A 144179-nucleotide genomic window follows, 5' to 3' on the forward strand; every position below is an offset into this window, starting at 1 on the left:
CCCATACATTTTACAAGTGGCGCACCTCGCGGATTTCAGTAAAAACAATCGTGACTTTTGACTGATTTTTACATCCAATAGAAAATGTGCAAAATGTCGTTTAAAATACTCTAATAATCACATAAAATTGGTGTTAAATAAGAATAGGACTTGTGCTGTGTATTTGTGAAGGTTTTCGAGAGCTATTTCTTCTGTTATTTTATTAAAATTCTATTGGAAACAAGTGGCCAAAAGTGCTTACACACAATGGCCAAAAGTACTGAAACATGCATAGTTGCATAAAATGATTTTTTCACTAAAATATCCAAAAAATTTTAGGAATTCCCTTGGATTATTAGGAAGAAACGGCTTTAAGGTATCTTTATATAAAATTTCATTTTATTTAAATAAAGATTATAAAAATTACAAACACATGAAACCTTAAAGTGGCCAAAAGTACTTGCTTCACCCTAGAATGGAAACTAAAAAATATCACAAAGTAGGCTGTACGTACAGTTTTTTTTTAAGTAAAAGAAAACAAATAATGGATTTTTTATTATAACGATACGATTGTTTGTTGAATAAAACAACTGTATGTTATTTGATCATTTAATTATGTGAACTATTGATTTATATTTGACCGAAAAAGAAGTCCATGCTTGGCCTTCAAAAAACGCATATAGGGGAAAGTGGGGGCACCTTCGAATTGAGGCACCTTTGAAATGAAGCTTTTTCTCCGGGAACTAAGTCTTATCATATATCTATAATTGATTTATGGAGAAAAATTTTATAATGGTAGGGCCCTGTTTTATAAAAAATAAATAAATAAAAGAAAAAAGAGTGGAATATCTTAGAATAGGGGGTTTCTCCTATTTTTAAATAAAACTGAGCCTTATTATAATGTATACTTTAGCTTCACAATGAATCTAAAGAGCAAAATTATTTAAAGGTTATGTATAAATTTCCATTTAAAAATGTGAGAAAAAATCTTCCTTCAAAGGTGCTCCAATTCAAAGGACCTTCAGCTAGGTCTAAATATAGTATAAATATAATTTATAATTAGTTATTGTCAATAGCTAATTTCACGCCCCTGGTAAGTTGCCTGAAATTTGAAGCCACTTTTTCATACTTCGATTTAAATTTATATGGGATTTTTTTTTGCACTCGCGACCGTTACACTAAATAACAAAAAAATGAGAAGTTTTTCCGTATTATAAGATACCTTTCCGTATGGAGGGATAAATATATTAAATTTTTGTTTAAATAAATTTTTTCTTTGGAGCACTGTGAGCTGAGTCCGAGATCAATTTAGGAATTGGCTTCAAACAGCTTCATATAAAAAAATTAACTTGCCACATGCTTGGCTAATTTAGTTAATTAACAGGATCCTATATTTAAGATTTTTAAGTCTATTTAACCCAATATTAATGGGCCAAGTCTACCTTATCGGAATCCCAAAATAACAAATTTGAACGCATATTACTAACGATTTTATAATGTGAATCGTCACAAAATTTCAAAGTACAGTGTAATGACGGTAATGCCTTAGGCACATTTACAACTTAAGCCGAGATACTAAAATACTAAAGATTTTAAAATTTTGAGTACAGTCATTAAATCTATAACACGTTAATAAAATTTAACTCAAAATTTTAGTGCAAGATATATAACTGAAATCTATAAGTTTTTTTTATCTTAGAATTGAGGGGAGTATTAGGCATCAACCACATGCAATCAAAAATTTGATCAAGTAGCATTTGTTTCAGTGGCTTCCTATGCTCTTATTGGCTGTAGAGATTAAAGCAATTTAAGCATTTAAAGCTTTGGCCAATCAGAGAATGCATTACAAAATTATTTAAAGTAATTAAATATTTAATTGCATATGGATAAATGTTTTATTGTAAATTTTCTATTTTCAAATCAAAGCACGTTTTTTTTTCTCATAATCTGTAGGTTGCTTAGTATACAAACATAGCGCATTATTTAAGAAACAATTTGATTGTTCTTCGCACCTCTTTCTATCATCTTGGCACGTTTTGTTCTAAAGTAAAACTCCGCAAAAGTAATTGATATACTTTGTCGATCCTTCATCAGCATTATTTTCTTTGCTATTTCTAATTTATATACACGATTTTGGAAGACTACCGGCTATAGACTTTTGCTTTATTTAAAAACCAAAGTATCCCTTCCATCGTGAAGGATCAACATGCTGAAGGATTGCGATATAATGTCGAAATGAGATAAGTAACTTTAAAGTGTGATTCGATTTTGCATTACGTCATTATTAGAAATTTCATAAATTGGGTTATTGTACTAAATTTTTTTATTATCGTATGTCAGTTCCATTTAAAGACTTTCTTTTCTTTAGTTAATGATTCACCATTTTGTGAATTGGGATAAGATAATCCGCTCTAAAAATATTTCGATTTTGTTCTTGATCTCACAAATTTAACCAATCTTTCGTTCCTTTTGAACACAGAATCCTCCTGCGTCCAGCGCCATCTGCGAATGCTTTACAGTCTCTTTCTGTCTTTATTTAGAAAAGAAGAAAGGACACTCGCGTTCGCCTTGCATCTCCTTTGGCTCTTCGAGCCATCCCGTACTGTCACATGCCCCCTTCGGTGCTTGTCGTAGCTCCCTTGGAATCACCAGCGCCTCCTGAACCGCCCTCATCGTCCCTTGAACTCCCAGCTGCTACTCGTCCTGACAGTCCGCTAAAGTCTAGCTTGTACTGAAAAGGTAAACAATCAGTATTAGTCTTAGGTCTTAACCATCTTGCCAAAGAAGATTAGCTTATTGAGACAGCTTACACAGTAAAAATTATTACATCGAGATATTGTTGATTAATTTTGAATCACGATAACTTATTGTAACTCTAAGCAAGAGTAAATTTACACGAAAAGAAATGTGTAATTTATTACTAGACATGGAGCACTTTTGTGTAAATTTGAAAGTGTAATTGTACCACGATAAAAATATCAAATTTTAATACTAAAATTTTAATTTAGTATAAATATAATACATTTTCATTGTATTTTTTGTTTTATAGTATAACAGTACATTATAATAAAGTATTTGTAAAGGAGAATGGTCAAAAGTATATGGGCGCTGGTCCCGGAATCGCCACAAATGAGAGCAGGCGCATTTGATAGGTACTGGTATAAGATTAAAGAATTGCCGTAGCCCAGGATGACAAACGCTGGGAGTCCTTGTAAAAAAGCATTTATCCTTCGAAAATATCGCTGTTTTGACAACGAATTACTCAAGAACGACTAAAACGATCTTGGTGAAATTCGGTATAGTGTCACAGTATGACTTAAACTTTTTACTCATGCATACACGCACAAATTGTTATTAATCCACTGAATTGCAAATTAGTACAACTCCAAAAACTTGATTACAATATCAAAAAAATCACCAATAATGCCAATCAGATTATACAATGAAGATATGTTTCTTTCTTTCACGTACCAACAGTTCTTAACGAGGCAAAAAATGAAATATAAAAAATCACAAAAATGATTGTTAACGTTATTACTTATTCAATTTTTTTCATTCAATCAAGCTCGATCAAAAAATTCTTCGTTAGGATTGTTGAAAATGCCTCTTCTCAGAAAGGAGTTATAAAGTAAATTGCTCTCATTTTGTATGGGGGCTATCAGAATGGAGGATGGGGGGAGGGAGTGGTATGCATGGATAATAAGTTTAAGTAATACACTGACCCTATACCGAATTTCATCAAGATCGCTTCAGTCATTCTTGTGTAATTTGTTGCCAAAATAGTGATTTATTTATTTACAAGGACTCCCAGCGTTTATCGTCCTGGGTTCCGGGATTTTTTTTTTAATCTTATATCAGTATCTGCAAAATGCGCTGAATAAAGATGAACCGGTGTTCATATATACTTTTGACCATTCTTCCTTCTAAAAAATAGTTTTTATGCTTTAGAACTTTTCCTCCATGGTTTAGAACATTGGTCCCACAACAAAAGTTGTTACTTATACAAATGTCTATCCATTGACATAGGTCCCGTTCGTGGCGATTCCGGGACCGGATTTGACCATTCTCCTTTTCAAATAAAAAGTCGTGTAAAATATTGTGTAATAATTATTTTTTACTGTGTAATTTATCTCGCAAATTATTTTATAAAAGTAAAATAGCTTTAAGTTTCAATTTCATTTCATCCAATTTGGATAAAAAATTTGAGAATTAGTTTATTTTTGCGAAAACAACAACTTATTAATATCTGTTATGAAACAACAATTAAAAAAGTCAGCAGTTGATGTTAGCTTAGGAAAGAAAATTCATCAATCATCCCTAAAATTGTTAGAGAAAACCCTATGATGGATGCGAAAATGAAAGCAGTCTTTAAACGGAAAAAAGCTTGCAGACTTTCCAATATATAATGGGAGCTTTTCCCAATCCGAATTTCTGTATGCTCTTTTTTTGTGTTTTACTGTAGATGTTGTGTTAATTTGCCGTAGAATTGTGTTAATATTTGCAAGCGTTCAACGATCCTTACTTCTTAATCTTACGATGTCGTTGTCCTTTCTCCATATTAACCATCTTTGTACTTATTCGGTGGCTTAAAGTGTTTGTCTGTTTGTGTATCTGTAGCATTCTCATCTTCCATTCAACCCTTTTACAGAGGATATCAAAATGTTTTTACATCCCACCCACATCTTATTGCTTTATTCCAATGGAAGATAAGAAATGAAAAATTCTCAATCGGTGGTAAGAGATTCGCATTTACTCTGTCTTCTCGCCCATGTTTCTGGCCTCACTTTGGCAAAAGTGAAAGAAAATAGTGTAAATAATTGAGACTGTAGACTTTTTTTTATTAGTTTTTCAACAGTTGAGGCACGAGGAATCGTCATCATTTGAAAGAGACACTTTAGGAATGGGCAAAAGGCACTTGTTGGGGCAAACAGAGCCCATGCTGAGAATTAAAAATTCATCAACTTAAACATCATGAAGTGTTCAAAAGTATCGAAATGCGAATTTTCATCCTTTCCGAGAGTATCCTTGAAACTTTCCAATAAGTATCCCTCTTCAGCTCACAATCCTTTTGAACTGTATTGAAGCTGAAGAGGAGAGTTTGGGCCAAAAGTATTATATATCACTCACCTTATTGGCACACTCGAAGCATGTCGTAACGACTTTATTGATGACGTTCATGAGGTTCTTGGTCTCTTGAATGACATGGTCCACTTTAACGAAGGTGGCGGCTTTTCCAACCGTCGGATCTTTTACCGTGAACTGAAGCGTCTGAACATAAGTGGGAACCTTGTCCAGATGCTCAAGGAGTTCCTTCTTTGGTTGCCCTGCTGGAACCTAAAAGTCAACATTATGTTTTTCTGTAGTTAATTACAAAGAAAAATATTTCAGTTTTTTTCCTTATCGTAAGGTGGGGTAACTGGATCACTTTCCGAAGAGTGTTTAAAAGCTTATTTTTGGACTGATAAAATTCTTTTTTTCTTCTTCTAAATCCATAGAATTATTCACTGTTTCATTCAGAAACATAATATTAAAAAAAATTATCAAAAATTTTAAAGAAAATATATAAAATAATGATAATACTGAAATAAGTCAACATGCACTAACTGGGTCGCCTTTTCGCTAATTCACTTTTAATTAAACTTTTGGATTTAAAATAGTTTTTTTCACAAGGAAAAAACAATAAATGTTTTCAATCAACCAACTGTCATTAGGGGAGACTGGGGCAAAAAGTTACAAAACGGATATTTTATTTTTTACAAACTACTCGAACGCCCCAGAAATTTCTAATTAGCGCAATTTTCTAGGAAATTTACCGTTCTACAACTTTGTGAAAGTAATTTTCCTCTATTTTGTAAAGAAATACGTAATTTTGTGACTATTCTCAAAAATGCTGGGGCAAATAGTACCAGACATTGGGTATTATCATATTTTGATCCGCTTCATTACGGAATTCCGTAAATTAAAAAAAATACCTCTATAACATATTTTCATAGGAAATTTATTCCTCTACACCTTTGTAAAACATCATTTTTTCTAACTGAACGATAAAAACGATTTTCAAGCTATTTTAGAAAAAAACACACACAAAAGACTGCAAATTGTTTGACCAATGCAAACAACAAGCGGCGACACATGGCATTGACTTTTTTTTTGCCGAGAGACATCATAAATTGTTTCGGTTTTTCTTACTTTTTCCTCCATACCTTTTGTTACTTTTTACCCCAAGTGGTCGTTTTTAATAAAAAGTTTCTTGAGAGAAGAACTTTTGTGAAATTCTAAAATAGACAGCGGCTTCGTATTCAAAGAATCCAAGTCATTAGGAAATAATCATCAGTGCATAAATTTTGAATAATAAGTAGGTAATAATTGATATATTCTTCAAGAAAAATATTTCAAAAATAGGGCAAAAAATTTTGATATTTTTTATTTTCTAAATTCCTTGTTCGAATTCTAAGAAACTTATAACATCGAAGAAGGTTTATGGAAGCTATTTGTGGTAAAAATTTTAAGCCGCTATCTTATTTAGCTTGGAAGATATTGAATTTTGAAATTTTCGATTTGTGACTTTTTGCCCCAGTCTCCCCTAGCGAAAATATCACTGACTAGAAAATTTTTAGTGAAGAACCCAGCTGGCACAAGATTGAAATGAGTCGATTACACTTACTTATTTAATGGATAAAAATATTATTTTTGCTTTTTCTCAAACTTGAATAGTTATATTATGTTACTGTAGTGACTATATTACAGAAATAAAAATAAAAATATTATTTTAAGTGTATTAGACATAAACGATCCAGATAGCGAAGCGCCCGGATTAGCACACGTGACTGTATATTGGTGACCCGGTTGTCCAATTCCTTTACGAAGGTCTTGAATTCCTAAGCAACAAGTATAATTGCAATTGCAGTATTTTTTCGAAATCTGAAGGATGATCCGTTCTTATAAAATTCTTATAAAATTCTCGTTCGTATAAAATTCTTCCATAAGCCGTAAACCGGCTGGACGTACGTATAAAACGTATAAAACGTATAAAACTATCCAGAAAATTTTAGATTAAAAAATAAAAGAAATCTGGAAACTAATATGGTATATGGCTTACTTAGTAAACTATGATAACGTAAAAGACGATACATTGGACATCTCAAGTAAGACCATTAACCCTTTAACGGTGAGACAGTTTTCGCTGACCGAAAATTAGCAATAAAAATGAAACCGATAAACAAATCTTGTAAGACGTCTTACATCTAACTTTCGAAAAGTCAACGGAATCTGAATTGGTGTATTTTTTGCCTCTATGAACGATAAGAACAAAAATAGCCCAAAAATTTAGGAATTTTTTTGACAATACCAATGACTGATAATTTTCACTCTAATGAAAAATATTATGTTTGAATATTATAATTTCCTGTTGCAAAACGGTTTTGCTTAAAAAAATTTGAAGTATAAAAAATAATTAAAATCAATTTTCAATATGAAAATTTGAAAATTGGTAATTTTTGAGGTTAAAAATTTACCATATAGCAAATAGCTGGAGACTTGCAAAAAATATCATAGATTGTTTTAACCTTCTACTTTGCAATTACGCACGAACATAAGAAAAAAATAACTTTAGGTAGACAGGAAAAATAATTTTCTTTATGGAACACCGGTGTTCCAATTGTCCTTAAAGGGTTAAAGGAGTGGCAAAGCGTCCAAGGCTTTGCGAAGTGCTCGAACTCGTGACTTAGATGCTATCCCTCAAAAGTACTTTCGTATCATTTACCGTTTACCGGTTCTCAACCGATTTAAACCAATTTATCCAAAAGATACCACAAAATAATTTTTAGAGTAATAAAATTGATTTTCGAATAAAAATTACTTATCGGTTCATTACCGGATCACAACTACTTTGAACGGATTTATAAAATCGCTCAAAACACATTGACAAAACTGTAGTAGGGGGAAGTGGGGCACCTTTGAAATTGGGATTTTTCACCTATTTTTAAATAAAATTGAGCCTTATCGTGATATAATTTAGGTGCACCATCAGATTAAGAACCTAGATTACATTATGAAATTGCTCAGTTCTACTTAAACATGGGTGAAAAATCCCAATTTCAAAGGTGCCCCACTTCCCCCTATATTGGTTTAAATCAATGAAAACGTACGGAAAATACGAAGGTCTAATAAAGCCTAGATGTCAAATCCCGTTTAATATATTCTCAAGCAAAGACTTTGCTAGTATGACACTTATATAGGCTTCAGTCCTAATTCCTGAGATTTAGTTACAAATAAATTAACTTCTGTTATGTAAGTACTTCTTCCTAACGGCTAAAGCTGGAATGGCAGCTCAATTGATAACACAAACGTCTCTCGTAGCGATGCTGATTTCTCCTAATAGCCTTCCTAGTATCGGTCTGTAAGTTAGACCTTCGGTTGTGGTATACAGAAGTTTAGTATTGAGAGATAATTCATGTTCGATATCGGTAGGGAGTAGATCATTATTGATAGAACGCTGAGGGTTCTGAAGAAATCTCAGCGATCTGTTCTGTACTCGTCTCCGGCTTTACAGACTCACCGAACAAATCTAACAAGAATTTTAATATCGTCGAGATTGTTTTTCGAAAAATTTTTGATCCCGCTTTTGACTAAGAATTAGATTAATCAGATTAATACTACAAGTCTGAAGAACTTTGAATGAAAAGATAAGTCTTACCTGATATGAAAATTGTCGTACAACTTTATACAGCCGATTAGCTTCTTCAGCAAAGTATTCTGCTTGTGTAAAGAGATCCTGTGTAGTTCTGAGTGTTCCCTCTCCCTTTGTAAACTGATACATAGAGAAGGCCATTGAAGACATATTCTTTGCCCTCTTGACGATATCATTGTTTTCATCACTGGCACCATTCCATTTGTCCGTTTCGGCATCCATCTCGTTTGTTAGCATCTTCATCTCCAGTCCTGCCTTAGCTATCTTCTCTTGCTCCTCCTGATCCAGTCTCGTTGGTTTCAATGGCTTCGATGTTGTCCCATGTTTCTGTAATTGTTCAGTCTATTAATCAATTAATCTTATCTATATTAATCGTCTGAGCTGCCTAAAATAACTATTATAGGGACTTACTCCAGGTCGAGGTAAACTGAGGTATTCAGTTTTGTCAGGCTTTGTCTGAGCCTGAGCCATTTCGATGATCTCCTTCGATACAGTCGATACATCGCTTGCCAACCACTGCCACATATCAACGAACACTTCAAGGTTTTCCTTCGCAATTTTACTCGAAGGATGCGCTGACAGAGCTCGTGCAGCCGTTATCACTTGTGGAGCGTATATCTTTAGATTGATCTCCATGAATTTGGCCTGTACTTGAAGCGTCTCAGATAAAGCAATATGGCGAAGTAGTTTGCAAACCTAAAGAAGAATTAAAATATTAATGAAGGTTGTATACAACTAACATTGATGTAGTTACTAACTTCAAGGATATGATCGATGTAATCATGGAAGCGATCAGCACACTCTTGTAATCGATCTAATTCTTGGTTTAAGGCAATATTCCTGAGGGAGTTGACAACGTCGATACCAGCCTTGATCACGTGACCCAGTTCTGTGACTTGATCACTAACTGCAAGTACCAGTTGCTGACTGAGATCCTGTCCGGCGCTCTGAACACTCTCTATCGCACCATCAATATCCGTTGTATTGGTGGCAAAAGGCTCCGTATTAACAGCAATCCTTAGTAGCTGGTTAAGCTCTAGTTTTGCACGATCGCACAGTAACAATATGTTCTCACGATGCTCATGTGTTGTATATGCTGAATCTGTGAAGTCTTGAGTCTTCTCTACAACTTTGTCCAGAGCGGCTAGCAATTGATCGCGTGTTTCTGGAACCAAAACCGATGATAGACCAAGCATAGCAGCTTCAGCACTACGACTCGCTGGTGGAAGAAGTTCTCGCTCAAGACTGGCGTAAGTTCGGTTCTTAGAACGTCCTCCAGCTTCGATTCTCCTATCCCTAACACTACTACTACGGGTTAGTTCTCGCGTTGTTGGAGTCTCTTCCACAATATCACTATTTCCGATCACCTTAGGCGTTGTCTCTGTCACCTGTGGTCTGGAGAGTTCAATCAAACGAGAGAAATGCTTCAAACTCGTAAAGGCAGATGCTCGTTCAGAGTCCCAATCAACCTGTCCAGCTCCCCTTGGAGATAATCGATCAACTACAGATTCTAGTACGCCATCCTTAACTACATAGTGAATTAGGTCCATTGCCCTTCGCATCTGGCAGAAGACAGTATCGCGATTTTCACGAGAGTCTGGGCACTCTGGGTGACGAAGGCATGTTTTGGATGACGTCAAGAGCATCATGGTCGATCGCTCGAGAACTTGACGCGCTGCAGCCATTTGAGCACGTCTTCGTTCTTCTTTTAAATCTGCTTGTCTGTCCCCTAAAATTAACCATAACAGTTAGTAAAATGCAGGTACATCTTATAGGTAAACTAGACCTTCTTGCAGGAAAGTTCTCTGGACGTACGTTATCATAATTTTTTTTAATTTAAAGGAACTTAATTCATTACTACAATATACTAGAAATACTGCAGATTAGAATGATCACATTTTGATCTATCTCTTCATAGATTAATTGATGGAGAAAGCAAAAGAACAAGCAGAGGGATGGAGTGTGCGTTTCTTGTACAATTAGCGTATAACAGAGGCAAATGGATGTTTGCATTCTCTAAGTGGAGATGAGACCTCCGGAAACTTAAAATAAATTTTAATGAAGAATAAAGATAAAAAGATAAGATAGATAATTCAATATAAAACTAAGCAATGTCTCTTTTAATGCAATTACTTGAACTATATCTGAATAGATCTTTGATAGACAGACCTCAAGCGGAGGATTTCACATCAAATAAAGAACAAGATTATTTTTCCATATATTTCGAATTAAAAATATTTTTTTCTAAGCAGCAAATCTTGATATCAATTGACCAGATCCAAAATCATATCATGATAATTAATGGATCCCGGTCAAACTCCAGAAAGCCAAAATCCCGAACACCAAAATCCTCAAATCCAAAATCCCGAATGGGTCGAAATAATCGAATAGCCAAAATCAAATTCCGAAAAGTCAAAATCCCAAAAGCCAAAATTCCGACAAGCCAAAATCCCAAATTGACCAAAATCCCACATACCAAAATTCCGAAAAGATTAAAATCCTTAACACCAAAATCTTCAAATCCAAAATCCCAAATGGGTCGAAATCCCCGAATAGGCAAAATCCCGAATAAATCAAAATTCCGAAAAGCCAAAATCCCGAAAGCCAAATTTCGAATTGACCAAAATCCCGCACGCCAAAATTCCGAAAAGGTCAAAATCCCTAACACCAAAATCCTCAAATCCAAAATCCTAAATGGGTCGAAATCCCCGAATAGGCAAAATCCCGAATAAATCAAAATTCCGAAAAGCCAAAATCCGGAAAGCCAAAATCCCGCACACCAAAATTTCGAAAAGGTCAAAATCCCGAACACCAAAATCCTCAAATCCAAAATTCCGAATGGGTCGAAATAACCGAATAGCCAAAATCAAATTCCGAAAAGTTAAAATCCCAAAAGCCAAAATCCGGTAAGCCAAAATTCCGACAAGCCAAAATCCCGCACACCAATATTCCGAAAAGGTCAAAATCCCGAACACCAAAATCCTTAGACCCAAAATCCCGAATAGGTCGAAATCTCCGAATAGCCAAAATCCCGAATAGATCAAAATTCCGAAAAGCCAAAATCCCGAAAGCCAAAATTCCGACAAGACAAAATCCCGAATTGACCAAAATCCCGAATTTCAGGATTTTGGCGTTCGGGATATTGGTCGGCATCCATAATTAATAGGTTAACGTAGAAATAAAGATAAGAAACTTTAAATGATATGAAAGTAAGGGACTAATAATTCAACATCTTCGTTATATTTTAAATTTCTTTATTCACATTTATTTCATATTCTTTGTTTTAAGATATAGAAAGATTTATGCCCAGCGCACGATAACTTTTGTTTGTAAACATGTTTTCAAAATTTTCTATGAGAATGAGCGAGATGACTAGATCTAGATTTCACTCACTCTCATTGAAATGTCAAAAACATGTTTACAAAACAAAAGTTATTGTGCGTTGGGCATTATCTGCAGAGCAGACAAATCCAAAAACTTACTACAAATTCAAAGTTTTTATCACTTAATCTGCAACATTATTATTATCCAATCGAATATGTAGTTTTGCATGAAATTTTTGCTGATAGTTTAACGAATAATGATGTTATCATGATTATTCTTTTAGACTTTTTGTTTCGCCATTTGTTTCAATTGCACCGAAACATTTCACAAAGGTCACAAAAAATGCCATTATGTAATTTTGCTCGTTGGAAGTCATCAAAAGAGAAATTCCCAGCAAATGGCAGTTTTCTAATTAGATTCAGTGAATTTTCCAATACTTCCATTCTGATTGAGTAATACTCTGCCCATCTCTGTTGAATACGTGAATCAACTCCTGCGATAATTCCAAGATCATATTGTCCATTTGGGAGATCTATGCATGACCATAAAACAATGTAACTAATTTCTTTCAAAAAAGAAATATCTGATTTTATATGGTATATCTTAAAGTGAATTCTTGATCTCCAATTGAGTTCATTGGTGCACACCATAGGTAGATTTTCAGGATATATTTTCGTAGATAGGGATGTAAATGTGATTTGCTTTCCTTTGATTATGGCTTTAATCATGTCATCTATGGTAAAAATGTTAAAACAATCACTTCTTTCTACAATTTCCTCATTAAATTTGTCCCTTTGGAACCATAGTTCAGTAATTTCACGTAAATCTGTTTGTGCTACCGCGAAAGTCCAGCAATCTGGAATGTGACCGAACATATTCCGATAAAAGTGGTTACTAGACGATGATCCAGGCATAAGAAGTGTTGGTTTGAATTCCAATTGTCTAGCGAAATCATTCTGTTCTTCAATTTCAGGACACGATCCTTCAAAAACCATCCCATTTGATAACACAAAAACACAAAACAAAACTATAATCATTAGTATTGTTGAGCTTTAAAATTATTCCGATTGTATAGCAGTGCGAATGATCTTGAAGTATTTTCAGAACTGCCACACTAGATTTAAAAATTACCAGAGGGTTTATAAAGAAGATTACCCAATATATATTCTTTTCATTTTTACACGTGCACCACTCAACCGTAAAATCTACGTAACTTTTTGCTCTCAGTCAGAATATTCTCGTCAACTCTTTAGAAAATTTCATGAATAATGAAATATTGTAATACATTTAAATACAGATATAAAAATTATATTTTAAAAACTATTCTAAAACCAAAACTATACTGTAATTTTACTAACAAAAAAATGGGTAGGAAAAAAGCACAATATTTTGCAATTACGCGACAAATGACCAAAAGTAAGAATGAAATGAGACAAGTTTTAATGACATACTCCATGTCTGTGTGAATTATAATGAGATTTTTGCACCTGAAAATGTACAAAGTTTCCCCATTGGGCATAATAAAATTATAATAAATAATATAACTATCATCAGAGTTGAAATTCATCTCACAAGTTATTTTCACTGAAATTTTACATGCATTATAATCATTTTTATCTCTACGTTCAAGTTTCTCTCTCAAGTTTTTTCAACCTATCTATATAAACCTTTTGGACGTGTCCAGGTATGCTTTCAAAGTGTACGAGAAGAAGGAAAAGGAAGTAATGATTGCTTTTACCTGTCACATGAGCGAGTTCCACCATTTCCGCGCCAAATACTGAAAATGCTTTAACGAATTCCGTAAAGTTGGCCACTTGTTCCATCCGGCAGAGAGAACGAGCTACTCGATCCTTGGCCAGAAGTAATTGTTTCACCACCACGATATCTGCCAGCAGCAAGACACGCGTGACGGAGCTGAGGAGGGCTCTGGCTGCCCGTATCATGGCACTTCGGTCACTGAGGGGCCCATCCGGAGGTGGATACCCAAGGGGATCTGTAGCTGTGATTTCGCACAGACGCTCAATGGAAGAACCTACAAATACAAACAAATTTTGTCAAAATCGATAGCGTGCAGAAATTCTCCTGGTGAAGTCAATAAAATAGCATAATCTTTGGTCGTAAAAATCGGCAAGGAATTCTGAAGAAAGGAGAATGGTAAAAGGTGTTATGGACACAAAATCTCATTCATTTCTTATTTGAGTGTGATAACATGTTACATTTATTGGACGTGAAACAATTTCCCTAAAAGCTACACAGAAGTCCATAGAAAAGAATAGGGGGGACTGGGGCAAAAGTTACAAAACGGATATTTTATTTTTTTACAAGCTACTCAAGCGCTTCAAAAATTTCTAATTAGCGCAGTTTTATAGGAAATTTATCGCTCTATAACTTTGTGAAAGTAATATTCCTCTATTTTGTAAGAAAATACGTTTATCGAGAGAATTTCTAAAAGGCAATTTTGTGACTATTCTCAAAAATGCTGGGGCAAATAGTAGGGGAAAGTACTCTCCCTTCGAATATTCTTGCCTTCGAATGATGTGAATTTCTTTTACTTTTCCAAAGAGACTTACACATGATTATCACGTAATTATCAATACTTGATGATAAGCTAACTAATATTTAATAGAAATTTGTAAGTCTTTAAGGAAAATTAAAAGAAAATTCACATTATTCGAAGGCATGAACGTTCGAAGGGAGAGTGCTTTCCCCTACCAGACATTGGGTATTATCATATTTTGATTCGCTTCACTACAGGCTTCTGTAAATTTGAAAACATACCTAGAGGACATATTTTCATAAAAAATTTATTCATATACACCTTTGTAAAACACTGTTTTCTCTGCGAGAAAAGTGAGAAAACGAGAAAAGTGCTTTTCAAGCTATTTTAGAAAAAACACACAAAAGACTGCAAATCGTATGATCAATGCAAACAACAAGCGGCGAGACATGATAATGACGTTTCTTTTCCGTGAGACATCATAAATTGCTTCCCTTTTTTGTTACTTTTTGCTCTATACGTTTTGTTACTTTTTACCCCAAGTGACCATTTTTAATAAAAGGATTTCTGGAGAAAAGAACTTTTGTGAAATTCTAAAATAGATAGCGGATTCGTATTTAAAAACTCCAAATTATTTGGAAAATATTCACCAGTGCATCAATTTTGGAAAACAAGTATGTAATAATTGTTATCTTCTGCAAGGAAAATATTTAAAAAAAAAGGCTAAAAATTTCGATATTTTTTACTTTATAAATTGTTCGAATTCTAAGAAACTTACGACATTGAAGATGGTATATGGAGGCTATCTATAGAAAAAAATTTGAGCCGCTATCTTTTTTACCTTGGAAGATATTGAATTTTGAATTTTTCGATTTGTGACTTTTTGCCTCAGTCTCCCCTACTTCGGAAAAGAAATGGTCAAATGAGCAGCATTTCGTAAAATGCTCGAACACATGGTTATGATGCTGCGCTATTAAAATCATTTTATCTTATTAAAGAGTTAGGTGATTGATAAGTTTTTTTTTCCAATGTGACATTACTTTATCCGATGATTTAACCAATTAACAAATTACCTACATATCCTATCGGAATGTTGCAGAAATAATATTTTTTGACAAAAAAAAAAATAAAATGTAGAATAAAGGGGAAAATGTCCTGCCTTTGAATGCGGCAACCTTTGAAAGCTTCAATTTTTCTCTTATTTCCCAAACCTAAAATTCCATTTTGTTAATCAAAGTTACTAGAAAATAGTTAATAATATTAACTATAGTTCACAAAAAATAGATTTTTTGCTTTGAGAAATAAGAGAAAGGGACAGATAATCCTAACCGGCTTATGTAGGTGAGATTCTTAACGTGAGCTAACTCGGAGTGCATGCAAATTCGATTTGGAGCTGAAGTTGGGAGACGCCATTCAGTTATCTTGAATCAAATTCGTGAAATTATACAAATTTTGTATTTAAACCAAAATATCAAGGATTTGGATGAACTGGCACAAAAGTAATATATGGGTGAAATGTAGACCAGAATGTTCTCTATAATTTTCCCATAGAACATGATCTCATCGATTACTCAGAAGCCAAGATAAGCGAGGTTTTTTGTTTCTTAACTCGTTTTTTCATCCAGAGTTCCCCAAGTAGTCATTTGTTGAACTTCAACTATATCAAAGAATTGTTGTATTCTGTGGGACTTTCCATTTAAAACCCTATTTTAAGTGTCTTGGTGGAGTAGAGGCAGTCAAATTGGCATCTGAGTGATTTCAAAGCGTTATTATGGGAAAAATCAATTTTTTCACACTTAAACGGCAAAATCGGAGTGATAGCGTAGTCTGACCGGAAAATGATGTATGGACGAAATGTAGAGACAAATGTCCTCTACAATTATGTCGAAGTAATCATCAAAATCGGTTCAGCGACAGTCGAGATAATTGAGGTTATGTGATATTGAAATTGGTTTTTCGACTGTGGCGCCCCTGGTGTTGGTCCCATGAAGTTCAAATGTTCTAGAGAGTTGTAGTATTTGGTGAGATCTTTCGTTTAAGCCCTCATTCATCAAAATCGGTCACATAGAACCGGAGATATGATTTTTTAAATTTTGTGAACTTTGACCCCTCATATCTCCGGTTCTATTGAAACCACAGCGCACATACGCACCATTTTGGAAACGTCCTAGACTGGACTACAACATACTAAAATTTCATTAACTTGCACAATGCCGTTTTTGAGAAAAGTGACTTTGAATTTCGATGAATTTTGACGCTATCACAGCGCCACCTGTAGTGACTTTTTGAACTTCCATCTGAAAGTGCTCATCGAGACGAAACCAAAAAGGTAAAATTTATGTCGATATGTTAATTAGAACCGGAGATAGAGGCCGGTCAATGTTCGAACTTTGACCCCTTATAGCTCGGGTCAGGGGTTATGGATCGACTTAAGGTTTTTTTTGTTTGATAGGTATAATCAACGGCTACAACATACTAAAATTTCAGCCCGATTGCATAAGGAATTTTTGAGTTATTTAACTTATAAGATTTAAAAATTTTCTTTTTAATAATAGCGCCCCTAGCGGTGGTTTTATGAACTTGCGATGTTAGAAGAGGAAGTGGCATTTCACGAGAGCTTTCCAAAAAGCCCTCATTTTTTAAATTCTGACAATTAGAACCGGAGTTATGGCCATTTTAAGAAAAATTTTTTGGACCCTTATAGCTCGGGTCAGGGGGGTCAGGGGACCTTAAGTTTGGTATTGATGGAAAGCTCTAAGGCCCAGCTATAACATACTAAAATTTGAGCCCTCTCGATGCCATAGGGCCGGAGCTATTGAGAAAACAAAAAAAGGGGGGTCTTCAAAATGGCGGAAGGAGGGGTGGGGGGTGGGGGGTCTATGCACCATGTTGCAATTTTCATACGATATTTAACCTTTGCCGAAAACCGCAAGTCGATATCTTTTTTAGTTTAGGAGCTATTAAGCTCCAAAGAGCGGCCGGACGGCCGGCCGGGAACGTAACTTAGCCCCCCATATATTCGTGATCAGGAAGTGGCGAAACACATTTTGGCCAAGTTTGAGCGCGATCGGAGGACATGAAATTTTGTTAGGATTATAGTAGGTGAGATTGTTAAGAATCTCACCTAATATTGAAACATTCAAAGGCTGCCACATTCAAAGGCAGACCACATTCCCCTACACTTCTGGCACTTTAAGCCTTTCAATTCTTGTCGGATTAATCTATCAGTTTTCAGAGAGATGCATTAAGAAAAGTATCTCTTTTGATATAAAACAGTATATTCTTCAAATACAGATGCACTTTTTGGTACTTGTTTTAAAATAAATTTTCCTTTTTTACCCTTAATTCCAAACGGCTGCCACAGCTTGGGCTTATCTCTTAATTGAGGGGATATTTTTTGACATTCATAATTTTAATGAAGGATCTCTAAACAACTATTGCTATTTTGACTTATAAAACCTGTTATAAAGCTTTTTCCATCATTTTTTTTTCTTGAGCTTGGTCACAAACATTAAGAGGGCGATGACCGCTGGGGAAATGGGAAGAGTCACAATCAAGATGAAAAATAAATTTATATACACATATAGGGTAAGTGTGCCAAATTTCGGCATAGTTGCATGCAAGCGTCAAAGTCTCAAGTTTGAAATGTAATATTTTAAATACAAATTGATTTTTTTATTCTTTCTTCTGAAAGAGTGTTGCTTGGAACCTTGTAAAGAGTTTACCGTTTTTATTTACTCTAAAATCATTCTTAATACATTTTAAAATGAATAAAAATATAGACATAGCTTTGGTGCCCTATTTCGGCCACCTTCATTCTCATAGTTCCTTGCCCTTCGGGAATTCTTACAATATCTTTTTCACGTCATCTCGTTTGCCGAAGCTACATTTTTTGTTATTCTTTTGCATTGTATAATCTCTAGAGTACGTAAAATCTAAAAGTTCATGGAAATTCGAGGAACAAAAAAAGGTGGCCGAGATGAAAGCTGGCCGGAATTTGGCACACTTATCCTCATATTGTTATTTAATACTATTTTAAGAACTTCTACTGCTCTCTTACTCCTCGAGAGACCAGTATCATAAATATAATAATCTATTTTTTTTAATTGTACCCAGCCTAGAGTTTAGCCGGTAAAAAGTACTCCCTCCGTCCCAAAAAAAGTCGTACGTTTGAGAAAAAATCTTGTCCCAAAAATAGTCGTACGTTTGGAAGAATATCGCTGGGAAGAGACGGTGTAAAGTAGAAATGCTGGGTATTGGAAATATCTTATGTACATACTATCCTCCATCTTCAGTGGTAATATGGAGGTCCACCTATGATTGTAAGATAAGAAAACAATGTCTTAAAAACATCTTTCTTTTGATTATTTTTTAGTAAGATTTAAGTACCAAAAGGTTGAAGATAGAAGCTTGGCACCTTCGGCGGCGCCCCCGTAAGTCGACCTTGGGATCGTTACCCTACCCCTCATTTACTCCCCGCCTCCCTTCCCCTCCAAAAAACCATATTGTTTTTTGGGATTGCTCAAAAACACATAGTGCGATTTTTTTCTGAGGAAGAGGAGGGGCGGGGGGAAACTAGGGACATATTGAAAATCCAAAAGTTGACCTACGGGGGGTGGGGGTCGTCCAAAGACATCAAATCTTTATCTCCAACCTAGTCCCCGGCGAGTGGCCTTCAAAGTTGAAGCCAATTTCTTACTTTCACATACAAATGCGTATGGGAATTTTTCTGCACTCGTGATCGTTATGCTAAATATTTAAAAAGTGAGAAGTTTTTCCGTATTATAAGATACCTTTCCATATGGAGGGATAAATATACTAAATTTTTGTTTAAATAATTTTTTTCCTTGGAGCACTGTGAGCTAAGTCCGAGATCAATTTAAGAATTGGCTTCAAATAGCTCCATATAAAAAGGCCAACTTGCCAGGCACTTGTCTCCAACCATTCAGCACCCATATCACAAAACGTAGAAAAAAGAGCAAGATTGGTTTTATTGCCCTTTTTAGTGAATTTAGACCCATTGTTATGGTATAATGAAAAGAACTATAAATCCCTTCTTTTGTACACTATTTTTTTTAATGAAATTTTAGTTAAAAATGTTGATTGCAGTAGAATTATTTCTACTGCCTAATTTTTCCCCAAACGTACGACTTTTTTGGGACGGAGGGAGTATTGATTTTCGGTCTTCGATGACCACCCCCTTCCAATAAAAAGAAACAGTATCACTAAACGTTTTTTTCCTCAATCCTAGTTTATTGGATTATTTTGGATAATAGTTCGAACGATTTCTTATATTTTTGAATGATATGGGAATATTCTAGGAAAGTATTTTATCCATAAATACCTGCCCATGACTTAAAAAGTCAATACATTGATTTTTTGAAGATCAAAAAGACACTGAAGATTTTATTTCTGAATCAATTTGGTCAGTTTTTGAGTTTTTTTTTAAGGACTTAAAATTTGCAACCTATCAGCATTAGTTTAATCGGTTATAAATCGGTAATGTACCCCTAAATGATTTATCTTTCTTGAATGTTTCTTTTTATTTGAGCGTAAGCATCTTACTTATATCAAAATGGTCAAATCATTCTTTGTGGATCAAATTAATTGGTAATAAATCGGTATACACCCAAAAATCATCCCTTAAGATAATTCACAGACAGCTTGTCTCAAGTATTTGCAAGTATTCGTAAAGCTCTGGGACATTTTGCCGTGAGTACGTAAACCCAAAATAGAGGGTTATTATTATTAGTATTTGCTTACTGTTGTATTATCAAAAAAAAAAAACGTACGAGATATAGGCTGAACAATATCCAAAGCCCGAACTTTAACCTTAAACACAGAATACCTATAGTTTTTAATAACTGTTTAATATTTGTAGAGCAGCAGTATTGTATCAGAAGCGTAAATGTTAAGAATAAATCGACTTGTCAGAATATAAGTCGAATAACTTGATTTTTTGAAAAAAACATTTTCACCGTCTTGAAAATCTGTTTAGAATATGAAAAAAAAAGGATAGAAGAATTTTTCGCAAAGATCGATATACCATATGTATTAATTTACTCATAGAGGAGGGAGATACCAAAAACCAAAAGATATTTTTTTACTCGTTTGTGCCAACAGATGAATATGAAAATAAACAAATATATCAGACGCAATTTTCCCAACATTTTTCAATAGAGTAAGAAGTTAAATTCCTGTAATAATTCACAATTGTATTGCAGTAATTTATTAAATTGCTCACTATAAGTGCATGTATATAGTCTCAATAATATAAGAGTGAGTTTCAACTATATGAATAAAGCAATAAAGCTTGGTAAATGCTTTTAAATTTAAAACTACTAAAACCAAGTGAAAAACACGTAATTAGATGAAAGTTTAAACTTTGACCTAAAAAAATTGAACCCCAAAATTAATGCTAAGATGGAATTATTTTTCAAGAGGATGGGAAGTTGACTTGTGCTAATAATTTAATTTAGATGGATTGCATAAGTTTCTACATTTGTATTTCAGCGATAATTTCAGTCAAATAACATTTATATGTTTTGTATAATAATCTAAATTGAAGAGCTTGTCTTTCGCACAAGAAATCTCAATTATGTTCTATATGATGCAGATTTTGAAGATGGAAAATTACACATTTCCTTAGGAATGAGCACAAGTACAGCGAAAATTGCGAATTTATTCAGACATCTGGAAAGGAAATGACGAAAGTCATAGGAAAATTTCCATTTTTCCACAAAATTCCCAGGGATGAAAATTTAGAATTTCATCAAGTGAATGAGATTTGCACCCAAAATGCTCATTATGGGTGGATTGTGTGAGTGGTTGGAATTTATTTGCTATCGTGAAGATATGAGAAATGCTCAAAAGTCTGCAATCTTGAGAAGTGTTGAAGAGTTGGGAGAACTTCTAGAGGATTTACCATCAAGGAAGTAATTCTCCACACTCCACACTCTCATTTTACTTCACAGCGAATTTTAATCATTTGACCTTTTAGCTGACTTTTCACACCGAGGGTAGAAAATAATCTTTTAATAACTCAAGTTAATATTTAGTTCACTTTTTAACTCTTAAAAGACCAGTGGATTCGCGTTGATCACAAAATATTTTCTTTTTAACTATTTAGAGGACAAAATAATTTTCTATAGTCAAAAATTATTTTTTTCTAACTCTCAAAAATTCAAATTCTCTTGTTCTTAATGGCCTCTACACACTAGAGAAATTTATGTCCATATTGAAGAGTTTTTCAAACACAATCGTATGGAATTTGCTTCAATATGGACATAAATTAATTCCTCTGTGTAGAGCCCATAAGGGATTCAACGGTTCAATAAAATATGTAATACTAGGGGAATGTAAGCATGGTTCGCACAGAGTGAACCTTCAAACGACGTAAATTTTTTCTTCGTTTGCAAAGAGCTGACTTACCATTTCTCATCTCGTCTCATGAACTTAACTGTGTTATCACACTTGCACATTAAAATTTTAATATGATTCACATTAATTGTCGTTGGTGAAGTTCCAAATGTGTAATTTGTGTGTTTGAATCATTTTATATTCAAAATTTGATCCATTTGTTGATAAAAAGGTAGACTTTGCCCGCAAAATTTGATATAAATTGATTTATAGCATTAATGCGAAAAATTAAAGCGATTTTCTCTTTAATTTTTTAATGTGAAAAATATTTATGCTTTATGTAAATTTAAACTTACTTTTGCAGGCCAAGTCCACTTCTTTATCAATAAATAGAAAAACCCCAAATATTAAGTGACTCAAAGACACAAATAACATATTTGGACGCTCACAAGCGACAATTAATGTTAATCACATTAAAATTTTAATGTGCAAGTGTGATAACGCCGTAATAGTTCGTTTATGTGTCTAATGCGTCTAATACGTCCACTTAACAGGCCGCTGCTATACTTAGAAGCCAAACGGTCAGAGATATGGATTTGAGATCTACAGAAGACCTCTACATATTCAAGTGGCTTTCAGAAAATTTTCATGAAATTCTCTAATAGGGGAAACTGGGGCACCACCAAACAGGGGTACCACCAAACACTGCGATTTTTTAAATAGGTATAACATTTCAGAGAATGAGACTTACATGAAATCATAGATACTATAGGGATGCTTGTCCAGAGAAGGAATGATCCACATAATTCAAGTAGTTTAGAAATAAGAATCTTTTTTCGCAAAATCGTGAGTTTTTGATAATTTTAGTCATTTATATATCTACCTGGAAAATAAAACTGAAATAAGTTACATCAAATTTCACTACACCAGTACTTTCCTACATGTTTTGGGATAATATTTATGTATCTACTAAAGAAATTAATGTTCACATTTTTTTAAAAGAATATAAAATCCATCACAAAACAGTGTTTGGGGCACCAACAAATAGGCAAATTTCTCACAATTGCAGATGTCGCGAGCGTAGCTTGAATGGCAAAATTTTTCCTCTTATCTTTCTTACTATTCATCTCCCTCTTTGTTCGATTTCTGAAATTTACATCCATTCATGGGATTTTCACTCAAGACTCAGGAGAAATATAGTTTCAAGAACCCAATTTTGCATTAAATGATTCTTAATGATTCTTACATGATTTTAATTAAGGATTGACGAATGATTTCTCGATTTTAATACAAATAATCAGAAGAGCGCGCAAAATTTGAACTTTAGGTATAGTGTTTGCCACGATTTTAGTAGCGCTGCTTTCCATTCAGAAGTCGAATGTTGTCAAAATGATGAAAAATCCATTGAAAAATATGTTCGGTGTGCAGTGCTTTAGTTTTTTGCTATTTTGGTCACTCATTCTAAATTTTCCAGTGGTTTTTTGAGAATTACTTACATTTTCAATACCTTCTTTATAATTAAGAGTTGTGGTGAATGCCCAAAATAACTTCAATGGGTGAGAAAATGAGGTGTTTTTTGGTGCCCCAGAAAGTGTTTATTGGTACCCCGGTTGGTTGGAAAAAAGCGAAAAATGCATGGTGATACAATTTTCCTTTTTACGGAGAATTGAAGTGCTTCACGTAATCTTTGTATACATTAATATGCAGCCTATACCTAAGACTATAACATGGGGTAAGCAACATTTTTCTAAAATTCACAGTTTTCTTAGGAAATTCAGTCAAAATCGCATCTTTCAAAAGTGTTTGGTGGTACCCCAGTTTCCCCTAATACATTCCAACTAGAGATTCTCTAACACGACGATTTCTTTCAGATAATTTCGAACTATTCCCTTCAGTAGTGGGCCTCATTTTTGCGTTCAAAAATAATTTTAATAGATTAATAAAGAATTTAGCTGAAAAACTCCTTCACCTTAATCTTATTAATTGACTTTATCCCCATTAATTTGCTAAATAAATTACCAGAAATACTATTATTCGAATTTAAAGATAGGACAGACATAATTTCTCTATGCTTTTTAAGTTAAGCACAATATTTATATGTTAAAAAATAAACTTCTGTCTCTGCAGCATGTCATCTTATTGAGAATTCCAGCTAAACTTTTTGACAAATTAAATTGCTGGTAAAAGTTGTGTTTTCCACCCACATAGTACAGCTGAGTAATGCAAATAGCTTCACTCAGTGATTTCTCTTTCAATAAAACCTTCATAAACATTTCATTATTTCCTCTTCAATTCTTTAACTTCGACACACATATGCTAAAAGTTCTCTGATATGTATTAGTTTTTTGGTATAACTCGTGATTTTATCTCGTCAGTTTTGTTCCATTTCCCTGTCGAGATAGCTGCCACTCACATCCGGTGAAACCCCTCATCTACCATCCTATAAAATTGTCCCCAAAAAAAGTCAAAAGTCACCTTCAAAATAGAAAATGTAACCGAGTGTTGGTGTTTTAGGGGAGTGTGGGATGGACTTTAATTGCAAACAGGGAGGGTAAAATTGAGAAAGACACCAAGGGAGATAATTTTCGTAGAGAATTTCTCTTCCATTATAAATCATATCGTCATTTTGCAAAGACTAAAATTTCTACTCACACAAAATTAATAAATTTCTCCACAAAACACCCTACTCGGTAGTGACATCGTTGGGTATGTTAAAAGATGCCCTTCCACTGTAAATTCCCATAGATCCTGCACGACAAGTGGCGAGAAATTGTGTGACGGTAGATATGCCCTCCGGAAAAGGGATAAATTGTGAAAATTTTCATTTCAACACACGCATTTTTTTCCACTAGCACTCCATTCATAGTCACATGACATTTTCCTAGAGGCAATTCTTTTCAATTTCGCTTCATATTACATCCGTGAAATCAAGTCTATTTACTCGTCAAGAAAATATTATCCAGGATATTCGATGGAAATCATCATAACACATCATTTGTAGTTATACTCAGAAAAATTGGATTATAGGGAAAGACTTTCAGGCTTCGCACAAACTCTGGTTTCGAATATTTTATATTTTTCCCAAATTCCATTAATGAATTTGACCTAGTAATACATTTTAATATCTAAGGGGAAACTGGGGCATCACCAAACACTGCGATTTTTTAATCGGATATTGGATATCAGAGGATAAGATCGATAGGAATCTATAGGAACTATAGGGATGCTTGTCCACTGAAGGAATGGTCGAAATAGTCCAAGTAGTTTAGAAATAAAAATTAGTGTTTGGTGGTGCCCCAGTTTCCCCTACTTTGAAAAAAGTAGTTTGGCAAATTAACAAGACAGATTTGTAAAAAGGATGTTCTTCCATACAGAATACGGAAAGGTTTTGTCAAATCGGCGGCCAAATGGATGTTGTTAAAAGTTTGTCAAAATTGTGTTTTTCCATATTAGGGTAAATTGGTACAAGTTGGACAATGGCAAAAGTTGGAAAATTTCGCCGGGACAAGTTGGACAGGCAATTTTTTCTTGATAAATACAGTACTAAATTTTAATTAGTATATTTTTCTATGTTATAGTTTAATTATTTGGTTCTTTGTGCTGCAAATAAAGTGAAAATCCATTCATATGAATAAGATTTAACGTATAAAATTCTCATCTCAATTGACAGTGTAACTTTTCACCGTCGAAAAAATACATCGATCGGCCATTTTTTCCTAATAAAAACACAAGAAGAGTGACTTTGATTTTTCGGTTCTGTTGACATTTCTCAATATTTCTGGCAAATTTTAGTGGAATAAAGTGTTTAATCTCGATAGTTAACGGTACTTAATGGTTTTATTTGATATAATTACTAACTGTATGAAGAAAAAGTGCTTATTTGAAGCGTGAGCAAAAGTGACAAGTTGGACATCCGGAGATACGATTCTATTGCAGGGGTTTTCTTTTTATTTCAGATGGGTAAAAAGGAAAATAAATTGAAAAAGTACAAATCCTATACTCAAGACCAAGTGAACAAAGCACTGGAAGCTTTTCGTCAAGGAAAGTCACTAAGTCAGATGTCAGTATTATTTGGGGTGCCAAGGACAACACTTTTTAATAAGCTGACCGAGAAATGTCCGGAAGAATGCTCTGGGGGAAGGCCTCCTACGCTGCCAAAAGATATAGAAGATGAGCTCGTTGAATGGATTTTAGGATGCAGTGACAAGTGGCATCCTATAACAAAAGATCAAGTTCTCAACACTGTGCAAATTATTTGTAAGAAGTTCAAGATTGTCAACGAGTTCACCGATGGAAGGCCAGGATACTCTTGGTTCAAGAGCTTTTTGAACAGATACCCAGAATTGAGACTTCGTACACCAGAAGCATACACAACCCAAAGAGCTGGTATTACCACTGAGTGGTTTGAGAAAACTCATGAATATTTAAAATCCAAAGATCTTCTGGAACTTCCTCCTGATCGCGTCTTTAACCTTGACGAAACGGGTGTAATGCTTTCGCCCAAAGGTGGACAGGTATCTAATATTATTCTATGGAGTTTTTAAATTCATGTTTGAAGAGGCTATGCAAGAAAAAAAAGAATTAGACTTCAGAAACAGGAAGAAAGGCTCAAAATAAAAGAAGAAAAGGAGCAAAGCAAGAAAATTAAAATATCCAAGAAAAAGATTTAATAAATAATATATATCTAAGCCTTAATGTTTTTTACTTTTTAATTATACACTTTACCCTAGTGGTATAATTGATTCAGTTTGTATGGCATTCAGTAAAAAATCTTGAAACTTGCACAACCTTCCCCTACGCATTGTCCAAATTCCCACGTCCAACTTGTCCCACCCTGTCCAAATTATATTGTTTTGCACTCACGTATTTTTCTTGTATTTAAGAACTTTTCAAACTGTTTTTCAAGAATTTCCATGAAACGGTAATATTCTAGAAGAATCAAGGAGCAAATTTATGTATGTCATCAGGGAAAAATGTATTTATAATGTCTTTAATCTTGTATCAAAGTTCGAGCCTCTGGAAATTGTTCCAATTTATGCAACTTACCCTAAATGCAAGAAAAAGTTTTGTGAAATTGGTAAAAAACATCCTTTTGACAAAATTTCAACAAAATCTATATGTTCGTTTAACAAGACATTTTTTCAGAGTAGTCTTAAGTCACAAACTTCCTGATAAAATAGGTATATGAAGTATTCAAAGCCAGAGTGTGTGCGAAACCTGAAAGCCTTCCTCTACACTTCGCGAAATTGAAATATGCTCACTTTATTTAACCCTTTAAGGACGATTGGAACACCGGTGTCCCATAAAAATAAAAATTTTTCCTGACTACCCAAAGTTATTTTTTTCTTATGTCTGTACATAATTGTAAAGTAGAAGGTTAAAGCAATCTAGAATATTTTTTGCAAGTCTCTAGCTATTTGCTATGTAGTAAATATTTAAGCTCAAAAATGACGAATTTTTAAACTCTCAAATTCATAATTGATTTTATTTATTTTATATACTTCCATTTTTTTTTAAACAAAACCCTTTTGGCAATAAAAACTACAATACTCATACGTTATATTTTTTATTAAAGCGAAAAATATTATTCATTGATATTGTCAGAAAAATTACTTAAAATCTTGGGCTATTTTTGTCCTTGTCGTTCATAGAAGCACAAAATACACCGAATCAGACTCTATTGGACTTTCCAAGGTTAGATGTAAGACTTATCATCGATTGTATTTCTCAGTTTAATTTTTAATTAAATTTCATTCCGTATTGATGTTGATTTTCAGTCCGTAAAAAGTGTCTCGTCGTTAAAGGGTTAAAGTTCACTTCATGAAGTACACATATTTCACGTTCGTGGAGTGTGTACGAGGCACTCAATATCCTATCGCGACTTTTTTTTTATTTGAGAAAATATTTTGTAAATATGAATCTATTTTAATTTTGTACAAACAAAAAAGCAATTATTTCCGAGTTTACTCTCAGGCGTCCTTTTTGTTCTTAAAAGATTAACCAACGATGAGGGTTCAGTTTGAGATGAAAATTAGGAATTGACAAAAAAATCTATGTAAAATGAAGTTGTTGATTGATTGCAAAGAATTGTTAATACAATATATTTTTATTTAATGCTTCTGTGGTATTAAAAACACATGAACAAATCCAAAACTTTAGTAAAAATTTTAAATCTTTAATTTAATTGCTTTGACTTTTGTTCAGTGACCAATGGTCAGTTTCTCATAAGATTATAACAATTATTTATCTACTTAAATGAGAGCATTTCGAAATAAATTGCATGCATAGCACATATGTTCGTAAAGTTGTTATAAGCATGTTAAAAACCGTAACATTTCCATTTTACAAAACTTTTTTTTTATGTGGAACATATCCCTTTAACCAACTTTTAACAAACATATATGACAAACTATATTTCTTCAGAGTACACAAAAAAATATTTCGTAAAATTATTCGTAAATATTTGTGAATTCCTACTGGGGACTTACGAAATGCTCAGAAATCGTAAAACCCACTAAAAAGTTTGTAAAAGTTTATACTTTTTTCAAACACATTCGAAACATGATCACTTAATGACCTTTTTTTGTTCTTTTATAAACATTTGTTCGTTAATACAAAACAAAACATTCAAAATCATCAATATCTGACAGCTGTCAAACAGTCCAGAAATTCAAAAATTTACTCATCAAACATTTTTGAATTTTGGTGTTTAGGATTTCGGTTTTTCGGATTTTGACCTATTTCGCATTTTAGATTTTGAGGTTTTGGCTTTTAGGATTTTTCCGTTCGAGATTTTGTCTTTCGGAATTTTGAACGGTATCCGCCTGGACTATGAAGTGCTTAGGTTAAATAGAGAGGTACATAAATAGAGGTAAATAGGTTAAATACAGTAATCTTAATTTATCTTTACAAATAAATAGGGAAGACCAGGGCAGAATTAGCCAGCAAATGAAATTTTTCATTCTGTATAATTTGTACAAAGAATGTGTGTAATAGGCTGAAAAATATTTCAATGAATATAGAAAGGGATGTGTTTACTTCGAATAAGTAGTGGTTTCCTCAATATTCCTTCTAAGGCAGGCTATAACATCCCAATGTCTAATACCATGCGTGGTTAATCTACCTCGGTCTCCCCTATCAGTAAACTAATGAAATAGCAGATCGATTTTCAAAACACATAGTTCTTACCACACTACACTCTAATTAAATCTCAAATTTGTGGTATCCTGAATATACTTGTACCTTCTAAGGAAATTATTTTCTTTTTTCTTTTTTTTCTTTTAATAATAAATTTTGGGGTGTAATGAGTCGGAAAATTCTGTGGAGTACACTCTTCGTTCAGATATTCGAGTGCAGCCTTTATTTATAGAAAACATAGTTTCTCTAAGCGATGTTGCAACATTAGGGGAAAGTACTCTCCCTTCGAACGTTCATGCCTTCGAATAATGTGAATTTTCTTATATTTTTCCTTCCTAAGGAACTTACACATTTTTATTAAGTGTTTGTTAAGTAATTATCAATAAATGATTATAATGTAACCATAGATATAATACTACGGATGGGACAAGTTGAGCATTTTCCTAAGGAGCCAGTGAAGCGACCTCAAAAACTGAAATGAAATCAAGTATTCTGAAGCAATGAATTTTTCATTGTTTTTCTTTTTCTTGTCGTGTTGGTGTGTGGTTTAATATCAGTGAATAATTCTCCTAGAACCATAGAACAAGAGTTAGAATTCTTGTTCTATAGTCTAGAATGAAGTGCTGTGAGAAAAATTGTGAAAATAGCTCGTGTGTTGGGATATATGAGAGTGTTCCCAGCTGAGTACCTCAAGAAGATTGTTTTTAATTGTCCGCCCACCAAAGGCCGCCATAAAAAAAAGTTCTTCCACAATAAGAAGAGGATATAATCCTCTATCAAATGGTAGGCTCTCAGGACCGGAATTCTATTTTTTTACGAGTTATCGGTGAAAAAAACCGTGAAGTGATCCAGTAACGTAGTCACGAAAATTTTCAATTTTTGGTGATACCTGAGCAACATAACTTTTGTGTGATTCAACAGTGTGCTTCACAAGATTCTTTCTAGTTATGTATTATTGGTATTAGAATCTTAATTCCAGTAATAATATTGGCTTTATTAATTTGAATAATATTGTTTATTTGATTTTAAATATTAATTTTTTTTTTAAATGATTGCGGAAAGTTTTTTGATTTTTCAGCTACCCCAAAATTTAAAGAAAAAAAAATTGTGAATTACCATTCTCAAATTGGCTTTTTCGAAAGGCATAGGTAAAAGCCAAATCTGCAACATGCACTTCGATATAAAAGATTGAATTTTTGCAAAATCCAGAAAAGGCAGAAAAAGATACTACCTACAGAAAATGCACAATCCCATTGGTAGATGCATTTTTTAATTGTTTCTTTTGTCTGCAAACAGAAAAATAACACTATAGTCTTTGAATGAGCATTCAGTAGATTATTTATAGATTTTAATTTATTTCTTTAGCAAAGTTTTCTGATTTCTGATAACTAATTCTGAAATTTCTTCAGAACATTTCAGTTCAGATGATTTTTTTTAGTTAACAATAAGAATGACAAGAAGAATAGTAAACAATAATAAAACCAAAAATAATACTCCGTTCCGAATGAAGTCGTTTGGGAAAAAATGGAATTAAAAGAAAGTTTATTGGCAAATGTTTTATGTACCACTTCTTGTAAAGACTTCTTGTTAATGTTCAGAACTAAAATTGAGGTCTAGTCTTTGATAAGTTGAGGAACGCATGTCTTAAAAAATTCTTATTTTTCGCGTTTTATTGTCAATCCAAATTAGATGGTAAATGGTGAAAGATAGAGACTTGGGACCTTCGAGGGACCCCTGTAAATTGACCCTGGGACCATTAATACGCTCTTCATTTCCCCCACTCCTCTCCCCCTTCTTTTGGGGATTGCTCGAAAACACAACGTGTGATTTTTTTAAATTTTGGATATGTTAGATATTACCCGGGCGGAAATTTGACCATGTACGAAAATACAGTTGAATCATTCCTAATAACGAATTTGCAGGATCAAGCTTTTGAGAGCGTATTTATGAACATAATGTTGTCATGTTTGAGCTTGTTGGAAAGGTCTTGGAATTTCTGACAAGACTGAACTGGTCCGGTTAGGAACCGGTTTATAAACCATAACTAATTTATATTAGAAAATCAATTGTATTACTCCTGAGTTATTTTGGGCGATATTGTGTGATTTAAATTGGTTGTGAGATTTCAAATATGGATCAAATAAAAAAACGTTGTGAAATCCTGAAATTTATAGGCATGAAAATGTTCTCCATAACTTGGATATTTGAATTACTTTATTAATTACAGATAAATGAAGCAAAACTATTTTAGGGTGAAGAACTTCATTTACACATTTTAAACAGATTTTTTTTTCAATTTTAAGAAAAAAATTATGTGTAGTGCAAACTTTTACGGGACAAAAAGTTTTTTTCAAGCAAAAACTTGAAATGTTTAAAAATCTTCAAAATACTTTAAAGCAAAGACTACAACGAGACAAAAAGTTCTTTTTTTAAGCAAACAACTCAATTATACATTTGAATTAAGCTTTTTTATCTTACATATAACAAAAGAAATCTGTTTGAAATGAAATTCTATTCCCTAAAAAAATCGCATAAATTAGTTTTTCAAAGATCAAATTTATGAAGGAAAGTGTCATGCTCATAAATTTAAGCATTTCAAAATTTATTTTCCATTGAGCCATACTTAGAATTTAAATCATCCATAAGATTGCGCAAAATATTTTAGGATTAATACAATTGATTTTCTCATAAAAATTAGTTATCGGTATATAACCCGGTTCATAACCGGTTGGAACCGATTAAGTCGGCTCAGAAAGTTCAAGACCTTTCCAAAGAGTCTAAACATGACCCCATTCGGTTGATAAATGCGCTCTTTAGACTCTTTTTAACTTTTGACCTTGAAAAATCGATATTAGGAATAATTCAACGGTATATGGTAGAATGTCCGCCTGGGTAATCTCTAAAAGTAATCCAAAATTGAAAAAAAAATCGCACGACATGTTTTCGAGCAATCCCAAAAAAAAAACATTGGTGGTGGGAGAAAATAAGGAACATATTACTGATTCCAGGGTCAACTTATGGGAGGGTCCGCCGAAGGTCCCAAGTTCTTACCTTTAATGATTTAGCACCCAGATATTCAAACATATAAAAAAGAATATTCTTTTTATTGCTCATTCTGCAAAATTTGAGCAATAAAAATATAATATCGGTAATAACAGTTGAGTTCTATTTGCGCTTTCCAAAAATTTAGAACAAATTTTAGCCTGTAATGCTAATCACAGTCCATTTTTAGTAATGAACTATCTACCGGAGATCATAAAAAAGCGGAAAAGGATATCTTCAACACATCGACTCCTCATCTTACCATCGTGGGAACATATTATCCCTAAACATGGAGGACAGTTCATACATAAGATATTTACCAGTAACAAAAACATTATCTGAAACTATTCGGAATGGAGGTATTAATAATAAATAATATTATTGTTTTTATCCTTTGCTACAATATTTCATATTAATAATTTTATTAAATAAATAAATAATAAATTATGAATTAACGCGTTATATCTAGGAGAACGCTTAAAAGAAGCGTGTGTTTTGTGATTTTAGTGATTTTTAAATAAATCTGCTTATACAGATCTGTAACTGCTTAGACAGATTCTCTAGTGAAGTACATAGAATAATTCAGAAATACTGTTTTTTGCAGTTTTGGCAGAACCTTTAAAAAAACTCATAGTTTTTCATCTAAAAAAATGACTTAATTATTTATAATATAGTAAGGCCATGTAACTCCGACGATTGCAAAACTCGGATGCCGCGACCGATTTAACTCCGATACATCCACTTAAAATATAATTTATATTTTTATTTCTGTAATTAATTACTGAAGTATCATATTATAACTATTCTACTTTAAGAAAAACCAAAAATTATATTTTTATCGGTTTAATAAGTGGGTAAAAGAAATATTTTTTAAGCTCGGGTCAGCTGGGTTGTGTACTAAAAATTTAATTTCTGAGAAAATTTTGCTGTTGACAGCTCGTCGCTGGAAAAAGTTTAGTGTTTTTTCTATATAATAAAACATTATTTGCAATCAAAATTATTAATAAAAGTTAGTGTAGTTATTGATCTACAAGGTGAGTAAGAGTTTATTGATAATATAAATAATTCATACAGAAATAAGTGATTTTTGTGAATGTTTACATTTCGATGCATGTCGGATGCGGTGAAAGTCAATGTTTTGGTTCAGAATTTGCATTGTTCAGGACTCTTTTTCTGTTTCAGATGCCAAAGGGAACAAAAGAAAAGACCTATAAGGACAAGCCCGACTCTAAGGGAGGTATTAGGAATGCCTTGCAGTGTGTACGAGATGGTTCTACCATAGCATATGCATCCAAAACATTTAATGTCCCAAGAACAACACTGCACAACAAATTGACCGGCAAATACCCGGAAGAGTGCCCCAATGGCAGGCCAACAATTCTTTCAAAAGAACAGGAAAAAGAACTTGTCAAATGGATCCTGGGATGTGCGGATGGCTGGCATCCCATCGGGAAGGAACAAGTTCTGGACAGCGTTAAACTCATCTGTGAGGTCTACAAAATTCCAAACCATTTTACAGCTGGAAGACCCGGAGACGTTTAGTTCAGGAATTTTCTTAAGCGTCATCCAGAGCTCAGCATGCGCAAGCCAAAATCCTTCTCATTGGAAAGAGCTACTGTTACTGCTGAAGACCTCACGGAATGGTTTCAGAATTGTCTTGGATATTTCACAGAACACAACCTTCTGAGCATTTCACCAGACCGTGTTTTTAATTGCGACGAAAGTGCCTTCTTTTTGACACCGGAAGATGGAAATGTCCTGTCCAGGAGAGGTTCACGTGTAGTTCCATCTCTTAAAAATTCAGGACCGAAGTAATGTATCACAGTACTCCTCAGGGTGTCAGCTACTGGCGAACTTGCTCCTCCAATGGCTGTTCATAAAACTGACATTACTCCAAAAATTGCCATTCACAACGCAGAAGGATGGAAAATGGGAACGTCACCACAGAGTGGCTGGATGGATGGGCCACTTTTCTATGCTGGTCTTTATTTCCCGAAAATTGTTTTCCAACATTCAGAGGAGTCCATTATCAATAACCAGCACGATCAGGCCACCGACAATAATCCTTCAAATGATCCAGTCATCCCTGGAAACCAACTCTCTGCAACTTCTGAGACTCAACCGATCTTCGACACACTAAAACAATGCTATTTCTGGCCAGGAGAAATTCCAAAATGTCGTCAGAAGAAGAGGGTCAAAGCCAGCAATGTCAAACACCAGTATATTGTATCTTCCGAGGAAATTATCGCGGAACAGGAGGAAAAATTGAGGCAGGATTTACAAAAAAAGAAAGAAATTGCTGAACGGAAGTTGACCAGAGAGAGGAACAAAAATATAAGGGCAGAAGAAAAGGAGATAAAACTAAAGGAGAAACACATGGTAAAGGAAAAGGCTCAAATGCCAATTGAAGCTGAAAAGAAAAAACGTGGAAGGAAGTCAGCCAAGAAAACCGAGGAAAAATCAAAGAATTGAGTACAATCTTAAAATAAATAAAAATATATATAATTAAATAATAAATTAATGAAATGAATTGATGGAATAAAACTCTAAAAAATGTTTTTGAAATAATATCTTCTCATTTTTATGCATTAAACTTTTCCTTAAAATGAGCATCCGAGTTTCATCGAATTCAACGGAGTTACAAAAAAGCATCGCAGTAACATTCTTGCGCATATATTAATATTATCGTAATTTTATTAATTTTCATCAATATATATAATTCTTTATTAGCGTCCTTTGTGGACCTTTTAGAAAATATATTAGTTCTTACATTGTCAACATCGGTATTTTTGTTTGAATTCTGTACCTCATTAACTTGAAGTTACCATTAACCTTCCCTTTCTTATTTCCTTCTAGCAATGCCTGACCAGTTGATTCTCATTCATGTATAGCAGTACTTTTAAAATACTAGATTCTTACATTCATGTCACCTTCAAAGATTTTTAAATTGGCCATACACCCTAAAAATAATTTTCCAAGTTTTTGACTTATTGTACAACCCTGCCAGTCGCCAAGTTTCTGTAAATATCAGTATCTCTTTGTACATCATATTCATTGTAACATTTTGCGCTTTCTATTAAATCCTTCCTTACTTCACTCAAAAATTTGTCTTATAAGCTCTTGCTAGTTTATTACTGACTTTAATTGCAGAAAAATATTGACTCTACCAGTTACACTTAATTTCAAAAAATTCCGTCTTTAACTCCTAGCCCTCAAACGATCTTTACTTGATACTTTAATTTTCCTTTTTTCCGAAATTTTTGGACTAACCATTATTGAGCGTCCATTTCCTCCTGCGAAGTAAATCTTCTTAAAAAAGAACTTTTCACTATTCCATTCTCTTTTTCGCTCCAATCCCATCTTTCGCCATTGATAAAAATTTTTAGGTACCCAATTTTTGCAACTTTTCCATCTTCCCGTTCTTTTCTTCCTCTGTCTCTTAACAGTTTTTGCACTTTCATTTCCGCGTCCGTGAGATCGTCATCTATATATATGCTATAGCCATTTAACCTCTTTCCTCGTAATTCACTTTTCTTCCTCATAACTTCTCTCTTATCTTCCAAACTCCTTAGTTTAACTATCCATCTTGTTTTCTCTCTACCTACACTGAACGCATCCTCTATTTCAGTTTTCACACCAAGATATTCCTCCAGAAATTTTCTAATCTTTACCCTTACTGACCCATCACCTACCAATTTTACGTTAGTCAATATGAAATTTTTCTTTCTTTCGCGTCTTTCAAGTTCTTCCACTCTAACTTTTAATAACCTTGATTCTTCTTTCCACCAATTTACATCCCTTTCCCTCTCGTCGTGAGCCTTTTTAATTTCTTCTTTCACATCTTTAAATTCTTCTATCATTGATAAGTAATCCATTCTAATTTGTTTCAGTTCATTTGTAAGTTTTTCTAAAGCCTCTAGTACCGTATCCATAGGGAACTCCTTTGATTTAGCAGGCGAGAAAGCTTTCTTAGGCATCTTTGAACTCTCTTCTGTTTCGTTTAGTTTGTACTTAGTCGGCGTAATCCCCCCTCTTATAGAATCCCTCGCTTCCCTTTTTTCTACAACTCTCTTTACCGAATTTTCTCTGAGTTCTTCTAGACTCGCTACTTTCCTCATCGACATATATATTAACCCCTTTCGAAAAATTGAACTTCTTAATTAGTACTCTTAACTTAAGAGGTTTACTTGTCTCAGGCCCCAACCTCTTATGTAGCCTTTTAAAGATGTTCACTCAAAGATTCACTCCAAGAGGGCTCTAGATGCAAACTAAGAGTTTCCGTGATGATCTAATGTCAAAGGCCGAGTCTCCTCCAAAATACAGCGCCCCAAAGTCGATCACTCACATATCTTGAACCTCCAATGATGTCCTCTTGATTCTCCTGGTCCACTCGTCAACAAGCCCTAAGCGACTTATCAGCAATGTACCTTTTTTTTTACACGAAAGTCACTGGTTGAAAAATTCCAATGCCACGTAGCTCAATATTAGATGGGCTGCCAGATTTTTCCTGTTTAAGACCTCCAGGTACCACGGAAATAGAAACCAACACTAGGTTGAGATGCCCGTGGTCTCTGTTTGTCTCTTGGATCACTGAAAATGGGTCTCGGTCCAGAGAAATACAAAAATTTAGTCAAAATAAGCACCACCGCCAAAAATCCGATGTTGACACTTGCCTTAACACTTTAGTACCCTAATTTTCATCAATATTATTGCTAAAATTCTATTTCTATTATGATTCTAAATTAAACAAAGAATAATTCTATTGATTTGGAATGGCGAAAAAAAATATTTCATCAGTCCAAAAACAAGCATTAAAGTCGCACTCAATGAAAAGTATCCGGATTACCTCTCTTTACTATAATTGTAATTGTTTATCAATCTTAAAAATTCAATGTACTAGGCTATATATCTAGGTAGGTACCTCAACAATTTCTAGCCAATTGGATGAAAATGACTACTACTACAGTTCTACTGTTTGTCGCGGAAAACGTAAAAAATTCTACCCTCAATGCGAACATTGCCGCGCCGCCATTTTGCATTCAAAATTGAAATAAAAAATATTTTTGTGTTCCTCAAGCCATATGTAGTAAATCAATTTATTAGAAAAGTCACACAAAAACACATAAAAAACGTCAATTTTGGCTTTTAAAACCTTTTAAAGAAATTTAATTTGCAAAAATTTGAATATATTTTAGGTCAATCAAAGATCAATTTTTTTCGGCGGAGTCAGACGCTGAAGAAGAAATGGATGGACCAGATTTTGGAGAGGAATGAGAAATTGTGTATTTCAACAACGCTCAGGAACCTCGACGAAACTGTTAAGAGTGTTCTACATTATATAGGGGAAAAATATCAAATTATGGATTTTATTAAAAACGTCGATAATTTTAGAAACTTCACAAGAGTTGTTATCATAAATTAAATCATAAGTTAATCATAAGTTAAATTTATCATAAATTTGCATTTTGAAATTATGTGAAAAAACTTAACATCAATTACTATTTGCAATAAAATCTATTAAAACGAAAATTCACTATTTTTTTATAACTAAATAAATATTATCTAACTAAATTATGCCGAGTTGGTGTACATTATTTCATCATCAAAATTTCACCAACAACCAATAAGCTGATTTAGGCTTAGGATTATCAATTGTTTTTTTATCGACATTTTAAATTTTATAGTCACCTGATTATGATTCGGACGAAAAAACTAGAAAGAATTAGTATTAAATTATTTGAGAATTTCATTTATCGGGAAATTTAGAATTTAGAAATTTATATCAATTAATACTGTAATTAATTCCGATTATCGTAAAAAACAACCCATGGATTCGAAAAAAAAGTTTGCTAAGAAAACGTAAGACATGAAAAATCGTCTATTTTGTATTTCAAGTTAAATACAATATTAGCCCCAAGGCGATTTTAGGAGATCGAGCATCTCCCAAATAACCAGTGGCGTGCTCACTCAGTTTACACTGAGTGAGGGAAAAATCATTTTATATGAAAACTGGCACAAAATTTTTGTTCGGGCGTCCTCTCCCTATTTACTCTGAGAATGTAACTAATATTTAATAGAAATAGGTAATGACCTCTATACACTCTAGAGAAATTTATGTCCGTTCAATATGGACATAAATCAATTTTGCCGGAATTAGAAAAATGTCACAAAAAGTCGACTAAAGCCTTTTATTTAGCTTGAAGTGACATATTTAGCATCAGTTTGCTTTAGTGTATCAAGCGAAACAATATTTGGTATCTCCACTGAGTGAGAGAAATTCGAAAAAGTTAAAATAACATTCCGGAAATGTTTATTTTACCCTGTAGTATTGATCCAAAATCGGTGTAAATATTACCCTTTTTAGGTGTATTAGTAGTTAACGTTATCCTTTTTTATGTTAATTTTGCCGTTAAAAATGTGTAAAATTAACATAAAAAAATATTGATATATTTTTACACCTAAAAGGTGTCAAAATTATAAGTAAAAATAAGTTGATCGCACCCTCGTTTTCTCTCAGTGAAGCAGATTCCGTACGCTACGCTTGTGTACACTGGGAAAAAAGAGGGCCCGATTAACTTTTTCTCCTCATAACTTTAACACTTTTTAGGTGTAATAATATATCAACATTTTTTAATGTTAATTTTACACCTTTTTAAGGGTAAAATTAACATGAAAAAGGGTAACTTTAACCCATAATACACCTAAAAAGCATAATATTTACACCGATTTTGGATCAATACTGCAGGGTAAAATTAACATTTCCGGAATGTTATTTTAACTTTTTCGGATTTCTCTCAGTGTAGGAAAAACTCTTCAATATGGACATAAATTTCTCTACTGTGTAGAAAACATAAGTCTCTAAGGAAAAATAAAAGAAAATTCACATTATTCGAAGGCATGAACGTTCGCATGGAGAGTACTTTCCTCTATTGCTATTTAATCTTAATAAGCTCAATGAATGTATTTTTTATCGACTACATGGGAAAATTCAAGTAGTTACTTAAAAATTAACGAGAATCTTAAAGGTTTTTATTCACTAGAGCTTACCATAGGCTGTTTATCGTGTTTATAAACAGGCTTTATTTCAGAGATTTTAAATTTTATGGGATTCAGTTGAATGTTGCGTCATTCAGGAAAGAAATCACTTGAAAACTTAATAATGGATTAATCAGGGCATTTAAACATTAAACCCTTTAAATCTTTCAGTTTCAGGGAACTTCCTCCGGATATCGAATTATTCGGAAGACGAGCAAGCTGCTTTTAAAGTAACATTGCACTACCACCAGGCTTCTTTCAAAATCTGTTCCATAGTATATCTCAACTCTGATGTGTGATGAAGCTTCCGGAGGCTGGGAGGATAAAATTGGCAAAGGTATTGTAGATGGAATGGCGGGAAGACTTGGAGAAAGGCGTCAAAGAGATTGCAATTAGGCGAGAAAATCAATAGGTGCATGTGACACGCTAGCAATTAAGGGTGCAACACTCAGGTGGAAATTAAGTTTATTGGTGTGGGGTGATTTTGTCCTGAAAATAAAAAAAAGGCCAGAAAAATTGTCACAGCGGGGCAAACTGAATTGAATGATGGGGTTAAATGTCAATATGCGTCACACTTTCAAATTAATAAATTGTCCTAACACTATTCCAGATAGGGGAATAAAAAATGTGCCATCTGAGTAGATATATGGTTAATTTAATTCAAATGTGAGAGAAGTTTCAAACATAAATGATTAATGGATACAGTTTGGCGCTCTTACGTGGGAGGTGGTTTTGTGAAAATCATGTGAATAATTCAATTACCTCTCACCCACTTTATATCCATCGCGGGTGACAATAACTACGGGGTTATTGTGCAATATTGAAGTGGTTTTTGCTCAATATTAACAACATATAAAGAGCTTTTTCGTCCATTATTGTATAACACCATGAATTTTAGACTGAGCAATTACATACATACTATTGAGGATTTTACATATATCTTAAAACAAAGAAACTTTATGCTAATTTAATATACTTGGTAAATATTACAACCATCGCATTAAATACTTTGTTGTTCAGTCAATGGATAAATCTACATAAATAGTATTAAAAATACGTTTAAACAAAATTTGTACATCTAATTATAAGTTCAATGACTTTTAATCAGTGAGAATGAGTTTATAATGACTCTGAAAACCGTGTTTTTTTCTTAAAAAATTTGGTCATTATTTGAGTAATATTTAATATTAAATCAGATAAACTCAAACTTTTATAAAATTCAATTTAATTCAAACCAAACATGTACACGTAATCAATGTTTGAGTTCTTTTTCTGTTCAGGATGTAACTATAAATATACAGCAGAAAAATTACAAAATAAATATTGTCATTTTTCTGTTTAGTTTCAAAACACGATGATAAACAAAGATAAAGAAGCATTGCACTGATTTTAAATGGAAATTTAATCATACTTTTACTCAATAAAAGCTTTATGACTCTGTGTCGCAAAAGAAAATAAAAATGCATTTAAAACATTGATGGATAAGTGAAAAACAGCATAGCTATACAACACGAAATTGTATGTATAAAATTTTAATCACCTTTAACCCTAATTTTTACTATGCAGGTGGTATTGAATGTGAATGGATATACTCGTAAATTTGATTTTGTATATTTCACTGAGTCTTTTGTATTAATCGAATACTAATTTAATAGATTTCCTAAAAGATAATTCAATTTGAAATAACTTCTAAATATTGTATATCAACTCTACCCAACCCTTATGTTATCTACTTTGAATTTTAATTTTCCATACCAGAAAATTGACCTCTAAGTTTCTCTATGATCCCCTTTGACCCAAACTATAGACAAGTTTATAGAGGAAAGTACTCTCCCTTCGAAGGTTCATGCCTTCGAACAATGTGAATTTTCTTTTATTTTTCCTAAGAGACTTATTAGTTAGCTTATTTTATTGATAAATAAAGCATGTCCACGATAAAATTGTTCCAAATGATTTGATATTTTTATGACAAATGTCACTAGCTCCGCATTTTCGTTGTATGTAAACATTGTAACACGTGTTTTTGCCTTTCTTTTGGTCAAACTCTCATCATATTCTGTTCCTTTTCACTGAGATACGAAATATAATAATGGAAAAGAGAAGGGAACTGATCGTGTATACGAATCTTAAAAATCCTGAAATCAATTACGCGGACCTTGGAAAACTCACAAATACCTCACGCCAGACCGTCCGGAGGGTGATTCTTCGATTCCTCGACAGTAAAACCACTGCCCAGAAACCTGGATGTGGAAAAAATCGGGGTATTGGAGATCGAGATTTGGAGAAAAAGGTGATCATGCGCTACAAGAACAATCCTTCGACATCTGTTAGGGATATGGCTAAAAAACTTAAATGTTCTCCCAGTCTTGTACACAAAATCAAACAAATGGACTGAAGACTTTTAAGGCCCAAGCAGCCCCTCATCGCACGGATGCTCAAAGTCAGTTAGCTAAAACCCGAGCTCGAAGGCTGCACGATAAGATGATGTCTATGGATTTAGTGGGTACATCTTGATGGATGATGAAACATACGTAAAAGGAGACTTCAAACAATTACTAGGACAGCAATATTACACCGCAGAGTCTCACACAGGATGTAAGAAAAAGTACAGGTACAAAAATTATGAAAAGTTTCCAAAAAATACATGGTTTGCATGGCGATCTGCTCATGTAGACGTCAGAGCAAGGTGTTCTTCATGCAGGGCAACATGAATTCGTCAATTTACATCACGGAGTACCTCCCAAAAAACGCCTATTGCCTCTGTACAGATGCCATGACATACCCCCGATCTTCTGGCCAGATTTGGCGTCGTGCCATTACTCAAAAGCAACCAAAGGATGGTACGAGGAGAACGACGTTCGTTATGTACCCAAGGAGATGAGTCCGCCAAACACTCCAAATCTCTATCCAGCTGGAACGTATTGGGCTATTATCAAATACGATCTGCAGAAGAAGGCTAAACGCGTCGAGAACATCGAGGACTTCAAGAAAAAATGGAATGAAACAACCAAGAACCGCGGTGATGATCTTGTACAGACCTTGATGGGAGGACTCAAGAAGAAGATTCGAGATTTCGCCAATCCAATACTTGAATAAAAAACTAATATATCTAATAAATCTACAATGAATTTAAGTTTCAAAAAATATTTTTCTTTTTTTTAATATTATGTAGAGTTCATTTTTAAAGCATTATTCTTGGGAACAATTTTAACGTGGACACGCTTTATGTGATAATTATGTCTAAGTCTCTTGGGAAAAATAAAATAAATTCACATTATTCGAAGGCATGAACGTTCATAGAGAGAGTACTTTCCCCTACTAGGGAAGATTCTTATGCCCTAGACACATTTACGACTTAAGCCAAGAGGCGACTTAGTGGAAAATGATGGAAATGTAGTTTAACCATTATTTCTAATATAATTACGCTAAGCCGTCTCTCGGCTATTCGTCATGTCTGTCAAGGCCCTTACACAGTTGACCTCAGACTTGTTGTAATATTTCGAAAAGTGTGAAATTTTAATTGTTAACTAAATTAACTAAAGACTAAATTAACTAAAAATTAAACTGGCTCTATTGGCTACATATGAGTATTTATCCCCAAAATTCCCAAAAGTTACTTCTAAGGGACCTAATTGAGGAATCACTGAATGATACGCCAAAGAACAAAGCATTGCATTATCAAACTTAATGACCTACGATCGACAACAAACATAGGAAGATGTGTATATCATTGAATCCTCTGAACTCGAGAATCCAAAGACAAAACGAAGCTTGTGGAGTAGCAGTAAATCAGAGGTAAAGTCTCCGTGGAAAAGTCCAAAAGGACCAGAATAGTATAAAATTGCCCATCCAGACGAACCACCAGATCCTGTTGAATTTTAATAAGAACTGAAGGCGTACTATGGCCATCTCTAAAACCAGATTTGCTTATGCGAGAAAGCCTGTGCTTGCTCAAGAGCTTACAAAACTCTGGCAGAATACTGATTTTGATTTTGAATACTATGACTTTTTGTAAAAATCTGAACTATCATAGCTTAACTTAATGGGCGTTTGAATACATGAAACCAACAGAAGAAATAGTCATTAATATCATATAATAAACAAAATTTAATAGTAGGGAGACTGGGGCAGAGTTAGACCTAAGCTTTCCATAGAAGAAATATTGAACAAATCATTATTAACTCAGAGAAAATACGTCCCTTTCTATTTATCAGTCTGATTGATTCATTTTTTTTACCAATTATATACTGCGGCTCCTGATCCAATGGAGCTTGACCGCACAGTAAAAAAAATTAACACTATTATAGTGTGTAACTTTTCACACCACTATTATAGTGTTAAATTTGGAAAAAGTGTTTAATTTAAAATTGTTTAATTTAAAGTTGTTGAATTTCAAGATGTTGAATTTGGAATTGTTGAATTTAAAAATTGTTGAATTTTTAAGTGTAAATTCAAAAATTGTTGAATTCTGGTTATTGTTGAATTTTCTTTTCATTTCGAATATTTTGATTTTTTTTGCCTTTTTGATAGTTTTATTGGTTTTTCCTGTACTCGGGATCCCCCCCCCCCCCCTAATGCGAAACGATTACATCTGATGCTCGGATCTTCACGATATACTTATTATGCATATAAATACTTGATGTTCTATATGACTTTTGCCCAATGAAAAGCATCTCGACTGAAGTATAAGTCTTAATTGGAAATTCAACAATTTTTACACAACTTTTGTTTAAAAATTCAACAACTCTTGTCTCAAAATTCAACAACTTTTGTTTTAAAATTCAACAACTTTTGTTTAAAAAATTCAACAAATTTGGTAGAAATACACAAGGCTTCACACTATAATAGTGTTAAAAATTATGATAAAACTATAATAGTGTTAATTTTTGATCATGTGACAAAAAATACCATAAAGTTGTGTATTTTTTCATACTATAATAATGTGAAAAACTGCAATCATACTATAATAGTGGTAATTTTTAGAATTTGTCAAACAATTTTAAATCACGAAACATTGTTTAAAAAATTTTATAATTATAACAGTGAGAAATTTTACACAGATCGTAATTAAATAATTAATTTATCCGATTTCACACTATTATAGTGTTAAAATTTTACTCATTTTCAAATTAAACAACATTGTTGAAAATTTTTCAACTATAATAGAGGTAATTTTCAATCACGTGGAAATAAATTACCAAAATGTTGTGCATTTTTTAAACATTTTTAAATTAATCAACTAAAATGGTCGATTTTGCACTATTATAGTAGTAAAATTCTACACAATTTTTTACTGTACGGATTTTCCGGTTTCGTAGCCTAGTTGTCAACAGTTATTTTCATAGGAGAAAGCGACTGATTTGAGAGGATGTGGAATTAACCTCAAACCGTTGGTTTGAAAAACATTTATTGGCTTAATCTGCCACGGTCTCTCCTACGTGAAAATGTTAAAAGACTGGCAGAGATGGTTAAGCAATCTTTAATAATTATGTTATCCTCACAATATTTTAGTTTTGTTGAAAATCATAATTTGATATATTTCACTGCTGCATGTGCAGAAACGGTAATACGACAGTGAAACGGACAGCCGGAAAAACGAAATGTTCCAAATTTAGTGTCAAAAACATCTTTAAAGAAAACTCCTCGATGAGATCGAGAGTATTGGTAATCCCCATGATTGATTCGTTAAATTCACGTGCAGTGAATTCCTGTCTCATTGTTCTCAGGATCACCTAAGAAAAGTAGGGTGGAATCATCAGTTCTCGCCAGTGCCCCACTTGTCTCCACTTACATTGAAATCGCTATTTTTCGCAATTTATGAAATAAATGAGTCGTAATTTTTTTGTATTGTTTCTGCTTCTACGCATAGAATCGAAAAATAATAATTATTCGTTTTGGATTCACGATTTTGATCACTTTTTAGAGCAATATTTTAAGCAAGTGCATCGAATCCAACATCTCTTACCAAATGTACTAAGTGTCGTCAAATTTTCATCAGGCCAAAAATACCTATTTGGGTAAATAATTTGTCTATTGGATATTTAATTACACTTGTGGAATACATAAAATTTGTATTTAGTCAATTAATATTTCATTTTATATTATTTTTGTATAAAAATGAGGCATGGCGAGAAGTGGTAATATTCTGGAATTGATTTTACCACCTGTCGCCATATCTTTTCAATAGGCGACGCTAACTTCACTTCGTACATTCTCAGTTGTCAAATCTGCATTGTTTACTTTCTGCAAAAGCCCCATAATTTGATTTCTCAAATAAAAGTGAAGAAAAATCATTTAAAGAGAGTAATAATAAAGTGATCACAAGGAAAGAGAAATGGTGAATGTATTCTTTCCATAGCATTGCCTAAAATAACCGAGTGTGGTTCTTTTCAAGTGGGTGGCGAGAAGTGGTTACAAATTTTACAAAACTGGCGAAAAGTGGTAAAAAGTGGCGACGAAATGGTTATTTTTGCATTATTAATAAAAATCAGTTTTTTAAGTAGTCCAGCGTTCTGTTCTAGGATTATTGTTTTCACGTATCTAGAGCCAATACATCTAAGTAACTTTGTGTCAAATTTGACTTATCTTGTAACAAGGATTCAAAAGTTATGATTAAATGAATTTAATTTTTTCCTAAACATGGCGATAGCCGGTTATTCCACCCTAAATCTTTTAAGCTTGGCACGAATGAGAGTGCAAAAACTCTTTCTGGACGATGAAAAATGATTGAGAGCAGAGAAGAAGTAAAAGTAGGTTGGCTTGCGACGAGGGCAGCATCCAAAGAGGCACCTCGACAACCTAGATAGCACACAAAGATGGAAGACATCGTCTTGAGAATTACACACACTATAGGCACTAATAAGGAGGACACTTTTCCCAACACCCAACCCCTCAGACCTTATCAAACCCGCGTCAGACTCGGTTCCATTAGTAGAGGCTCGTCGACATGGCTTCATTGAACGCTGGAGTGTTGCATGAGACATCGATTTTGTCATGGAGGAAATAACTTTTATGGGCCTCTGTGTACCACATTACGTGGCGTATTGTGTGTGAGGCTGGAAAGAAAAGGTGAGACTCCTCTGCCACCCATCGTGTCGATGAGAAGAGCGGAAACACACGCGGAGATTCTATTTGAGATGCTTTTCAAATTGACACCATCCCCATTCTCATAGAGAAAATACTTTCACTGTGATACTTTATTGCTTTTTCCTCCTCCCCTTATAATAACATTTTCCCTGACGGTCTCATTTGCGACACCATCACACATCCTTCTTCCCAAGAAATTAATTTTCTGACTCTGGAGGAAGTATTCAGAGAACCCCGTTGGTTATTCAAGTCGGTGAAACCTAATGCCTTTAACGATTGATTTTCTTTTTAAATTAAAGTTCAAAAACTTAACCCATTAGCACTGGCCTAATAAAAGTATTGATTTTTCTGCGACAAATCAACCGACAGTCCGGCGATTGCATTAGCGTTTTCACGAACACTTACGACATTTCGTTGAGTATTGGAAATCACCAGATAACTTTTCGTTCAATTGTCTTTTTGAGCATTGTTCTGCAATATCATAAAATGCAATAGAGGATGGTAAGGCAATTTCTGAACACCATTTTTTAAGATTTCTTGGAAAAGTATTTATGAACTAAATTTAAGTTAACTAAAAAAATCAAAAGACATGTAGGGGAGACCGGGGAGGTTTGGGACACTATTCCAAAAAACCACGATAGTGTATTACAATTTTATGCGGTCTATAGAATACTTATGGGTATTGACTTTATAAAAAGTACTCCATAGAACTTGGAAAACAACTGAGTTTTCTTGGAGAAGATAAAACATTTTACTTGACGTTTTGTCCCAAACCTCCCCGATGTGGGGCAGTATGGGACGCAAAAGGGGATGTTTGGGACGCGTTTTTTCTCGTATATCTTGCATTATTGGAGCACTGAGAAGGAATTATTGATTCCCAGGACAATGATGGTTTAATTGTCCCTGTAGTTAGAGAAATCTGCTCCACTGATAAACTTTGCACAAGAGGGAGATTTCCAGTAGAAACTGGACATTACTCTTCATTTTGACAATAAACAATTGCATACCATCTACAATCTTGTCAAAAATCAACGTCCCATTCATCCCCTTTCAGGTGTCCCAAACATCCCCGCGTGTAGTTTTGGTATTTAAAACCTTAATGTAAAAAACAAGAGCGTATAATCTCTGAAACTTTTATAAAAATATATTCCCAGATTACACTGCTACCTAATGAGATAAAAAAGTTTTGATTATATATCGCTGTTATAAAATACAAAGAGGAAAACTGAGACGTCAAAATATACGATTTTTATCAATTTAAAAAAAAAATGTTCATAGAATTAAAACAATAAAACTGAGGATATCCATTCTTTTAGTCAAGATACATCTTAATATTGTCTACGATACAGTAATGGTTAAATCCCATTTATTTCAAAAATTAATTGAAAAAATCGCCTTGTCAAACACTACCCCTGTCCCAAATCTCCCCGGTCTCCCCTATGTCTAAAACAGCCCCATCCTTTGATTATTTGAAAACGTAAAATTTCCAAATTTAATATCTCAGAGACTAATTTTGTGACATCTCTTTTTGAATTTAGATAATTAACAAAAAAGTATCCCGTTGTTTCTCCGCTCATCCAAGAGGTGTAGAGGCCAAGCGATAAGAGATAGCAACTTGGGGTATTGGAGAGACCTCTATGTATTGCCCAACGAATTGCTTGTACAGTCTCCAGTTCTACTCAGATTAATAATTTTTTTTAAAATAAAACTGTACTATAATAACGTGATTTATCAGATTAAACCGTTTAAAAATCGTATAATAATTTTTTATTTCCGTCTCTATTCGTGCATTGAATGATTTTATAGCAACACTTAATGTTGGTTTCAACTAAAAAAGAATCGAAGAGTATAATAAATTAGAGATTATATTGCGTTCTCTTATTAAGTTAAACTTTATCATCTCAATAACTAAGAATCATAATTTTGAAAATTCGGAATAAGTTATAAAACTCCCACAAGAGACTTTAATTTAAATTGGTAATCTAATAAAAAGTATCCGAATGAGCTGCAGAGTTAAACCAATAACAAATAAAAAAGTGTTATGCAGAAGCAGAAGTAAAAATCCAATTTGTTCTTGTATTCTACTCTTCGGAAGTTGCTTCGCCAGGTGAATTGGACAAAATTGACGGTGAAAAGGGCCAGTAATACAAAATCGATGGCATAATAATAAATGTACAATTGAATGGAATTTTCGTTGACCTATTTTGTGTCAATTTGCAACAGCCACGCAGAGGTAAAAAGCACAATCACCATCTTTTTCATCTAACTTTCTGAATAATTTGGTTTTTCTTTTATTTTCATTGTCTCAATGGCAATTTACAGGAATGAATAAGAATTAAATCCTGGAGAAGTTTTTTTTCCAAACTCTTAGAGAACCAAGGAAACAAAGAAACGGAGTCTCCATACGAGAAAATGCAATTCAGAAAGAAAAAGTTTCTTCCTGACTGGGTACTTTTCATCCTTCCCTGTCGCCTATTTTATTTTCTCACACCAAGAAAAACAAGATATCTTGTTAAGAGTGAAAATTTTCTACAGTGAAAGGTATAACCCTCATTGAAGCACTCTAGTAATCCAATTGACCCTTTCCCGGATATTTCACTTAAGTGGACACTAAAATACATGATGACTCTCGTGATTATTGCTTCCAGCAGAGTTGAAAGTCCGTTGAAGTGTATCGGGGTAGATATAGGACGAAACACAAGACGAAACACTTGTAAGTTATAAATTCCATCTTTCATTTTAACTTTTTTTTTGAAAATTTCTTTTTTCAGTTCTTAGGGTAAATTAACATTGACCGACAAACTCCGTCACCGTCTGATTAAGTAAATTGATTGGCTTTGACAAGATTGAAAAGCTAAGGTTCCACTATTCTTTATCGTGCTTTCACACTAGGATTTTTTCAATTTGTAAATTCAAATTAATTTTCAGATGAATTGTTCCTATTATTTCTGCATTAAAAATCATTTGAATTGATAGATTTCGCTTATTTATTGATATAAACTAATACTTGATCCACTAAAAAATGTTGAAACATGCTAAAATAGCATAAATGTGGTTGCTCAATTAAATTTGAATTCAGCAAATTGAAATGCTAAAATTGGTCATTAATTTCAATTTTATTGCAATTAAACAAGTATCCTCTTGAACCAAATTGTTCTTATTAAATTTATTCACTCGTATAATTATTATTTGTGGCCAAAAAATAAAATAAGTACAGTGATTTAGTGATAAACTTGTACGCGAATGAAGCATCAGTATCGGGAGTAATTTGCTAATTTCCTCCAAAGCGATTAGGGGAGACCGGGGTACAATTAGCCAGGAGTAGAAGTAGACAGTGGATTTTTCGCGTTTCCCTTAAATTGTACATTGAGCAAAGTATTTTTTAATGAAAGCAGGATTACATCCTCATATTCCCAGAAATATTTATAAGTCTAATCCTGTTATCCTACAATTTAGAAGCATTTTTATAAAAAGGGTATAAAATTGTAGTTTTAGTGTTACAGTTTTTGGCCCAGTATTTGGTTTTCTAAGTTGTTAGTCAAAATCTCATAGTTTTACCTAGTTTTTGGTTTAATAAAGTTAATTAAGAGATATTTTTCACTTAGACAAAAATTATCTACTTTTTGTATAAGATAATAAACACTGAAACAGCCCTCGGGGCAGATGTAGCCACTCTTCCGTGGTAGGCTAAAACTGCTAATGATTTTTTCACTAATACATGGATAATTGTTAGATGAAAATTACTATTGATATTCCAAGCAAAATTGCCATTCGGATAAACAATTTGTGAAATAGACTTTTTCAGGATATTTGCATCAATTTTGCCGCAATTACAAAAATGTCACAAAAAGTCGACTAAAGCCCTTTTCATTAGCTTTAAGTGACATAATTAGCATCAGTGGGCTTTAGTGTATCAAGGGAAACAATATTTGGTAAGGGAAGAGTACCAGTGATCGGCAGTGTTCCTCGGATCGTCATTTTATTACCATATTATTGCACCAATTTCAAGTGATTTTTTAAAAATTATTAGCTACTTTTTACCATTTAACTGTCAGAAAAATACAGTGCATTAGTTCAGATTTAATTTACAAAACTATTTTTTCCGTTAGGCACCTGAATAAATTCGTGACGATCCGAGGTACAGAGTACATAGTTGCAATTACATCTATTTTTTAAAAAATTATTGCAAAATTTTAAAAACCAATTGCACAGGTATAGTTAAATGGATCACAAATAAACCGATTAGCATACACAAAAATACCAAATAATATTTTGAGACTTGAATTTTCAACTGAATATCGAGCATGTCTCTTAACATTCCGATCCGGGGTACTCTTCCCTTATCTCCAGTTTAAAATTTCGTCTGGAAAACTGGTAGCAACTATTACCCCAAAAGTGGCTATATCTTCTCAGGCCGGGGCACGTGTAGCCAATGTGTCATACTTTTTTCATTATCCTCTCTAGAAAAAGTCAAGGATAGTCAAGGAACTACACTGTTTCATGTAGCCAAAATCCTAATGCCACTTATGAATCGTAAAGACATTAGACAAACCTTATCATTTTTTCACAAATCATGTGAGAAAAAAAACCTCATTTGCTGGCTAAAAGTACCCCGGTCTCCCCTATTGTGCCAAGAAATCTCCTGTTTATATGACTTCACACAGATTTTCAACAAGATGTCTGAGAGTCGCTTCATCAGCCCTTTCCCTACAAATCTTTCCTTCTGGCTTTGGGGATCCTTCTGAATAACAGATAAGTGGCTTATAAGACATTTTAAGTACTATCACCACACATTTTCCGGAGTCATTCAATCAAAATCAAAAATCAAAAATCTTGCGTCACTATTTAAAATTGAGCAAATTCTTGCAAAATGTGTCTTGGCTGTGAGAATTTTCAAGTAAATTCTAGAAATCTTATAATGCTCAATTGGCTCAATTGAATTTAAAATTAAATTGTAAAAATCCTAGTGTGATGGCACCGTTAAGTTTGGTCAGTTAATGTATACAATTGATTAATTAATTTGGATTAATTAATTAACAGTTTCGATGAGAAGTACTGGACGTTCCAACAAGTCTTAACGCATGTAGTATCCAAGTTGTGTCTAGTCTCGATCGAAGCCGGATCTCAAATAAACTTATTACAGTTCTGTCTCTCTATATGCACACTCTCTATATGCACAGCTTTTGTGTCGGTTGCATTCAAAATCAATTTGTTTACATTTTGACAAAGTAATAAAGAAAATTATTTTCTTGGTAACAAATTTTTCTCGTTTTTAATTATCTTAATTTTATTTTTTCTGTCTCATATTATAGTTAAAATAACACGGGAAATTCTAGAACAATAAAAAAATAATAATTTATTAAAAGAAGGAGAAAAACCGTTGGGAATTTCAAAAAAAGTTGTGCATATTCAGAGAGAGAACTGTCAAAAAAAGTACCCAAACTGTGCATATAGCGAGACAGCACTGTATTTGCCATTATTGGAATGTCCAAAATGTCATTTTAATTTGGCATTGAAATTTCTGGCAAGTCTGTATACCGATTTCAAACGGTTATGAGCCGGTAATAAACCGGTTATGAACCGTTGAGCAATTTTTGTTCAAAAATAACTTGTATAATATTACTTTTAAGCTAATTTAGAAGAACTTTTCAGTGATTTAATCGATTCAAAAATCGAAACAAATCGAGACGGGTGACCGGTAAATGATGAGAAAGTCCTTTTGACGTAGCATCTAAGTCACGAGTTCTATAGCATTTTGCTAAGTATGGAATGCTCTCCAACTCTTTTTTACTGCCATAAAGAAGATATAAAACTTGCGTAAAGACTGATGGGTTAATTTTAGATCACATAAACAATTGCTTCCATGTATTTTGCAACTCTGCTGGGACAAGTCATAAAACTTTCAACCCTCTCTGGGACATTCCCACTGTGAAAGTCATCTATCTGATCTTTCTGATGGCATCTGTTTCGTGTATTGGGGCACCCCAGTGTGTGGCCCAATTATAGGACAAGTCTTGGGGGTTCTGATAGAATACCCCAAGAGGGTTAGTCTAAACTCCAAAGTGCCAAAATGCTCAATTGCTCTAATTTGTATTTGGCATTGGAAGTTGGGGTATGTGGCTCTAAATTAATGATCCACTGCAAGCCCATAGCGCGACGCTTTTGCAACACCACCAGCGGTTGCACAGCTGACGCAATCCAAGCCATCCCTCCCACAGAGTGGGTGGAGTGGAATACATGGGAGCCAGTATGTTGGATATTCTCATCCAAAGTGGGTGGGAGGATGTTGAACCCACATGAAATTACGGCAGCTCTATATCATGAATGCAGATGCAGTGCGGCAAAAAAAGCTGATGTAGGAGTTTAGATTGTGCACATCGAGAGATTTTACGCTAAATTAGTATTAATTAAAGTTTCTACCTGAAGATTTCTTTTTCAAACATGTACACAAAGGATATAGTATCCACATCTCAAGAATATCTACAACAAAAAATCTGCATATGAACTTTTCAAGTATATATGTCTAGAATTTTGCAGAAAATGCAGCATAAGAGCACAATGTTATGTCGGAAATAACATTCTTTGCCTAGTCTGAACAATGAAACTTGCGAAGACTTTTTCCTTTGTTTATTCACTTTAATTGCTCTTGGGTCCATGTAGTTCCTATGTACATATTTATGAAAGAGTATAATGCTTTTTATGTTTACTGTTACTGCGGTACTGTTTTCCAAATTAAATCTCATGTTATTCTAGGAATATGTTGTTCTAGGAACAATTTTGCATGCAACTAATTTTATGCATAAATGTTGTTTACAATTAGGCCCTGTTTCCGAAATTCTACGCTCAAATAGAGTCAATGATTGGCTTGCTAGCCAACTTCTGTTCGACGTTCTCCACTTTTAAAGCAGCAATAAACACTTAATTTCAAACTATATACGGGCTTCAGATTTAAGTTTAAGCTAATACTCGTGCATTTGATTCAAACGCAATTCAGAACAGTTGGGAATTAAATTGAGAATTGGAATCTTCTTTATGAAAAAGTTTTATGCAAAAGTGCATAATGGTGCTATTCCAATGAAAAAGTGACCATGTTTTTTTAGCACATTACTGTTCTCAAGTACTAAAACAGACCATGACTGTTTCCATACGTCATTTCAAGGAAAATAACGAGTAGAGAATATTAATGCTGCTCGCCGACTTTTCACCACTGAGAACTCACGGGAAAACTCATGGAAAACCTGGGAAAATCCGGGGTTAAGCTGACATGACGTTACTCCCCACACAGATTGAATGTCAGATGGCTTTGTGATCGGGTGAAAGCTTGCTCGGAGGGAATATTCGAATTCGGATTTCGTTTAAACTTTTCTGTTGTGTCTTGTTCCTGTCATGACTATTTTGTGATTTTGAAGACTGGGGAAAATATGAAGTTTTTGTGTAGAGAGAAGAACCTTACATCTTGTCAATCATGATAAAGAAAATGTAGAATATACTATGAAAGTGAAAACATTAAATTAATCTTGTCGATTTCCCAACCGACAATAATTGAAATAACATGTGGGAACAGTCATGGTCTTTTTAGTACTTGAGAACAGTAATGTGCTAAAAAACATGCTCATTTTTTCATTGAAATAGCATCATAATGCCGGCTTCAGACTTGAGGTTAAGCCTAATTCTCGAAAATCTCAAATTTCAAAATATTAACCAATTTTATTGATTTTTCAGAATTTCAGATCATTTATACATAATAATATTCAATACTAAGCATCCTAAGTCATATTTTTCTAAATAATCTTGATTGATAAGAAATAAGAGAAGTTTAAGCCATATATGGCCAAGCCTTAGGTCTCTAAAGTCCATATAAGTCTCAGACAATCAGATTGCTCTATTTTGGTTTACGTCATTTTTTTTATGCATTTTTCCTTTTTTTTTATTCTTTTTGTGAATTTTTTTGGTTTATTTACTTAATGTCTAGTTAAGCAAAATTCAGGATTGCACTAAATCGTCTATTATTGTTAAGAATTTTAAGGCATTCGGTCTAAAACAACCCACATTCCTCTCGTTCAGTAATAACCTTTCCCATGTGAGAGCTCCTTCCGGTTCAGGTTTTTCCTTTATCGATTCGAAGGTAGAATCTGAGAGAGCTTACCTAAAAACCCAGTGGAAGTTCGAACATTTAAAACCGACAATTTACATAAAAATGAGCAAGTTAATAAAAAAGACATTTATCTTAATAAAATTGCAATTAAAGCGTCCTTCCATCCTGACACTTCACAAAACTACACAAAAATTCACTTTTTGTAGCAAACGTTTGCACACTGTTGTTGACATAGTTGACGATTGAAATGTCAATAATATCGAAATTCGAAATGGCAGAAAAATCAGCGTTAATTTAGCGGGTATAATGAACTTGCACTTTAGGCTTCCGGTAGATTTTCGAATGGGTTTGACTTGGCTTTGGAGTGGCTTTGTCTCTTCGAAAGGTTATTACTAAACGGAGTAATTAGTGACGATTATGCAGCTTAAAGATACTAAAGTTTTTTTTAAGTCATCTTTGTAATTTTCTTTAATTTACAAAAAAGCATAGTATAAGATTTGAAAAATATAGGAAAAATATCATTTCAATTCGTGGACAGTTTAGGAAATTGGCAGTTAAGGCTCTAGATCTAGAGAGCGTATCTCTCAACCAAATGGTATCCTGGTTTGAGTTCATTGGAAAGGTCTTGGAATGCTTGACAATCCTAAACCAATCCCAATCAATTTTGAATCGATAAAAACCGGTTCCTAATCGATATCTAATTTTTATCACAAATTCAATTGTATTACTCCTAAGGTCTTTTGGGCAATGTTTTGACTGATTTATAAATCGGTTTAAACCAGTTGAGAACCGGTAATGTATTTGTTATGGACCGATAAATACTTTTGGTCCAAAAATCAATTTTATTATTCCTGTAACTATATAGGGGGATCAACCTCCTGGCAAGTTGCCTGAAATTTGAAGCCACTTTCTTTTGTACTTCGATTTAAATTTAATATGGGAATTTTTTTGCACTCGCTACCGTTATGCTAAATATTTAAAAAGTGAGAAGTTTTTCCTTATTATAAGATACCTTTCCGTATGGAGGGATAAATATACTAAATTTTTGTTTAAATATTTTTTTTCCGCGGTGCACTGTGAGATGAACCCGAGATCAATTTAGGAATTGGCTTCAAATAGCTCCATATAAAAAGGCCAATTTGCCAGGCGCTTGAGGGGGATCTTTCGAGGTAAATCGGTTGAGAACCGGTAAATGATAAATGAGGCGCAGTACTTTTGGGGTATAGTGTCTAAGTTACGAGTTCGAGCACTTAGCAGTCTGGGACGCTGTGCCACCACTTTATCCATAAAATCTGCTTTCCAGCTTTGTTATAAACAGTTTATCACTAAGCTTATTGTAATATTTATTTAAAAATTCGCAGAGTATCCATCCAACGTATCTCTAATGGCCTCTACACACTAAAGAAATTTATATCCATATTGAACAGTTTTTCCTACACAAGCGTATGGAATTTGTTTCAATATGGACATAAATTTCTCTAGTGTGCAGAGACCATAAATCTAAACCTTGAAAATTGTTGAAATAATGCCACGATTATCTATTAAAATTGTATTTGAAAGCTCATGAAAATTCTTATACAATAGATTTGGCTCTTTTCTCTTTTGCTTTATTGGCAATCACGAAAAACAATTGAGAACTAAAAAAATGACATAGAAAACTGAGGAAAAGTCCATAAATATTGATTTAACAGAAATTTTTAAGTTGTTTTTTTCTAATTTACTATCTGTGCAGCTATTTGTCTCATATTTTCATTATCTCTGCACAAATTGCCTCATATTTTTTTTCATGTCTCTCCAGTAATAAAAAAGGCGTGTAGTATTTGCGATACAAACCACAATTCGTGCAGACATTCATTTTGCTTTTTACACGAAATTTCCGCGTATTTTTGCATCACTTTTTCGGGCTTTTTTTTGAGGGGGTTGGGGAGGCGTCAAACGCTTTACATACTGAATTGCTTCATTGTATATTCTCCCTTCGAAACTTCTTTTGCTTTTGTGGATTTTGGAGGGAGATTAGGTGCTGAGTTGTGGATGGGAAAATTGTAATGGGAAATGTGTGTGGGTCACGCAATGAAATTAATTGGATATGGGGAGCTTTTAGTCACCTGCAGCGCGAGCTTCTTTGCATGCGTCGTACATGTCTTGCTTGATTTCCGGATTGTCGTCTGCAATTGTCTCACCCACGGTCACGAATCTCTCGACGGCCAGATTGACAGCTTGGCCCACTCTACCAATTGCCCTGAGAGTCCTCTCCGAGTTAACCGAGGGCGATCGTTCTGATCTGTGCTGTACCAAAGTGGACACCTGCATGAGAAAAAAATTATGTGTCTAAGTAAAATCTATTTCAATGACACATGAATATCTTTTTCTAACACTGTAGGGGCCATGAATGAATTTGGGCCATTATAATATTATATTTAAACAACTAGCCCAATGCCTCAAATTTTAGGAAAGAGTTGTGGGTGAAATCCATAAGGAACATAGAGAAAAAATTGAATTGTCCGAAGCTTGAGTCATCCGAAGGTAGCGCGCCTTTCCCCTTGTGAACAGTAAAAAGCTAAAAAAAAATATGTTCATTTCTCATTCCCCATAAAATTCTCATAAAACACTGAAATTACATTTTTAAGTTATATATTTTATTAACCCTTTATAAGAGATTAAAAGCAAAAGCACTGTTTTGTCTATATTGAAATTTAAAGTTTAAACACAAGAATTCAACAGAAGAGAAAGAGGTTCATAACTTTTGGTTGAGATGTAGGGGGAACTGGGGCAGTAGTAAACTGGGGTAGTTGTAAACACTGTGATTTTTTCCATTAATTTTAAGACTCCAGAGGATAAAATCCATAAGCATTCATAGATACCATGGGGATGTATGTCCACAGATGAATTGGTCAATAAAATCCTAATACTTTAAAAATAAAAATCATTTTTCCCGAAAATGTTGATATTTCGATTATTTTGGTCATTTGGATTTCCACCTGGAAATTAAAAACTGTGTAAAATAATCGAAATGTAGCAATACCAGTTCTTTCCTACATCTTTTAGGATTATATTTATGCATTTACTAGAGAAATTGAGATTCACATTATTTCAAAAGAATTAATAATTGGTCAGAAAACAGCATTTGGGGTAGATGTAAACAGGCAATTTCAATTTCACAAAATGAATAGGTAAAAAAACGAGAAATTGACCTTCATGCGAAATATCTATAATTCATAGATTACGAAAAAAAATTGGTGGTGCTGTGTTCAATAAAAAGTCACATGATGTCAAAATATGGGGAAACTCCATTGAAAAATGTCTTTGATATGCATGCTTTTACTTTTTTTTGCTATTTTAATTATTCTTTGTAAAAAGTGTCGTGATTTTTTGAAAAATATGCAGTCTTCATATATCTCTTAAGTAATTAAAATAATCGAAAGTGTTGCAAAGTTAATCTCAAGGGTGGAAAAAAGGGTGTTTACATCCTTCCTAGAAAGTGTTTACTTCTACCCCAGGTATTTTGTGAAAAGAGAAAAAATGCACGGTGACACAAATTTTATTTTTATGGAAAACTCAATTGTTTTCCAGCATCCGCATTACCTTCGATGTATTGCCTATACCCAAGGGTAAAACATTAGCTAAGAAAGATTTTCCAAAAAATTACGGTGTCCTTGGAAAATCACCTCAAATTCGCATCTCTCGAGAATGTTTACATGTGCCCCAGTCTCCCCTAGGTGAAGGCTTTCAGGATCAGGACACACTCGGCCTTCGAACTTCGAACACTTCATATTTTTCCCATATTTCTTTAACGAATTTGATTTATTTTTTTCAAGAAATGTTTAACTTAAGACTAGCTATTGAAATGCCATAGATAAATGAATTTCTTTAAAGGAATATGGGAAAAAGAAGAAATGTTTGAAGCAGGGAGTGTGCGCGAAGCCTGAACACCTTCTCTTACCGAAGCTATTGTACGATAAACTTTTTAACAGTTTATAATTAAATTTCAATCAAATATCACGTGGTACTTTCGACTTCAGACAATAATTTAATTTATAATTTTGTACCACTTAAATTAGGTAAAACGGGTAAAACACCTTCTGTTCATCAAACTGCAAAAAGCTTCTTTTTGATAATTTTTTGTTCCAATATTCTCAAGACCCCCTTAGTCACTTGGGATTCTGTTTTGCATCAAAATCAACAAGACGTGATGAGACTAAGCAGTCAGCATTGTTTTACATCAAATTTCGGTAGAAAACTTGTTTTTTTCGACCGTAACACGGAAATTTGCACACTTTTGCCTCTAACAAAACAAGATTTTTAGCCCTGGGAGTGGTTTAAAATGCATATATATCGGCTATATGGCCAAATTCGGATGAAAGGTGATAGGATCTTTTCATTTTTATGGAAATTTTTTGGTTGTCAATTTTCATCCCTTTAAAGACCTTACCTAATCCCTTATTTTTGTTCATTACACATTTTTCTCACAAGATTTCAGCAAAATTCATGAAAAACTTTATAAAAATTATACTAATTAGGTTAATAAAGTTACTAATTAAATTACTAAAAGATATTTACCTTCACTGATTGAAAATAAATACCCTGGAGCCAAATTTCTGGAGTGGAGCTATAATTATTTCCACCCGAAAATCACCATTTTGATAAAGGTTCTATCACAGTACTCACAGTTCTAACGGTATGAAATTCAAATGGCAGTTTTTCATATCGGTTTGAAAATACCTTCAAATGATTTTTTTTTTATTTTTTTCTAAAAAAAAATTTTTTTTCGAAGTTTTGTCAGTATGAAAAAGTGGAGCTATGATTATTGCCAGCAGAGTATATGCAAGACCAAATTATAAAGATTCTTAGCTTAAGTAAGTCTAATATTTATAACCACATAATCGTTTGATTTTAATCAATCGGTTCAAATCAGTAATAAATTAGTACACATGACATATTTAATTGTTAATAAAAATTAGTTTTATGTCTTTTTATATTCCCCGTAATTGTTTAGTCCCAAAATATATATATTTTAAAATTTACAAAGATTATTATGGAACCACAATATAATATTTAATGGCGTAGAATCAATGACAGGATGTGGTCTATTATTGTTTAAATATTACATAAAGTTCGATTAAAAATAGCTGAAAATAAAACATAAAGCGCATAAAGCATTTCACGTAATTACATTTCTAAACTAAGAAAAAACATAAAAAGTTAAAACAACTCTATGGCAGAGTTGAATTAACTCTACGAATATCAATGTAATTGTTACTCCTTTTCGTAGTAAATTTTAGTAAATAGAGTTGAAACAACACTTCGTGCGAGTTGAATTAATTCGTCGGATATCGATGTAATTATTTCTCTTTTTAGATGTAAAATTTCATCTCGAGTGAAGTATGTGCTTAAGTGTTTTCGTTTTAAGGATATACTTCAGTCAATAAGATTTTCGTGTGACAAAGTTCATAGGGAACATCAACTAGAAATTTGCCTAACAGTGTTTCATGAAGATATGTGCGTACATGATATTTCGCTCGGAACATAGGGAACTTGAGGTCAAGAAAATATTAATAAAGAAAATGATAAAATAAAAAAGAAACATAAAATTGTAAAACATATTCATTATGGGATTTGAAAAAGTTATTTTAACTCTAAAAATGCTTTTTTTTTACTCTTGAAACGAGTTATTTTAACTCTTTAAACGAGTTATTTTGAGTCTGAAAGAGTTAATTACACTGTTTTGTCATGTAAATTTTAGGAAAAAAAAGTTAAAACAAACTCTTCCGAATATTACATCTAAATAGAAGTAAATTCAACTCTAAACTATAGTTGTTCGAAAATCACAACGAAAAAGAGTTAATTGAACATAGATTTGAGTAAGTTTTACTCGATTATTTTTCTGAGTGTAATAAACTATTAGTAAACGAACTTAAGAACTTCTTATTCTCAGTGTCGTGAAAAATTTAATTGAATCAAACTCAATTAATTTACTTAAAATCATATCTAAAAATTTCATCAATGACTAACTTTACTCTTTAAATAAAATTTAAATCTTTTTGATTTTGAATTTGAAGGTGAAAATAGCTGGATTACCAGCAAAATAAATTATCATGAATATGAGAATACTTTGAGAATCTTAAAGGTGAAAGTTGAATATATCCTTGGCCAGACTTTCTCGAGTAGGAAATAGATTCCGTGTTTCGCAATAAATTTTTTTCCTTTCCAAGAGAGGCACCAAATATTGATTTAGCGCACTAAAAAGCAGCCTTTCTCTATGAAAGCTCAGCAAAGGAATTTAAGAGGGTTTGGAGATGGAGTCAGATAGAATTGGAGGTACTTTTGTCCAGAACAAATACACCACCACCATCCTTGGACGATTGTGTGGGTGACAGAGGGCGTCAATTATGGAGAGGCCTGGGAATGTATTTTGTGCTGACCAGCATCAATTGAATGTGCCATAGAAAATCCACAGGGAATCCCATAAATTTCACCCTCATACAAATTTGTCTGGCAAGGCGACCTTCGAGGTGGCTTTATCCTGAATTTTGCAAAAACGTAAAAGGATTTGGTTCGACAAAATGCTTATAGTTAAAATGCAAATACAAAAAAAAAACTTTTAAGAAATAAAAAGTTAGAAAAATAGTTCTTATGACGTAATGGTCCGGGGTTAGATTCTTATTAAAACTGTGTCCGTCCATTCAAAAAATAAAAATTTGTCAAATGTAATTTAAAATCGTACAAAAAAATGGAAATTAAGATAAGGAGTATTTCATTTAATATGTGGCACTTCTGTTGGGCTTTGTATTGAACTGCCCAATTCTTCAAATAGAGAAATTTATAATGGAAACTTAGTCTGATATATTCATTTACCTTAGATATTTATTATTTTCGAGATAAATCGTTTAGTACATGGAAGACTGAGAGTAATAAAATCAATTTGAAGCTTTGAAATTAAATTTATGTGGAGTTTCAGAATGTTTCCTTAATTGCTAAGAATTCTTCGAATTCTGTGATAAAGGGATTGACCATTTTCTCATGGAAAGCATATCGATCCCTCAGAATATAATCCGAACAACTCGATTTTTTGCGAAATTCGTTGTTTTTTGCTTTTCGTGTACTCCTTGACACCCTTTACCTTTCCGGTGAATATTATACCGAAAAGTTAATTATTCCCAAAGTTATATGGGTTCCAAATCTTAATAATCCTATGATCAGCGTAAAATCTCAGCTTTAAATCGCTCTCCTGAAAAGTTGGCCATTCGCGAGTTGTTCGGTTTACATTCTGAGGGATCGATATAGTTATTATATTATATATAACATTATGAGAAATTGCTCCAGGCTTTCAGTATTTTCATTTTTTTTAGAAAAATGTTCTTGTCTCATGAATAAATGGCTCTTGTGAATATTGTCGAGAATTATTAAATTTGCTATGTTATTCCATCCATTAATCTCATTTTCCAGACCCAACAGATTTTCCCATCTAGACGCAAACAAGAAAATCCCCGGCTAATTAGCTAATTTTTTCTCATATCAAAACAATTAAGCTCTGAGCACTCGGAATATTCAAAAAGCTTGAGTAGCTCTGGAAAAAGTTCTTTTTCTAATAATCATTATATACGTTGCTTCTCAAAACTATGTTTTTGACTGGAAAAATGAGAAATGTGGAATAAAAGAGGAAAATCATGTTTCACATCTTCGTATGTTTTAATTCACATCGTAATTAAATTTTACACTTTTTTTTGGTAAAGAGTTTTTAGGATATTTTGAAAACCAAAAAATGAATTAATAATTCATTAATTAATGTATACAGTCCCATTATTGTAGTAATCTATGTACACAGGGATATGAATCACAAAGATATTGTCATTATTATTATAATAAATAAAAAAAAAGAAAGACTGATGTTCGACGTGATAATAACTACTGAACTGAATAAATTTTGGAATATAAAAAATCAATAATTGATTGTAATTTTTGCACAATATGCGCACATTGGAAAATAATTCAATAAAGAAGAGCATTCTAATCAGATCCGATGCTGAGGGAGTGGTCTTTATTGTTCTCTCTTTGCAAAAATGTCGAATCAAAATTTCATCAATATCCTGAAAAGTGTAGGGGACAATGGCATAGATTCAAGCATAGAGGATTTAAAATTGAATTGAGAAAATATTCCATGAAAAAAAAACCTTAATTCGCTACAGTACATACTGTTTTGTATGTAACATTTGGGATAAAAATTAATTTAAAAAAATGTAACGCTATCTTAAATTTCATTGGTCTACGATAAGGTATATAATCTAAATGGCCTTTTTTTTGGTCCCCCCTTAAATCCCTTTGCTCAGGTCTTAGGCCATAGGCATATTTTGACCGAAATCCTGTCCAATAAAAAAACCAAAAAGGATCAAACTGTCAATAACTTAAAAAATAAATAAATAATCAATAAATAACAGAAACGGACTACAATACACTTAAAATCCACTACTATGAGTGTAAATAGCCAGACTACATCTAAATGGCATAATGTCTGAAAGTTCTTCAGTGCAGGATAATTTTATGAAAAAGTTGTTCAATTTTCCTTCTGGAATATATCAGTCCATATCAACCTCTGTTTAAAAGAATAATCAAAATCAGTTTTAATTACTACGATTTTTAATATTCCTGGAACCTTTACACGTTATACATAAAAATAGAAATGAGCAAGGATTTTTTTACAGACCTATTCTGCTATTGTTTCACAATCAGGCAACATAAAATTTTCCCATTACATTACTCATTAATTTTAAACCATTTGTGATTTTATTGCAAAAAGCTTGCAGTTCTGCAGCTTATAGGGCTTATAGGAATATATAGGTAGATAGATTCGTTTTGGGGGCAGTAAGTGGCGTCCATCTATGTACTTCCAGCTCCTCTTCCGGCCCCAGCCTCTGCTTCAGCCGCTCCACCCTTCTCGTGCATCATGTACTCGTTGACTTGCCCGCTGTATCAGGCTTCCGTTTGGACCTCTTATGCATCCCTTTTTTCGTATGAGCCAGCCAGTCCTTCGGAAAAATGCCATTAGACAAGTCGGCTTTAATTTTGGTAGATCATTCCAATCCAGCACCACTTTTGCAAGTAGCGCTCGTCTGGTGTTGTAAAGACTAGGACAGTCACACACGTAATGTAGGACCGTTTCCCCAGCGTTGTTACAACTTCTACAGGTTCTAGGGTAACGACTTCTCAAATTATTTTTAGCTGATATTCTTTACAATCTCACCTTTTATGGTCCTAGGTGAAATCCGACCTCGTCAGATCGGGCCTAAATTTTGGATTTACACGTTTTTACACTCATAGATCACGAATATCATATGCGCTAAAAATCGATTTTTCGATTTTCGTGGACGGTCCGTCTCGTCCGTCCGTCGTATAACCGCTTCTGGAGAGAAAACGGAGAGAGATATCGACAAGCGGTTTTCGGGAAAGGTTAAATGTCGAAGGGTGGCTAGAAACAGGTGATGTCAGATCCACCCGCTCACCCCCTTCCGCCATTTTGGAGTATCACCAAATTTTGTTTTCTTAATCGATCAGGCTCAAGTTTTAGTATATTATAGCCGGGCCTGAGAGCTTTCGATCAGTACAAAATTCAAGGTACACCGACCCTCCTGGCCCGAGCCATAAGGAAAGCTCTCATAGAGTACTACAACCTTTATGACACCCCAATTTCATCCGATTAAATCCAAGATCCGATTAATAGAAAATTCGATTTTCGAAAATTCAATTTCAAAATATTTCAAAAACTAGACGATGATTTTTCTTCAAATTTTACTATGTTGTAGCTGAGGTCGAGACCTTTCCAACGGTGGGTCGCACTCCTCCCTCGATGTTTCCTGATCCGAGCTACAATCGAAAATGCCTTGACCAGACCATGTTTTCGGTGTTTATGAAGCAATTTCAATGAAATTTTAGTATGTTGTATCTGAGATCGAGATCTTTCTAACGATGGGTTCTATCAGTCTCTACCCCAACCCTTTCCTATATCTATATGGACCGGACCCTATCTCTTATGTTTATTCACGGATTTCAATGAACTTTTTTTTCTTTTGTTGGCCTTCCTTACTCAGACTGTTTAAAATAGGAAATGACCAGTGATAAGCCCAGATAAGCTTATGGTAGCCGAGATTCTTTACAGGTGACCTCGAAATGCGTGCGATTCGGGGTGTTTGCAACTCGGAATGTATGAAAATTCGATTGTGTATTCGATTCTGTACTCTATACGGTAGAGGATATCAATTTTCGGTCAACTATGACCCCCCTCCACAAGTCAATATTACCTAAATTATATTAATTAAACTACCTAAACCACTGTCCACACCCTATAACCCTTTTAAAAATGTTTTTTTTTGCTTATCTTAAAATTGGGCAAGGCGATTAATTCATTTACGGATATGAAAAAAAATCCTCATATTAAACTTATGTAACTGTGTTATCACACTTGCACATTAAAATTTTAATATGATTCACTTTAATTGTCGCTGGAGAGAGTCCAAATGTGAAATTTGTGTGTTTGAATCATTTTATATTCAAAATTTGATCTATTTGTTGATAAAAAGGTATACTTAGCCCGCAAAATTTGATATAAATTGATTTATAGCATTAATGCGAAAAATTAATGCGATTTTCTCTTTAATTTGTTAATGTGAAAAATATTTATGCTTTAGGTAAATTTAAACTTATTTTTACAGGCCAAGTCCAGTTCTTTATCAATAAATAGAAAACCCGAAATATTAAGTGACTCAAATATACAAATAACATACTTGGACGCTCACAAGCGACAATTAATGTGAATCACATTAAAATTTTAATGTGCAAGTGTGATAACGCCGTAAGATCTGCTAATATTCTTAAGCTTTTCTCTAATTCTAGCACTTAAGGATGGTCTTCTTAGAGAAGGATATGGCAGAACGAACAACAGGGGCTTACGAACAACAAATTTTGCAGCGGAAGTCAAAGTCACTTTCTTCTGGAGCACTTTATTATTTCAAGATTTTTTCAAACACAAGTAAATTAAAATCAGATAAAATTAGTCTGAAGATCTTTAAAATAAACCTCAGCCTATACCAATAATGTAAGAAATATATTCTTCAGAGATTTTATAATAAATTTAGTATAAATGGTCATTGAAAGAATGAGTTAATTTTCGATTACCAAGATAATTGATGAAACGTATCCAAAAATTACTACAAATTGGCAGAGGTATTTTTGAGATAATCAAAAACTCGTTTTTACATACGATTTTTACTCAATTTTCTAATAATTGACATGAGCTACATTTGCTCTCATTTTTTTTAACACTCTTAACCATATTTTTTTCTAGAATCTGAAAAATAGCTTCAATTATATTTTACTTCATTATCTTTAAAAATTTGCAACGAAATAGGGTCGAAGAAACACCTCTTCGACAAGGAACGCCTATTGACACTTTTATCAAAATGTTGAAATTTATTTAATGCATTTTAATCTGCGTTTTTCGATAAGGATGAGTGTTCGAATTTCGTATTCCAAATGGTACAAAGTAGCGTGTCAATAAGTCCTGACACGAGTTCTTAAAATGTCAATGGGTGTTCCTTTCACCCTATATTTTATAAAACTTAGAATGTTTATAAATCTCAATGTTAAAAATAAAACAATGTCTGGAAGCAAGCCTGGAAGTTTTCTAAGTGAATATAGATATGAAATGGAGCCATTGTTGTTGCCTTATCTTCAAGTGCGAGCTATAACAGTTTAAAGAATACGAAGAAGACTTTTTGCAAGCTCATTAACTTTCACCTTTTTATGACAAGCAGGAAATACGACAAATGGATTAAAAAGCCCCTTTTCTATTAGTGAGAAAGTTTGTCTAAATGAGATGCTTGTCGTGAAAAAAAGCTTAAGGGTGGAAAATGAGGTGCTTTTGGTAGATGAGACACAAATTGAATCCTTCACCTTTCAGTTGGGCAATTCAGTAAATTTCCTCAAAGTGGTATATTTCGTGTGCTCAGCAGCTGGAAAAATCAAATTCTGTGTAGATTCCATCATTTAAGGAGCTTTTTTTTGCACAGATAGAATTCAGAACAGCTGTGGTATTTCTTGATCCTTTTCCGAAGAAGAATTAGTTTAATAAAGGGACTTAAATGGATTAGACTTTAGGAATATTGAAGCAAAGTCAATATTATTTTGTTAGATATTAGATACATATTTGAAAAGTAAAAACATTTTGAGAAAACATAACGTATAATTAATTCTTTACGTGTCGTTAAGTGTTTAGTTGTCTTCTCATGAACGAAAAAGTTAAACTTAAACCAATTCCTAACAGTGTTACGTAGATAAATGAAAGAAAGAACGGTGGAACAGTAAAGTTCTTTCGAGCGTGAAAAAAATAATTCAACACAATTACATTTGGTCGTTTCAGTGGCTTTTTATTTGCCAGAAGTGTCCCATTTATTTAGAGAGAGAAATGAAAATTTCTGGACAAGGGTTGGCTAAAAGTTTCATTTTGTGTGTGGGCAGGAAAAATTCTAATTTGAGACATTGAGGCCGCATTAGTGAATGAGGCTTCCCATCTCCCTGATTTATTGCTTGGAAGAGCACAAGATAGAGGAATTGCTTCCACCTCAGAAGATCGTTTCCCAACTCAGTCCATCATCAGTCATCTGTACTGAAGGTGCTCTACAAGATAGCATACCACCCACCCTTGAATTATCTTTGTGTAGCGCCACTGAAGAAAGTCAACCAGAAGAATGTTATCGTGCCCTGAGCACACCTTCTTGTCACATATGCCTCAAGTGGCTCCCAAATCCCCACAGTTCCTACACACTCTTGATATTCAACGACTCAGACATTCTTGAAATTTCCCCAGAGCCATTTTCCACCATCGGCAAATGCTTGTGAAATATTAAATCCCATCAATAATCACCCAAATTTCATTTCCTTTCGCTACATCCCATCCCACTTAGCAAGATGATATTTATCTACAAACAAAAAATAACCGTCCTTGGGGGACTTTTAATTAAAACATCAATTTTTACACTGAAAATTGGATTTCCATGTTTACGAAAATATGATAGGGAGTAAAAAATGAACTTCTACTCAAAATGGAACTATGCAATATTTTTTGATAAAAAAAAGAGATGGCAGAACGTTCCAGCGAAGTACTCGAACTCACAAGAAAGAGCTATCCGTGTAAGGTAAAGTACCCTTACTCGACCGGGTTCCTCTATTCGACCGGTGGGTCAATTTTTGAATATTTGATGGTGAATTTCATCAATTTCTATGAATTTGTCACTGATTCGTATTATTAAAAGAATAATTGACCTATTAATGTTAGATCATACACAAAATATTATAGCAAATATAATTAAATTGAATAAATAAATCTGCCGGTCGAATAGAGGAACCGGTCGAATAGAGGAACCGGTCGAATAAAGGGTACTTTACCTTACAGGGAGTTCCGGCTTAAGTGAAAACGGATTGAAAGAATCTCATATTATTGCCTACTGTTCGGAGCTCATTTAAAAAATATTTTTTGAAATTCCCCTTAAATGTGTGCAAATATTTTTCACAAGGTAAATTAGAAATACATTTCTTATGAATGGTTGGCGCGCTGAAAATAAGCTGAAAAATTGGCGCCGAAAATGTTTTGCATACATTAGCTGAAGTTAAAATGGAAAAATTGATCTAATTAATTTTTCCGTTAATTTTTGTTCTTCAATGCGACTCTATTTTGAAAAATAATCAGCTAATAAACATGGTCGAAATATAGCACCAATTTGCATACATCACGGCGTTTCCAAAGACCTGTCCTGTGGGTATGAAATTTTTCTGTGTCACTGGAGTGAATTCGCGGTCTTTTTTCGGTCCCGAGTATTTCTTTGAAAGCGGAACTCCCTGTATTATCTTTTCACATGCTTATTGGGTACATATCGCTTTACCGGTTGAAATCAGTTGAAAAATAGGCCCTCCAAAGTGATTAAACTTTGATCTTCCAAAATTCGATACCCCAATGTTTTTCGAATAAATATAAGAATAATTTATATGGGAGGGCGCTCCAACTTCGGACGACTCAAGATTCATACAGCTCAATTTTTTTTCTGTGTTCGTAATAGGTTTGACCAATGACTCCTTTTAGGAAATTTGAAGCATTTTCTAGCTATTAAAATTAAATATTAAAACGGGTGAAATTTATAAAATATATATTGAAAAAATTAGTTGTATGAAGCTTGAGTCCTCTGAAGATAGGGCGCCTTACCTTAGTATATAAAAAAAAGAAACACATTAAAGGCAAAAAAAACGAATTTAAATTGTTCAGTGCAATCAAAATATGATCAGAAAAATCAAATCGATCAAAGGACATTGGGCAAAAATGTATGGGAGTTGATCTATGTGGCGACCACAGATGGGACTAGGGGCATTTTATAGGTAATGGTGTAGGATGAAAAACTACCGAGATTCAGGACGATATTCACCGGGAGTCCTTGTAAAAACACCTTTATCCTTTCGAAAAAATGCTATTTTGACGTTGAATTACTCAACATCAGCTAAACGGATCTTCATGAAATTCAGTATGGAGTCCATGTATGACTTAAGCTATTTATCCATGGATACCACCCCCTCCCCCCAGCTCTCCTTTTAATAGCCCCCATACAAAATGTGGACATTTTCCACTATAACTCCCTTCTTAGAAAAGGTAGAAAGCTGAAACTCGGCATGGGATCAAGGTTTACGAAAGGCTTTTTAACCATGTATATAAGCTCCTCCGTTCGCCACTCGTTCTTGTAGCCTCCATACAAAATAGCGACTTTTTCCACTATAACTCCTCCTCTGTAAAAAGAAGGAGAAATCAGAAACATGGCATAGGATCAAGGGTAAAGGCTCTTTAACCGTGAATACATACGTTTTCCCCTACCACTCCTTCCATCAGACCCCATACAAAATGAGAACTTTTTCCACTATAACTCCTCTCTGAGAAAAGCTAGAAAGCTGAACAAGGTGTATAGAAGGCTATTCAGCCTTATAAAATCTGACTACGATTTCAAAAGAAAATAAATAAATAAATCACAGTTAGAAAAATAAATCAAAATATGTAATGATTCTACTGAAATCGATGAATACAATAAGGCCATATCTCTCTTTATAAAAGTATGAGACATACAAATTATAAGATCTTTATAATCGGGTGAATAGCTTCGAAACTTAACACATTTCTTGTTAATCGAAAACTTTGATAACCTGGAGCGTCCGTTGTCGTCGACTTGTAAACTTATCTATACCGCCATTTTATAGGATTTTTTGAGATCTTTCGATTGAGTATTCATTGATTAAATTCGCTTACTATCTCTATGATATAAGGTATCAAGTTTTGACTTTGTCCCCTTATGTTTCAATGTCCTCCTACGCATGTTATGCATTGTAAAGACGTATGCTCTTTTATCTATTTCGAGAATATGCAGTCATTTAATACATTTTATGTTGCAGTTTATATATTTCCTTAAAAAAGACAGTATAAATGCGCACATTTCGTATAAGAGATTATTTTTCTTCTACGAAAACCGTTTTTTTTTGCTCTAGAACTTTTCCCCCATTGTTTAGAACTTTGGTCCCGGAACAAAAGTTGTTACCTATTCCATGGCCTATTCAATGATATAGGTCTCATTGGTGGTCTCACCATAGACTACTTTTGCCCATTGTCCTTTGATTTGCCCAGTAATAAACTAAATTTTTACAAAATAGACTAATTTATCTTAGATAAATTAAGGAGAAATGGATGAAACCTTACACGATAATTTAACTGCTTTTCTTTTAACGGTTTCGGAACGTTTTTTAGGTCAAGAATATTTCATTAAAACAAAATTCACATCCCTTTCTTTTTAAGGCATTCTGTAAGAGAAGGTGCGCTACCTTCGTAAGACTCAAGTTTCGGATAATTCATTTTTTTCTCTAAGTTCCTTATGGATTTCACCCATAGCACTTTTTTGAAAATTGGAGGCATTGGACTAGCTAAATATTAAAATATATTTTTATAATGGGTCAAAATCATTTATAACACATTGAAAAAAATTAATTGTGCGAAGCTTAAATCGTCCGAAGGTAGCGCTCTTTCTCCTACATAACCATCTCACCTTTTTATATTTTTCTTCATTAGAATATCACAACAAATTCAATTTAGGGTAAATTGATACAAGTTGGACATAGTGTTACAAGTTGGACAATTCGCCGGTACAAGTTGGACAGAGCTTTTTTCTTGATAAATACATTACTAATTTTTTAAGCACAAAGAACCAAATTATAAAACTAAAGCATTAAAAATATACAAATAAAAATGAAGTATTAAATTTATCAAGAAAAAAGCCCTGTACAACTTATACCATATTGTCCAACTTGTAACATGGTCCAACTTGTACCACTTTACACTAAATGGAAAACGATTGAAAACATTTCGATTTTTTTGAATTATCAAAAAAATTTAAATGTAGTACTTTAAATCAAGTGCTAAAATTAAAGAAAAGCTTACGAACAGCAGGAGGCAAAATCATCCCCAGAGGGCAAGGTTTCCCACATCTACGATATAAGTTAAATAGTTTTAAGTCGAATGTTGTTGAAATTTTGCACTTTCTATTCAAACTGGGACTTGGGGATGTTTAACATTTTACGACCAACGTGTTACGTTTAAGCGGGCTTTGTTTTATTATCACACCTGCAGCATTATTCATTGTAATAATTATATCAGACGATAAGATAAATAAGTAATACTCATGGTCAAATTAGTTGTGCTCTTGTAGCATACCTATCACATTTCATATTCTGAAAGTTTATCAAGTACCACGATCGTCACGAACAATATTCGTGTTTCTGCATAACACATTTACAAATATGTTGAAAAAGATTTTAAATATTATTTAATATTTCCATCTTGAAATTTTCTTATTTGAAATTATGCATTAAGCATTAAAATAGTGAATATTGAACAGATGCACCTTTATTGCTTGGCAGCTCTGTTGAAACTGACTCTAAAATTTGCATTACAGCAGAATTCCACAGGAAATGTACTAATCCTGTGTATCACTCGCATTGCCCTAATACATTTAAAAGCACTCTACTAGTGAGCAAAATATAATTTGGTTATCACAAATAAATTAAAAAAAAAACTGAACTTTAAACTTCAAAAGCATTGAAATTAATCTTTTTCAAATGATGCACCTTTTCTGGCTTCTTAGAACAACACATGACTTCAGAAGGCCGTAGGATATTTTTGGATATTGGTGTTCTAACCGTCCTTAAATTGGGTTAAAGTAAAATTTGGAAAGGCCAAGACACCCCAGCGAGCACTAAATGCTAACCGATTTCTTCAATTCAGCTGAAAATATATGTATTTTCAGCCGAATTCTGCTAACCTTGATACGACACTCATGAGGCAGTGCCATTTTCATATATGGTTAGCACTTTTTGTTCGAGAACTGCTGACCGGTCAGCATATTTTTATTGATCGACTTAGCAGAAACATGCTGAAAATGCTGCTCTTTTCAGCTAACTGTGCTCGCTGGGACTGCACTCTTTGACGTGGAATTGTAGTCTGTTCGTTGCCCGTTTTTTGGTCCGTTTTCGTCTGTCCGGAGTGCCCTCTTGCGGCAATTAATTTAAGTATCGTTCGTTCGGTCAGTTGACTACACTATGACAACATTTAATTTTTATGCCTTTTGAATGCTTTTTGGTTCAGAAAAATTCATTAAAATCTAAATCTTCATATGCAGAACGTTTGAGAATGAAAATTATGTAAAATTTCATGAATCGATTGTATGTAATTTTCCTGATAAAAACTGTGCGAGTGTCAATTTGCAATATTTTTATCAAAATACTGCATTATACAAAGTTAATTTTGTAAAATAAGCCCATTTTTTAAAGATAGCTAATAATTAAAGTAGAATATTCTCAATATATTACGTCAGCCGTAGCCTAAATCCTAAAAGATACTTTCATGTACAAAAAATCGTAAAAATGAGGCACAATTCCTACATTTTGTTCTTCAACTTCAGCTCTAAATCAAAATTTTATGTATTTCGAGTTGGTTAACATTAAAAAATACAAATATGCTGGCTTTCCTACAAAAGAATATCCAAAATTTTCGAAAAGTGTTGTAAGCAAAACAACTCTCTCCTTACTTTAGGAAGGAAATAAATCGCATGTTTACCCGAGAGAGTCTAAACACATTTTCAAGACAGGAGAATATCAACATTTTTGGAAAACTTAATTAGGAAAAAAAGATTGCAAAACACAAAACACAATTTATTTATATTTTTATGCAATTTCCAGGATTTTAAAACATTCGGATATCATGTATTATGCCCAGCACACAATAAACATGTTTGTAAACATGTTTTCAAAATTTCCCATGGGAATGAGCGAGATGACTAGATCTCGATCTCACTCACTCTCATTGAAATGTCAAAAAATATGTTTACAAAACAAAAGTTATTGTGCGTTGGACATTATGTACACCAAAAATCAGCAGTGTTCATCTTATTCAGGATTACGATTACGTCCTTGACCACGACCGCCACGTGGTGAGTCCTCAGATTCACCACCAGGATCAGTGCCATCAGGATCAGTATTATCATCAGGCCGACCACCATTAGGTCGAACGCGCTCAGGTCTCTCGCGGCCACCACCTGTTTCTTCAGGACGTCCAGCACCTTCAGGAGGTCCAGCATCTGGAGGACGTCCAACACCTTCAGGACGTTGTCCAAACGATTCTTCCACAAGAACGGTAAGCGCAAACACAAAAACGAATACGAAGAGCACCTTCATAATTCACTTCCAGAACTTTCACCAATTAACTTGCAAAAGAAGTATCAAAAAATGTAGACATTTCCCTTACAATATATAGCAATTACTGTGATAATAAAAGATATGTAGAAATCCATAAAGAACCAGCAGCAATACAGCTAGCAACACTTTTGTAAGATTTTTTTTTTAAAACCAACTGGCTCTTGAAAGTCATAAAAATGATTCGTGACTAAGAAAAACAAATGGAATATTATCCAATGGCAAAAATAACCCCATCAACCACTAATCCTAAATATTAAATATTATTTACCTGTCTTCCATAAGTTGTGGTCATTCTTCTGTCGAGCAGTTTGCGGCTCCTTTCAGAAATAACCTCTTCACTTATGCCTTACTCACAAAATCCACAATTTTTTCAAACAAATACTGAACATTTTCCTATCTTGCATGCGTAATTACACTCCTTTTGCAATTGCAACTAAAACACTGCATATGCACACATAGCTCAAAGCTATTTGTAAACCAAAAGCTCAAATTAAAATCTTGTTTTTCAAGCAATTCCCCTCGGTAGCTTTCAATTAATGGGTACTTTATGTATTTTGAATAACTCTAAAAATCTCATTTATTAGAAAGTGCAATTTTAATCTTAAATGAATTTAAAGGAGATTGTCATTAGTAGTTTGCGACTTGATCATTTGCGTATTCATATTTGGCAAAATTTTGAAATTCAGAAATTTAGGGAAAGTGTTCCAAATTTCGGCCAGCTTCTAATTTCGGCCACTTTGAGTGTAATTTCGGCCATGGAAATAAATTAATTAAAATTATGTATGTAATGTAAAATTTGAGGTATGTGAAGAAAATTTTGCTTGGAGTCTGAATTACAACTATCATTATTATCGTATTATATTAACTTCCGCAGCAAACTCCATTTATTTCACAACGAATTACATTGATATATTCACTAAAGTTATTTATCTTAATTTAGGGAAAGTACATTTCACATCAATTCCGTTACGTTTTTGAAAATATCGTTCAAATTTGAGGAGTGAGAAATGTCATCTACATCCCCCAAATGTTCAAATTTGAGGAACTCTACTGTATTAACACAAAGACCGTTAAATTTCAGGTATAATTTGAATTTAAATTGCGATGTAAAAACTCAGTGTGGAAAGAGTCTTACAAAAAATGTGACAGATCTATTGTGTTTCTAGCAGTCTTACGATTTGTGGTAAACTGCAAGAGGTTTTCCTTCGGTGTTTTTCATGAAAATTGATTAGTTTTCATTAAAGATTGTTTCTGTTTATGTTAATAGTGAATCAATCCTTAAATTTCGGGTGAAAGTTACCAGCAGGATCCTGTATTTCGTGTAAAAAAGTAGATTCTTTCTCCGGTGAGGTAGTGTTGCCTATTCCGGCAACAATTTTTGCTTTCCTAAATTTCTTATTCATTTTATGTTTTTTTTTTCTTCAATTTCTGAGTTCTACAATGTCCAGAGAAAAAAACCATCGCTTCTATGAAAAAGATGATGTGGAAAAGGCCTTGGAAGAGTTCAGGAAGGGAAAATTGCTACGGGAATCTCCGCGTAAATTTGAGATGCTACTCTTCAGGTCTTCAGGACAAATTACACGGAAGATCTCAGGGCTTGTGGGTCATATAAACGTATTAAACTAAATATTAAACTCGTTCCGTTTGACGTTTTGAAACTTTCTGTCCGTTCCGTCACAAAAGGTGGTCTGAAAAAAGGTGGCCGGTATTTCACTCAAAGTGGCCGGAATACTACCCAAAGCAATGTCCATATTATTATTAATTTTTCAATATTTTAGGAAGTGAATTAAAGAAAACAGAGATGATAAACTAGTTTTCAAGGTTCCACACAACCTTCCCGAAAAGGAAGTAACAAAAAATATCAATATGAATTAAAAATATTGCATTTCAAACTTAGGACTTCGGTGCTTATATGCAACTATGCCGAAATTTGACACACTTATGACCAGCGCACAATAACTTTTGTTTGTAAACATGTTTTTGAAATTTCCATGAGAATGAGCGAGACGACTTGATCTAGGTCTCTTTCACTCTCATTTAAATGTCAAAAACATGTTTACTAAACAAAAGTTATTGTGCGTTGGGCATTACCCTACTCGTTTTTTTGTTCTTCTGTCTGTCTCTTATCTAGCTTAGAGGTGTAACAGTAAGAGATATTCACATTCTGTCTATATGATATCTTCTTCAAAAAATACATTCGAACTTTAGGATGTTTATAAAATATATAATATTAAAAGCAATTCTAATATTATTCTTCCAAACAAATTATTGCTTATCAATTTTAGTCTGAAATCCTTTTCTGATGATTGAGCTCCTGCTAGATCAGTAAAATCTCTCATGTAAAGCAAGATGTTTACATTCACACTTCACCTCCCTATAAGGTGAATCACTAAAATCAGCGACGTCACAGTGAGACTATCTACGTCATCAAAATGGCTACTCGGGTTTGGCGGGGTTCGAAATTTCGGATGGCGCCAAATAAAAATTCAGAGTAAGGTTGCTATAGCTTATGCGTGGTGTGATTCTCCCTTCATTTTTAATTTGTATACAAACTGGGTACAAATTTATGAATAAAAAATGAAAGATATTCGCATCACACATACTCTAGTCTAAAAGTAACACATTTAATGATTTTCTTTAAGTTTCGCGAGAAAAAAAATTCTGAAGAAAGTCAAGGGGGTCGTTAGGAAAATAGGATTTTGAGATTTGGGTGAACGCGTACGTGAAGACAAGGGAAAAATTACCTTGAATTTTAAAAGAGTCGAAAGTCGAAGTTAAATAAAAGAAGACAATTTAACCGTCTAACGGGTAAGACCGCCTCCAGGCGGTCTTCACAAAAATCACATTTACAGCGACAAAAAAGGTTTTATTTATTTAAAAGTGCTATAGTGTCCTCGGTAATAGTCTTATAAACACCTCTTGAAAGTTTGAGCTCATTTTGACTCTTCGTTTAGTTGCTATCCCCAGTTTTGTGTGACAGGTCAGAGAAAAATCAACAAAAAATTTTAGTGCAAAAAAACTCATTTCCAATTTCCATAAAAATACCGATTTAAAGTTATCTGACTAAAATAAAATTATTTTTTTACTGAAAGATATGTCATTCTACTTTGTATATTTTATTTAAAAAATTTGAAAAAACTAAAAATGTGAATTTTAGAAGCAAAAAGAGTTTCAAAAAATTTTTATATTTTCTCACCTAGCTCCTAAACTAAAAGAAATAATGAAAAATGGATGGTTTTTTCGACTTTATTGGATCATAATTATTCTAGAAAACATTGCTTTAGAACTTTTTTCGCATATTAAAGAAAACACCGTTAGAGGGTTAAAGATATGAACGACTTTATTTCTTTCTTTACACGCATGAAATCCAACCCGTGGGAGCTCTACTTCTATGATTCTTATTATTAACCCTCTAACGGTGTTTTCTTTAATATCCAAAAAAGTAGTTAAATAATTTTGTCTAGTGTAATTAATGGTCCACTGAACTCAAAAATACCATCCATTCTTCATTATCTCTTTCCGTTTGGGCGCCAGGTGAGAAAAGGTAAAGACCGCCTGGAGGCGGTCATATCCGTTTAAGGCATAAAAAGACTGAAGTATTTGGATTGAAAAATAGTGAACAAATAGTAAAATAAATTAATTTTAAACGTTTTTTATGGATGAATGTTGTATGATTATCTAAGAAATGATAATTTTTAGGAAAAAAACGTTTATAATTTTTATAATTAGACATTAATGAAGCTCAAGGTGTTTCAATAAGACTGATTTTTACCGAATAGGTCACAGATCAGCTATGAAAACGTCATCTTCTTGTATAATTTGGAGGTCCTTTGAAATACATTGCTCATCTTCTGGTTTTATTTCACGATCTGGAGCATTAAAGGACGAATAAGGGAACTCATCATCACTGTTGAATTCTGCTTCTTTATCAATTTCGCTTAATTCGCAGAAATCGACCATTTTACTTATTCTAAACAGTCTTCGTGTGATCTCAATTGTTTTCCATGATTAATATCTTGCAAAATAATAATATATTTTACTAGAACAACCAAAACAAATAAATAAAAAAATCGGTAATTTTTGAAAATTTTACCTTTGAACCGATAAGACCGCCCCCAGGCGCTCTTCCTTTTTTCTTCTAAAACTCTTACTACTAGTTTTTTCACACTTATCAATTGAAATATACAAACTAGAAGAACATATCTTTCAGGATATAAGATTCTTACTACAGTTAGATTACTTTAAAACAATCTTTTTTGCACTTGAAAACGCAAAATGTCTCGAGCGACATTTTGTTGTTGTTTTTCTGACCTGTCACACAAAACTGAAGATTGTAAGCAAACGAAAGGTCAAAATGAGTTCAGCTTCAGAAAATAAGTTAGTAAGACTACAACTGAGGAGACTGTAGATATTTCAACTTCAAATAAGTAATATTATGGCAGTAAATGTGATTTATAGAATGACCGCCTGGAGGCGGTTTTACCCGTTAGAGGGTTAAAAAATAGCGCGTTCCTACTAACATGTCGCAAGTGTGCAATGTCTGCTGTACTGATGAATTCCAAACACTCAATGGCAGCAATTACTTTGACCTAGGTCTGAAGCATGTAGAAGGCATCGAAGATCGATGCCTGTGTCCTCCTGTAGTATTTGCGTAATGCAACAATACCAAAATCTTCACACTGAACAGGCAGCAGGAATCCCATGAAATTTATCATTTTACACTAATCCGTCATACAGGAAAGTCTTTTCTGTTGCAACATTCGAAGCAAATCCTCTAATTACCTGTAAATTTCTTCCGAAGTGTCTCAAAACAATCCTGGGTGCAATCATTTTGTGACCAAACGACACACCCACAGCAAAAATAATCCATCACTTTTACAATACAGAAAGGTATCAGAGTCGCACCGTAGTATAAGTTGCTTAAAAAATGTTGTTTTTGTTGAGAATTGTGTTTTATGAAGGTAATTTTATGAAATCAGAAATATTCCGTACTATTAACAAAGACAATTAATCAAATCGGTCGATTACAATAGCTGTGAAAATAAGAGAATCACAGTAATTATTCGGAATTGTCAAATGATATTTTTTCATTCTTCTTCTTATTCTTCGGAATGTGTTTCGGAAGAAATTTGACCCATAACCTAAAAAATGCATTTAGTGATTCACCTTATAGGGAGGTGAAGTGTGAATGTAAACACCTTGCATGTAAAGGGCAAATGTCTCTGTGTCCATAAATAATAGTCAAATAGACTCTGTCTCTTCCACGTATTGTTCCCTAAATATTCGCATTAAGGAAAATCCACTTGAAGGGGTTCTTCCTTAGCGAGGAAAAGACGTAGAAAAAAGCTCATTGCTATTGTCCGCCATATATCACTAGCCTCACCCTCAGAAAGAAGGTTAGTAGAAAGCTCTGAATGAGGAATTTGACATTATAGTGGACACTAAACAACCCGATAAAATTCCATTTCCGCCTCACATTGAGGAGAGAAATTTCCACAATAAATATCTTCCAAGCATGAAAATCTTATCATGATCGCGATGCGGGTGTGGCAAAACCCTTACATCGCCCCCAGGAGTGGCCTGAACTGTGAAGGTGCTTGTATAGAAGAATGTTTAATGAAATTCCAATGAAGTCTGTGGTAAAGGATGGGTTGTCCGTTTGCAACAATTATCCAATTGTTTGGTATGTGATTTGTGAGCTCTCTCAGCTTTTCCGTGGATTGTTCTTCTTCCAAGTTCAAAATTTACGCCGAACGTGGGGTTTGTCCTATTCTTTGCCTCTCAAGGACTAACCTTATTTATGACAAAACTTTTGATTATATTGAATTAGGGGTGGGATGGACGCCATTATTGAATAATGTACATATAGACAAATAAAGGAGGAGTAAGGATGAGTTTTGAGGTGCCGCGATTTTCTCCTGGGGTATTGGATTAACTGGTAATCGTGCTACTAACTAGGGGAAATTATTGAGGTAGAATGTAACAACCTAGTGAGCACCAAATGCTAACCGATTTCAATTCAGCTGAAAATATATGCATTTTCAGCTGAATTCTGTTAACCTCAAAACGACACTTACAAGTCAGTGTCATTTCCATATATTTAGTTAGCAGTTTTTGTTCGAGAATTGCTGACCAGTCAGCATATTTTTGTTTATCAACTCAAGAAAATTATGCTGAAAACGCTACTTTTTCAGCTAACTGTGCATCGCTGGGACGCTGAAAATTTCAAATTGTAAGACAGTAGGGGAAAGTACTCTCCCTTCGAACGTTCATGCCTTCGAATAATGAGAATTTTCTTTTATTGTTACCAAGAAAATTACACATTTCTATTAATTTTATTAGTTAGATTATCGTCAATTATTGATAATACCATGATAATTTACTGTAAATTTTTTACAAAAAACAAAATAAATTGACATTATTCGAAGGCATGAACGTTAGAAGGGAGAACACTTTCCCCTACCCAGCGAGCACCAACTGCTAACCGATTTCAATTCAGCTGAAAATATTTGTATATTTATCTGAATTCGGCTAACCCTAAACGAGAATTCGCGAGTCAGTGCCATTTCCATATATTTAGTTAGCACTTTTTGTTCGGCGACTGATGATAGGTCAGCACATTTTTGCTGATGGATTTAGCAAAAATATGCTGAACACGCACCTTTTTTCAGCTAACTGTGCTCACTGGGTAGGTAATTTAGGTAACGGATTGTCGCCAGTTGATCTATTCTACCTTCTTGTAAAAAGGCGTTTCTTGCCAAAAACAGCTTTCTTAGAATTTTGAAAGCCACATTTTTCGTTATGATACAGAAAAATAGTAGGGGAAACTGGGGCAAAAAGTTTCAAACCGAAAATTTAAAAATTTAATGCTTTCCAAGACAAAAGAGACTGAGGTATCTTCTTACTATAGATAGCCCTTATGAATCAGTTATTCAGATTTAGAGTTTTTTTTTAGAAAATATCAATAATGATTAACTTGTGTTACAACAAAAAATCCGAATTAAGCGGTGCCTGTCAATATTTACCACATCATTTTTTAAATGTTTCCAAAAAAAACACTAATATAAAATTTTATATAGGGGAGGGTAGGGCAGATTAACGGATAAGATAAAATCTTTATGATACTAAAGCAGTATCTAAGTCCCATGTGTCCAAAAATAATAAATTTGTTAACACTTCTCGTCTGAGTTTTACAATTGATTTAAAAAAAACTCAATCAAAATAATTCTTTTCGAGATGTCCTATTTTCATGAATTTCTAAGGCCTTGCAATTATATATCAAGTTAACATATAATTGCAATAACTTAGCTATTTAGCTTTAAGTGAATTTTAAAATGATTCAGACAATTTTGTTTGAAGTTTTGAAAGGACGAGAGGCAAAACTTCACGCAGAGTTATAAGAAAATTTTCTGTGACCAACAATTGACTATTTTCCTTTGTCCCAATATATTATTTTATATATTTTGATGCACCGGACTTTTTTCCGTTTTTGTACATTGTGCAGTTTACAATTATTTATTCGCTTTACATTGTGTATGAGAAATATGTCTTTTCAAATGCTTCAATTATTACTAACCAATTGCACCATGGAGCCCCTCTGTCCCAAATAAGTCGTACGTTGAGGAAAAGTTGGAGATTAAGGAATGGTTCTACGGACTATTTTTATTAATACTAAATATCTTAAGTATAAACTATTCTCTATCTTCAGTTGTAATATTGAAGTGCGCCATATATATTATAATAAGAAATAGTCTCTTAAAAATTTCATTTTTTTTTTTTTCAAAGAGCTCCGGCAGATATCTAATTTATTGAAAATTCTATTGCAATTAACGTTATTAACTAGAATTTCTTCACTTTTGGGCGTCTTCTATACAGGGGGATTTCGAAATGCACCCCACTGTGCGATGCACCGGTGAGTCTCGGGAAATCTCCCCTAGTGGTTCATGCCTGAGATAAATTTTCTCCACCCTCTGTTATAAATTCTCCAAGTGTGCTCTAACTAAAATAAATAGTCTGGAAGACTTTCTATTTTATTTCGAAACGTTTCATACGTCAATCACACCATGTTTTACAAACAAAGAACTTGTTAAAGAAAGGTAAAGTTAATATTTGTGGAGCTCAGAGGCAAAATGACACATATCCTATGCCTTAGCCATAGGATATGTGCCATTTTGCCTCTGAGCTCCACATTTATGCATGGTGACGAACACTTTATAAGGAAGAGGAGATGGGACACCTATCCTCTATATTACAGCCGTACTACCTCAGGATTTTATGCCAATATTGTTGCTAAATTAAGAAAATACCGTAAGTTTTTTTTTCTATAAATCAACTTTATTCATATACGTAAGTGTCTAAGTTCCTAGAAATTAGTTGAATATCACTTTTCAACTGACAAATTCCATAACTATACAAGGATGTCTATTTAACAATTCGACAATATTCTAATGAAGATTAAACAATACATTAAGAAGAGTGATCGATACCGTGTCCCAATTTCGCCAGTTTTTCGACTTTTGATAATTTGATAATTTGATCACGAGAAAAACATCTCTTGAAAAACAATAAAATGATTTGAAATCGCTGAAAATGTCAAAATATTTGAACATAAACAAATGGAGCTTTCGAAGAGGGAGATTTTAAGCGCCAAAAGATAAGCAAAAATGCACCGGTCTAAAGCTCAGTGGGGGATTTTTGTGTCAAAATGGCAATTTCGAAATCGCGAAAGATTTTGCTAGTCATTTTAGTCCGTCAAGTCAGATCAAAATTTAAAAAAAAATATATTATATATTTTTAAACTGTGAAATTAATAAGGAATCCTGGCAAAATCTTAAATTTTAGGATCTGTCTCGCAATAAACCAATGAAATTACAGAATAATTGTTTCTATACTTGTAATGACACGACCACAAAATCTAATTTTCAAGTCAGGGGTCAAACTACCCCACTCTTCCCTAAGTATGTGCTTATTACAAATCTGTCAGATCTTCTTAGCACTTTTGTAAAAAATAAAGGGACAGATAATCCTAACCGGCTTATGTAGGTGAGATTCTTAACGTGAGCTAACTCGGAGTGCATGCAAATTCGATTTAGAGCTGAAGTTGGGAGACGCCATTCAGTTATCTTGAATCAAATTCGTGAAATTATACAAATTTTGTATTTAAACCAAAATATCAAGGATTTGGATGAACTGGCACAAAAGTAATATATGGGTGAAATGTAGACCAGAATGTTCTCTATAATTTTGCCGTAGAACTTGAACTCATCGATTACTCAGAAGCCAAGATAAGCGAGGTTTTTTGTTTCTTAACTCGTTTTTTCATCCAGAGTGCCCCAAGTAGTCATTTGTTGAACTTCAACTATATCAAAGAATTGTTGTATTTTGTGGGACTTTCCATTTAAAACCCTATTTTAAGTGTCTTGGTGGAGTAGATGCAGTCAAATTGGCATCTGAGTGATTTCAAAGCGTTATTATGGGAAAAATCAATTTTTTCACACTTAAACGGCAAAATCGGAGTGATAGCGTAGTCTGAGCGGAAAATGATGTATGGACGAAATGTAGAGACAAATGTCCTCTACAATTATGTCGAAGTAATCATCAAAATCGGTTCAGCGACAGTCGAGATAATTGAGGTTATGTGATATTGAAATTGGTTTTTCGACTGTGGCGCCCCTGATGTTGGTCCCACGAAGTTCAAATATTCTAGAAAGTTGTAGCATTTGGTGAGATCTTTCGTTTAAGCCCTCATTCATCAAAATCGGTCACATAGAACCGGAGATATGATTTTTTGAATTTTGTGAACTTTGACCCCTCATATCTCCGGTTCTGTTGAAACCACAGCGCGCTTACGCACCATTTTGGAAACGTCCTAGACTGGACTACAACATACTAAAATTTCATTAACTTGCACAATGCCGTTTTTGAGAAAAGTGACTTTGAATTTCGATGAATTTTGACGCTATCACAGCGCCACCTGTGGTGACTTTTTGAACTTCCATCTGAAAGTGCTCATCGAGACGAAACCAAAAAGGTAAAATTTATGTCGATATGTTAATTAGAACCGGAGATAGAGGCCGGTCAATGTTCGAACTTTGACCCCTTATAGCTCGGGTCAGGGGTTATGGATCGACTTAAGGTTTTTTTTGTTTGATAGGTATAATCAACGGCTACAACATACTAGAATTTCAGCCCGATTGCATAAGGAATTTTTGAGTTATTTAACTTTTAAGATTTAAAAATTTTCTTTTTAATAATAGCGCCCCTAGCGGTGGTTTTATGAACTTGCGATGTTAGAAGGGGAAGTGGCATTTCACGAGAGCTTTCCAAAAAGCCCTCATTTTTTAAATTCTGACAATTAGAACCGGAGTTATGGCCATTTTAAGAATTTTTTTTTGGACCCTTATAGCTCGGGTCAGGGGGGTCGGGGGACCTTAAGTTTGGTATTGATGGAAAGCCCTAAGGCCCAGCTATAACATACTAAAATTTGAGTTCGCTCGATGCCATAGGGGCGGAGCTATTGAGAAAACAAAAAAAGGGGGGTCTTCAAAATGGCGGAAGGAGGGGTGGGGGGTGGGGGGTCAATGCACCATGTTGCAATTTTCACCCGATATTTAACCTTTGCCGAAAACCGCAAGTCGATATCTTTTTTAGTTTAAGAGCTATTAAGCTCCAAAGAGCGGCCGGCCGGGCGGCCGGCCGGCCGGGAACGTAACTTAGCCCCCCATATATTCGTGATCAGGAAGTGGCGAAACACATTTTGGCCAAGTTTGAGCGCGATCGGAGGACATGAAATTTTGTTAGGATTATAGTAGGTGAGATTGTTAAGAATCTCACCTAATATTCATTTTGGTAAATTAAGTTTTATTATTATCAAAATGCCCGAACTCGAACCATGGCAAGTCTGACTTTTTTTTTAGTATTTTTTTGTTTTAAATAGACTGACTTTTATATGTTATGTTTTATACGTTGTGAATTTTGTCGAAAACTGTAAAATGATATCTGCCACTGATCTTTCTCCAGGAGTTAGTGTACAACGCAATAACTCAGCTAAATTCTAGAAGAAATTACATATATTCTTTTAGAACGCTTCCACAAATTCTCCTGATTTATTCTCAGAAATAAAAATGTCAATAAGCAAACTTTTTGGACATTTTTAATCTTATTCTTTGAACTATCAGAAATAAATTTGCTGATATGTGAATATTGTTTGTTGCATTTATCAAGCGATATAGAAATACAATGGAATTGTATGGGGGTAAGGAAAAGTTTGTAGTATTTTGCTGAAGAGGAATATTTTGCAGAGTATTTGTTTTCTTGAGAAACTTTCCAATGAATTCTCTCACGAGATTTCTCTATTTGGTAAAGGAAAACTTTACAATTTTCCCACCCGCTTTCCCTTGCCAGTAGCTTAAAAATATACTGTATATAGAAAATATCGATTATACCACATATTAAGCAAAATCCTCTTTGTCAAGAGAAAAACAACTTGGAAATTCTCAACAAATTTCATTCCAATCTCAACTCAGAGTGCCTATTCGAATACTTTTTAACACTAAATCTCATTTTATATTTATTACGTTGATGGATTTTATTTGATTGAAAGCCCGGGTTTAAATAATCACGAGTTATCCTTAAATTCTTATTTACGAGAAAAGTTGTTCTTATGAAATCCACGTGAAAACTCAGAATTTTATATCAAAGATATTTCAAATAAATAGATAAAATAAATGGGAAACGAAAGAGTCAAGTGCAATGACTTAATTCCAAATTAAGATGTACCTGTTTTGGAAGTTAATGATATATTTTTTGGCGTGGATTTTACTAGAACGACATTAAGCAAAAAAATATGATACTGCGAATGTAAAAATTTATACAATTTAAATTTTAAATTCGCAATATCATATTTTTTTGCTTAATGTCGTTCTAGTAAAATCCACGATAAAAGATATATCATTAACTTCCAAAACAGGTACATCTATAACGGTCGTTTTTAATTTAAAATATACATATTCTGATAATTCGGAAATTGCGGCGAAATTCAGAATAATGGCCACTTTGACTGTATTTGTTCAATCCCACCTTTCACCCATCCTATTATTTCCTAATCGGGGCAGTCTGGATTTGTCCTCCAACAAGTGTGGAGTGTGTGAGAGGAGAGTGGAGATAATTGATTCTTCTCCATGTGGTGGAGACTCCCGGAAGAAAAGGGCAATTCTGCCCAAGAACAACCTCTTCCACTCAGGACCAGACGGAAGCCAAATCTACATTTGAGGTTATGGTTACTTGGGACACCTGATCAGCGCATTGGACGACTGCAGTACTCCCGGAAGGGAATTTACTCTATGGGCCCCATCGGTCACGCTTCGTCGCCTTCGTGGGAGGTTTCCAGCCCCTTTGGGGAATCGTCGAGGGATTCATCGGGGGAATTGGCAGTGGATCTTGGTGGACACCATCTCAGAGCGTTCTTTCCGGATGGAGTGAGAAGAGAAATTAATCTCCAATACCCGGACACGAGAAGAGTTCATCACGGATCGAGCATGTGAGGAATCCCGGAGGACTTTTACGTCTCAACACCAGACTCTTATTGTATGTACGCTATCAACCCTTTTCCTCCCTTTGAGAGTTTTTTTGTAATTAAAATTCGGATTTTTCTAATTCTCTCGATTAAATATTCACTTCTTTTCCACCAATAAATTTTGTCATTTAAAGTAAAGTTATATAAATTCCTTCAATCTGTTAAAATAAATTCTTTTCTTTCACACTACCTAAAATCATCGTTTCAAATGGCGCCCAATTCGTGGTTCTTTTACCACGACCCAAGTTAAAGTTTCAATTTTTCAATAATCCGATTGAAATTTTCAGAGTCTCTAGCTCATCATATCTTTTGCTTCTAATTTTCTTTTTTCATTGCCAAGCAAAAGATCTTTTCTTTTTTCTGTTTTTCTTTTTTTTTCGTGGAGAGATGGTTCTCTGCGGAAAATTTCAAACTTTTTTCGGGCAGCCAAAGTAGAAAGGGACAGATAATCCTAACCGGCTTATGTAGGTGAGATTCTTAACGTGAGCTAACTCGGAGTGCATGCAAATTCGATTTGGAGGTGAAGTTGCTGAAGTTGCGAGTCGCCATTCAGTTATCTTGAATCAAATTCGTGAAATTATACAAATTTTGTATTTAAATCAAAATATCAAGGATTTGGATGAACTGACAGAAAAGTGTTATATGGGTGAAATGTAGACCAGAATGTTCTCTATAATTTTCCCATAGAACATGATCTCATCGATTACTCAGAAGTCAAGATAAGCGAGGTTTTTTGTTTCTTAACTCGTTTTTTCATCCAGAGTGCCCCAAGTAGTCATTTGTTGAACTTCAACTATATCAAAGAATTGTTGTATTTTGTGGGACTTTCCATTTAAACCCATATTTTAAGTGTCTTGGTGGAGTAGAGGCAGTCAAATTGGCATCTGAGTGATTTCAAAGCGTTATTATGGGAAAAATCAATTTTTTCACACTTAAACGGCAAAATCTGAGTGATAGCGTAGTCTGATCGGAAAATGATGTATGGACAAAATGTAGAGACAAATGTGCTCTACAATTATGTTGAAGTAATCATCAAAATCGGTTTAGCGACAGTCGAGATAATTGAGGTTATGTGATATTGAAATTGGTTTTTCGACTGTGGCGCCCCTGGTGTTGGTCCCACGAAGTTCAAATATTCTAGAAAGTTGTAGTATTTGGTGAGATCTTTCGTTTAAGCCCTCATTCATCAAAATCGGTCACATAGAACCGCAGATATGATTTTTTGAATTTCGTGAACTTTGACCCCTCATATCTCCGGTTCTATTGAAACCACAGCGCACATACGCACCATTTTGGAAACGTCATAGACTGGACTACAACATACTAAAATTTCATTAACTTGCACAATGCCGTTTTTGAGAAAAGTGACTTTGAATTTCGATGAATTTTGACGCTATCACAGCGCCACCTGTGGTGGCTTTTTGAACTTCCATCTGAAAGTGCTCATCGAGACGAAACCAAAAAGGTAAAATTTAGGTCGCTATGTTAATTAGAACCGGAGATAGAGGCCGGTCAATGTTCGAACTTTGACCCCTTATAGCTCGGGTCAGGGGTTTTAGATCGACTTAAAGTTTTTTTTGTTTGATAGGTATAATCAACGGCTACAACATACTAAAATTTCAGCCCGATGCACAATGGAATTTTTGAGTTATTTAACTTAAAAGATTTAAAAATTTTCTTTTTAATAATAGCGCCCCTAGCGGTGGTTTTATGAACTTGCGATGTTAGAAGGGGAAGTGGAATTTCACGAGAGCTTTCCAAAAAGCCCTCACTTTTTAAATTCTGACGATTAGAACCGGAGTTATGGCCACTTTAAGAAATTTTTTTTGGACCCTTATAGCTCGGGTCAGGGGGGTCGGGGGACCTTAAGTTTGGTATTGATGGAAAGCTCTAAGACCCAGCTATAACATACTAAAATTTGAGCCCGCTCGATGCCATAGGGGCGGAGCTATTGAGAAAACAAAAAAAGGGGGGTCTTCAAAATGGCGGTAGGAGGGGTGGGGGGTGGGGGGTCAATGCACCAAGTTGCAATTTTCACCCGATATATAACCTTTGCCGAAAACCGCAAGTCGATATCTTTTTTAGTTTAGGAGCTATTAAGCTCCAAAGAGCGGCCGGCCGGCCGGCTAGCCGGCCGGCCGGCCGGCCGGCCGGGAACGTAAAATAGCCACATATATATTCGTGATCAGGAAGTGGCGAAACACATTTTGGCCAAGTTTGAGCGCGATCGGACGACATGAAATTTTGTTAGGATTATAGTAGGTGAGATTGTTAAGAATCTCACCTAATATTCAATAAACTCTCATTTTTCCATCGAATTGACTCGAGTTTTACCCAGAAATTAAATTTTAAATTTAAAAACTGTTGAAAGAAATTCGGACTTGGGTAAATTCGGTTCAATTTCCTTAATTTTTCCCGTTTATGTTTTATGTTTCATAAGTGGCATAAATATTTCAGACATGCGTTGCACAGATTTGATAAAAAAAAAATCAGTTTTAGATGGGATTAGGGGAATGAAAATCTTTTTACCTCGTGGTTCATCATCGCCACGTGGCTGCGAAAATTTCATCATCCTATCGATCGAACGGAAATTTATCATTTCTGCACAAAAAGTGCAATAAAACTTTTGTGCGATGCAAATAATATCGCCGGTCAGGGCAATTGTGTATTGTCTTCGGCAGAATCAGGGATTTTTGATAATCTTCTACAGTTAATCCGTTTTATTTGATCACTTTATATCGGATAAAATTTAATTTTTGTGCAGAATTATGGACTTTGGTACAATATTAGTCGGTTGAATTTTTTCCTCTTACTTAAAAACTTTTATTTTACTCATTTTGTTACAAAGAGGTTGTTTTCTTCGGTCGATAGTAAAATATAATGTGATCTTTTGCCCTATTAAATGCCGTTATTCTCCTACTTAACTTTTCAAATTAATTTTCTATACAATTTTCAAATATCACTTAGGTTTCAATTTTTCCAATATTTCGGTATCTTTGAAATTTTTCATATACAATTTTTTTGGGTTTCTGGGTTATTTTTCCTTATTTTTCGGATCTTTTCCTCTTTCGATCAATCGGTTATTGATTGAAAATCGGTTCTCAGAGCTTTTCACAGGGAAAGTTTAATGCGAGATTTTTCAGAACTTATGTTAAGCGGAAATGGTTCCTTGAAGGGCCTACTTTATAGGCCATTTAGCGTATGCTTTTAAGGATACCATAGCTTTATTCGGGGAGTTGAGACTTGTCATTGTGGATCTCGGACTACAACTTTTCGGTTTCACATTTGACTTTCCTTTCGGTTATTTTCGGATATCCATTGCACCACGGATATCCATTCGGTTTTTCCTCGGAAACCTCGGTCATGATCTCTCCTTTGGGGATTTCTCCTGGATTGGGATATCGCCCAGTCAGGAAGGGTTGCTTGTGTGAGCGTTGATTTTTCCGCCACCAGCTTCCTGTTTCGGTATCGGATTTCTTTAAATTCTATCGGAACTGTCGGGAATCACTCGGTTAGTGATTCACTTCTTAGTTGCTTGCGGTTCAGGCACTAAGACCTCTTCTTCCCCAAATTATGACATCATAATTTCTTCTCTTTCCCTTCTCGTTTTCCTTGTGAATCGTGCCTCGGAACACCTTTTGTAATTTCTAATTCTCTTAATTTTCGGCTGAATTTTCCTTTTATTAGATTTTGATATTTTCTTCCTGTTGATAAAATGTTATTCCTATCCGATTGGGGTTCTTAGCTTAGAGTATTTCATCATGTGCGGAATTACTACTAAAATATTTCAGTTATTTTCACTGTAAATAAAGTCGGTATCCTTCACAGCGAGTCTGTATGACTAATACGCTCAGGGAACTGGTAGCCAGTTTACAGTTTTTCTTACTCTTTTTCTTAAACTTTAAATACTGGAAACGGGCACTTATAACCCCAAAACCTAAATGTTTTCGGAAGTGGTAGCCAGTCCAAACTTCTGTTTCTTCGTAACTTTCACTGTAGGGATCGGGTCCTTATGACCTCATCACCGGCGCTTCTCATGAACTGGTAGCCAGTTCAAGTTTTTATCTCAACCTAACTTAGTTTCGCAGATACCGGCCTTTGCTTTTATTCATTTTCCTTATTAAAGCGGACCAATAAGGTCAGAACGCTCTCGGAACTGGTAGCTGGTTCAGTTGTTTTAGTTTTTCCAATTGGAAATGTCTGAGTAACCAAGTCTCTAATAAACAGCTATTTCGACTTCTCAAAAACTTTGCATAGCGGGCTCCTAAGGCCGAAACGCTAGGTGAACTGGTAGCTAGTTCTATTTTGCACTTGGTTCTCTTTTCAATTTATCTAATATACAAACTTTCAATTTTCTAAATAATTATCTCTTTCTTTCAAATTTTGTAAGCGGGTCCCTATGACCATGAACGCCAACGGGACCGGTAGCCGGGTCAGGATCTATGAAATGTTATTCCGGCACTACATCTTATACATACTCTGAGTTCGGCTCATTAGTTAAAAACCCCATGACTTTCTTTAATTTACTTTATTCATTTCGCCGGAAATTGGAGCTTCACTGGTCTCTGAGCCTCACTCAGGGATGACGGAGTGCGCGGAGAGAAAGGAAAGTTAAGTACGAAAGTTCATTTCGTCTAGGCTATGCCGTAACAGACCTTTGTTCTTCCGGTTCCCACCTTCCTTTATCCTGAAAAATTCCTTCCGGAATTGTGAGTTTTCTTGGGATGAGGGGTTGGAATTCATGCTCTACAGTGAAGAAATGAGTGATTCCCAATTATCAGTTCTTATCGATCTTACTCCGGACTTATTGCTTTTCCTTAACCCAGAATTCGGAACCCATTTTCGTTTCTCTTTTCTTTTCGGATTATGTTGACAGTATTCGGAATTGCGGGTAGAATCCGTTCGGTGTTAAATGGTAAGGTTTGGGAGGTAGGGATAGCGGCCGGTGCCTTATTACCCAAACGTTCACTTGTTGGTCGGTTGCCCAAGTGATACCCATGGATATACCTCGGTACTTGCCTAGCAAAATTTCACGGTCTTTAGATTTTCCTTCAAGTCTTCAAGTCGGAATTTCCTCGGTTCTATTTTTCAAGTTTTTCTAAAAACTTGATGGCGCCCACGTTAAAGATTTTTTTTTCTTTTTCAATTTTTTCTTTTTTTTATTAAGTAAGAGGAGATATAACGGTCGTTTTTAATTTAAAATATACATATTCTGATAATTCGGAAATTGCGGCGAAATTCAGAATAATGGCCACTTTGACTGTATTTGTTCAATCCCACCTTTCACCCATCCTATTATTTCCTAATCGGGGCAGTCTGGATTTGTCCTCCAACAAGTGTGGAGTGTGTGAGAGGAGAGTGGAGATAATTGATTCTTCTCCATGTGGTGGAGACTCCCGGAAGAAAAGGGCAATTCTGCCCAAGAACAACCTCTTCCACTCAGGACCAGACGGAAGCCAAATCTACATTTGAGGTTATGGTTACTTGGGACACCTGATCAGCGCATTGGACGACTGCAGTACTCCCGGAAGGGAATTTACTCTATGGGCCCCATCGGTCACGCTTCGTCGTCTTCGTGGGAGGTTTCCAGCCCCTTTGGGGAATCGTCGAGGGATTCATCGGGGGAATTGGCAGTGGATCTTGGTGGACACCATCTCAGAGCGTTCTTTCCGGATGGAGTGAGAAGAGAAATTAATCTCCAATACCCGGACACGAGAAGAGTTCATCACGGATCGAGCATGTGAGGAATCCCGGAGGACTTTTACGTCTCAACACCAGACTCTTATTGTATGTACGCTATCAACCCTTTTCCTCCCTTTGAGAGTTTTTTTGTAATTAAAATTCGGATTTTTCTAATTCTCTCGATTAAATATTCACTTCTTTTCCACCAATAAATTTTGTCATTTAAAGTAAAGTTATATAAATTCCTTCAATCTGTTAAAATAAATTCTTTTCTTTCACACTACCTAAAATCATCGTTTCACATCTTAATTTGGAATTAAGTCATTGGCTTGACTCCTCTTCATGTCACTTTCTCGCTTATTAAGCTAATAAGGAAATCAAAACAAAAATCAAAACAATATCATTTGAAACCATTTAAAATTTATTAAGAGATTATTTCTAGGATTTCTTTTATTATTCGTAAAAGTCTTAAATATGTATGTTCACCTGAGGCATTTGTAGAACATTAAACATTTACCTTAAACAAGGGGGAGATAATAGGGTTGGAAGTAGATTGGAAGTTTTTTGTCTAATCACATATTTTTCAGACTATGTTACTTCCAGTTAAGATATTTAATTCGGACGGCAAACTGAAAAGGTTTGTTGAAATTGTTAAGTTCGATTATGACAATAAATGGAGCAAATACATACAAATTTGTTGTAGCTTAATTGTGTTGTAAATTTTCCGAAGAAATACTCAGCTAAATAATAATTTTACTTAATTTTTACAGGAATTTCAAATTCAATTAATGGCTCGCAAATAATGACATATCTATTGCAGTTGACTTTGAATAAATTTGATATAATTTTTTTTTCTAACTATCGTAAAAGTACACTCAGTCCCAGGATTATGCACATTTTCGTGACCGAAAAAAACGCGCGAAATGGCATTATGCATCGAGAAAAATTGCATACCCACAGGGGCATTCTTTTGAATAAATTGGCCGTAGAACGAATTTCGCGCGGATTAAAAGTAGTCAAAACAAAAAGACTCATTTGTTTAAGAAATGCATTTAAAAAACAGTACTTTTTGGCCAGACTTCTTCATTAAATGGTTAGATAATTTAAAAATTTTGCCTTAATAAAAGAAATTAATGTTTTATTCTGAAAAAGAAGCACAGTGTTTTCAAATTTCCCGCGTCTCAAAATACTATAGTATACATTCAGGCGTATTTCAAAAATGATTTCATAAATTGACTCCCAAAAGTAGGCAAACTTGCACAATTGTGTATGCATAATTCCGTCAGGTGCGTAATCCCGAAGTGCATAATGCCGTGAGTGAGTGTATAAGGATGATTGCATAAATTCGTGGGACTTTATCGCCAATGTCCTTAAGGGGTGTCCCATAGGTCACCTCCACGACTTTTTTTTTATCTTTTTGCATATACTGGAAAGGTTTTATTAGTGTATTATATCTCTTCATGCCAAAAGAATTCTTCAAAAAAGTCGATTTATGCTGTTAAGGACTTTTACCAAATTAAGGACGAAAAGATGCGTTTGTAATACTTTATATTAGACTACTTTTGAAAAGGTCTAATAACAATTGTATAAATTGGTAAAATGTTGGTAAACAATAATTATATCGTATTACGCTATTTAGAAAAGCTTGGATGTGTTTAAAAGCTCGTTACATGCGTGCCATATTCTTTCACTTCGCGGTATGAGGGGTAAATGTGGGCATTTTTCTCCTGATTCCTGGTACCAGCGATCGTCAGTGTTCCTCGGATTGAAAGGCTATCCCGCGTATCGGAATCCCGAAATAAAATGTATTTTTGAAAATTATTCGCTGAATTTTAGCAAAGATTTTTAACTAAATCATTTAACTAAACCAGAAACGCATTATGTTGGTTCATATTTAATCTGCAGAACCAATTTTCTCTTCCAGTTTCTAAGAAAATTGTTATTAATTAAAACGCCAATCATCAAAAACCGTTCCATTTAATTTTAAAGGATTTTGAAACCAGAGTGAGAATCAAGCTTAATAAAAAGTGAAGATACGTGTGAAGTGCTGAATTAGTTGTTGCACTCGTATTTTTAGATTCTTGCAGATTTTTCAGCACAGTTTCAATAATTACAAACGAAATTACGTTTTTTAGATACACTATTTTCCAAAAGTAGCTTCACTAGTGTATTAGGAAAATTCAAAATATGTTGATACCCCATCATCTAGCGCTAGAAAATCAAAATATAAGAAAAATTTTTGAAAATATGTGTAAAAATTTATTTCTTGAGATTTTTTAAAAAGTTTTCTTAATTATAGATTGTTTATCAGATTAAATAAATTACTGATTTCTAAGTATGAGAAGTGCATGAAGTGCAAGAAGAGGTGGAAGTATTGCATCATTTTCGAGAGTTTTGCGAAGTTTTGGAAGTGCGAAGGCTTCTTCCATACAAATTGTGAAAGTGCCTAGAAGTGGTGTACACATTTTCACCCAAATATCTCCCCCTTGACCTTAAAACATTCTTTCTCCTCAATGATTTTGCCCGAAAAGGAAACATTTTTCTCAGAATAATTTTTTTCCAAACATAATAACTTTTTTGGGACAGAGACGGTATAAAGCTTTATTAATTGTACCGGGAAATTATTCAATTTAGAAATTTTATTCAATTTATGAAGTATATATGAAAAATATTCCTTCAGATTTTTGGTGCTATTCCATAGAAAATAAATATTTTTTTAACGCTTTGCTGTTCTCAAGTTCTTCTTGGTTATCGAATTTTCTTGTGTTAGTTCCTGTCTCGACTGTTTTCCCTAGTTTTCGCCATGTACTAAAACCACCAAAGAGTCGAGACAAGAACAAATGCACTTCGGTTATGTAGAAGCACTTTAGAACAGTAAATTATTAAAAAAAAAAACAACATGTACATTTTTCGTTGGAACAGAACAATTAATATTTTGAATCGGGCAAGACTTGAACCGGAATCCCTAACGCAACTATAACAGTCGTGTCTAAGGTCTCACTGCCCAAATACCGAACGTTCTTACCAATTATACCATTATTTATTAATCGTATCGGGATATATTTTGTTACAATGCAATCAATACCATCTTGCTCTTAACAAGGATTAATTTAACCGGGGATGCATAATGGGCCCAAAAGGAGGCCTGAGTGCAGCGGTTCCGCAAGGAACCGCCCCCACTGTTATCTAATCTAATCTAATCTACCAATCATGTTATATTGTTGTTGATCCCGTGTTTTAAAAATCTGATAAGTCCGTTTCTAGATCGCCCCGGAACGCCTTCCTCCCTGTGTGGATTCTTCTTCTATGATCCCAGAGTTGTTGGGCACAGACAGGGCATTTTTAATACGTTTTATTCTGTGTGAAAATGTCATTTTTTGAACATTCAATTTTATTGAAAACCGGACGGGACTCGAACTCACAACTGTGAAAGTCGAGTCAGAATTCTCATCTGACCAAGACCAACGCTATAGCCTATTGCGCCACTGAGATCCCCAATTATACCATGAGATTCAATATTTAGCATCAAATATCGATATTATGGTCAATTATGTGCAGAAATGACAGTACTGTATACAATGTATCCTTGTTTATGTTAATAGGGTAAAGTGGTACAAGTTGGACAGTGGTACAAGTTGGACAATGGTATAATTTGGACAGGGCTTTTCGTCTTGATAAATTTACTACTTCATTTTTATTTGTATATTTTTAATGCTTTAGTTTTATAATTTGGTTTCTTGTGCTTAGAAACAAATTTTGTACTGTATTTATCAAGAAAAAAGCCATGTCCAACTTGTACCGGCGAATTGTCCAACTTATATCACTAATTCCAAATTATACATTTTACCCTATGGCTAAATGTCTGAAACATAAATTCCAGAAATAGACATTCTCCAAGTGCGCGATAAAGTTTAAGATGTGAAGCTGGAATTGTCTCTATCAATGAATCCTAGGCAACGATAATGCTGATAAAGTCCTCAGCAATTTGTCATTGATATTGGTAATAAAATGGGGGAGGATTTATCTTGCTATATTTTCCACCCATACAACTCAAAAATCCAATATTTTCACATTGGCAATGGGGAGAGTGCTGGACGTAGAGATAATACTGCCAGAAGGAGTGAAACGTGCCATTACACCGCTAAACTATCGCTAAAATAAATTATACTCACATCCTGACTCAATATATAGCGCAAAGGGTGGAAAAATGGTGGTATGGTGGACTTTTTATAAATAAAATTTTCACGTTATGTAACTGGAAATGGTCTATATTTATGGACTATTATGCCACTGTAAATGTGTGTTTCTCGGAGAATGACTTGCCGATAGTTCTTATGCCTCTGTAGAAAATACATTTTCTCGCCCAGTTTCCTCATTTTTCTTCAGCCGTCATTCATTCACATTTTCCTCACGAAATTTATCTCTTTGCACTCTATTTTGGCATCTTTTATCAGACATCAAAACACCCAAAGAAAAGCCTCAAGCTTTTGATAAAAAAACACTATCGAATTCCCTTTGATGGGTGAAATGTATCAATTTCGCATAAAATTTCACGACTTTTGCTTTCAAAATTCGCAACGTCATATCAGGGAGTTGAAAAAAAAAGTTTTTCCAACAATTTCTCGAGGGTTAGTTTTTCCCCCAACAGTTTAGTGTAGATTCTATCCCCATTCCCAACGCCAGTAGCTTTGTTATACAAATAAGGCTGGTCGGGCTGGTCATGGTTTCATGATATTTTTTCATCCTCCTTTTGTGGTCTTATTGTTATTGTTTAGCGAAAAAGAGGAAATGTCACATTTTTCTTGTCAGTTCTTTTTTTCACTTGAAGGGATAATAACTACCCATTCTTTAAGGCTATTTCGCTTGAAAAGTTTTCTTTTAGAGTGCCTGATTTGAATTCACAACGAGTGACAGAAAAAATATCAAGAAAGTGTCCATTTGTGTGAAGGATAGTAATTATTAAAAATTCAAGTATCTGAAGCACATGATACATTCTTTGATTATTTCCAAGCTTAAAAATATAAAGTATTTTAATTTAGAAATCAAATTACAAAAATTCGTTAATTTTGCGAAGTAGAATCGAAGTTACACCTATTGGCTCTTAAAGAAGTTGTGTCATGACTTGTTCACTGACTGAGAGAAATCCTAAAAAGTTAAAATAAAATTTCGGAAATATTAATTTTATCCTGCAGTATTGATCCTAAATCGGTGTAAATATTACCCTCTTTAGGTGTATTGGGGGTTAAAGTTACCCTTTTTCATGTTAATTTTACCCTTGAAAAGGTGTAAAATTAACATTAAAAAATAATGATATATTTTTATACCTAAAAAGTGTTAAAGTTCTGAGGAAAAAAAGTTAATCGCACCCTCTTTTTTTCTCAGTGTTGATACTATGGTTACCCTACCCTGTACTGTTTTGGACACGAGCTTTGTAAATTAATGAAAAAACTTTATATTAGTTACTTTTGATTAGATACATTTTAAAAATTTATTATTTGCCAGCGAGTGTTCCCTACCGAAGAGGTGTCCCGTCGACCCTATTACTAATAAAATCTCAGAAAAGTCAAGCTTGTTTAACATCTTTATAAATATTCATTTTTTAAGTAGTTCAATAAATATAAAATTTAAAAATATTCTGATGATCACAATCTTCTAATGTATTATCGAACATGAAAATTAATTTCTTTAAAATATTTAAGTAGGGGAAAGTATCCATGGCACTCAATGGGTCAAGTGGAAGAGCACTCGCTCTATGATGCAAGTGTCCCGGGTTCGAATCCCGTTTAGGTCACCAGGAATTTTTCTAGCGTTAAAGGTATTCGGATTGTATTCAGTGAGCTTCAATGTAATTGATTCCACGGGCATGGGACTAACAATCTCATCCCGTATAAGAAAAAATAATAATGCATGTCTAGAAATCCCCTTGCGGGAAGGCCTTATTCCTTCATGGAATGTTGTGCCAGCATTATTATTATTATTAAAGTATCCATGCTTCGTACGGCCCAAATTTTTAAAGAACAGGTACATTTTTCGTATGTTTTTGAATAAATGTAACTTCTCAATATATTTAAAAACTGGGCACTTTTCCCTAGAATACAAAATGTAGTTAAGATAAACTTTATACTGATGTGAACAATAAATTGATAAATGCATCAAATCGCCATAAATAATAGCCAAGGATCATGTATTAAATTTTAATGCCGCAATTTCATATCTTGAATTAAATAAATTTAATGTTATAGGAGATAATAGTGCAATTTTAGGCATGTATAACTTCTGAAAATATTAAGTTTTGGGATAATAAAGTAATAATAGAAAATGTCTTGTAGGGTGGAGTCATCACTTATGGACATTATACACGTATGGACAGCTCGCAGAAATCTTAAGCTCTTACCTAAAACAGATTTGAAAAATTTTTAAAATTAGCATTTTATAAAGTGATTAACAATTTTGCGGTATTTCGAAATCTGTTTTACTTATATAAATTGAAAATTATATCCAGCCGTTTATAAGTCTGTAACGTCCATAAGTGATGATTAATGATTTTACCCTATATGAATTCAAATAGTCAATGCCAATACCCAAGAGCAAAATATTAGACTTAGGTTCAATATAATTCCTATACTTTTAACAAATCGATAGTGAAGTCGGTCGGCAGCCGCACTAAGCATATTTGAGGAGAAATACATTGAATTGAATTGAAATTGAAATCATCTGCTTAAACTTAACCCACCTTCTCCCACCTCAAATATTTTTCAAATAGTAAGTCAAATTATCTAAACTACTCGATTATGAAGATTTTTTGAAAAAGAAATATTTTATTAAATTAGGACTATAAGTAGGGGAAAGGCTCATAATTTCGTCCAGTTTCTTATTTTGGACACTTCGAGGATAAAATTGGACACTAATGATAAATTGATTAAAATTATGGATTTTTATTCCAATATTTGATAATGAATTCTATCTCTAAATATTTGTTCTTTTTGGAACATTTTAACACTAAATACGCTAAATTTTGAATATGATTTGAGTTGAAATTGCTTTGTTGAAAATTCAGTGTGAGCAATTGCTTACGAGAAATATGACAGAACCTTGTGTTTACTTCAATCTTATTTAGCTGTGGTGAAGTACTAACAATGTTTCTTCGCTTTTTTTTGAGTAATATTATTAAATATTACATGAACAGGAAGAGAACTTGGTAAGATTGGTTCATGAAATGAAGAACAATGGGCATCCTATTGAGGCGGATTAGCTGCCCATATTTACAGCCAAGTTGTCCAAATTAATAACCAAGTTGTCCAAAATAAGAGCCAAATTCACCTCTAACATATCAATTCAGTTTTAAACGTATTAAAACTAATTTTAGTAAAAGCAAAGACAATAAACCCTTGCCATGTTTCTAAACAACCTTTCTGAAAAGAGAGTAACAAAAAAAAGTCAATTAGTATTGAAAATATCGCACTTCAAACTTGGAACATCGATGCTTATAAGCAGACTGTCCAAAATTATGAGCCCTTACCCTACCACTATTAGAGAACATTGTACGCTTTTAGACAATTCATTTGACTAGTGACGCCATTCTTTTTGCGCGACATGTTTTTTTCGAATAAAAATTGTTGTTATTCAGAGTAAATTAGTTTTCTGCTCAAAAAAATATCAGAACTATTGTTTGTTTTAATTTGATCTATAAATTTGTATATTTCCTGAAGCTCTTTATTTCCTTTTCCTCTACCTTTTCGTCAAAGAGCAATGCAACCTGTGCAATGCAATGCAATTGGAAATATTTGCAATAATGCAAATATTTTCAAATTTTACAAGATATAAATCATGGTTCATGCGGCCATCGTTGTCTTAGCGGCGATTGAAAACTCTAGCATAAAATAATGAAATCTACAGATTGGCATTTGAATGCTCTGTAAAGGGCTCAGTTATCCACCCCTTGACTTGCACTTGAGTTCAGAAATTTTTCGAATTTATGTTGATTTTTTGACTTTTCTTTTTATTAGGGCAATGTGGGCATAGTTCGCCCAGCTGATTTACCATTTCTCATCTCGTCTTGTGAGGTTAATAATGAACTATTGTATGGGTAAGATGTGACGACCTAGCTCTTTGCAAAAAGAAAAAAGAAAAAATTCGCATCGTTTTAAGGTTCTCTCTGTGCGAACCATGCCTACATTCCCCTATTTAGTTTTTGTTCTTGACATAGGGAAAAATGAGGTAATTTGGAACCATTTTTAATTTGGGACATTTGAGATTTTTTCATTGTTTCAGATGAGCAACGAGAAAACAAAAACTGCTAAATAGAAGAAAAAGACGATTAAGAAGAAAAGGAATAGCTTTTCTGCCTTTTCAATCTCTAAAACAGTGAGAAAATCTCAAATGTCCCAAGTTGTAAATGGTTCCAAATTACCTTATTTTACCCTAGGTACTAATTTGAAAGGGTTGAAACCGTTGAACCCTATTTTAAGTGGCTATTTTTAATAAATTAAATTTAAAAAGCTTTAAAAGCAATTTTTTCATCAAATTAAGCCATAATGAATCCTCTTGAATATTTCTTCAAAGCTCAAACTTGAAGTTTATTGAAATGATATATAAATTAAACCTATTCACCATCCTCTTTTGCTTTCTTTGACTCCTTCAACAATAATCCTAAATTTCTGGCAGTGGACAAGCACTTCATAGAATGGCTTTGCATATCCCAGAAACGATCTCTTGGCCTTTTCAGCACCCACCCCTTATCATAAATTGCGGTCAGGCGTGACAAGAGGCAAAAAAAAAGAAAAGATATTACTAATTAGGGTAAATGGCGGTGCTTGCCGTCCATGACTGATGAAATGGATTGTGAGTCCCTTGGCAGAGCATTGTCAATTTTTCCATTCCAGACGCAGAATGAATTTTTCCAGCAAGCTGAAGGGAAAAAAGACAAACTCACACCCTTGGAGATGTCTTGTTGGAGCTGTTCTCACGATATGGCGAAAGTAAAAGTCACGGGGAAATGGAAATTCGATACTCTCTCCAGCAGCTTTGTTGCTGAAGCAGCGTTCAACAGGGCGAATAGGGAAAAAAAGCTCATTTTGAGATATAGAAAACATGAAGAAAAAGTACCTATAGGTCTCCATTGTGAGCACCATACATAAAAGAGGTTAATCCGACATGCTAAGAAGATAATTCAATAATAGTATTTGAATTTTGTGCCAATTGAATTTGTTACGTCACACCTCAACTCCTATCCATTCCTAATATGTGCCATCGTTTTATTTACCATAAAGCTCACTTCAAATGCTTCCTCCTCGTGGGTGGAATTTTTATGCGGATTTTTTTTTTAGCCTGGAATTTTAGAAACAATTGCATTCCAATTGTAAATTCCACAAATACTGTCCGGGCATTTTATCAAATGTATTTAAAAATGTGGAAAACTTTTCACAATTATTTTGAATTTTTTTTAATACGTATTAATGTATTTTGTAAATAGCAACATCCAATATTTCGAAGTTAAATAAAAAAGTTCAAAGTGCACCTTTTCAGGAGAGAGCTTTAAAGTTTCTTAGCTAAATATTGATTTTTATTAATTTCACTGCAATTAGTATAATTTCAACTTCTTAAACTATTTTATCAGACTTAAGCATTGAATATCTCCTGATTAAAGCTATAGTTAAACAATTTATGGTAAAATTGTGGGTAATAAATTCGATAATTGTGCCGAGTGATTTTCAGTATTTTCCCATAACTTTTGCAGGAGTAACTCAATCAATATAATTTTTTTGGGATGAAGATTTAAGGTTTCTGCATCCAATGATACCATCTTTTGATACTACTGTAATTGAACTTACAAGAGTCTTGCTTGGAGCCGACGAAATTCGTAAAAGAATTTCAAATTTGAAACTATAGAGATTTGCTAAATATAGGGCTCTATTCTGCGAATAAAGATAACAATAAATATAAAGATATAAAGAGAAAAATAAAGATTTGGTATTCTACAATCAAGATTTTAAAATAAAGCTGTCAAATATCTTAATTTTTGGCTTGGATAAAAATATTTCAAGATTTGGTATTCTGCGCCCAAGATTTCAAGGTGATTCTAACATCAATATTCTTTATTTTTTATAAAGATTTCAAAGATGGTCTTGAGGTACTTTGAAATCTTTATTTGCGTTTTGAAAGTCGTTTGAAAAACATTAAAGCCATAGAAGATCTATTAATTTATTAGTTAGAAAATTTAATGATGCACACTGAAAAAACTGTATAGGACTGATTCCCATAAGGTGACGCATAATGATGAATTAATGATTCTTGTATCGTCTATTCCTATACGTATAGGAATATGCACCATAATTGTAGAAATGTTTCTAATTATTATAGTAATGTTGACTATAATTTAAAATGCCACTATTTTGTATAGGAAATAGCCAAATATTGATGGGAAGTTTTATAAAATTACATGAATTCATTGGACACAATTCAATATGCCATAGAAATTTCTTCCATTTAATATTGAGAAATATTCAATTCCTATAACAATTGTAATTATTACAGTTCATCAAGAAATATTACCATGTGATACTTGATTAATTACAATGTAATATAGCAAAATTATGAAAAAAAAGTTTGAATTTACGGAGAATAATTAGAGCTTCATTATAGTTCCGATTGCCTTTGATATTGTGATAAGTGCCTTGCAATATAGTATACATTATCATATAAAAAAAATTATTACATCTCAAATTGCAATAGTTACTAAAATTATTGGCTATTTTCCTGTAAAATATAGGAATACCTTTACAATTTGGGAAACAAAAATTCATTTTTAATAATGGAATTATTCAGATTACAAAGGTAAAAATTACCATAATTTTGTGAATTCATTACTATAAACAAAGCGATTATTTTGGGATGATATGGTAATATATACAATATATTTTGTAAAAAATGCTATATTTTTGGTTATCATTGCTACATGATTTAGGCGTCTTTCCAGTGAAGCATAGGAAAACCTTTACACTTTCAAAAATAAAAATTAATTTTTAATAAAGGAGTTATTCAGATTACCAAGGCAATAATTACTATACTGTAGTGTATTTCAGATAAAAGTAACTGGAACTCATTATCAGAAACCAGGAAATTAATCAATACAATCTGATTTCTTGGTGTTCAATCAATTTCAAGCTCTTTTTGTTTCGGAAATATTTTTTTCTCAAAGTACCTGAGAAGTGTAATGAAAAGTGAAGTTATTTCCAGGACTTTTGGACTTAAAGTTGCCAATTTTATAAGCTAATTCATACTACTTGAAAGATTTCCCTCATCCACCACAATTTTAAAAGAAAACTTCCACTCCTTGTCGTGAAAATTAACTAAAATAAATATCTTTTACCAAAAAGCTTGGTTGACTAAAGTGCCAAAATGACAAGGCACAAGTGACAGTTTGGCTATTGAAATCTTTATTTGCGTTTCTTCGACTTTTATCCAAGATCGCAGGATGCTAAATCTTGAAATTTTTAAAATCTTTATTTTGAAACTTTATCTTAATCTTTATTCGCAGAATAGAGCCCATAATATCCCATCATAGAATAATATTTTCTATAAAATATTCTGAAGATTTGAAACACTGACCTTATAAGAAATTCTAGGAAAAAAAAGAAAAAGAAATACTAGGAAAAAGATCAAGAGAATAAAAAGACATAAAATATCCTATCTCTTTTCTATGGTAATTTCCTTATGAAATCATGTATTTTATATTGAAATTTGGAAAAAAAATCCCCAGTGTAGTTTGATTCAACTTTTCTATATTGAGTGAGAAAAAAACTAAGACGGTCTTCGTTGAGACTTTACGACAAACGGGAATCTGCGACACATCCATAGTTACAAAATTTTGAGCACGCTCCGTCCTTTTCTTATTTTTGGATTTTATAATAATTTATCATTAATTTATAATAATGAATATTAATCGTCAATGGATGGTAGTCCCGCTTTTCAATAATTCCTGTCAAAAACATATGGCTTAAAAAATTTATGTATACAAATATAAATCTACGCTGAATTGCAAACTAAAACCATTGGAGTTCTGCATTGTTTGAATTTCATAGAAAGAGGAATATGAATACGTTCACGTATATAGGAATCAATATTTGATATGTCTTTACAAAAGAATTTTTGTAAATTATCCGTTCGGCAAGTACCACGGTTGAAGCTCAAAAATTTATAGATAGCGAATTGAAATCACTGGGAATTCTACATAAATCGACACATGGATGACATAACAATCAGTTTTTCCTCGTTACCTTCTCTATCTCTTAAAAAAAGCTTCTTTGTCATGAATTTTAGAAATAGATCGACATTTCATCCAACATATACAACAATAACCAGTAATTATGCTTTTTAAACATTTTCTTGATATGAAAAATAAAAGAAAAAACTTTAAAGAAAGATATCCCAACCTACTGGAGCAAGTAAGGGAAAGTACCCATGCTTTGAACAATCGCAAGCTTCGCAATGATTAAATTTTCCCTATCTTTTTGAATAAATGTAACTTCGCATCATATTTAAAAAAAAAAAACTGGGCACTGTTCCCTAGTTTTTAAAATATCGGTGCGATGAGTTACATTTATTGAAAAACATGAAAAATTTAGTCATTATCAAGCTTGGGATCGTACGAAGCACGGGCACTTTTCCCCATTTTTGTTTATTTGAAAAGTTTTAAGATAGATAATAGGGGAAAGTACTCTCCTTTAGAACGTTCATGCCTTCGAATAATGTGAATTTCAGTTACGTTTCTAAGGAGATTTCCACATGATTGTCACATAATTATCACTAATTGATGACAAACTAACTAATAGTTAATAGAAATGTGTAAGTGTCTTAGGAAAAATAAAAGAAAATTCGCATTATTCGAAGGCATGAACGTTCGAAGGGAGAGTACTTTCCCCTACTTGATGAATTTAAAATCTCTTTCAATATAGTTTACTACGAACCTGTTGACAATGAAAACTTTGAACTTTGAACTATGTAGACCTTTTTTTAATAGGTTTTTTTTTATTGTCAGGCAAGAACATCCGTGTTTCAAACTTCAAAATAGTTCTTTCTCCTCTCTCAATTGACATTGTATATTTAAAAAATAAAATAGAATAAAACATAAAAGGTAGAAAAGCATATTTTTATTCATGTGATCTCAGAAGTTGGAGAAACGCTAAGGCGGCGATAAACGCAAGAGGTAAAGTAGTAAAATAGACCAAATGAGATAAGAACAAATTTCATTTTAGTTTTTAAGTATTAACTAACTTTTATCACCAAATTAACTTAAATAAAAAAATTAAAATTTAAAAAAATTGTAGCATAATTTGTAGTAAATTTTGAGGCGTTCGTTGAACAGATTTTAATCAGATGAAAACTAATAAAATTGAAAATAAAATTGCGAAATAATTTTCCGGTAAGGCTAAATGAATGACCAAAAAAATGTTAAAGAAAATATCGTTAAAAACATTTAACAATTTTCACTATGAGAACTAAGAAAATCTTCTCAAATTTATCCAGGGGAGAAGTGTAGCATTTCAAATGACTTAAAATATGTTAATTCTCTGGTAATTAACATGAAAGACTTATGCAAATAAACTGAGAATAGCTACATTAAAATTAAACATAAAAAATTACTGTAAAGGATTTCTAAACTTTACTGTCACCAGAAAATTTTAATAGCTCTTCCCTATTGAATATTAAACTTCTCTATAAACTTATTTATGGTTCCCTATAATAAAACCATAAGCTCCCACACCACAAAATTTAAATGAGAGCAGCAAGCTTTAAAATTAGTGTCAAAATTAGCTTTGGATTTACATACAAAAAGTAATATTAACACCATCTAATATGTTACAAATATGTAGCATATGTATATAGAACTCTAAATTAAATTCACGCTTTTCATGTAATTAGAGTTTTAAGTAGATATAAGAACTACACCTTGAGCATAATTCCAGCTTCAGCCCCAAGGCTTAGCTATATGGCTTAATTCCTCTAATTTGCTATTAATCACAGTTTTTTGGAAAAATTTTACTTAGAATTGGATTACTAAAGACGAATGACCTATAGGTTTTCAAAAAGCAATAAAATTGCTCGCTATTTAGGATTTTGAGACCTTCGGGAACTGGGCTAAACCTCTAGTCTGAAGATCGCTTAAGACATTTACTGACAATGACATCGAACTTTACATAAATCTTTTTAATATATTAGATTTATTTTCAAAACGATGCATATAATATTGCAATAAAATTTGTGGCCCATACTCTTTTAGTCTTCAATCAAAAATATGAAAGATGAATTTCATTAATTTTCTATAAAAAGGATGGGGGATCTCAGCGACGCAATAGGCAAGACACTAGCTCTTGACTCACAGTGGTGTAAGATCGAGTCCCATCAGGCGGGTCAAACATCTGAATGTCTAGGAAAAGACATTTTCATTGTAATTATAAATGATAAAAATGCACCGCTTCTGCCCAAAAGCTCCGGGAATATGGAAGAAGCATCCACAATACGATGGAAGGCGTTCCTGCGCGATCTACTATCAGCAGATTCTCCCAACATAAGCAAAACACATTATAAAAATTACATTGTAATAAAAAGAAAGCGTCTCGGTAAGATTAATAATAATATAAAAGATACCGTTGGATAATTTTTAAAATGTAAATACAAGATTATTTAGAGCTACGACTGACAATTTGTTTTTTCACAGCCGTACAGTTTGTTAGGGGAGTGTATCTTCGAAGAATTGTTTCGCTATCCTACCGGTCAAAACTACACAACCGTAGGGGAGACTACCAAACGCTGCGATTTTTTAATCGGATATTGGATATCAGAGGATAAGACCGATAGGAATTTATAGGCACTATAGGGATGGTTGTCCACTGAAGGAATGATCGAGATAGTCCAAGTAGTTGAGAAATAAAAATTACTGTTTGGCGGTACCCCGTGTTTGTTGGTGCCTCAGTTTCCCCTAAATCAAATTTTCATTTTGAAGCGACAATTAGCGAAGTTTTGCTAGAACACAATGGTAAAAACCTCTTGAAACCATATTTGAAAAAGTTTTGGATTAAAAAAAAATGGATTATTAAGCAAATTTTCCACAGCAAGGACCATCAAATGTAGGTACTTAAACTACTTACATAATACTAGAGTATGGATTGACGGCCAGAAAGGTTTGAAGGAATCGATCAACTACATGTGGCCAGAATTAACTAAAAGCGAGGATGTTATATTTCATCAAGACATTTCTAGGCCACAAATATCTGGCAATGAGCTAGAAACTTCAAAACCCATGCTATGGATCTAGCTATCTAGCATATCTCTGTCATATTAACATCTCTTCTTCTTTTTTAAGTCAATTCGTGATACCAAAATCAATAAAATACAAGGATCTAAAAGCGATTTGTCTAACTTATTTGTCAATAGGGAAAAGCGTTTCTTTAATAATAGATCGTGACAAAAATATCTTAAAATGTCAAAATGGAATGGTCAAACAGAAGAGCACATAGGGGAAAGGCTCATAATTTTGTCCAGTTTCTTATTTTGGACACTTTGAGGATAATATTGGACACTAAAAACAAATTGATTAAAATGATGGATTTTTATTCCAATATTTGATGAATAATGAATTCTATCTAAATATTTGTTCTTTTTGGAAAATTTTAACACTAAATACGTTAAAATTTGAATATGATTTGAGTTGAAATTGCTTGTTGAAAATTCAGTGTGAGCAATTGCTTACGAGAAATATGACAGAACTTCGTGGCTTACTTCAGTCTTATTTAGTTTTGGTGAAGTACTAACAAAGTTTGTTCGCTGTTTTTGAGTGATATTATTGAATATTCATTGAATATTGTGTTGATTCTCGATAATGATGATTTGCACATTTGACCTGAAGTGAGATTTGCCTTGTGAATTATATTTATCGTGTGAAAAATGGGAAATTTTTTAAGACATTCACCAGTGAGGTGATGATTCTTATTTTGGACAGGTGTTTTTCTCACGAAATTTCGTGAAGTTTTAGCTTTTGTGATGACTAGGTTGGACAAATGCCTGGATAAACAAAGGAGCATCATCTCTACGAAAGAGATGTAGCGAGAAATGCCTTGAAAGGCTCCCGGAAAGGTCAGGGAATGAGCGAATCCGCACGTACTTGGAGTATCGAAGTCAACTCACTTTAATGAATGATATGGAAAGTTTCCGGGCTTCTGTGACATTCTACGTTTCCCTTACATGAACAGGAAGAGGACTTGGTAAGATTGGTTCATAAAATGAAGAACAATGGGCATCCTATTGAGGCGGATTAACTGTCCAAATTTACAGCCAAATTGGCCAAATTAATAAACAAGTTGTCCAAAATAAGAGCCAAGGTCACCTCTACATATCAATTCATTTTTAAACGTATTAAAACTAATTTTAATAAAAATAAGACGATAAATAGCTTGCTAAGTTTCTAAACAACCCTTCTGAAAAGAGAGTAACAAGAAATGTCAATTAGTATAGAAAATATCGCACTTCAAACTTGGAACTTCGATGCTTATAAGCAGACTGTCCAAAATTATGAGCACTTCCCCTATTTATCGTATTTATCTGACCAAATTATGGAACCCTTAACTTTAATTAAAAGTAATTGAATTAATTGAAAGTCTTGTCAGACAGTATAATGCCCTAAACACACTTACGATATAAGCCGAGAGATGTCTTAACGTAATTATAATCAAAATAATTATTTGACTAAATTCCCATCAATTTCCCGCTAAGTTTTTTTTCTGTTTTAAGGCTTCTACACATTGGGAGAAATTTTTGTCAAAAATTGCTTTTTTGAAGGAAATTTCCTACAGCGTTGTAGGGGAAAACGTCAAATTTCTGTCAAAAACGCAATTTTTGACGAAAATTGCTCCCAATGTGTAGACGCCTTTAAGCCAAGAGATGGCTTAGCCAGAATCTATGTTAAACCATCTCTCGGCTTAAGTCGCTAGTGTGTCTAGGGAATAATCTACATATTATTGACCCGTCTAATAATTTAACCGTTATATATTACGAATTTCGCAAGTTTAACCCTTCAAGAACGATTGGGTCACCGGTGACCCAAAAGTGAAATTTTATGTTAAGGCCTTCAAAAATTTCGTTTTGCCCTTGAAAGTCAGAAAAAGTGTTTTTTCTGACCCCTAATTTTTTACACTCTCGTTCTTAAAGGATTAATTTTCCAAAACAATGTGGAAACTGTCACTATTAATAGTCAGTACCGTTCAAGATTCGAACAGAAAATAATATGGATGCTCTTGCAGACAAGAAGTAAAATATTTTTTCTAAAGATTAATCTCTAGAATATCTGGTTATATTAAGGCGGTAACAAAATACTTTAGGAGACTTGACTAAATTAAGGATAGAATTTGATGTTAGGTTCAACCCTCGTTTTGTGCATATATTTCACTTGAATTTTTCCGAGTGCACTAATTATTCGCAGAAGTGACATTAAACGATCACACAAAGCTCTTTCTTAGCATTAATCGCTTTATATTAAAATTGTAAAGCTTTATCATTTGTAAACTTTAATTAAACTCACAATTGAGCTTTTAAAATGAATTTCTTTCAGTGTTTCTCAATGCATATTTAGCACTTTTAGCAAAATCTTTCCCTTTCTATGCTGTGGGAAAGTTCTCCCCTGGTTTAATCACAATAGTTTGCTTGTGTAAAAGTGGTTTTTGTGGAATAAAGTTGGATAGCATCCTGTCCATTTGGTATTTGGGACTTTGTGTACAAGTCAATCAATGTCTCGGCAGAGGAAATGATGAAAAATCGTACACATAAGGAAAAATTTATCCACAAAATGAGACTTTTGGGCGAAATGATGATTTTGGCATGAAAGAATCTTTGTCAATTGGAATAGAAAAAAGGAAAAGAACGGGAAATTTAATGGGAGAGCGGATGGAAGGGACAGAGGGGAAAGAAAAGAAGCAAAAACTCCCATCGAAAGCGACTTTGTCGTTGACATTTTTGGCCACAATTTTCCCTACAAGTCGGAAAAAGTCCTTTGTTGTGTGCTATTTTTGGGGAAGAGAAAATTGCACGAGAAAATGGAGGGATATTTTTTGGGCGAAAAGAGGCCACCCAATGAAGAAAAGATATACGATGTGATGTGTGCATGAAAAATGGGAAAAGGCAGTCATATGGAGAAAATCACTCCCTTTCGAACCAAACCTCTTTTCCACACACAAACACAACCAAAAGTCTTTCACGTAATCGCGCTATGTCGCGCTTTAAAGCTCGCCAAAAAGCTACCGAGAGCTGCTTTTTTTTATTCTTTATGCTGAGATAAAAAAAATCGCAAAGGTGAATCTCACTTTTTTCCCTTCTTTGCCTTACTACAACATTCACTGCACAATAATTTCTTTTGCACTTTTCACTGGATTTTTCCAACACTCTCAGATTAATTAACACCCCTGGCAGAGACCTTCAAAATTCGCATTTCACCTCCAAGATTTCCTCTCGGGCGGTCCACTGACAAAAGGTACGTCCCTGTCACTAGTACGGATGCCGAGGTAGAAGTCTTAGGTGGTAAGTGGACGCGGAAGGAGTTAATTGGGGAGATTAACCAGAGGAACACTGAATACAAGTTTCAGGTTTAGTTGAATGCAGTCGTGACGGACAGAGAGCAACGCGATCGGAAGACAGTGTGCAACTGGAGGAAAAATTTCCCAACCATCAGCAGCCCCGGACAATGTTGGGGGTGGATGCTATGGTGGGGAGAATTATATGGTGAAACATTTCCCCAAGTATCTCTTCTCTCTGATGCGCGCTCATTTTCCAGTCGAGAATACTGCATTTGATGGTATTTGCGAATAATCTGATAGGACAAATGGGAATTCCTTGCGGTTGCAGCTTTGAAAGAAGCTTTACCAGAAAGTCTGAGATAATAATAAAATATCAAATTTATTTTCACAACATGCAAAGCCGTGAATACTATTTTCAAATTCTAAAATTATTAATATAAAATATGGTTTTAAAGACATTTTAAAAAATTTCCATAAAATATTAAATATTTCGAATCGGCTGAGCACGGAAAAATAAGAGTTATAAGTCAATAGGGGAGACCGGGGTACAATTAGCCAGGGGTAGAATTAGACAGTGAATTTTTATCGTTTCCCTTAAATTGTTCATTGAACAAAGTACTTTTTAATGAAAGTAGGAACACATCCCCATATTCCCAGAAATATTTATAAGTCTGATCCTGTTATCCTACAATTTAGAAGAATTTTTATAAAATGGGTATAAAATTGTAATTTTGAGTTTTTGACCCAGTATTTGGTTTTCTAAGTTTCTAGTCAAGATGTCATATAGTTTCACCTCGTTTCTGGTTTAATAAAGTTATTTAAAAGATATTTTTCACTTAGATTATAATTATATCCTTTTTTATAAAAGATGAAAATCACTGAAACAGCCCTCGGGGCAGTTGTAACCACTCTTCCGTGGTAGGATAAAACTGCTAATGATTTTTCACTATCTATATCTATATATTAATCGTTAGATGCACTGAGAAAAAAAGAGGGTGCGATTAACTTTTTTTCCCCGTAACTTTAACACTTTTTAGGTGTAAAAATATATCAACATTTTTTAATTTTTTAATGTTAATTTTACACCTTTTTAAGGGTAAAATTAACATGAAAAAGGATAACTTTTACCCCCAATACACCTAAAAAGGGTTATATTTACACCGATTTCGGATTAATACTGCAGGGTAAAATTGACATTTCCGGAATGTTATTCTAACTTTTTCGGATTTCTCTCAGTGTGAAAATTATTGATATTTTAAGCAATATTGCCATTTAGACACTACTGAGAGAAATCCGAAAAAGTTAAAATAACATTCCGAAAAATGTTAATTTTACCCTGCAGTATTGATCCAAAATCAGTGTAAATATTACCCTTTTTAGGTGTATTAGGGGTTAAAGTTACCCTTCTTCATGTTAATTTTATCCTTAAAACGGTGTAAAATTAACATTAAAAAATGTTGATATATTTTTACACCTAAAATGCGTTAAAGTTCTGAGGAAAAAAAGTTAATTGCACCCTCTTCTTTTCTAGCATCAGTGGGCTTTAGTGTATCAAGTGAAACAATATTTGGTATCTCCTGTTTAAAATTTCGCCTGGAAAATTGGTGGCAATTAGTACCCCAAAAGTGGCTATATCTACCCAGGCCGGGGCACATGTAGTCAATGTGTCATATTTTTTTCATTATCCACTATAAAAAAAAATGCAAGGATTTTAGAGCTTTGAACTATACTGTTTCATACAGCCAATATCCTAATGCTACTTATGAAACATAAAAACATTAGACAAACCTTATCATTTTTTCACAAATTATGCGCAAAAAAAAACTTCATTTCCTGGCTCAGAGTACCCCGGTCTCCCCTAAGTGAGAAATAGTACCTTCAAATTTTTGGTGAACCCCAGTATGTCATTCTCCGCATCATTTACTACATGATCTTGTTTTACCTTTACTAGTCCTCATGAGTTAAATTTTAGTAAGTCTAACGTAACTTTTAATCCTATCTGAGACACATGAAAATCATTTGACCGAAAATGGAAAAAACTCAAAAAGAAATATGAATCGTGGGCCTATTGATTGCTATCGATTGAAGGCACAGTATAGTCAAAATTATTATGTTTAGCGGTTTTCAGACTTAGCCTAGTTCCCAAAGGTATCAAAATCCTAATTCGAAACCAATTTATTTAGCTATTCAGAATCTAATAGGTCATTTGTCTTCAATAATCCAAAACTAAGTTAAAATTTTCCAAATACAGTGCCCGCTTCGTAATCCGGATGATTGGGAGACAATATGACAGATGTCCGCTTCGTAATCCGGATGAATTTTTTGAATTTGTTCAACGTCTCGAAAATATAATACAATTTTTTTTCTAGAATTAGAATAAAAGTTTTAAAGAAGTTTAAAAATACATAATTAGAGAATTCTATGCTATTATACTTCATTTATTAAACAAAAACATCACAGGATAATTCATTTTCATTGCTGAATACTCGTGCATACATAACCTCAAAATGATTTTAAATGTAACCGTCGATAAATTAAATGTAACCGTCCGGATTACGGCGATCCGGATTAGAAAGCGGGCACTGTATATTGATTGATAAGACATTTAAAAAAAAGAAAAACTTTAAGCCATATGGCTCGGCTTTAGTTCGGAAGCCCCTATATAGCTCACAAAAACATGATGTGAGTTCACACTTTAAGCGTAATTATTATATTATTTACAGATAAGACATGTCCAACCACGGGGCTCACTCTTTCCTCGATGCATCCTGACCTAAAAAAATAGAATTCGAAATAGCGTTTCAAATATAATTCTCGTCTAAAATAATAGGCCTCATTCTATTATTTACAATAGATTTTGGTTCTTGACTTTCCAAATTTTATTCTCTACGACGTTTCTAGGATGAATGTCCTCTTATTTCAACACTGAGAAAAAAAATGGGGATGCGATTGACTTTTTCTCCTCATAATTTTAACACGTTTTAGGTGTAAAGACATATCAACATTTTTTAATGTTAATTTTACACCTTTTTAAGGGTAAAATTAACATGAAAAAGAGTAACTTTAACCCCTAATACACATGTAAAGCATAATATTTACACCGATTTCGGATCAATACTGCAGGGTAAAATAAACATTTCCGGAATGTTATTTTAACTTTTTCGGATTTCTCTCAGTGAAGGATGACAGGATAACTTTCGTTCGATTCTGAAAAAATTAAACGACAGCTGTACTATTTGTAGTTAATACAAATATATATGTATCAATAGTCACGTAATATGAAGAATATCACAACAAATGGCCTAACAATACGTAAAATTCCTCCATAATTAGGATGACATCTCAATCCATCTTACTTATTTGAAAGAGAAAATCTACAAATAGTTGATAAAATAATTCAAAAAATCTCAGCTTATGATAGACCTAACTTCACATGCCCAAAACGATAAAATTATGATAAACTATTTCAGAGTATATAATAAAGAAGCTAGAAAAAGAATTGCTTCAAAACATTTTTAAATTTCAAATGTATTGTTATAATTTCTAAAACAAGACATTAGGGGAAAACTGGGGTACCCTCGAACGCGGGATAGTACCGCACTTTGCTATTTTTTAATTAGATTTCAGACTTCAGAGGACTAGAACTAAATATGTATATGAATTTAGAGATACTGTTGAGATCCTGAAGAAATGATCGACATAGTCTAAGCGATTTAGAAATGAAAATCAGTGTTTGATGCTACCCCATGTTCGGAGTGCCTCAGTTTCCCATACAAACTTTTAAATTATTAGTGCTAGTTTGTTGCTCTTACAAAACCTCAATATCTGGGAATTTGAAGCATTGAGATTTATTTATTTAAAAAAATATATTTTTTAACAAACTAAATGTTTTAGGGTGTAATCACCACTTCTCGCCAGTGCCCCACTTTTCGCCACTTATATTGAAATCGCTATTTTTTGCGGTTTGTGAAATAAATGAGCCGCAAAGTTTTCTGCATTTTTACTGCTGCTACGTATAGAGTCGAAAAATATTAATTATTCGCTTTGGATTTACGATTTTGAGCGCTTTTTTAGAGTAATATTTTTAGCAAGTGCATCGAATTCCAATATTTATTACCAAATAGTAAGTGTCATCAAATTTTCATTAAGCAAAAAATACCTTTTTGGATCAATAATTTGTCGATTGAATATTTAATTACACTTGAGGAATACATAAAATTTGTATTTAGTTAATTAATATTTCATTTTATATTATTTTTGTATAAAAATGAGACATGGCGAAAAGTGGTAATATTTTGGAATAATTTTACCACCTGTCGCCATCACTTTTCAATAGGCGACGCTAACTTCATTTCGCAGATTGTCAATTGTCAAATCTGCATTGTTTACTTTCTGCAATAGACCTATAATTTAATTTCTCAAATAAAAGTGAAGAAAAATCGTTTAAAGTGACTAAAAATAAGGTGATCATGAGGGAAAAGAAATGCTGAATGTATTCTTTTTATAACATTGCCTAAAATAATTGAGTTTGGACCTTTTTAAATGGGTGGCGAGAAGTGGTTACAAAAGTGGCGAAAAGTCGTGAATAGTGGCGACGAAGTGGTTATTTTTGCATTGTTAATAAAAATTTGTTTTTTTTTAAATAGCCCAGCGTTAAATTCTAAGACTATTGTTTTCACGAATCAAAAGCCAATACATCTGAGTAGTTTTGCGTTAAATTTGAGTTATTTTGTAATAAGAGTTCAAAAGATATAATAAAATTAATTCCTCTTTTCCCTAAACATGGGGATAAGTGGTTACTCCACCCTATCATGATTTTTGCTGTGATCACACTCCGAAATAAAAAAAAACAAACTTTTGCATCGAAAAACTTTACTGAGGTCACATGTTTATTAATTTTCTAATTCAATGGGGCAAAATGGGGTAATTTGAAACCATTTATAAATTGGAACACTTGAATTTCCTCATTGTTTCGATGGCAAAAGAGAAAAAGAAGATCACAAAAGTAAGAAAAAGAATAATAAGAGAAGGAATAGCTTTCTTTGTCCTTTTTTTCGTGAGCATAAAGAAATTTCAAAGCCCAGAATTGGAAATGGTTCCAAATTTATCCATTTTATCCTTATTAAAAAAACGAACGTTACAATCTTCGACATTCAAATAAAATGGCGAAAATATTTTAGGTTAGATCGAACATAACCAACTGCATAACCTATATAATGATCACCTCTTACAAAGTAATAGGATCTGGATAAATGTTTTATTTTCAAGCAAAAATTCTGAAAGCTTCAGTTTAACTTTCAAATTTAAAATTTTTAAGGAATAATCCCTAGACGTAACTAAAGACCTATTTATGTCATTAATGGTCTCTACACACTAGTAGAAATTTATTTAAAAAATGCCTTTTTAAAGAAAATTTCCCTTGTCCTTGTAGGCAGAAACGTCAGATTTTTTTTTAAAAAAAAAGGCCATTTTTGACGAAAATTGCTTCTAGTGTGTAGACATCAAAGGGCTCTACACATTGTAAGCAATTTTCGTCAAAAATGGCTTTCTTGAAGAAAATTTTCTAGACCGCTCTAGGTGAAAATGTCAAAATTCTGTCAAAAATGCAATATTTGAGGAAAATTGCTGCCAATGTGTAGAGGCCTTAAAGTAAGTTGCTAATTCCGGAGAAAGCATTCTGTCTTAAAATTATTTTTCACTGTGTATTTCAATGACATGAAAATTGTATAAAGATGATCGACTGCTGCTATTAAACAGATCATCATTATTGACCTAAATAGCTGATTGAAATTCCCAAGATAATCAAGATGCTGTTTCTCATAGGCAAAATCGAGTGTGAGGAAAAGCACATTGCCTTAGGGAATGCTGAGAGGATTTTGAGAGAACCCAGAGATTATATATAGTGAAAGCTCTGTCACCTTTTCCATCTCACAAACCCACAATTTTGTGCTTGGCATTGAGTCAGGAGCTGAGGGGAAGCTTACAATCTTCAGACATTGGACCTACGGCAGCTGGGAGCAAAGGGAGTTCTTTGTGTGACGCGTGAGAGCAGCCCAAAATCCAATCAATACTGTAACCAGAGAGTGTCGTCTCAACGGACGCGGTGCAACAGTTTGGCCGTCTCTCTTAGGCTACCCAGAAGCGCCTGCGTCACTCTCCCAGTTCGCCCCTGAACACCCTCCCCAGGCTCCACACACGATTGAGGCACCAGGGAAACTATCTTGTTGTAGTTTTAGCACCACGTGGACCTCTTGGGATGGCAATCAGTGGCTCGCACAGCTGGCAATGAGGCGCAACGTGGAGGATGGGCACATATACAGAGTCGCTGCTTAAAAATAGTCACAGACGTGCGGATTGGTGAGAAAATGGGCCATGCAGGATGGGGCAGGAGAGAGGCCCAGTAGAATTATCTAGATGAGAGATAATTAATTCTTCTGCACGACATCCGAACAACTTTCTTCGATTCAAAATCAATTTCCACTAATTAATTCTATCAGCTTAATCATCTCTCAAGGCACCTCTTATTTGCAATATACCAGGGGATTAGGGGGCACTTTTTGGAGGTGCTCTCAAGGAGAATACTCACACGTACCATACAAAATGCAAATTAGTCTAAATCGTATGTGGTTTTATCGAGTAATCCTTTCTGAAATATCTCCAACGCCGCAGAATTGAGCATTACATATCCCACTAATTTTAGAAACACTATAAGTTCAGGGATTAAGCATTACAAAAGGAGAATGTCTAAATATTCTAAATTAAAATAATATAATATTAAGGAATTGAAAAAAGATTGAATAAAACAATCTAAACATGTTTTCAGATATTATCTTTCTGAAAAAATCTAGACAATAATAATAATAATCATAATTATAATGGTGGTCCAACGTTCCATCACTGAGAAAAAAAAGAGGCTACGATTAACTTTTTTTCCTCATAACTTTAACAGTTTTTAGGTATAAAAATATATCAACTTAATGTTAATTTTACACCTTTTTAAGGGTAAAATTAACATGAAAAAGGGTAATTTTAACCCATAATACACCCAAAGAGGGTAATATTTACACAGATTTCGAATCAATACTGCAGGGTAGAATTAACTTTTCCGGAATGGTATTTTGACTTTTTCGGATTTCTCTTTTAGTGATAGAGGAACTTATACGGTCTTCAGACCTAAGACTCAACCATATGGCTTAACTGCTATAATATTTCGACAATCAAGATTTTTTGGGAAAAAAATTGACTTAGGATTGGGTTACAGTAGACTCTCTCAAATTCGGGTATTTGGGACCGAAATGTCTCCCGAATTAGCGAGAAATTCGGGCATCAAATTGTTTGAAATGCAACGAGTTTTTGTTCTTTCGCATAATAACACTATGCAACAAATTCACAACTTTTTTTGTTAACGGAGATCTCACATGGTACGTTTGATAGAGTCAAGTCCCCTGATTAAGAATCTGGTCTTGGTTTTGCTCCTATACGTAACAATTTTTTTTTATTAATACTTTTATATTTTTTCTGCTTTGCCTAACATTATCCGTTATATCTCAGGTTCTAGTGAACGGAACTTGAAAAGTGTGGGTGCGTTGGAAAGCTCATTAGTCGAGCTTCAATTTTGATAATTACAAAAAACCTTGTAAAACCACTCCTTCGGGGTGTAAAATTGAAGTTTCTCTAAAAATTACCAAAAAAAAATGGTCCTAAAGTGAGGTTTTAAAAATTTGTATAAAATAAACTAAACAAAATATTAAAAATTCATTGACACCAGGCGATAGGCACCACTTAGAACTACAATTTTGCTCATCTAAGACATCTCGCTCCGATCACTCTAAATGCCTAATTTGTTGGTTTTTGTCATTTTCCAAAAATATGAAGTACCTATTTTAGAGCAAATTTCCTAAAGATTTCTGAGAAAATATCTTTTAAAACTTATGTGAAACATACATAAATGTGGAGATTCTTCTTTAAATTGATCGGGGGCCATCAACATGAATCAACATGATTTTCATTAACATCACTGATCAACATTCAACCGCGAGAAGAAACCCCTAAATTCATTTTAGAATGTTTTTTTATGATAGGTAGAAAACGCATCAGCGATCATTTCGCAAATATATTTCAATGACTTTAGATCGTACTTTCATTTAAAATTAGCCTCTACTAGAAATAGTATTAGATGGATCGATGGAAATAAATAGAAACAAAAATTGAATTACTTAAAGGAAAATTGGGAGCTTTTTAACAATTGGGAATGTAAATAAAAATCATGTTGATGATTTTCCGATCGATTTAAAGAAGAACCTCAACATCTATGTATGTTTCACATAAGTTTTAAAAGGTATATTCTCAGAAATCTTTAGGAAATTTGCTCTAAAATAGGTACTTCATATTTTTGGAAAATGACAAAATCCAACAAATGAGGCATTTAGAGTGATCGGAGCGCGATGTCTCAGATAAACAAAATTATAGTTCTAAGTGTGGCCTATCGCCTGGTATCATTGGATTTTTAATATTTTGTTTAGTTTATTTTATACAAATCTTTAAAACCTCGCTTTAGGACCATTTTTTTGGTAATTTTTAGAGAAACTTCAATTTTACACCCCGAAGGAGTGGTTTTACAAGTTTTTTTGCAATTATCAAAATTGAAGCTCGACTAATGAGCTTTCCAACGCACCCACACTTTTCAAGTTCTGTTCACTAGAACCTGAGATATAACGGATAATGTAAGGCAAAGCAGAAAAAATATAAAAGTATTAAAAAAAAATTGTTACGTATAGGAGCAAAACCAAGACCAGATTCTTAATCAGGGGACTTGACTCTATCAAACGTACCATGTGAGATCTCCGTTAACAAAACCGTGTTGCATAGTGTAATATAAAGTTTACATACTCATATTTATGGTAAATTTCATGAAACCCCCTTTATAATGCCCAACGCACAATAAATTTTATTTGTAAACATGTTTTCAAAATTTCATATGAGAGAGAGCGAGATGAATAGATCTCGCTTTCATTCACTCTCACTCAAATGCCAAAAATATCTTTACAAAACAAAAGTAATTGTGCGTTGGACATAATACAAAATCACATCATAACTAAGACAAAACATGGCAAATTTGAGAAAAAATATTTTCATTCAAAAAAATGAAAAATGTCGATAAACTTTTTTTTGAAATTTAACTGCTGCCGGAATTAAAAGTAGCCCGATCGTAAAAGAGCCGAATTAGCGAGAGTCTACTGTATTAAAGATAAATTACCTGTTCTAATTTGAAAAGAAAACAGTAAATTTGGTTGCTATAAATTTGGTTGCTACAAAGGGGACAAAAATATCCCAAAAATTTAAGTAATTTCTCTGACGATACCAATGAGAGATAATTTTCACTCTAATGAAAAATATAATATAATGTTTGAGTATTGTAGTTTCTTTTACCAAAAGGGTTTTGTTAAAAAAAAAATGGAAGTATAAAATAAAATTAAAATAATTTTTCAATATGAGAATTTAAAAATTTACTATATAGCCAATAGCTGGAGACTTGCAAAAAATATCCTACATTCCTTCAACCCTGTACTTTGCAATTATGTACAAACATTAGAAAAAAGTATCTTTAGATAGTCAGGAAAAATTATTTTCTTTATGGGACACCGGTGTTTCAATCGTCCTTAAAGGGTTAATGGAACATTATTTCTTTTATCTTTTATTCTTCAAATTTGTATCCCATTTAGAGTTGTTAAGGATTTTCTTTGAGCTTCAGTAAAAAAACTCCAATGAAATATTCTTTAGAAAATGTAATTTTTAAAAAAGCTTATTAAGCTAAGGATAACAGAGAAATTAAAATTTCAAATATTTCGTAAAGACAAAACCATAAAACAAGGCTAACAGAAAATTTTCAAAATGTAATAAAATGAACTAAATATTGAAAAAGAAAACTCTACAATTTTTTGCCATACAGTTTTGGATTTTTAACAAATCTTGGAAGCTCGAAAGGAAATTTTTCATTTTTGTAAAACAGATATAAGTTAATCTCTTTAACGAACATCTATTACAAATAATTAACCCTTAATAAATGGTTATTTACATGTAAGGTAAAGTGCCCTCAAGTCGACCGGTACAGTTATTTATTCAATTTATTTATATTTGCACTAATATTTGGCGTATGATCTAACATAAACAGGTCAATAATTCCATAAATAAATACGAATCAGTGACAATTTTATAGAAATTCACCATCAAACATTCAAATATTGACCACAGATCGAGACGAGGAACTGGTCGATTCGGGGGCATATTACCTTAGGGCAGAATCACATTGACAGTAAAATGCTCACCGTCTCCGTCAAAGCCTCACCGTATTTCGTTGATTTTCGAATTTTCGCAAATTTTCAATTACCATATTACCTTATCTCATACTCGGTGGCACTAGGTGAAAATAGTATAAGAAAATTGAATAAATAAAACGAAAATGTGATAAACGGTGAGCAAAAAAAACTGTACGAAAAAATGTAGTTAAAAATCCTACAGTTTTTTTTACTCACCGTTTATCACATTTTCGTTTTATTTCTTCAATTTTCTTATACTATTTTCACCTAGTGCCACCGAGTATGAGATAAAGTAATACGGTAATTGAAAATTTGCGTAAGAATCGCAATAAAAATACGTAAATCAACGAAATACGGTGAGTATTTTACTGTCAATGTCATTCTGCCCTTAATTGAGACAAAGGGATTTTACGAGATAAGGATAATGAAATCACCTTCACTATAACAACTATAACAATAAATATTATCGAACAATACCGCGTACATTATGGTTGTAATTATATTAAAATTTACTCTATTAAATGGAAGCGATAAAAATAATTATTATTTTAGTTTTAATTTAGTTTGAATGCCATAGAGCTCTTGCCAATCAAAAAACTCGACGGAACTTAAATATACATAAAAAATTAATATAAATATTTTAATAACTATTAATAAAATGTATTTTACAGGGAAATTATTCAATATATTTTCCGGCCAGGAAGATCTATTAAACCATTTGCTCGAAATCTTTTATCTACACATTTATCAACTCATATCGCAGAAAAAACTTAAGATAAATAAATTGATGTCAGTTGAATTGAATACTTTGGAGAGCAAAAATCTCAAATGTGGTCCAATATTTTGTGACTATTTGTCGTTGTTTTGACCACATATCACCACATAAACATTTTTTTGTGCCTCAGAATCAATTTTCTGCGACAGAGATCGACACTCTATCACTACTCTTTGACACTATTTGGTAAATAAACAAGTCCCAGGAATATCTCAAATTTCACGAAACTTCATAAATCATCTTTTCTCGACTTGGACCACAATTTCTGTGCCAAAATCTTACCTGTTTTATGAGTGGTAGGAGAGTCCTCTCGATACTCTTCACTTTAATTATGATATCTTGATTTTTTCTTGAAACGGTCGCCATCGCGATCCCCCAAAGCACAAAACTTCGAAAACACTGTGATGTGATCCACGATCTTCAGCTGAAAACACGCAACTGACGGACTTTTCCTTGTAAAAGTGTTTGAAAACTGTGTGCGTTACTTAAGAGTTCTATATCGCTCAATCTGCAATTGTGGTGTTTATGGCGCGAAAATTCCCATCGACATTGACTTGGCGCATTCTACAGTTAGTGACGCAATCCTTGGACAGTTTTACGTGAAAAAGGGGGAGTTGGGCGAGATGTTGGAAAACTCGCCCACGAAAATAGCAATAAAGCCAGAAATAGAACATGTACAAGGCATAATGATGCCGAATTCGTCTATTAACAATGCGAATATTCAAGCATACATCAGCCACACACCCTGTCGATTTGGTAAACTGCAAAAGCCGCACACTAAATTTGTAAAAGCTCTCAAACTAAGCTTTTGTGCTGGTATCACAGACGGAAACTACACAAAACAATTCGCTCAGGGCTGCTTTTATTTACGTTGTCGTTGAATAACTTTTCTGGGGAGTGAAAGTTAAAATAATAGTTCAAATGGTTGAAATGAAATTATAGAAAGGTATTTAATTCTTTGTTTCGTAATCAAGAGAGAAGCCTTTTTAGGCACTCCTATTTGTTATAGTTCCTCTAAAAGAATTGCAAATGTCCAAAATGTTTTGGCAATGGACAGCACTGGTATTTTTAAGGGCAGTCACATTGACAATAAAATGCTCGTCGTAGCCTGATCGTATTTCGTTAATTTACGCATTTTAATTGGAATTCTTACGCAAATTCTCGATTACCGTATTACCTTATCTCATATTCGGTGGCACTAGGTGAAATTAATATAAGAAAATTGAAGAAATCAAACGAAAATACGATAAACGGTGAGCAAAAAACTGTGCTTAAAGTTTTTTTTTGCTCACCGTTTATCGCATTTTCGTTTTATTTCTTTAATTTTCTTATATTATTTTCACATAGTGCCACCGAGTATGAGATAAGGTAATACGGTAATCGAGAATTTGCGTCAGAATTGTAATGAAAATGCGTAAATTAACGAAATAAAATGAGCATTTTACTGTCAATGTGATTCTGCCCTAATGCAAAATTTTGGATATTTTCATCAATCAATTCTAGAAATGGAAACTTTAAAATCATTTTTCATTCTATAATAAAATTCTGAAGAGATAGATATAGTTTTATTGGTATTATATTAGTTCTTTTCAATCCGACAATCAAATGGACGTAGTCAGTATTTCAGTAAGTGAGGCAAATTTAAAATCGTTCCGGATGTTAATTTAGGAGAATATTTATGTAGGATTACCCATCAAAGAAACGATTTTAGAACGCAAGGAAAAAGAGTTTTCTATTAGTTAATCCAAGTTCATTAATTGACTGTTCATTAATTATTTGAGCTTGTTGAAAAATCATTATCCTGTACTAAGACCTTAAATCATTCGATAACCATTTAAGAAGAGTTTTTCTACGGAAATTCTAACCCTCGAGCCATTTCTGCACCGATTTTGACAATTTTTGTCCAGTTTTTACCTTGTAACGACGTTGCATGGGGCCCCTGTGGGTCTTTCCTGAACCCAAAGGACTCACATTTATATTTTACACAAACATCACAAAGATCTTCTTTTCTCGTCGACAGGCCCTCAATATTCATTGAAATGATACTAAAAGGGCCGATCTTGAAAAGGACCTTATTGTGTTGAGTGTAGTCATTACCGCAACATCGAATCCGTGAGTTTTCACTTACTTTGTGGTTGAGATATTCGCGTGTTCTTTCGACACTCAATTTAAGCCTCATGGTGGAAAAATTAGTCAGTCCCCGGGGAATGTCCAGGAGCACCGATTTAGTTCCGTTTAAAGCCCTAAATACACGTTGAGGTTCCTTCCTTACTCCCAACGTTTTCATGAATTTGAATAATTTTTCATGGCGAAAATTGTGCTTTTTATCTTGAGAATAATATCTTTGGACTTCATTTGAAAATTTATACCTGGTGATTTATGGCAGTTCGAATAGTTGTTAAACTTTTCCATTGGTTTCTCAAAGAATGAATACTTTGGTTTAAGGAAAAAGAATCAAAAGCAGCGTCAATTTTCCAAAGAATTTTTCTTAAAAGTTTTCTTCTTGAAATTTACTATGAATCCATTTCCACACCGATTATTATAATCTGAAATTTATTGTAAAAACGAGAACTTTCCCACCTAAAATTAAATAAAACATTTCCAGATTTTTCTGGATGGTTCTTTATATTTTTTAATTATAATCTTGATAAAGGAAGTGTTCTTTTATGTGTTTTAAGACGTAATTTAAAATCAATCTTAATTAATTGTACGGATTTCAAAAGCCGAAAGTATGCTAAAGGTATAAAGAAAGCATTTCCCATGAAGAAAATGCCGGAAAGTTTATCAAAAATCAAATAAAATATGCTATTTACGAGTCTCAAAACTATTTCCTTTAAAGTTTATTTTAAAAAATTCGACAAAGATCTAATGCTAATCAGATTTTCATTATTTTAAGAAAATGTGGAAAGCTTGAGAGTTTCCATGAATGCTCTTCTAAAACAAAATTGTAGTTTTTTTTAGAAAACATAGTCAAAAGCTTCTCCAGTCCTTTCAAAAATGAATTATAAAGTTTTTAATATTAAATTTTGTGCAACGTTTCTTTTAAGAAAAATCGGGTAGCAAAGCGTTCAAGTTCAAGGCTTTGCAAAGTGCTGAACTCGTGACTTTTAGATATTATGCCTATAAAAATACCGCTCACCGGTTCTCAATCGATTTGAACAAATTTATAAATCACTCATAAGATCTCCTAAAATAGTTTTAAAACTACAGTAGACTCTCGCAAATTCGGCTCTTTTAAGATCGGGCTACTTCAAATATGCTCAAATTTGGCATGGTTCAAAAACATGGCATGGTTCATTTCAAAAACTTTGTCACCCGAATTTTTTGTCTAATTCGGCTGACATTTCGGTCCCATATGCCCGAATTTGAGAGAGTCTACTGTAATAGAACTTATTTTCGGACAAACATTACTTATGTGTTCATAACCAGTTCATTACCAGTTCATAACCATTTTAAACCTATTTATAAATCATTCAAAATATTGCCCATAATACCTTATGAGTAATATAATTGGATTTCGGATAAAAATGAGTTATCGGTTGCATAATTGATGGAAATCGCTTTAGGCTTGTCAGGAATCCCAAGATCTTTCCAACGAGCCTCAACATTACACTATTCTTTTTTGTTGTTTCTCTTTTCTGTCAAGAAATATGCTCTCCAGAGCATTTTAAACCTTGGACCATTAAAAACCAAAATTAAACCAAAACCAAAACAAAACCAAAAAATCTCACGTAACGTTTTCGAAAAATGTTTAAAAAAAAACGTAGTTTTGGAAATAAAGAAAAGGGATGGAGAGGTCGGAAATGTGGGGCATGTTAATGGTTCTAGGGTTCTAGCTTTGACTTATGGAGGGTCTCCCGGAAATGCCAAGTCGCTATCTTTAACCGTTTGGCCCCTGGCGTGGTAAAGGCCAGAAAGATGACGGATGGATAAGTCTAAAAGTGATGCCTACATCGCTCTCCCTATGGAGTTCGAGAAGAAGGGAAGACTGGGGCAAAAAGTCACAAATCGAAAAATTCAAAATTCAATATCTTCCAAGGTAAAAAAGATAGCGGCTCAAATTTTTTTCTATAGATAGCCTCTATAGACATTCTTTAATATCATAAGTGTCTTAGAATTCGAACAAGGAATTTAGAAAATAAAAAATATCGAAATTTTTAGACCTATTTTTGAAATATTTTCCTTACAGAACATAACAAATATTACCTACTTATTTTCCAAAATTGATGCACTGGTGAATATTTTTAAATAATTTGGATTCTTTGAATACGAAACCGCTATCTATTTAAGAATTTCACAAAGATTCTTTTCTTCAGAAACCCTTTTACTAAAAATGGCCACTTGGGGTAAAAAGTAACAAAAGGTATAGAGCAAAAAGTAACAAAAAGCGAAGTGAGTTCTGATGTCTGTGAAAAGTGTGAAAGCACTTTTCTCGTTTTTCACTTTTCTCGCAGAGAAAACGGTGTTTTAAATAGGTGTAGAGGAATAAATTTCCTATGAAAATATGTCACCTAGCTATTTTTTAAATTTACGAAAGCCCGTAATAAAGCAAATCAAAATATGATAATACCCCATGTCTGATACTATTTGCCCCAGCATTTTTGAGAATGGTCACAAAATTACCTTTTAGAAATTGGCCCGATAAACGTATTTCCTTACAAAATAGAGGAATATTACTTTCACAAAGTTGTAGAGCGGTAAATTTCCTATAAAACTGCGCTAATTGGAAATTTTTGAAGCTCTCGAGTAGCTTGTAAAAAAATAAAATATCCGTTTTGTGACTTTTTGCCCCAGTCTCCCCTAATTTATGTACCATTTTACTGGCAAAAAAAATTGTTCCTACTTACCAAATTTCAATGTTTTGTTACCCGTTTTAACAAAATACTGCCATTCTGCCAAGACCCAAAAAAGTACCGAAAAACATTCCAGGGAAAATTAACTGCCAGAAGCTGATTTGAAATTAAAACTTGAAGCTTTTCATAAAACTATATTAAAAGCATAACTGTTTTAAATGTTCCATTAAACATATTTTATTTCTCTCTGACAAACACTCAATAATGCGTGCCCTCCTGAGGGCTGAGATGAGATAAATCTTTGGGCCTTGATCTAGTTGAAGCTGCGACCACGCTGCGGAGGAGGTGGCGTCGGCGGACTTAGGCACTTACGCTTGCGTAGACTCTCCGTAGGGCCCTGAGTAGGCCGCAGCAGTTGGCGAAAGTTGAAAGGACCGAGGTAGGAGGCTGGTTCCGTGCGCTCACTGGGATCCAGAGAGGCAGCTGATGACTTGGCCGAGGAGCTGGTGGACATAGTGAGGTTGGGCGAAGACTCCCGTGATGACACCTTGCTCTTCACATCGATGTTCAGGTACTTGGATATGTTGAAGTTGGAGTACTTGTGCTGGGGTGATGTGGACTCCGGCAGCGGTGGGGATCTGTTCATCTGCGCAAAGGATGTGATGTTGGGCCGATAGATGCCATTGAACTTGGTCCCAGAAGCCACATTATTCATGCAGAGATTCTTCCGGTTCTTAACGAGAATATTCGTATCACCGAATTTCCTGAATACCGGAATCTTCATTACCTTGCTCTTTGCTTCCTCGTTGACATTTTGGTACTCATGGGTCTGAAGGATGCGCCTTGAAGCTACTTTTTGAGCCAAAGCTGGGACCTCTGTAGATTTCTTTTCGCGCTTCTCTTTCTTCGGACGCTGTTGTGGTGATTTATTATGGAACACCAAACCCAGGACATTTTTCAAATGAGTCTGGGAATTTTCCAGGGCCACATTGGTATTTTTTAGCTTTTGAGGTGAGGAATCAATAGCCGAAGGTGGTGATTGTCGTAGGAGTTGCTTGAGGTCCGTAACTACAGGATTGGTATTTGTATTGGGACTCAAGTAACTGAAAGCTGGCACGGCTTTAAGATTGCTGCAAGAGAAATATTCACTCTTAAGGCAATTGAAAAATCCCCAAAATCAATTTTACCATCTCTGAGAATTTTCCAGCAGCCAATTTGGCTCTTGGGCAAGCATTTTAAAAATATCACCATGAAAATCGCAAAGTGAAAACAAGTGCCAAAACCAATTTGTCCCCCAACTCACCTCACAATTCCTCTGAGTTTCCGGTCAGCATCTGTCTGGAGGGCTTGCTGCCATCCAGGCGAAATCTTCCTCTCATTTCGCACCATCAGAACATCATTGGGTGGACTCTGAGTCCCTCGACTAGAACTGCGGCGTCTGCAAATGATTAATTAATAATTATTTTGAGTATCCTAAATCTCTCTATTTATTATCAATCTATAACGCAAGAGCATCAGAGCCTCTATGAAAGCCCTGCTTAAATTCCGAATAAAATTAAAATTTATTGAACATCCCTCTGAACAATAGAGCTTATTAAACACAAGTGCATTTTGAATAAATCCCCGAAGCAAAAGGATGATCGATATGCTATTGCCGCTGCATTGTTATGTTGCTGCGGGTCAGAAACAGTCTCAATTATTCACAGCTCCAGTAATTACTTTCCATTGCCATAGGGATGGTATCTAACCCTTTCTATTCAATTAAAGGACAAATATTGTTGGTTGAAAAGCCATATCTTCGAAGGCCTTAATAATGTAAATTAATTGTTTCACAACAGAGTCTCTAAATTTATATTGAAATTACTGTTCATATCAAAATGAAAATTTGAAATTGTATATAAATAAAGAAAAGTTCTGCCTCAATCCAGAATCAGGATTGATCTGAAAACCTCTCGTGAAATCAAACGAGTGCCCTAGCAACTAGATAAGATTGAGTTATTTAAGTGTCACTTGCTCTAATTGACGATTCTCTTTAAAGAAATAATGGCCAAAAGTGGTCTGTGGTGCGTCAACTAATGAGACCTATATCATTGGATGGGCATTGGTATAGGCAACAACTTTTGTTCCAGACCAAAGTGCTAAATTATTCGGAAAAAGTTCTAGAGTGGAAGAAAAATGATCTCTGTGAAATGTGTGCATTTGTACTGCCCTATTAAAAAAAAAGAAAAAATAAGAAAAAAAAACAAAACATAAATATTATGATATGACTGCATAGTCTCGAAATGGACATAAAAGCACATATGTTCACATTGCATAACGTGCGGGGGGGGACATTAAAACATGAGGACTTTAAACATTAAAACATGAGTAGTTTAATCTTTATATCTTTTAGAGATTTATCAACCGAATTTAATCAATGAATACTCAACCGAAAGGTCTCGAAAAACCCTACGAAATAACGTGATAAATAAGTTACAAGTCAACCACAAGGGACCATTCTGTAACAACATGACAATATCATATGACAAATTCTCGGGGAAAAATTCGAGAATACGCCAACTTAAAGCCCAGTGAGAATCGAATGGCGCATTGAAGGGAGCTCTATAAAGCTTTAAGTAACTGGTCGGATTTACGATTAGTTCTTTCAAATTTACCATACAAATAAAATTAAATTTGTCATATGACATTGTCATACTGTTACAGAATTCCCCTATACGTCATCAAAATTTTCAAATAATAAAAAGTATTAAGTTTCGGTAATTTTCAACCGATTTTGTATGTTCTAGATCTTACAGCTGTTTTTCAAGGCTAAAAGTTTTGTCTATAACATGTACGTATAAGCAACAATTTTTTTAGTTTCTATATTCAAAAAAAAAAGATTCACATTGTGGTAATCTCTGATCATGACTGTATGACGATATTCTGCAAGTAGGGGAATCTGAGGCAGTAGTAAACATAGGAAAGTTGTAAACACTGATTTTCATTTCTACACTACTTAGACTAATTTCGGCCATTTCTTGAGTGGAAAAGGATTCGTATAGTATCTATGAATTCATATAGAACTTGTCCTTTGAAGTCTAATGTCTAATTAGAAATAAATGGCAGTGTTTACAACTACCCCATGTTTACTACACGGTAAAAAATTTCGGCACATATTTGTTCTAAAAATTAGCTCGTCCACGGACACCATAATTTTTGGCACAATCTTGTTCATTTTACGAAACTCAAAAAGATAATCAATATTAGTAACGAATTTGTTCCAAAAAGTAGCTCGTCCACGGACACCGAAAATTTTTGGAATAAATTTGTATCTTCTAGGAGAAACAAAAAGATACCCAATATTAGTAACGAATTTGTTCCAAAAAATAGCTCGTCTACACAGAAAAAAATATTTTGTAAAATTGTTCGTAAATGTTTGTGAAATCCTATGGCAGACTTACGAAATGCTCGTGAATCGTATAACCCACAAACAAGTTCATAAAATGTTATATTTTTTTCACAAACATTGTTCGTAAAATGATCATTTTTTGTACTTTTACAAACATTTGTTCGTAAATCTTCGTAAACACCCCAAAAAATATTCGTAAAATTTTGTCATTTGTTCCTAAATTTTTGTTGGTTTGGCAAAAAATTACGAACAAATACGAACAAATGACAAGATTTTACGAACATTTTTTTGGGTGTTTACGAACATTTACGAACAAATGTTTGTAAAAGTACAAAAAATTCTCGTCAAATGATCATGTTACGAACAATGTTTGTGAAAAAAGTACAAAATTTTACGAACTTGTTTGTGGATTATACGATTCACGAGCATTTCGTAAGTCTGCCATAGGATTTCATAAACATTTACGAACAATTTTACAAAATATTTTTTTCTGTGTAGTATAAAATCGTATCCCTACTCTCACACTCATTCACCCATCACCGAAGCGAGGAGGACGCCAAATCTATGGCAATTTTTGTGCTACATGGTTTCACTTATTAAATTCGAGATTTACTTCCTCTCCTGCAGTCAGCACTCGCATATGATTTCGTCATGCACGCGTCTGTATAAAACACTCTCAAGTTGATTTTTATTTGATGTTCCTTGTGAACTTTCTCCACCGAAATCCATCTCGACTGAAGTATAAGCCTTAACTGTAAGACGAACTCAATTACACGAATTTGTTCCCGACAATGGAAACAAAAAGATTCCCCATATGAGTAACAATTTGGTTCCAAAAATTACCTCGTCCACGGACACCGAAAATTTTAGAAATTTTGAGAAAACTCTAACAAAATTGTGACTGTATTTTGTAGCAAAACTGTAAAGAAAACTTTTTGGAACAAACAAATATCTTCTCTAGGTCCAAATTAATTCCAAAAAAATTTGTTCCAAGGAAAACTTGCTCCAATATTTTGGTCAGTGTCCAAAAGTTTTTACCGTGTACTGCCCCAGTTCCCTTCCTATCGTTTAAATAAATCTCTCTACAGGTATTTTTAGAGAAGTAGACAACAGCATGGGATACGATAATGCCTTACATGGCCCTGTGTTACGTCAGTGGACCTCTAATATCGCCATAGTATACCCAAGATATGGACATTTGAATCTAGGCAATTCGGACTTCAGAAAATGGTCAGCACTCATCATACTATGCGTTTTTAGTACCCCTAGACGAAAAGAAACTCATGGAGGTAATGATGTAGGTGACTTTGTATCCGAACCCTACAATCATCTCTTTACAGAGGTAATGGAACAAACTTTCATACCACGCTTAATGGTATACGCAACTTATATAAGCAAGAGACCAAAATACTGTTACTGAATTTCTTAATTTCTTAATAAAATTTTAGCAATATGCTACAACAAAAGCAAAAACAAAATGTTGAAAAACCTTTGATTTCTAATTTTCTGTTCCAAACAGTAAAATGGTAAATCCCAATCAGCTGTCTCATTAGCATCATCCAGATAGAGGTCACTTATCCCGTGAGTACGCAAAAGAAATCTTAGAATATCTTAGATAATGAATAATGAAAAGGAACAAACGGAGATACTTACTTGGATACCTCCTCATTAGCAGTTCCATCGGAACGGTGCTCGCGCGAGGGGCGTCGGATGCGTTGTGCCACATCATCTCCACCTGGCACAGCTCCAAGGAGTCCTGGCACGAGCACAAATCCTGGCGGTCGTTTGTAGTCCGGTAGAAGTTTTTCCACTTCTTCGAGACGCACTGGAGGCTTATTTCGCCTTAGATTTTTGTGCATCTCCTGATTCAACAAGTGCACATTCTGTGAGAAGGTTATCAGCTCCAGTTGCTGATCCCTTGGCGTCAGAGGCTTCTTTCCAACCTTGGCACACTCTCCTTCAGCTCTCTGGCTGTGCTTTTTTAGCGTACGATAGAAGCGTTGTACAATTCGTGAGGCTTCATTCATGGACAAACCTTCACGTTGCAGAAGCCTCTGCGCTTCGATTCGATTCCGGGCATTGTTCAGAGCTTGGCGTGTCTTAGCTTCCATTTCTGCACACCAGCGTTTCTTGCGGATGGTGTACCCTCGGAAATAGCTCTGAATTACCACAGCAGCTTGCTCTAAATTTTCTTTTCCACTATCTGAATCCTGACGTTTTGATGGACGAACGTCACGCGTCTCCATTCGCTCTCGACGTTCCTTATTGCGACGCTCACGCAACAGAGAGATTCGACGTCGCGTGAGCCATCCACGGACATGTTTCTGTAGCGTAACTGCACTCGCAGACATTCGGCGCAATGTCCGAAGGTAGCGAGTACGTGCAAGCCAACGTCTCACACAAGCCTGCACCAAGATGATCTTTCTCACCTGAAAAATTATTAATAAGGACAAAGTTCCAACAGTTAGATCGCAATACTAACCTGTTCCTCATAGAGTTTTGAGAGAAACTCTACATGATAGTATTTGAGGAAGACCTTGGATTTCCCTAATGCCCATCCATCCATCTTCAGCCGTACTAGCAACAGACGACAATTCTCCCGATTGGCCACAACCTTCTCATGGTATCCGAAGGCTAGGAAGCAGTAGCGCTTGAGAAATTCAGCAAATGGAAATCTATGACTAAACCCATGCTGACGGATACGGATGGTTTCCAGAACCCCAGTATAGCGGAGTTGTTTGAGTACTTTGGGAGCTTCAAAACGTTTTGATTCTTTGGCATCATTTGGCTTGATGCATCGCACAAATTGAGGCGATCCTGCTACCATTTTCTGCAGCAGATCCATCAGGGAGTACCGAAAATAGGTAGAAACGGTTTGTTGGGCTCGAGATTGTGAGGCCAATCCTCGAGAATTGCATCGTTCCTGAAAGGTTTTCTTATCTTAGTTATTCCTATCTTAATGAGAGGCACAAAATTGTGAATGTTGCTAATATTACCTTCGTGTCTGAATTCACAACGTTCTGTTTTGGTCCAGTATCCTGGAGAGCAGAATACAGATTTCCTGTCTTAGTAATTGGGCACTGAAACAAAAACCTAACCATATCGTAGGAACTCTGTCTAACAAGTTGAATTACTTCTGATGGCAGGAAGTTCCTGTTCTTTTCCAAAAAACCATCTGCCTGGTATACAACACGTCCCGCAAAATGATGGATGGCAAAGCATGCAGCATCGGATTTAGGCCTAATGTAAAACTTAGACTTAACGTTCTGATGGAATTTGTCAATGAGGGATTTATCAGTGGCACGTGGGAAACGACTCTCCTCATCCAGGAGAGCGAGCAGACCGAGAGGACGACACAAAAGCATATCAAGAATGGGTCTATTGTCTGAGAATTCTACGAGATCTACGGGAATTCCTTCGGCCATGTACTCCTGCTGTTCCCAAGTAAAAATGTGCTGATTAAAGTAATACTGGATCTGCTCATTAGCGATATTGATGCACAATTGTTCATACGAGTTCTTAGGGAAGTTTTCAAATCCGAAAATATCCAGAAGACCAACTGCCAATTGTTCAGGTCTGGTAAAGGAGAAATAGTTGAGTTAGATCCGTTAGATCACTTCAATTGAACGTATAAGTTAATTAAACTTACGCATTTGGACGATGGTAAACGAGCAAAAGATTGATTTGGTTGACGATCCAGTCAAAAAGACGTCCATAGAGTCCTTTAGCCATGGCATCTCTTGCCGCGGCTGCTTCCAAAACTGTGTTATTCCTAGTAATGGTTTCTCCTCGGGTCACAACTGAATTAGAAGTCAAAGCTTCTAGAAGATCATTTGCTTCGACTCCAAGTAGTTTGGACACTGAATGCAAAAAACGTTTTAGGAAGTTTCAAGACATTGATAATAAAAAAAGTGAATCTTACCTCGGTGCAGGGGAGCGACATCAATGACTCTAGCTTTGTTGTCTGTGTTGTCATTAGTAGCCATCTCTCCGAACTCAAGATCTCCTAGATTCAAAATTGCCGCCAGAACTCGGTTTACTGTATCCATTTCATCATCACGGAAGCCTAGCACCTTGAAGCTACCTTTCAGCTGGCGCCACCGTTCGATGTTTGTCTGCACAGGAGCGCAGGTGTCTGCCAGGTACTTGTGGTGACGTCTAAAGGCCTCATCCAGATGGTATTCAGCTAATCTACCATCGGCATGCAGTCCGTCGTAGAGGTAGTAGAAGATATGGAAGTTACCTTCACCGTCTGCTTGATGAACCACTCTGCTCTGTTCGAGTAGATACACCGAGATCCTTGCTCCTGTTACACGTCCACTGCGAGTCATTGTAAGTTCCAGGTACTTTCCAAAGCGCGAACTATTGCTGTTGATACCGGTTCGGGCATTGCCAAATGCTTCCATCAACGGATTTACCTATGGCAGTTGCATAAAAAAACATTTCAATTTTATTTTATTTATTTTCATATAGAGATATATAGAGCATAAATTATTGTTGGACATTTGTACATTTGGTAAAATTTAGTTGTGCTGTAACTGGCAATAAAGATCGTGTTTTACCTGCAATATTCTCTCCTCCAGGTTTCTATTGGGAGCCTTGCCCAAGAACACTAGCTGCTTGAGCAGAAGATTTGCACTCTCTGTCTTCCCAGATCCACTCTCACCACTTATAACAATGGCTTGATTTTGCTTCTGATGCACCAGAGCTTGATGAGCTGCATCAGCGATTGCATAGATATGAGGTGGATTTTCTGATCTTACACTGCCCAAGTAACGCTTTTGATAGTGACTTCCGTAGAGTCCTACGTTGGCAAACGGGTTCACAGCTAGGAGAATGTCGCCAATGTAAGTGTAGATTTGGTTGCATTCATAGCGCTTCTGCAATTGTTCTGTTATTGCATCCTCAGTAAGGATTTCCAGGCCAGCAAGATCATCCATATACATTTTTTGCGGTCTAGATTTTCTATCACTACGCAATCTTCCATGCTTCGTGGTAACTTCCACTCGACGGGGTGTTCTTCCATCTCGACGCTGCCTCTGAATTTCCTGTTGAAGCTCCACCCTAACTTTGTCCTCAAAATTTATCACACCCTGAAATGCAAATCGTTATGAATTAATAAAAGAGAAAGGGCTCTTGGACATTGCCATCGAATGCTAATACTCTTGCTTTCAGATTGAACACATAAAGTTTGTTCAAAGTTAAACAAGACAATTTCGTTTTGATATGTTGAATGTAATCTCAGTTGAATGAATTAAATAACAATTATTTGATTTAATGGACTCTAATGTGATCTGGCAAATAGTTTATTATTTATATGCCTTCGTGATGATCACATTGAAGTAATAATTAACTTTCAGTGAAACTTTTTTTTACATGCTTTACAGCTATATTTCATATGGTTGCATATTGGGAGCATATATCGCATTTTGCATTATCACATTGTCACATTTAAATATTCAATACATTGAATATGTTAATGGACTTTCGAAAAGAAATCATTCCTACCTTGAGAAAGGGATGAGCAAGCAATTGTCGCGAGAAGGGTCTCTGTTCGAGATCCTTCACGAGGCACTCAGCTATAAAGTCCACCAACATTGGTGAATATTGTTCAGGTCTCGAGAGTTTTGGCGGCGGATTGCGTGGGATCTGGAAAAGTGCTCGCATGGGATGAAGATCGCAAAGTGGTGGATCACCTTCAGCTAGTTCAATAGCCGTGATCCCAATGGACCATACGTCACATCGCGCATCATATGACTGATCGAGTTGTTGTTCGCACGCTATCACTTCCGGAGCCATCCAGTACGGTGTACCCACGCTCGTGTTTCTCCTGGCCATTGTAGCAGCCAGATGCGAACTCACACCAAAGTCCACCAACTTCACGCGAGCATCTTCTGTGAGCAGGATGTTGTGCCCCTTAACATCTCGGTGCATGCAATGGTTTTCATGGAGGAAGATCAGTGCCTTAACTGTCTCCCGGAGGATAAAGGCAATTTGCTGATCGGTAAGCTTGGCACCTCGACTTCTCAATCCCTGTACGAGATCCGTGACAGATCCTCCTGTACAGAGTTCCATAATAAACCACAATTGATCGTCATCAACTGTGGCACCACGACGCAGGAATATTCCCGTGAAGGCTGGCAAATTAGGATGCTGCGAGAGATCGCGGAAGACAAGAAACTCTTCCTCTATCTCCTCAACATTATCCGGAATATTCTCGAGCACCTTCACAGCCACCAATTGACCTGTTTGCTTATCCTTTGCACTATACACCTCTCCATATGTTCCCTCCCCAATCAAGTCCAGCAGCTCAAAGCGATCTCCAGGCGATGGCAGCCGAGATATGTCCAAATGCTGCGACAATCCCGCATATGACATCGTCTGCAATGATTCAAGAAAAAATATGGGACTTCCTTAATTGAATATCAATTTGGCAGAACTTACAGTATTTAATAAATAAATATTTATAAGCCAAAAAATAACAGTTAAACTCTTTCCGGACCGTAAGTTATCCAGCGAAGCCAGTACAAGCCAATTGCATTCAGCCGTATTTTACTGCTCGAACTCAAAGAGATAGCAGTTATATAATCGACTTTTTTTTCAACTTGTCACTGTTCTGGAGCTTAAACGGTAAGAGATATCGACTTCCAGTCTCCGATGACCCCCAATAAAAAACAAAATCTCTCGACGTTTGTTTTCCCACTCTCCACCCTCCCTCTATCCTCTCCAAAAATCATCTTTTTTTGGTTTTCCTCAAAATTCGCCCAAGATTTTTCAATGATTTTTGGATATGTTTTAGAGCTAGTCCAGGCGAACATTTCGACCAAACATACCTATGACCGGAAAATTCGCCACCTTGAATTATTCAAAGTCAAAGGTCAATTACTTTGGAGAGTCCATTTTTCAACCGATTTGGTTAAATTTGGATTTTTTGGAAAGGTATTGAAATTCTGAACCCGACTGCATCGGTCATAATCGGTGATAGATCGGGAAAGTAACGGTAATAGCTCTGATTTAAAATAACTGTTTTTCGCACTTTTAGTCTTTTGGCCCTTTTGACCCATATAAAATTCAAACGGTAAGAGATATCAACTTCCGGTCTTCGATGACCCCTCCTCAAATGACATTATCTCGTACCCAACCGTTTTATTGTTCCCCCCTCCCCATTCATACGTTCTCTATCACCCAAAAATAGGTCAAAAATGAGGTTTTTCCAATTTTACAAAAAATTGGCCCAAGCTTTTTCATTGATTTTTGGATATATGTTAGAGCTAGTCCAGGCGGACATGTCGGCCAAACATACCTATGACCGGAAAATTCGCCATTTTGAATTATTGAAGGTCAAAGGTCAACCACTTCGTAAGGTTCATTTACTTTTAGATTAAATTTGGATTGTTTAGAAAAGTATTGCAAATTAGAACCCGACTGCATCGGTCTTCATCGGTAATAAATCGGTTAAGTACCGATTTTTTTGATTTTCAAATGCTTTTGTGATTTATGAATCAATTTGATCTCTAGTAGATCAGTGATTTCAAAAGATTATGCAAAAAGCCAATTCACGGTGAGCTCTATCTCGTAAGTTCGAGCATTCCGCAAAGCTTTGCCATCTCTTTTTTATAGTTTACGTCCCCAATAAAAAGTTAATGGAGAGAAATAATTTTTCCGATCAAAAAGATCCTGTAATAAATCTTCAAAAATTTTCATAGCTCTTAGAGAATCATAAAAAAAATTACAAGTGTACCTAATACCCTAGATAGACATTTATGACTTAAGCCGAAAGACAGCTTAATGTAATTATAATCAGAATAATGTTTAAATTTCCACTAGTTTCTGACTAATCCGTCTCCCAGTTTAAACCTGGAAACGGCTTAGTTAGTGGAAAACTAATAAGAATTTAGTCAAACCATTATGTTGATTATAACTACGTTCAGCCGGCTCTCGGCTTAAGTCGTAAGTGTGTCTAGGGCATAAGTTTGAAATACAAAGGCCCGAAAGGCCTCATATACCTTAGCCTCTTCCTAAAGAGTCACAAGTCGTTTTCAAAGAATTAATCAAATAGGACCAACTAAAAAAATATATTGAAAAAAATAAAAAAGACCATTTTTTTTATAATTTCTAAGTAATACACTAACAAATTAAACAGATTTGACCAATGAGCTAAACAAATCCTTCTTTAAATCTAAACGTTTAAATGTTGATCTTTAACTGCATTAAGGAAACTTTCAAAGTATCGCTTTAACATATGACTCTTAACTTGAACAACTGAAGTCATTCTTGAAATAGAGACTTTATTTAAATCTAGGAATTTTAATAAAAAACATCTACTTGATCCATGATTGGTTTGGAATGATCTCTGGTGATCCTTTCATATTTACTACGATATTAATTAATTACACAAATTTTAACTATTGAATATACAGTAATTGCAAATGAAAATTGGTGGTAAAGATTTAGGGCTTCCCGGAACTGTTATACGGGCTTCAGACCTAAGGCTTAGCCGTCTGGCTTAAGTTCTCTAATTCCTTATCAGGCATGATTTTTTAGGGAATTGTTGTTTAGGACTAAATATTAATGGTAAAAGATCCATTAGATTTTGAAAAATCAATAAAATTTCTTGTAATTTACATTTTTGAGACCTTCGGGAACTGGGATAAGCCTCCAGTCTGAAGCCGATATTACAACTTACTAAAATATACACTTGAATTTATTTTTGCCTGATACAAACGGTGTGGTCCCTCAAATTTTTTAATGAAATAAGATTACAAAAAAAAGAAAGATAGCGGCGGCAGATAATATTGACTTAAGGGAGTCATGAAAAAGCGGAAATCGATATCTTTCACCGTTTTATCTCTAATCCGGTTATAAATTTGGAAAAAAAAGCTGACAAATAAAAAATTAACACTAATGCCCTAGACAAACTTACGACTTAAGACAAGTTGCTTAACGTAATTATAATCAAAGTAATGTTATGACTAAATTTCCACCAGTTTACCAATAATTAAGCCGAGGGCGGATTAATTAGAATATCAGAAACTAATAGAAATGTAATCTGAATATTATTTTGATTATAATTACGTTAACTTGTCTCTCGGCTTGTCTCTCGGCTTAAGTCGTAAAAGTGTGTCTAGGACATAATCAATTAAAGATTCATTGTCGATTGGACCCATTACAATCGAGTTACAAATTTGAAGACCTTTCAATAAAATCTAAATTTAACTAAATCGGTTCAAAAATAAGTTCTTTCTATGATTCTTTAATTTTGACATTGAAAATGTCAAAATGGCGTTTTTTCCCAGAGATTATAGAATACTGTTAACTTGGTATAATTTACTTGCCTTTGCACTCTCTTAATTTCTTTTATGTTGTATGCCAAATATAGTTTCAAGGGCGGAAAAGGGGTATGCATTATCCCAACAAGTTTTCGAATCTACCTCAGATTTTTGGTATCAATTTAAAAAACGTACAGTTAAACCAGGGGCCTATCAAGCCTAATAAAAAGTGAAGCTATTTTTCACTTTTCCTTGTAAAAATTTTGCAGATATTGTACCGCGATTCTAACAAATTAGCTTGTAGTTCTTGTATTATTGCGGCGAACTTTATGAAATATGTATTTTTTGATAGCTTTCAACTTTTAATTCACAATTTCGAAATATACAGTGGTGGAAATAAGTATAATTCCACGACATAAACCTTAAGGAAACTCAACAAAAAGTGAAATGTCGAAAAAAAATCATACGTAGACCATAACGTCCTCTCATGCCAATATAAAATGTCTACATTTTGACTTTTTATTCTAAGTATTTTTAGAAATATAATAGAATTTTGTTTTTTAGGCTGGAAATAAGTATAATTCCACTAAATAAATTGAGCGCTAGGGTATTTATTTTGACCAAACTTTGGTTAATATCTTTTAATAATTTCCTTTTTTAATATAATTAGTAAATTAAGTTCCATTTTCTAAAGTTTTGCATTAATTTTTGCTGAAATATCGTGGGGAAATGTTTAACAAACAAAAATAAAGGAAAAATTAAAGTTTTGGTGTCAATGGATCTTACAAACAAAGAAAAATGACTAGGTTCTATCAGATAATTATCAAATTTGTCAATATATCCGCCATGCATGCCTCTTAATGTACTTCAAGGATCAAAAATCTTCTGTTGTTAGAGGCCAGAAGAGCTTTTTGCCTCTAACAGTGTTGCTCTTCAGTGGAAAAAGGGCCTTTTTCACCGAAATTTGATTGTAAAACGATGCTTTCTGTCTAGTCTGATTATGTTCTGATGCTTTTGTCCCAAAATGGTATGATTTTTTTCGACATTTGAGGAGCTCAGAGCAAAAAAACGCTATTTTAATAGGGAAATGCATACGACTTAGAGTTTTTTGCTTCGAGCGCCTCATTTCTTTTTTTGTTGAGTTTCCTTAAGATTTATGACGTTGAGTTTCCTTAATGTTTATGGCGTGGAATTATACTTATTTCCACCACTGTATCAGACTGATAAGTCAATTCTCCTTAGGAAATTACTTGCCATGAGTCTTCAGCGCCTCTACGCAAAAATGTATGAAAAAATGAATGTCAAGAGGCCCCTGGTTAAACAATTTTTATTCTCCCGAATAATTGACTGTGCGAAGCGAAATTTACACAGGTTCCCCTACAACTGAATTTGTCTTTGATTAGCATCACTATAAATCTTATCAAAATCCGTTGTATTTTTACGAATGGGACCCTTCTATGTGGAGTGTAGAGTTAAATGAGATGGAAGAAAACACTAAGAGTTGCAAATGCGATGAAACTTTAATAAATCAATTAACTCATAATTCTCAAGATGATCAAGATGAGTATGTGTAAAGAAATCGAACAGTGTAATAATTCCATATACAATGAATGGAAAGATGAAAAAGAATTCTTTCCGCCCTGAAAACTTTGCAGTCTCTCTCTCTCTCTCTCGAAACAGTGTAACTTAAGAAGCATTTGGAGGTTTCCCTTCCAAGAAAAGACGTTGGAGGAAAATTGTATAGGTTTTACGGGCTAATAGGATCAAGAAAACCTACAGAAAATGGCTTTCCTATGGTGAAAAGTTAGTATATGGAATTCTTAAGTGGAGGGAACTTCGCGTGATGTGTATCTTGCCAGGTGATTAACTCTATGCGTGCAGTGAGAAGACTGCTTGAGGAGGAAGTTTCTGTGACACTGACATTGTCGTTAAGTTTAAACATATTCTTTGGTGAATTTTGATAAGGAATATATAATTGAAATTACAATAAAGTGAAATTGAAAACTTTCCATGTATCTTATGGATTCTTTGCATAATTTTGCCATTAAATGAGAGATAGGGAAATTCGATACTTTTTTGCTTTTGATCCTGAAACGAGAAACTTTCATTGAGATACATGAGCATTAACCATTCCGAAATTTCAGTATCAAAGGCATAATATCAAACGATGCCTAAAAGAAGAGGTCTTTGTAAAATGTAATATCGCTTGAGGGCTTATAAATCTCTATATCTTGAAGATATCTTCCAACTTATGTTACCCCAGAAAAAAGACTGCATTTTCACTATAAACATTGAGTAAGAGTCATCAATAGTCACGGTCATTTCATGGCTACTTGCCATTGAATTTACCATTGAGGAAGTCGCAAGAATGCACTGGAGTATGCTTGACTTGCCTTTGACTCTCTCCCTGATGGAGCTTCATCTCTTGTCACGTGCATTCGCTTTAAATACATCCACGTGCTTAATTAATTACCTGTCTGTTTTTTCTTCACTTCCAAAGGTGTGAAGAAAAAAATTAAGTTAAAAGAAACTACATGACGCTTCTTTACAATTGATGAATTAAAATTTCTGTTAAAAAGCCCGCAGATGAATATTTGGTACATCCAGTGGAATTTTTTTCATTTTACCAATTAATTTGTTTATTTGACTTTTTAAAACAGTTCCTAATGGGTATTCATTGTGTGAAATTAATCATCAATCAAAAAAGTACACAAGCGTAAATAGTTATTAAAAAAAAAATTAATCTAAATATAGGTTTCATTAGCATTTTATCAAAGTTTTCTGCATAAGCTACATAAACTTATCATCTGAATTTATGCATCGGATTGCAGAATTGCAATGAGAATTTGTAAACAAATTGAGATAAAGTTACTCTGAATTAATTAAAGAGTTAGTGGATTATATTTCAAACTATTTAGTTTTAGAATGAATAATGGTAATTCAGAACTTGCTACAAATGAAGGTTTTCATATCTCTAAATGGGATCACAGAATTTTTCATTAATAAACAGAGCACAGAAAAAAAATATTCTGTACAATTGTTTATAAATGTTTGTGAATTTCTATATACTCGTAAATCATACAATCCACTAAAAAGCTCTTAAAGTTTATACTTTTTTGATAAACATTGTTCCTTACATGATGACTCGCCGAACATTTTTTTGTTAATTTTTATTTTGTTAACTATAAAAAAATCGTAAAATTTTGTCATTTGTCAAACAAATAAAAATATACGGAAAAATTTTGGTAAAAGAACAAAAAAATGTTCCTCATTTTATCATGTTACGAACAATCTTTGTGAAAAGTACAAACTTTAACGAACTTTTTAGTGGACTATACGATTTACGAGCATTAGGAGGAACTGGGGTAGTAGTAAACAGGGGTAGTTGTAAACACTGTGATTTTTTTCAATAATTTTAAGACTCCAGAGGATAAAACCCATAAGCATTCATAGATACCATGGGGATGTATGTCCACAGATGAATTGGTCAATATAATCCTAATACTTTAAAAATAAAAATAATTTTTCCCGAAAATGTTGATATTTCAATTATTTTGGTCATTTGGATTTCCACCTGGAAATTAAAAACTGTGTAAAATAATCGAAATGTAGCAATACCAGTTCTTTCCTACATCTTTTAGGATTATATTAATGCATTTACTAGAGAAATTGAGATTCTCATTTTTTTGAAAGAATTAATAATTGGTAAGAAAACAGCATTTGGGGTAGATGTAAACAGGCAATTTCAATTTCACAAAATGAGTAGGTAAAAGAGCGGGAAATTGACCTTCATGCAAAATATCTAATTCATTGACTACGAAAAAATTGGTGGCGCTGTGTTCAATAAAAAGTCACATATGGGGAAAATCCATTGAAAAATGTCTTTGATATGCATGCTTTTAGTTTTTTTGCTTTTTTAATTATTCTTTGTAAAAAGTGTCGTGATTTTTTGAAAAATATACAGTCTTTATATATCTCTTAAGTAATTAAAATAATCGAGAGTGGTGCAAAGTTAATTTCAAGGGTGGGAAAAAAGGTGTTTACATCCTCCCCAGAAAGTGGTTACTTCTACCCCAGGTATTTTGTGAAAAGAGAAAAATGCACAGGGACACAAATTTTATTTTTATGGAAAACTCAATTGTTTTCCAGCATCCGCATTACCCTCGACGAATTGCCTATACCCAAGGGTAAAACATGAGCTAAGAAATATTTTCCAAAAAATCACGGTGTCCTTGGAAAATCACCTCAAATTCGCATGTATCGAAAATGATTACATGTGCCCCAGTCTCCCCTAAGTAAATATTCCTTTGTTTTGATTTTTCCTGGTATTTCGATGGTGGTCGATGAAAGTTCGAACAATGAATTTAAATAGAGAATGCTAACGGAATATGTGATATGGAACTGTCAAGAAAAGAGCAATTGGCTGGGCAATTGCTTTTTGCTTTTTGTTCAAGGTATTTTTATTTGGCCATTTTTACTAAAATATCATTTTCCTTCTAAAGAATATTGTCTCAGAGAACGGAAAAAGCATCAAATTGATGCAAAAATTGGTTTGGTGCCGCAATTTTTTGAATATTTTTTCCATGTGTAAAAAAACAATGAAGGCGTAATAAAACAATAACCATGTAGAAAAGCCCAGTCTGTTCGCTATGATTAGGGTAATAAAAGTGACGAAAATTTATATTGCATCGGTTCACTATGGCTCCAGTTCGCCTTGTCTGATCTTGTCAACCAACAAAGAGATTTTCCTCCCTAAAAGATTTTATTTTGGAAAATGACTTCGGTGCTATCACAATAGGATTTTCACGATTTAATTTTAACTTCAATTGAGCCAATTGAGCCAATTGAGCATTAATATTTCTAAAATTTACTTGAAAATTCTCACACAGCCAGGACACATTTTGCAAGAAATTTCCTCAATTTTAAATAGTGCCGCGAGATTTCTGATTGTGAATGACTCCGGAAAATGTATGATGTGGTAGTACTTAAAATGTCTTATATTACTTATCTGTTATGCAGAAGGATCTCCAAAGTAAGAAAAAAATATTTCTAGGGAAAGGGCGCATAAAGCGACTCATATAGTCTTATTGAAAATCTGTACGAAGTCATCCCAACTCCCAATTGAGATTTCTTAACACAACAATTTCCTACGAATGGCTTTGGAGGAACTTAATGAATCATTCCCGATACTCAAGCTTCACTTTATGCAAGTTTATCACTAAAACACTGTATTTATTTCATTTTTTTACTCGCAAATAATATTAATTAGAGTGCAATAATTTAATAAGAACAATTTGGTTCAAAAGACGACTTGTTTAACTGCAATAAAATTGAAATTAATGAGCAATTTTAACATTTTAATTTGCTGAATTCGCATTAATTTGAGCAATCACATTTATACTATTTTAACTCATTTCAACGTGTTTTTGTGGATCAAATATTAGTTTTAATATTCAATAAACAAGTAAGAGACTATCAATTTAATTGATTTTGAACATTTTGAGTCCATAATAACTCGTAGGAAGAATTCATCTGAAAATTAAATTGAATTTACAAATTGAAAAAAAACCTAGTGTGATAGCACGGTAAGTCTATTTTTCGTAAAAAGCCAAAAAACAAACTAGCAGTACTAAACTCAAAATGTGCAGTAAAAAATTAAAAATGAGCAGTAAAATATCTAATTGTGGTCAGTAAAAAACTTAAATCTTTCCAAAAATGTGTCTAATTTATATATTTAACATTTAAAATTGTTGCAGATAGAAT

General features: G+C 33.9%; 2 protein-coding genes across 10 annotated transcripts in view; both read right to left on the bottom strand.

Moving 5' to 3' along the window:
* Window positions 1–2097: 2097 nt before the first annotated feature.
* Window positions 2098–121406, bottom strand: LOC129803197 (alpha-catulin). Of its 2 annotated transcripts, none has more exons than XM_055849604.1 (8): window positions 73328–73500; window positions 56349–56547; window positions 13731–14024; window positions 9427–10397; window positions 9080–9364; window positions 8675–8995; window positions 5107–5313; window positions 2098–2710 (listed from the first exon to the last, which is right to left on the bottom strand). In XM_055849604.1, exons 1-8 carry the CDS (start codon window positions 73349–73351, stop codon window positions 2585–2587), a joined length of 2427 nt encoding a protein of 808 aa, XP_055705579.1. In that variant the 5' UTR covers window positions 73352–73500; the 3' UTR covers window positions 2098–2584. The 2 variants fall into 2 exon arrangements, with proteins under 2 accessions (XP_055705579.1, XP_055705580.1); XM_055849605.1 differs by lacking the exons at window positions 2098–2710; window positions 73328–73500 and adding exons at window positions 4657–4918; window positions 121249–121406 and having other exon boundaries at window positions 8675–9010.
* A 4565-nt stretch (window positions 121407–125971) lies between these two features.
* The window catches only part of LOC129803181 (myosin-IIIb-like), a 51816-nt gene continuing 33608 nt past the window's right edge, over window positions 125972–144179 (bottom strand). Inside the window, exons 2-12 of one of the 8 annotated variants that reach the window (XM_055849571.1) lie at window positions 134656–135528; window positions 133710–134240; window positions 133070–133565; window positions 132797–133007; window positions 132144–132723; window positions 131630–132070; window positions 130801–131576; window positions 130637–130720; window positions 127063–127197; window positions 126947–126980; window positions 125972–126889 (exon numbers count right to left, since the gene is read on the bottom strand). In XM_055849571.1, the coding sequence (XP_055705546.1) occupies window positions 126881–126889; window positions 126947–126980; window positions 127063–127197; window positions 130637–130720; window positions 130801–131576; window positions 131630–132070; window positions 132144–132723; window positions 132797–133007; window positions 133070–133565; window positions 133710–134240; window positions 134656–135525 (4167 nt within the window). In that variant the 5' untranslated portion in view covers window positions 135526–135528 and the 3' untranslated portion in view covers window positions 125972–126880. Of the gene's footprint in view, window positions 126981–127062; window positions 127198–130636; window positions 130748–130800; window positions 131577–131629; window positions 132071–132143; window positions 132724–132796; window positions 133008–133069; window positions 133566–133709; window positions 134241–134655; window positions 135529–144179 lie in introns of all 8 variants that reach the window. The other 7 variants (XM_055849566.1, XM_055849570.1, XM_055849568.1 and 4 more) reach the window with 7 other exon arrangements.

Source organism: Phlebotomus papatasi, chromosome 2 (genome assembly GCF_024763615.1).
Source record: "Phlebotomus papatasi isolate M1 chromosome 2, Ppap_2.1, whole genome shotgun sequence".
Lineage (NCBI taxonomy): Eukaryota > Metazoa > Arthropoda > Insecta > Diptera > Psychodidae > Phlebotomus > Phlebotomus papatasi.

Bases quoted from the DNA above. Each gene is read 5' to 3' on its own strand.
- LOC129803197 (XM_055849604.1), bottom strand. From the start codon at position 73,351: ATGACCACAACTTATGGAAGACAG. The intron at 56,548-73,327 runs GTAAATAATATT...TTTCTCATGCAG, and splicing joins CCACAACTTATGGAAGACAG to GTGTCCACTTTGGTACAGCA. The intron at 8,996-9,079 runs GTAAGTCCCTAT...GAACAATTACAG, and splicing joins TCAGTTTACCTCGACCTGGA to AAACATGGGACAACATCGAA.